A 144,179-nucleotide genomic window follows, 5' to 3' on the forward strand; every position below is an offset into this window, starting at 1 on the left:
CAATGCACGTGTATAAGTGTGAGGAGCACTGAGCAAAATTGTAACATTTATTACACGCATTTTTTTCTATAAGGAAAACAATGGAAAGATACCTTAGTATTGCCAACGTCCATATCGATTTGGGGGAATAACTGCACGGCCACTGCGTGTTACCACAGCGGGCTGATCAGATGATTTATCAGAGTATGAGTCCATGTCAGATTCAGAATCATTAGAAGAATTAGATTCGTGTGTATCATTAAAATACTCGCTAGTATCCACAGTGTGATAAGAGCCGCTTAATCGTCACAAGCGCCTAAAGATTCATTCTCTTCCTCAAAGCTCCCAGCACGCGATGAAAATCTTTGAACACTTTGGGATTGGTTTTCTTTTTCTGAATTAACGATTTCCGATAATACTTCTCCTGAATTAAGCTCGTTATTGGGAGTAGGCGACAAAAACCGTCGGTTTCGATGAAAATGGTTTCCAAAGCCATCTCGAACAATATAAGAACGATCATTTACTCTACGAACGACTGTACCATAGTGCCAATCCTTATCATTTTTCTTGAATAATACTTTCTGTTCTTCAATTAACCCGTAAAGACCCGGGACGGAACTTATTTTTTGAAAATGCTCGTTCTCAGCACTGGAACGGCCGATTTGGGAAAACTTGGAAATTTATTCAAGGGGAATAGTTGCTCTAAGTTTTAGTAAAGATGCCACCCCTCTGGACCCCTCTCCGTTTTCGTGGAACGCAAATATGTCTGTGTTTTTTTCTAATTTTTCAAACAGATTGAGTTAACACTGGGAATTTTCATACGTATCAATTGCTCCATGTATCAAATCATGTCAGGTGTATGTAATAGTGATTTTTGGAGTTTACAAATTATTTTAGTACAAAATCACAAAACTACGTATTTTTATAAAAAATTCAAACAACAAAACCGTTCTTCAAATTTTAAGCTCTACATTTTTGCGGTAAGGTCTCCTGAATCCATACATGATGAAATATTTATTTAAGCATGCAAACATTTTGAGAAAAACCAGTTTAAATCCACCAAAGTACGTATTTTCATGGAAACCTTATTTTCTCAGTCTCCCACGGTAGGTTTCAACTTAGCTCCTCAATTTTCAAGCTCAATATTTTTGGAGTAACGTCTTCTGAATCCAAAGATGGTGAAAGGTTTTTTCTAGCATGCACAGATTTGGGGAAAATCAAGTTTTCTTAAGAACTCGTACTTTACTGAATTCAAACTCATTTTTCTCAAAATCTGTGCATGCTAGAATAAATCTTTCAGCATCTTTGGATTCAGAAGACGTTACTCTAGAAATATAGAGCCTGAAAATTGAAGAGCAAAGTTGAAACCTACTGTGGGAGACTGAGAAAATCAGGTTTCCATGAAAATCCGTACTTTAATGAATTTAAGCTCGTTTTTCTCGAAATATTTGCATGCTAAAATAAATATTTCATCGCGTATGGATTCAGGATACCTTACTTCAAAATTGTAGAGCCTAAAATTTGAAGAACGATTTTCTTATTTGATTTTTTATGAAAATACGTAGTTTTGTGATTTTGTACTGAAACAATTTGAAACTCCAAAATTCACTTTTACATACCATATTTCATCTACCTGACATGATTTGATACATGGAGCAATTGATATGTGTGAAAATTCCCAGTGTTTGCTCAATCTGTTTGAAAAATTAGAAAAAAACACAGACATATTTGCGTTTCACGAAAACGAGGGGGTCCAGAGGAGTGGCATCTTTACCAAAACTTAGAGCAACTATTCCCCTTAAATAAAATTCCAAGTTTTCCCAACATCGGCCGTTCCAATGCTGAGTACGAGCATTTCCAAAATACAAGTTCCGTCCCGGGTCTTTACGGGTTAATGAAGACAAAGGCTTCGCACATCTATCATAATATTCCTTCTGCTTTTGGCGTTTTTCTTCATGTTTCATGCGAATCGAAGGGTTGTCGACAGCTAGTCGAACTAATAAGGATTCATTAATTGGCATACGAGTCTTTATTTGTCTCCCGAAGAACAATTGACTGGGTGACTTCTGCGTACTGGCAACTGGAGTCGTATTGTACTCAAGGATTCTATATTGATACTGATCTACTTCTCCAACTTCATAACACCTTTTTAAAATATTTTTTGCTATTGCGACAGCTATATCTGTGGATAACGAGGACTCGAGAATTTCAGGGATGTATTGTTAAGGTTAGCATATTGTTCACATTCCAACGGATTAAATGGTACGTTGTCACTTCGTATTTCAGTTGGATAGCCGTAACAGAGAAAGAATTTATCGAATAGCTTGCATACACTGGACATTGATTTATTATTGAGTCTATCACAACAAATGAATCCCGAATATGCGTCAACTATTACCAACCAATCGAGCTCGCCGTATTCAAATATATCTGTTGAAACCTTTTGATACGGATAATCCGGCACCGTGTCCTGTACAAGAGGCTCCTTCTGGTTATTACGCTTGAATTTTTCACAAGTTATGCAACTTCCCAACACTTCTTTTAAATCGTTCGTCATACAAGGCCAGAAAAACTGCATGCTCTGGCAAGCGTTTTTTCAATGCCCATGTGTGGTGCATGCAGCCATTTACAGATCAGACTTTGCAATTTATTTGGAATGACGAGTTTATGATTCTTAAAAAGTTAACCACCAGTTAATTCTTTTGCACGTATTGTGCAATTCGCATATATCGTTCATCACTATCAAAAGCTTCTATATAACGTTCATAATTTTCCTGAGACATACAGGCACGTTTTGTCAATGCATGAACAGTACCTTCAAGTTGTAAATCACATTCATCCGTTGACGGAAGAGCAGCGCGTGGAAGACAATCTGCCACAAGCACACTTTTACCAGGCACATATACTAGCGTTAATCCCGGATATTTTAATAGTGCCAAAAACATTCGCTGCAATCGCGGTGTTACATCGTCTATGTTGCGTTTTATAAGACTTTCTAATGGCTTGTGATCTGACTCAACCACAAAAGCTCTTCCATATAAAAAGTTGTGAAACCTGGAGCAAGCAAAAACCACAGCTAGTAATTCCTTTTCTATTTGTGCCCATTTCTGTTCGTTCGTTGCTAAGGTACGAGAAGCAAACGCGACTGGTCCATTTTCCTGCAATAGTACACAACCGAGTCCATCCTTGGAGCTGTCGGTTTGCACTGTACATGTTTTTTTGGGATCAAAAATAGCAAGAACAAGTGCTATGCCTAATGAATAACAAAGATCTTTGAATTCAGCGTCATGAAGATTCGTCCATCGCCACTTTACGTCATTGCGGGTAAGATTACGAAGATGGGAAGTACGCGTTGAAAGATTAGGAATAAATTTTGCTAAATATTTTAGTAGTCCAAGTAGTCGTAAAACATCAGCTACATTATTTGGTTTGTGCATTTCTGTTACAGCGCGGACATCCTTATCTGAAGGGCAAATCTCTCCTTCTCCAATCATGTGTCCCATGAATTTCATACGATTCTGACGATACGCCAATTTGTCAGCATTAAATTTAACGTTATTTTCGCGAGCTCTTTCAATTACCCGAGAAAGAATGTAATCATGTTCCCTCTCATCAGCGCCTGCAATTGCCAAATCGTCAAAATATATCTCAACTCCCGGTATATCCCCAAATATTTGTACCATACGTCGTTGGAACATCTCAGGCGCGCTATTTAGACCAAACGGTACCCGGTTCCAACGAAAACGACCGAAAGGCGTCATAAAGGTTGTTAAATCTGAGCTATATGAATCCAATTTCATTTGCCAAATCTACTACTAAGATCTAATACTGTGAACAATCGTTTTCCGGATAAACGACTGAAAAGGTCCTCTTGAGTGGGAATCAAGTAATGTTCTCGTTTGATACACGAGTTTAATGGCTTAGGATCCAAACAAATTCGCAATGTTCCATTTGGTTTTTCAACCACTTGCATGTTGCTTACCCAGTCAGTGGGGTACTCCACAGGGGAGATGACACCTTTGTTTACCATCTGTTCTAATTCTTCCTTCACACGACTATGAAGTGAAAGAGGAATTCGCTTTTTATAGTGCAGTTTAGGAATTGAATTGGGTTTAAGAATTATTGTACTCGTTCCAGGAAACTCATCCAAACCATCAAATAGATCACTGAAACAGTTCACAAATTCGTGTTTATTTATAGGTATAATCACTTTGTGAACTTTGTTAACACTAGACAGTCGTTTGATCAACCCGAATTCGTTGCATGTTTGCAGCCCGAGGAGAGGTTCAAGTCCGTCATCAACTACTAGGAACTGGGCACAGCGTGAAACATTTGTTACGGGATCAAAACATATCAATTGTGCTTTACCATGAATGTTTATTTGTTTGCAGTTGTAATCGTAGACTGATTCATTAACAAAGTTTTCGACAGGGGCTTTAATGTTTTTAAAGATATTAAGAGGAAGGCAGTTTACATCGGAACCAGTGTCCAATTTAAATTCCAGAGGCATATTGTTAATATGATAAATCTTCTTCCATCTGTATTTTTTCACTGTTATTTAGGTGAGAAATTATTCTGTAATACCCATTCAGAAAGTCATATTTCACACTACGTGCATTATCAGTCACATTCAGCTTACCTGCGTCAGCCCAATTCATTGTGTGTACAGACTTCTTCGAAGCTACAGATTGAGACGCTTGGTTCACCCGGTTTTCTAACCCTCCGCCTGACATCATCTGCTTGATCCTATAGTCGGCCCTTCCAGTTGAGGTTCCTTGGTTGAACTGGTTTCGGCTTCCACCTTCTTTCTTGCGGCAGCACGTTTTAAAGTGTCCAATTTCTCCACATGTATGGCATACGGCTCTGACGGCTAGACAGTTCTTACGATGGTTGCGATGATAGGGTTTTCCGCAATTGTAGCAAATATTGCGAGTTATCGCAGCAACCTCATGTGTTACTGATTCCTCTTGTTTTTTTTCTCCCGATTTCACTTCCAATGGTCCGGTTTTTCGTTCGAGTAGCTGCCTATTATCTGTTGCCAGTGGTGGGCACCGCTAACCGAAAATTTAGCGACGCTAATCGCTAAGTCGCTAACCGGAAAATTTAGCTCGATAATCGCTAAACACTAAACGCTAAACCCACATTAGCGGAACTTTCGCTAATCGCTAACTTTTTAATATGTAAATAGTCATATCGCTATATTTATTGCTCGTGTTTTGTAAGATTTGGACCACTTTGATCTGTTTTGGTTAAACAAACGAAAACAATTACTTTTTAAAGCTATTTACAGTAAGAGGTTCACGAAACGGTATTCATATTTGATTTTGTAAAAACAAGAATAACAAAAGTTATTTAGCTTGCATAGAAAATAGATACTCTTAGGAATGTTTTCATAAAAATCAATTATTATCTGAATCGAAAAAGTAGAACTAAAGTTGTCATAATTTCAAGCGCATTGCAATTTACTAAAGTTCTTGGTGTGCCGAAAATCAATCTAGACCTTGTGCTTGTTCTTCAAAATGCTCCTGTGGCTTGTACGATAACTGGAACTCCATTCTAGGATAAAAAAAACTGACAAAAGTAACTTTCGCAGTAAAGTATGTTCATCTTTCGAAGCAATTTACGTACGTCATCAGCAATTCATAGTTTTTCTAAATATTTCTATTGTCGCTTCTCTACAAAATATAGCGAATTAGCGATTAGCGTTTCGAAGGCCAAAATTTTAGCGACGCTAACAGTTTCGCTAACCAGCTCAAAAATTAGCGAAATCGCTAAATTGCTGACTGAATTTTAGCGTCGCTAATTAGCGAATTAGCGGAATGGTGCCCACCACTGTCTGTTGCTGCTTCGAAAATTTTACACGTTTCAATGATTTGCGCGAGCGGGTCGTCTTTCCCATCTAGCAACTTTAACTGCAGTTTTTTATCTTGTATGCCAATAACAATTCTATCCCGAATCATTCGATCGGCATATGATATTTCGCATCCAGAACATTTGAAATCGCAATATTGCACCTGAATTCTTAACTAAGTCTCGAAATCCCCGAAAGATTGTTTCTCCTTTTGTGTTGTTTGGTTGAACTTGAATGCTTCCAATGCCACATTCTTACGCGGCAAACAATTTTTTTTTCTTCATCTATATTTATTTGACACGGCACAATTACAATTCAATGTTTAACGGCGCCAATTATATCTAGTAGCTTACTTTCTAAAGTATCTTAATAACTAAAAGCAAATTTTTTATCCTCGCTGCCGACTACGAGCTGAAACTAAATCTAACTTATAGCTAGAATATTTCGCATTAAAAGCACAGGTTTGCTGTTTGATGGTTTTCATTGCCATAGGTAAGCAGCATATTGAATTTGTTCCGCTGCTGGGCCAAGATATTACGGACTGGCATATTGGGTTGTTTTCCTCGGGCCTTGAGAGTATCGTGCGGATCTGATTGCTGTTTCCGGATCCGGGGTCTTAACGTGTTCTTGTCGTTTGGTTGGATGTAGGCGGATAGGGATAGGACTTAACTGGGGCGTGGATGGATTTCAGGAAAACGTATATAAGGGACATGTAGGATAGGTCACGGCTCGCCACGAACAGGAACAGCCGGCTGCCTACCTTCGGCCTGCAGGGAAGCTATTAATTTAGACCTGGCGTCACGGTGTACAGGGCATGACCAGACAACGTGCTCTATGTCGTGATAACCTTCACCACAGGCACAGATACCACATTCCCCGAGCCCAACACGACGGAGATGCGCGTCAAAACTATAGTGATTGGACATAAGCCGGGACATCACGCAAATGAAATCCCGACCTACATCCAACCCCTTGAACCACGGGTTCGTCGATACCTTGGGGATTATGGAATGTAACCACCTTCCCAGTTCCCCCTTGGTCTAAGTATTTTGCCAACTGATGATCGTATTCTGACGTACAAATGCGAAAAATTCATTAAAGCAATTGGTCTTTCATAAATATCACCGTTTGTTGCGCCCACCTTAGCCAAAGAGTCCGCTTTCTCATTACCCGGTATCGAGCAGTGAGAAGGGACCCACGCTAAAGTAATCTGAGTAGATTTTTCGGATAAAGCACTCAGATGCTCCCGTATTTTCCCCAGGAAATACGGAGAGTGCTTAACATCTTTCATCGATCGGAGAGCCTCAATGGAACTGAGACTGTCCGTAAAGATGAAATAATGGTCCGTGGGCATTTTTTCGATAATCCCTAGGGTGTACTGAATTGCAGCTAATTCTGCGACGTAAACAGAAGCAGGATTATCGAGCTTATGGGAGACGGTTAAATTGTTATTGAAAATACCGAAGCAAGCGGACCCATCAAGAAGTGATCCGTCAGTGTAGAACATATTGTTGCAGTTGATGTTTCGATATTTATTGGAAAAAAATTTGGGGATCTGCTGCACGCGTAAATGATCCGGGATTCCACGAGTTTCTTCTATCATGGATGTATCAAAAAACACTGTAGAATCAGAAGTATTTGATAAGTCGACACGATTTGGAATATTCGAAGAAGGGCTAATATTTTGGGACATGTGATTGAAATACAATGTCATAAAACGGGTTTGAGAATTAAGTTCGATTAACCTTTCAAAATTTTCAATCACGGGACGGTTCAAGACCTCACATTTGATAAGAATACGAGAAGACAGGCTCCAGAAGCGGTTTTTCAATGGTAGTACTCCAGCTAAGATCTCCAAACTCATCGTATGGGTCGATTGCATGCAACCCAAGGCGATACGCAAACAACGATATTGTATTCGCTCCAGTTTGATCAAATGTGTGTTTGCTGCGGAGCGGAAGCAGGAACACCCGTACTCAATAACAGACAGTATCGTTGTTTGGTAAAGCCTTATAAGGTCTCCTGGGTGGGCTCCCCACCATTGTTCGGTTATTGTACGAAGAAAATTCACTCTTTGTTGACATTTTTTCATCAGATACCTCACGTGACAACCCCAGGTGCCTTTAGAGTCGAACCAGACACCAAGATATTTGTGTACCAAAACCTGAGAAATCGTTTTACCCATTAATTGTGTTTGAAGCTGAGCAGGTTCATGCTTCCTAGAAAAAACTACTATCTCAGTCTTCTCCGGAGAGAATTCGATACCTAGCTGTAAAGCCCAAACAGACAAATTGTCCAAGGTATCTTGCAATGGTCCTTGCAAATCGGCAGCTTTGGCTCCTGTAACAGAGATTACACTGTCGTCTGCAAGTTGTCTTATCGTGCATGAATTTGCCAGACATTCGTCGATGTCATTTACATAAAAGTTGTAAAGAAGGGGGCTTAAACATGAGCCCTGGGGAAGACCCATGTAGCTAATGCGAAAAGTTGCCAAATCGCCGTGCGTAAAATGCATGTGCTTTTCGGACAACAAATTGTGCAAAAAATTGTTCAAAATTGGAGAAAATCCTTGTCGGTGAAGTTTACCCGAAAGAATGTCAATAGAAACGGAATCAAAAGCCCCCTAATGTCCAAGAACGCAGACGCCATTTGTTCTTTGCGAGCATACGCCAGCTGAATATCTGTTGAAAGCAACGCAAGACAATCATTCGTCCCTTTGGCACGGCGGAAGCCAAATTGAGTATCTGATAGTAGACCATTTGATTCGACCCAATGGTCTAAACGACGGAGTATCATTTTTTCCATCAATTTCCGGATACAGGATAGCATTGCAATCGGCCTATAAGAGTTGTGATCAGAAGCTGGTTTCCCTGGTTTTTGGATGGCGATCACCTTCACTTGCCTCCAATCCTGCGGTACAATGTTTTGCTCCAGGAACTTATTGAACAAGTTCAACAAGCGCCTCTTGGCATTGCCGGGTAGATTCTTCAACAAGTTGAATTTGATTCTATCTAACCCAGGCGCGTTATTGTTACAGGACATGAGGGCAACTGAAAATTCTGCCATCGTAAAAGGTGATTCTATCGCGTCGTGGCCCGGAGACGCATCGCGAACAATGTTTTGCTCAGGAACAGAGTCCGGACATACTTTCCTGGCAAAATCAAATATCCACCGACTTGAAGACTCCTCGCTTTCGTTGACCGTTACGCGATTCCGCATTCTTCGGGCTGTGTTCCAAAGAGTGCTCATCGATGTCTCCCTCGACGTCTCGTTCACGAACCGACGCCAATATCCGCGTTTCTTTGCTTTAGCCAGGCTTTTAAGCTTGATATTAAGCTCCGAATACCGTAAATAGTCGTCGGGTATACCTCCCTTCTGGAAGGCCTAAAACGCGTCGGATCTTTGCGTGTAGACATCGGAGCACTCTTTGTCCCACCACGGAGTTGGAGGCCGCTCTTTGATCGTTACGCCGGGATATTTCTTCGTTTGGGCTTGCAACGCGGCGTCGAGGATTAAGCCCGCGAGGAGGTTGTATTCTTCAAGTGGTGGGTGATGTTGAATCGACTCGACCGCTTTTGAAATCATTTCCTCGTATAACTTCCAATCGACATTCCGTGTGAGATCATACGGAATGTCAATTGGTCGCATGCGCGTTGAACCGTTAGTAATTGAAATAAGAATAGGCAGATGGTCGCTACCGTGAGGATCGAGGATTACCTTCCATGAGCAATCCAACCGTAGCGACGTCGAACATAAGGATAGATCCAAAGCGCTTGGGCGCGCTGGAGGTTTCGGGATACGTGTCATTTTACCGTTGTTCAAAATAGTCATGTCGAAGTCATCGCAAAGGTTATAGATTAAAGAGGAGCGGTTATCATTGTAGGGGGAACCCCAAGCCGACAGCAATATTATCGGTTTCCGAAGAACAATTGGTGTCGCTTTTTATTCGTTGGCTAGCAGTAAGTATCTGATCTGTCATCAAATCAATAATATCTTAATCAATTAATAATTTCAGCCCAACATCAGTATTGCAGAGGATTTGAAAACACCTCAAAGATCTCTTCAAAATGAACAACCGCATGTTGTATGTTCTACGATGCCGTTTAAAGCCGGACTTTTATTCGTGATAACAAACGGAAACATTTGTATTGATGTACAGTGCTCAACAATCGATGCAATTTAAATCCTTCACAGTATTAGGTGACGAATGATGACGGATTATCTGGCACAAAAAAGTAAGTCACAGTTCACGGGCAACTGTCAACCGGTTGGGTGCCGCATTCAATGAAGACACGGGAATGATTTAGTAAATTTTCTAATGTCTCGATGAAAAATAAATCTGTGTTTTTGATTGTTCTGAATTTATTTTATTTTAGGTTTAAAATTAGTTTATTTGACACGGCACGATACATTTTCTGTTTTACTGAGCCAAGTACAATTCGTATTAATTCTACGTTAGCAGGGAAAAGAGCTAGTGGGGATTTAAGGTGAGAGGAGGGAAATACAATTCTTGCTTAAAACTAATTAAGATATACGATCTATTTGTGTTTCGACTGGTGTTCTTTTTTGTTTTTTAAACATAGATTTAGGCTCTTCGTGTTCGTGTCTCCAGCGTCGTATACGGGTATTCTGACAAATAGACAAAAGAATATTAAATTTTAATGTCAGTCTTTTTCAAATAACAGTACAGTTGTGTCATGTACTGGAGATCACCGCTTCCCAGAATGTCTCTAACGGGTACGTTCGGTTGTTTTCCTCGGGCCCGGAGGGAATCTATAAGCTCGGACCTAACATCACAGAATTCGGCACACGACCAAACAACATGCTCGATGTCATGGTAGCCATCGCCACAAACGCAGTGATTACTGTCTACAAGCCCTATACGAAAGAGATGCGTGTTTAACGTGTAGTGATTGGACATAAGTCTGGACATCACGCGAATGAAGTCCCGACCTACATCCAACCCCTTGAACCATGCTTTCGTCGATACCTTAGGAAAAATGGAATGTAGCCACCGTCCCAGTTCATCTGAGTTCCATGATGATTGCCAACTGTTGAGTGTTCTCTGACGCAAAATGCTATAAAATTCATCATAAGCAATTGGTCTTTCATAAATATCGCCATCAATAGCACCCACCTTAGCTAAAGAGTCAGCCTTTTCATTACCCGGAATCGAGCAATGAGAAGGGACCCACGCTAAGGTAACCCGGTAATTTTTATCTGTTAAAGCACTTAAAAACCGCCGTATTTTCCCCAGGAAATACGGGGTGTGCTTCACAGGCTTCATCGATCGCAGAGCCTCAATGGCACTGAGACTATCTGTGAAGATGAAGTAGTGGTCTATGGGTAGGGTTTCGATGATTCCAAGAGAGTACTGAATAGCAGCAAGTTCTGCGACGTACACGGAAGCAGGAGCATCGAGTTTGTAGGAGGCGGTAAAATTTTCGTGGAAAACACCGAAGCCAGTGGACTCATCTAGATTAGATCCGTCAGTGTAAAACCTTTTATCATAACTAACATGTTTAAACTTATTGGAAAAAATCTTAGGGATCTCTTGGGGTCGCAATTGATCCGGGATACCAGAAATGTCTTGTTTCATGGTGGTGTCGAAGAATATAGCATTATTAGAAGTATCTAAAAGTGCGACATTGGAGGAATCATATGAAGAAGGATTAATATCTTGAGCCATATAGTCAAAATATAAAGTCATAAATCTGGATTGAGATTGAAGGTCGACCAACCTCTCGAAATTTTCAATTACTAATGGGTTCATAACTGTGCATCGAATTAGCAACCGGTAAGAGAGATTCCAAAAACGATGTTTCAACGGAAGAATACCCGCTAACACTTCAAGACTCATCGTATGGGTCGACTGCATGCAACCCAAGGCAATACACAAACAACGATATTGTATTCTTTCTAGTTTCAAAATATGCGTGTTCGCAGCGGAGCGAAAGCAGAAACAACCGTACTCAAGAACTGACAGTATTGTTGTTTGGTATAACCTCAGAAGGTCTCCTGGGTGGGCTCCCCACCAGGTTCCGGTAATCGTACGAAGAAAATTAATCCTCTGTTGGCATTTTCGTGTCAGATACCTAATATGACAAGCCCAGGTGCATTTAGAGTCGAACCAGACCCCGAGATATTTAGCGACTAAAACCTGAGAGATCGTTTTACCCGTTAGTACGAGCTGCAGCTGAGCTGGGTTATGCTTCCTAGAAAAAACGACCAACTCAGTTTTCTCCGGAGAGAATTCGATACCCAGCTTAAGAGCCCATTCAGACAAATTGTCTAAGGTATCTTGCAATGGTCCTTGCAGATCGCTAGCCTCGCTACCAGTAATGGATACAACGCTATCGTCTGCAAGTTGCCTTAGCGTGCATGAATTTGCAAGACATTCATCGATGTCATTGACGTAAAAATTATATAAGAGAGGACTTAAACATGAGCCCTGGGGAAGGCCCATGTAACTAATTCGGGAAGTTGTCGAATCGCCATGTGAGAAATACATATGCTTTTCTGACAACAAGTTGAGCAAAAAGTTATTCAAATTTGGTGAAAGTCCCTGCGAATGAAGTTTCGCGCTTAAAACTTCTACAGAGACAGAGTCAAAAGCCCCCTTAATATCCAAGAACGCAGAAGCCATTTGCTCTTTCCGAGCAAATGCGACTTGAATTTCAGTAGAAAGCAACGCTAGGCAATCGTTCGTCCCTTTGCCCCGGCGAAAGCCAAATTGAGTATCTGAAAGTAAACCGTTTGTTTCGACCCATTTGTCTAACCGTAAGAGGATCATTTTCTCCATTAATTTCCGGAGGCAAGAGAGCATCGCAATCGGCCTATATGAATTGTGATCAGAGGCAGGTTTCCCGGGTTTCCCAATAGCATGACTTTTACCTCCCTCCAGTCATGCGGAACAATATTTAGCTCAAGAAACTTGTTGAACAAATTCAACAAGCGTCTTTTTGGAGAGTCGGGAAGATTCTTCAACAGGTTGAATTTTATTCTATCTAACCCTGGAGCCTTATTGTTGCACGACAGGAGAGCCATTGAAAATTCCAACATCGAAAATGGAGGCTCTTCCGTAGTTACTATAAACGCGTCGCGAAAGGTTTTCTGTTCCGGTACAGAGTCCGGACAGACCTTTTTGGCAAAATCGAGTATCCAGCGATCTGAATACTCCTCACTCTCATTCGAAACGTCACGGTTCCGCATGCGCCTGGCGGTATCCCAAAGAGTGCTCATCGCTGTTTCCCTCGACAACGCGTTTACGAACCGCCGCCAGTACCCGCGTTTTTTCGCCTTTACTAAGCTCTTCATCTGCCTGCCCAGTGCCTCGTACTTTCGAAGCAGGTTGACAGTGCCGTACTCCCGGTAGTCCTTATACGCCGCGGACCTTTGCACGTACAGCTCAGAGCACTCTTTGTCCCACCATTTGTTGGGAGGGCGCTGTCTAATCGTTACCCCGGGTATCGGTTTCGTCTGAGCTTGAGTCGCGGCGTCGATTATCAAGCCAGCTAAGAACGCGTATTCTTCCTCCGGAGGAAGTTCCTCGTGAGTCTCGATAGATTCCGCTATAATAGACTCATAACGCTTCCAATCAATATTACGTGTAAGGTTCGTATCAATATTACGTATAGGTTCGGGGGAGTTGAACCATTAGCAATTGATATAACGATTGGAAGATGATCACTACCGTGGGGATCGTTGATTACTTTCCACTGGCAATCTAACGCTAGTGATGTCGAGCAGAGGGATAGGTCAAGCACGCTTCCACGTGCTGGAGGATTAGGTACACGTGTCGCTTCCCCAGTATTCAAAAGTGTCATATTGAAGTCGTCGATCAAGTTACAAATTAAAGAAGATCGGTTGTCGTCGTACAGCGACCCCCATAGCGAACAGTGAGAGTTAAAATCTCCCAAAATCATAAAAGGTGCGAGAAGCAATTCTGCTATATCAAGGAGTTGCTTCTGTTCAATCCGCGCGGATGGGGGAATATATAACGAAACAAGGCAAAGGTCTTTTCCATTCCAATTTGTTTGAATGGCAACAACTTCAATATTCGAGATCGAGGGGAGGTCGATTCTGAAAAAAGAATAGCACTTTTTGATCCCTAAAAGTACCCCTCCACCGTGTGAGTCTCGATCTCGACGAATAATGTTAAAATCGTGGAAATTGAGTTGATCGTTCGAATTGAGAAAGGTTTCACAGAGCGCGAATGCGTCACAATTGTATGTATTCATCAAATGAGAAAATAAATCGAATTTGGGGATGATACTTCTGCAATTCCACTGTAATACAGTGAAAAAATTCCTAACCTCTTTCGCCGTATTAGTCATCGAAAGATATAATAGCTGAAATGAGGGGCCAAGTTGCTGCTAGTTGCTTCAAAAAGGTTTTCACTGTAGGAAGAAGGGCAAGAAGAATATTTTGGAGGGGATCTGGTATGTTGAATGTTTTAAATATCCAGTCCACAATATCAGAAAATTTTATGAACCCTGTTTCTTTTTTATCTTCTGATCGAGAAATGGGTGCACGAGGGGCTTTTGGTGCCCCAGGAAGCGGTGGGTACTCCTGGTTTGATTTGAAATTTAAACCGGGGGGTACTTGCTTCGGTTTTTCTTCACCGCTTCCTTTTTGTGTTGTCTTATTGGTCATTCCGCTAGGGGTTATCTTACGACCTTTGCGAGAAAGATTAGGAGAGTTGAGCATTCTCCTCTTCCTAGATCCCTCTGGCAAGGCATAGGAACACCCTTCGACGGGATCGTCAGATGTACCCTCATCAGTTGGCAAGAAGGAAAAGATGTTTCCTGTCAAGGGTGGCTCAGCCCTCTTAAGCATTTCTGCAAAAGAGCGCTTTGATCGTTCCTTAAGGGAACGCTTAATTTTTTCCTCGCGCTGTTTGTACGCGGGACATGCCGGAAGGTCATGCCGAGTTCCCTCGCAATAAAGACACTTTTCAGTATCCCCACTGCAAGCGTTCTCAGCATGATTGCCTCCGCACTTGCTACAGCGTGCCTTGTTGCAGCAGTAGGTGGCTGTGTGACCTAACTGCTTACAGTTTTGGCAATGCATGACTCGCGGTACAGGTAGACGAACCCTGTCCAAGCGGACGTAGTTCGGCAGCGCGGATCCGGCGAATGTTACTCGGAAGGAATCCGAAGGGAGGAATTTCTTCTTCCCTTCTTCGATGGATACTGAATGCAATTGCTTGCAATCCAGTATCTTTACACTTTGCATCAAGGGGTTTAAAACAGCCAACTCCATGACGCAAAATGTCATCGACAGTGAGATTCCCCTCGGTAACCACACCGTCGATTTCTACATCCTTGGCAGGGATGTACACGCGATACTCTCTCGTGAAGAGCTCGTAGCCAGCAATTTCGTTTGCTTGCTTCAAGCTACTCACGACAACTCGCAGTTTGTTCGGCCTCACCTTCGTAATCTCGGTTACGGCCGAAAAATGTTTTGCCAGGTCTTTGCCAATTTGAATAAGAGTCAATGGCTTCTTCATGGGCCGGAAAAAAACAACGTAGGGACCGCCAGCGGCATCTGGGTAAGCTTTTACCCGTACTTCTGGTACTCTTGGTACAGGACTTGGCAAAGGGGAGTGCACAGGGGAAGGTAGGGGTGAGCTGATGGGAGAAATTTCAATTTCTTCCCCGTTTGTTTCCACCTCCAGGAAAAGTTGCACCTGCATGTCGTCCATTTTGCGGGAGCGTTACGCTCTACCGCACACAAACGATAAATATTCGAGTATGGGGGGGGGGGGGTTCAAGTCGTTGATATTAAATTTTAAAAACAATTTTTCAATCTACAATGGATCAAATAAAAAAAAAGACAGTAATACTAATACTAATAACAATAGTAATAATAATAATAATAATAATTGTAGTAATAATGATAATAATAACAATAATAATAATATCAATAATAATATTAATAATAATATTATAACATAGTAATAATATTGATAATTATAGTAAAAATTCTAAATGTAATACTTCACCGAACGTCTAAGTCACGACCTCACGGCTGATAGTTGGATTAATCGAGTGTCTCCGCAGAACAAACAATGACGATCCAGCTTCGTGTTGTGACACAGTGGCCGTATCTTACACGCGACCTTGTAGATGCCACTTGTAGTTGACTTCCACTCGCTCGATCGTATGGTGGTCCGTGCTGCTAGCGAGGTAACAGCGGTGCGGGAGAATTATTCTTGCTGATATATCAGCTGCGTATCGAATCACTGGCGGGGTAGCCTGCCCCTACCAGTGTGAAGATGTTTCTGCCGATATACAACAGGCTATTGTTATCGCGCAACACAAGAACTAATCGACAAAAAAACACCCGTACGATAACTCGTGTATTGTTATTTTGCGAACTCAAACGGAGATAAACAATTTGCGTCTAATCGAGACGAAAGCAAAACAACGAATGATATTTTATTTATTGAGTCAGATTTACAAAAAACAGAAATCATTAAATTTCCGTATTAAGGCAAACTGGGTAACTTGTACTCGTTTTCGTTAATTTGTGGTTTGCATGAACAGAGTAGATTCTACTCAGTTTTTGACGTATGACGCCCTTACTCAGAAGTGAGTAACCGTAAAAGTACCCTAATTAGGGTACCTCCACTTTTTTCAAAAGTGGGTGATATCTAACTCACTTTAGAGTAACAAAAAATGAGCGTGTACAGCAAATTTATGCTATGGATGCTGAGCATGATCGAGTGACATGCTATACAAACGGTGTCAAAATTGATTGGGTTGTAGATTCTGGAGCTCATGTGAACGTCATCAGCCGAGATACATAACGATTTCTGAAGCAAAAAGGATGCCGATTTAGCTAGGTGCTAAAATCACGGAAGTTTTTGAGAGTACATATACGGAAATGGAAAAATTAAAATTCACAGAATATTTCAAACGGATATAGCTACACGTGAAAAGCAAGTAAACCACGATATATACGTAGTGGGTAATATGGAAGATGCTAGTTTGTTGAGCAGGACTACATCGTCAGAACTTAATATTCTGAAAATCTGCGGAGAGGTGTTTTGCCAGCAAGAAAAGGAGAATGCGAAGATTGGAAAAATAAAAAACTTACAGGTGAAAATTCAGATTAATAAAGATATCGCTACTGTTCAGCAGCCTGGTAGACGTTTGCCTACTTTCTCCAGGACATCGAAGACAAATTACGCGATCTACTGCGACAGGGTATAATTGAGCCAGCACCGTTGAAAATAACCTGGGCATCTCCTTTGGTAGTTACACCGAAAGACGGAGGGAAAAACGTACACATGTATGAGAATATGCGCATGGCTAATAAGGCTATTATCCCCGAGCGACACCCGTTACCTACGTTAGACGAGATAATGCCTCACCTTGATGGTTGCAAGTTTTTTAGTAAAATAGACGTAGTGAAAGCCTTTCATCAAATTGAGCTGGATCCGGATTCACGTGAAATAAGTACCTTCGTGACACCGAATGCATACTACAGATACACACGGCTTATGTTCGGCATGAACTGCACCGCTGAAATATTTCAGAGAGAAATAGAACGCGTTTTGAAAGGCTTAAAGAATGTAAGAGTTTTTATCAACGTTATTTTTTTTTCGCTAAAACGAAGCATGACTGCCATGGATGGATCGCTTCCGTCTACCAAGCTATGAAAGTCACTGCTTATTAATTCGTTTGGAGCTTCTGTCTGTCCGTAGAGACACAGCCAGGGCCTTGTTCACCACTGACCTTTTACAAGGCAGCATAGACTGTCCCGCTCTTTTGGAACAAGTAAATATAAACGTGCGACCTCGTGCTCTGCGAAACAATTCGATGCTACGACTGCCTGCTCAACGAACTAACTACGGCATTTTTGGCGCAATGGTTGGTCTCCAAAGGTTGTTCAACAGAGTATCTGCTCTATTTGACTTTAATTTACCTCGAACGCTTCTTCGTCGGCGATATCGTTTATTTTTTTTTCAAGATCTGACTAGTTCAAATGTTATATTGTTTGTAATATGTAATATTTATTGACTCTCTGAAGCTATTTTAATTTTTAGCTTTAAGTTACACCGTTTGGGCACCTGTTTGCCTGTGGGTGAATATACCAAATAAATAAATAAATGAGCATGATACCAGCGTAAAGCTAGTTTTGCAGCGGCTTGAGGAACATGGTATTACGGTGAATATCAATAAATGTGACTTTGGGAAAGAAAACGTGGATTTCATGGGACATACCCTATCCAAGCGAGGTATAATGCTGATGGATGATAAGATCAGTTCCATACAGTCATTTAGAAAACCACAAAATGTAAGTGAAATGTGTAGTTTCCTTGGTAAATTCATCCCCAACCTTTCGAACATGTCAACATCGTTACGCCGAATGACCATCAAAGCTGCGAAATTCAAATGGACAGATGCAAGACTGCAGTCATTTAAAAGAGTCAAGACAGCGATGGCTAATCCTAAACATCTGGGATATTACAATCCACGGAATCGAACTACCGTCTGCCGGGGTGAGATTAAGCCACGGGGGTGAGATTGAGCCAAAACGGGAAATGTTTGTATGTTAAATTACTTGAGATTTCCAGAACCTAATGCCTCAAATTCAATACTATATGAAACATGACATATTTATTCACAACTTGGAATAGAATAGAGATAATATTAGTGAACTGTTTTACTTATATAATGTTCCAAAGTACAGGCTGGAAAACACGCGCAAATAACGTTACCAAAAAATGTCCCATGCAAACCAACCCGATCAAGAAATTACATCAACTTACTGCTCAGATGACACGTTAGGATGTCGTCTCCAAAGAGTTGAGGAAATATCATGCATTGAACCTGTGATGGCTCAGAAAAAAATGTTTTTTCAAACTGTACACTTTTCGAGCCCTTTTGGGGTGAGATTGTGCCAAGCTATAATGAACGGTACAGTGTGCGGAATTCACATTCACGACAAAATTATATCAGTATACACCAAAACGCTTGCATTGTTTACATAGGGTATGTTGTCTAGCTATGGTATTATTTGAAATAATGACTAAATGCTTGAGAACAGTAAGCTAACAACTGTTAGATGGAAAGTTACAAGGACTGAAATTAGTTATGGAATGTAACAAAATTTCGTACATCTATTCTATATAAACTGATGACTTTTAAAGCAAGGAAGGAGGGTTGTGGGTACGTTTCCAGCAGTTTTGAGATGGAATATACAGTGGTCAATGACACATAATAATTGAAACGAAAAGTCTTCTCAGGCTTTATGTCCTAACGTTTTCCCTTTCTAAGTTACCTGGAGACGCCACTAAGTGTTTAGAGACTGTCCATGAGCCACGTTCTCATAACTGGTTACTCAAGATATTGATTTGATCCAGTCATACATTTTTCTATAATTCATATGAAACGTAATTTCTGGTCAATCTCCTACAGCCCCTTAATAGTCCATGTTGTTAATGGTCGTCCCTATACTTACTGTTTTATTATGTTATCCATGTGAATTATTCGTAGATACACTACTGTTCATTAAATAGGTATTAAATTCAAATTTTTGTTTTTGGCACAATCTCACCCCATACAAGGGGTGAGATAAGGCCAAAGTTCATTCAATTTTAGCAAAATTATAGTTTATTGTAACTTGACCATATTTGCGGCAGTCATTAACTTAACATTTAAGTGTGCATTGACGTGATTTGGATCAAACTCATTGCCTAAATGTGTGCATTACAAGCTAAGGAACAAAAACGTGTCCTTTTTTGGCACAATCTCACCCCGGCTATGCTAATTGCTGGTGCAAGCGATAATGGCATAGGAGCCGTTTGAATACAGATTATTCACAACGAGCCACGGGTTATAAGTTATGCAAGTAAAAGTTTAACGCAGACTGAGCGTAAATATTCGACACTCGATAAGGAGGCTTTAGCCATCGCACGGGCAACCGACCGGTTCCAGATGTACCTGACCGGTTTGCAGCTTACAATACTAACTGATCATAAACCATTATTAAATATCTTTACCGAAAAATCGATGCCGAACAAACGTCAGGAACGGTGGGCGCTGAGAATGCAGAGCTCCCGTTACCACATAGTGTATTTACCGGGAAAGATGCGGATCCGTTATCGCGGTTACCAGAACAAACAGGTGATAAGACATTTGACAAAAGTTCAGAAGCAGCCCTTTGTGCGATTATAGAGGTTAACAAACCAGCAGTTACAATGAGTCAAGTAATTTAATGCTCGCGAGAGGACGTTGAGATACAAAAAGTGAAGCGAGCTTTGCAAGATGAGAAGAGGGAAGGTGAGTTGAAACGTTATGCACCATTTAAAGGCGAGCTATGTTTCGTGAATGCGATACTGTTGAGAGGATCCAGGGTTGTAATTTCAGTGAAGCTCAGGGAAACTGTACTTACTCTGGCACATTTTGGACACCCTGGTCGAGAAAAAATGAAACGACGAATGAAAGTTGCGGTTTGGCGGAAACAACATGCAAACAGTGTTTCTATTGCCAACTGGTTGCACCTTTCGAGAAACCGGAACCGTTATGTATCAGAGATCTACCAACAGCCCCTTGGGTCCACCTCTCCGGAGACTTCCTTGGTCCGTTGCTGAACAATAGCTATATTTTTGTGTTGATTTACCACTATAGTCGGTACGTGTTGGCAGAAAAAATGACACGAACAACTTCAAGTGATGTAGTTCGTTTTTTGAAGCAGACATTCTATAGAATGGGACTTCCACAAGCACTAAATTTCGATAACGCCAGGAACTTCTCTAGTCAAGATATGATAGATTATTGCTTTGATCTAGGGATACCATCCGTCCTGATTTAGCAGGACATGTCCTGATTTTGAGACCCGTTTGGAGCGTCCTGATTTATTTTTCATATTTTAGCAATTGTCCTGATTTTCCTGAATGATGCCGGATATTCAGAAATGTTGAAGATTGTACAGTACTTTTATCTTGACCCCGGAAAGAAACGGACTCATTTCGAACGATTTTTTTCTTTGGTAGAATCTTGACGAGAGAAAAAACCGTTAAACATCTGACAGTTGTTAAGTATAATTTCAAACAGTTTACGTGTGCTACATTTTCAAGTATCTACTAACGCTTGATGAATCAAGGTTGCAGAATTAAATCGTCCGAGAAATACGTTAAATAAATAAATGAGTGTTTTGGCGTATGTTTCAGTGCAAATCTCAGATTGTGGTTTTATTTATTGATATCTCAAAAATTAAAATAGCTTAGATCAAATTTGTACCGGAAAGAAAAGTTGTCCTGATTTTTAACTCCAACCAAATGGTAACCCTACTTTGATCACGTTATCAAGTTGACTCACTACGCCGTACTATCCTAGTGCAAATGGAGAGGTTGAACGGCAAAACCCCTCTATAATGAGTTCTGAAAATAAGCAAAAAAATTGGTACTAACTGGCGTGTAGCTCTACAAGAATATATTTATATGTATTCTTTAACACCTCACACTGTGACAGGAATCCCACCCGCTCAATTAATGTTCGGAAGAAGTTTTCGGGACCTGATCCCACATCTAAAAATGGATCAAATCGAAGACCAGGAAATGCGGATAGAGATAAGTATCGAAACATAATGCAAAAGTCTATCGAGATCAAATATTTGGTGCAAGAGAGTCTTTGGTATCCGTTGGAGATGACATAATTATAAAAACCTACAAACCATAAAATGGAGGCTTCAAGCCATCCAACACCAGTAGATGAATCAAAGCTAGATGAAGTAGAAAATAGTATGGAGCTTACCAAGACGATGAGACCAAAACGTCACACAACGCAACCTAAACGATATGATGATTATTGCCTTAACTAATCCATTATCAAGTTGAATATTGTTCCTTTCATTTTCTTTATTGAAATCAGGTAAATATGTAGTAATTCTAATAAACTGGCTACACGGTCGGAAATAATCCAGCTTTCCACGAGCGGTAATTGCCCCTGACGACTCTGTTGATATTGGTTTGGTTTTTACTTGCGAAAGTGAAGAAAGGGAATATGTTTGCTTTTGTTTTCACCCATAAATTGACAATAGGGGGTTTTAATTTGAAAAAATACCTGCTTTTTCTTATACTTATCGATAACCGGTACCGGCTTTGTCTACCATTTCAATGGAAGCAAAACTCGCTTTGCCAAAAGTTCAAAAGCAGCTTCATGCGGCACAGCTGCGGGTAAGTCGTTTGAAGCAAAAGAACTATCGTCTTCACAAAAAAGCAGGCAATTTACAAGAAATTGTTGATTCCTTGAAGGAGAAAGGCTTGATTTCCGATTCAGGACAAGTTTTACTACAGGTAAGTTTTGTTTCGAGATTTAAGTAAAAACATACGAAACATGAGTTAGAAGAGTAAATGATTGTTTGAAAATGTTATCTTCATTTCAATTTTATCTCAGGAATATACCCAAGACCGTGAGCTTCAAAAAGAAATTGTATACGAGAGTAACGGCAAGCCATACAGTGCTGCACTTAAAAAATTCGCTTCTACACTTCATTTTTATTCGGCAAAAGCATATGCCTACGTTAGAACTACTTTTAATAATACTTTACCCCATAAACGAACCATTATTAAATGGTACAGAAGCTATAATGGCGAACCTGGAATTACACACGAAACTCTTTCAGCAATAGAAGCAAAAGCCAAAGATATGCAAAGACGACCGTTGCTAGTGAGCCTTTGCATGGACGAGGTTGCAATTCGGCAACAAGTTACCTGGAATCCTCACACCAAAAAATTCGAAGGTGTAGTAGATTATGGAGAATCGCTTTCATTTCTGTGTTCTGGAGACGACTTACCAGTTGCTAAAGAAGCATTGGTTTATATGGTATCATCGGTAGAAGAGAAATGGAAAATACCGGTTTTCTTATCAATGGATTGAATGCAACTGACAAGAAAATTTTAACAGAAAATGTTCTGGATGCTTTACACGAAGCAGATGCCAAGGTGTGTGGACTCACATTCGATGGAACTCCAACCAATTTCGCTATGGCTAATATTTTTGGCTGTAACCTTAAGATGAACGATCAACCCCTACCTACCAGTTTTAAGCATCGTTCTGGAGACGTGTACGTAATTCTGGATCCATGTCATATGCTTAAACTCATGAGGAACGCGTTTTCATCTCAAGGAGCATTTTCAACGGACCATGGAAGTGCAGAATGGGAGTTTGTCAAGAAGCTGAACAAATTACAAAACGTCACTGGATTACGTCTGGCGCAAAACTTGTCCGATCAACATGTATATTTCCAAAATCAAAAGATGAAAGTGATTTTGGCCGCCCAAACGCTTAGTCGTAGTGTTGCTGCAGCCTTGCAAACCCTGATGGAATGTGATGACATTGAAACTGCGAAACAATACGTTGATGCCAGGGTCACCGTGGAGTTCATCGGCTTGTACCTCTTTGATATTATAAATAGTAGAAATAATCTTCAAAAAGGACTCAAACAGCCAATGGCTCCACATAATTTTGAACAAATTAACAAGCTTTTTGAACTGGCTGAACGATACATAAAAAATATCAAACTAGTTCCCGGGGAATCGATTTTAAAAAGTCCTTTAAAAACTGGTTTTTTGGGGGTTTTCAATTAACATTACCAGTTTTAGAAATATATTCCTTGAGTATACCCATGAGAAAAAAATTCTTGAAAAAGTTGCCACATACAGATTTAGCCAAGATCATGTCGAGATATTTTTTGGAGCAATCCGTTCTAAGGGAGGTTGCAATAACAATCCAAACTCAAGCCATTTGAAGGCAGCCTACATCCGTTTGATCAAAAACAATAATGTTATGGCATCAGAACAAGGAAATTGCACTGATTTTAACGAATCTAAAATGGTAGATAACGAGGAAAAGGGAAGTTACAGATTAAACAGAATAAATCTACACTACGACCGTGACGAAGAAGAATACGAAGCAAAGAAGAACAAGTTACTAGACAAGACTGCTTCTCCTCGTATCTTCATGGATGATACATACGTGGATGCAGCCGTAGAAAACGATTCCCGAATGGTTCAGAAACGTTTACACAAGGATATACGTTGTCAAAAATGGTCTTTCGAGCGAATATTTGAGTAGGAATGGAGTAAAAAGTGTTCGTTTGATTTGCAAAATTACTGAATTCGAGCTAAAGCTTTTGACGATAAGCATAAGCTTTTGACGATAAGCATAATGTTTTAGGGACACTGATTTTTGTAACACTCAATAAAAACGATTTGAACGTACACAATCCATTTTGCTTTATTTCAATTTATGTATGTGTGCCGGAACAGGAAAACATACAGAAAGAACTTTTAATCAACCAATCTTTGAAATATTCAAATTATTTTATCTTTTATTTTATTATAAAAAACTATTTTTTGTTCTTCGCAATTGTTTCTATTTCTACGCAATTAAAAATGAATAATTTTAACAAAAAATAAAAAATATTTTATAAATATTGGTTGGTCACTCTAATTTGGGAAAAATCGAAAAAATGGTAACCCTATGAGCCAAATATTTGGTGCATGTCAGTAAAGCCTGTAGTACACTCTTTGACCGAGCGTCAAATATTTGTCACTTTTTGACAGACAAAAATTTGGTCAAAGATAATTATTTGTCACTCTCCAATTTTAACATGGGGCAAACACGGGCAAACAACAACCATGATGTCGAATAAATTTGACCATTATGTCAGAAGGTCAAATATTTGACCATTAGACAAAGAGTGTACTACAGGCTTAACGCAGCGAGTTTATGGAGTTTGACAAGCTCACCATATCCCTGTGTGGGGCAAAGAGTACCAAAAAAAAAATCGCCAGTGTTACGTATGTCTAAGTAAGTGCTACTAGTTCAATGGAGTTTTCCATTGAACTAGTATTATTAAATGTTAAATACATCCAACTAGTACTAGTTCAATGGGAATATCCAATGAACTATAGTTTGACAACCTACATTAAATGTCAAATCCATCCGCCATTACCACTCGTGGAAAGCTGGATACACCGCAGAAGAAGAAGAAGAATAAAAGTTACTCTTTTGAATAAAACGTGTGTTTCTTTACGGTCGTAACAATCTCTAATAACATAAACTGGGTATTTTTTACAACTAAATGAGTTTTATTTCTATTTCAAGCAGTAAATGTGGAGTTGACGATTGAAAAATGTACTAACTGGGGAAATAGTTAATTAGAAATTTACGAAAAATATAATTCACCAGGTGGGCTCCTGGCTGCTTTCATCTCTAAGGGCAAAGCACAATGGATACGTTTGCGTTGCGTTGACGTTTATTCGACAGAAAATATAGGGGCTAACTGTCAAATAGGGGGTTTTAATTTGAAAAAATACCTGCTTTTTCTTATACTAATCGATAACCGACCTTTCAGTAGGCATTACGTAATTTGTCTTAGATCTCTACGAGATTTCTTTGATTTTAAAATTGAAAAATTATATTTGTTTTAAATTTTCACTAACTGGCTAGTAATGCACAGAGTGACATTGCTGTTGCTGGTTTTTGGGGAATATAACCCTGATAGTAAGCAAAGTGACATTTCTGCTGCTGGCTTGTAGAAAATATAACCCTGGTTTACGTGTCATGACAGGGATGCCAGATGTGAAGACATGTCTTAATATTAAAAACATTTGAGCGCGTGTGAATAAGTGGAAGCCTAAAGGCCCAAGCAAAATGGATACGTTTGCGTTGCGTTGACGTTAATTTGGCAGAAAAAGTATGGGCTAGTTGTCAAACTGCCGCAAACGCAGTCGCAGTGTATCAATTGTGTTTAAACCTTAATAGTCGGTTGATTAACCTCACTCGATTTATTGTGTCACTGGAAGTTTTGTAAACTTTCAACAGGGACCGTGTTTACAGATTTCCTATGTATAGAGACATTAGTTGTGGTGTGAAAATATTTGAAAAATCACCTGGCCTCCCTGTTTCTTGACGGTAGGGTGTCTTAAAACCACTTACAGTTGTTAAAATTCGAAATCGATTTTTTCAATAGTTTTGCTATTCAAATTAAGAAAAGTCAGTGGAATATGAGTTACGATCCCGGATTATTCGATATGTTTATGAATTAAAAAAAGCTACATGTTGGTGAGCTGAAGACCCAAACTGAACTGAGGTGTTTTATTATGTGGTTCGAAAATGATCGACAATAAAGGTCGTTAACGCGCATTCTGTTAACACTGCAGTTTCGGTGCTATTGCACCGAAAAGCAAAGTGAACAGAATGCTATACGTCGATATGAAGGCCCGAATACACACACGGCGTAATGATGCCTTCTCCATACAAATTAGAAGGCGTAATCGCGCTTTCCGTTGAGACGCCTTTAACCAGAACCTTTTAGCTGTGCCTTCTAGTGAAGAAGGTAGTCGTTCGCCGCCTTCGGCTGCGTACTTGACTGCCTTCCGTGTAGACGCATCGTGCCTTCCACGCGGTCTAGTGTCGCCTTTTTTTGACGAAGGCGCTGGCAACGCCGTGTTGTATCATTTTCCGCCTGCTGGAGATTCTAGAATTGTGTTGCTTTATTTTTTCTTCCAACAAACATGAATTGGGTGGCATGACGACAAGAAGGTTAGCGCAAGGCGGGGTTTAAGACGGCGCGCTTGCGCCTTCCGTGCAGGCGGGCGGAAGGTGGCAGATGCTAGAAAGCACATTAGAAGGGTTTCAAGAAGGTACTGACAATTTTCGTCAGGAAGGCGTTACCACGCCGTGTGTGTATTCGGGCCTTAATTAAATTTTATTTATTTGCGTTCTTAACTTATGTCTTCTTATCAAAAGAAAAAATAATATAAATACCCCTAAAACACCCTATAAGGCAATCCACGAGACAGTTGCGATCAGCTGATTTCAGTTTGTTTCTTTTGACATCTTCACGTTTGTACGAACGGTCGCAAGTTGAATGCAATGCGAATCGGAAAGCGTGAAAAACAACAGTTGTCCGATTGGTTGCTCTAGTATTGCGTGGGGCCATCCTTTACCCAACAATAGAATACTACTTTAGATTTACTTTCCAACGCTCAAAGCCCAACAAACAATTTTGTTGATTTACAGCTTAATAAGCTATTATTGAGTGGATTTCGGCTGAACTACAGCTTAACAAGCCGTTATTCAACAAAATTGTTTGTTGGAAGGTCTCGTGTTCGGTTATGTTTTGGTTTTACAACTTGAAAAACAACAACAATAACAAACGTACAAGCAATGGAACGTCACCCGTGCCTTATTGCCGCAAACGCAGCCGCAACGTATCCATTGTGTTTGGTCCTTAAAGTGGGAGTGTGTAGAAGCCACCACGTGGTCGACTACGAATTTTCAGCGTCACTAGACTCGGGAATAGTTAATGCGTTATCTATGAAAACACTACTTTATGTTTTTATCACCATAACAAACATGATGATATGTTTTCACAAGTGATGCATTAACTATTACCACAGATAACAGATATCCAAGCTAGAACAAAAAACTCCAGAAATCGTGTGTAAGATTTCAAAATCTTACTCGTTTGGAATGCTAACGACAACTTTCTGCAACTTGCGACTTTAACTACTTTAGTGATGGCAGCGCTGGATTATAGCAGGGATACCAAATGTGCAGATTTGTCTGCAAAACGCAGATTTTTGGAGTCCGTGTGCAGATATTTGTTGATTTGCAGATATTTGCAGTTTTTCCACGGTTTCTGCAGATTTTTGTTAGAGTCTCCTTATATTTGCGCAGATTTTCTTAAAATGTGTGCAGATTTTTACAGACTTTTGCTTGCGCGAGCGAAATTTTTTCGGATCACAGATACATGTTTTCAGATTTCGAGCACATTTTTCCGGTTTTTCGAGCAGTTGCAGACATTTTTCTAAAACATCTGGCATCTCTGGATTATAGTCAAAGCTGTCAGACGCATGAAAATTCACACAGATTATAGAGTCGTTGTTTTTGCAACGATATAACCAAGGGGATGGCAGCCCTATCTCATCTCTACATGTTCGACAGTAGGCAACATATCGAGGCTTTATTTAAAAATAATCACTTATCACTTTAGTCGGGAAGACTCTTCACTCATTCAACGTAGAAAGAGATAGCATGTTGCATCCCCCTGGATATAACACTGTTTTGGTGAGGTTTGTTTTTTTTATGTTTTTCATATCAACACTAAAACAAACAAATTTATCGCATATATAAACTGGGATTGAATAAAATTGTCGATTATGTACATATTACGACTGCTCAAAATGGCTACATTAAAAACCGGCAACCCTTTTAATTGCAATAAAAACGAGTAGAGCTGGAAAACTATCGATTTTATCGAATCATTGACCACTAAATGTTCTTAGCGCCACCATACTGCGTATAGCGACATGCTAAAAAACCGTTGCGTCTTTTTACACATGAAGCAAAATTAGCTTAGATGTCTGTTATATGTGCTATTACCGAGTGCTAAGCATTTAAAAATTCGAAGTTGACCACGTGGTGGCTTAAACTTTGGCCATTTATGGCTTCGACGCACTTCCACCTCAAAAGTTGATATGGAATCAAACAGGAGAAATTACTGCACAAAAAATTGGCAACTCTGCTCTCCTGTTACTTCAAAACAAAGTCATATAGTTGAAGTCTTTAGACATGAAGTGAAGAGAGGTGACATCAGCGATCATAACTTTTTAAAAAAGCTGAATTTTCAGGATAAAATCATTTACGGCTGCGCAAAAACCTGTTTGTAGGACCGCTGAAATATATTCATAAGCCTAAAATAATTGGTACTAGTTCAAATCGATAAGGTGTGTTTTTTCTTTGGGGTAATAGTTATTGATAAAATCTACCCCAAATAGAATGTTTGAAAAATCAATAATGATGTAGCCAAAAATTACATTAGCGGTCAATACAGTTTTTAACTTTGAGTATCGTTTTATTTAGGTCTCCGTGATGATTAGAAATGCCAAAAACGGCTAGTAATGACCAAGTGAATTTGCCGGACGGAGTAATTTTTCAGCATCAACAGCAAAAGCGAAATATCAGCAGTCAGGAGTATCCAATAACATTAATTTTGCCTACCAGTGGTAAATTATTCTACGACAAAAAGCAAGACCTTCAATTTTGCAAACCACAACTCCTTCCTCTAAAATCAATCAGTTTAGAGAAACTGGAAAAAATGCAACAGGAAGCACATCGCCAGTTACAAGAAAATCGCGTTGATACCGCTGCTGAAAAATTTTAAAATATTCTACTCATTCAGAAAGTCGTTTGCGATGGCTTATTTGTTAGTGTTCTCTATTTGTTTTGCGTTGTTGTTGGCTTCCATATCTCTCTATAGATATGGTTGCATTCAACGCCAACATCCAGTGGTTACTTTCTCGGTACTGACAGCATGGAGTTTTTCCTTTCTTATTGTATTTACAATCCCACTGGATGTAACATCGGTTTGTATAAGTGTTTTGGATATTTTTATTGCCGAATTTATTTCTTGAGTATTCTCATTATAGACGGTTTATCGGCAGTGCATCTTAGAACATAATACTACGGCTAAATCTTCACTTGTGCAAACAAACAATGAGAGTACATGTCAGCGCCCTTGGGGGATGGTGGAGGAGCACGTGTTTCCGAATCTCTGGCGCATCATATATTGGTCATCGCAATTTCTGACATGGTTTATCATGCCGCTAATGCAGTCTTATTTGAAAGCAGGGGACTTCACCATAAAAGGCAAACTAAAGTCTGCCTTAGTTGACAACGCAATTTATTACGGATCGTATCTGTTCATTTGTGGAGTATTGCTAATCTATCTTGCACTGCAACCTGGAATCTCGTTAGATTGGCAAAAGCTAAAAGCCATAGCGTCTTCAGCATCAAATACTTGGGGCCTGTTCCTGCTTGTTCTACTGCTCGGTTATGCTCTGGTAGAAGTCCCAAGAAGCTTATGGAATAATTCAAAACCTGGATTCACATTGCAATATGCTTACTTTAAACTATCCAAATTAAGTACAGAAAAAGCTGAAGCCGAGGAACACGTGGATGATGTTTTGGAAAGTCTGCTATCAGCCAGTCGAGCCGTCTCTCCACGTCACGAACTCAGACCAGCATTAGAAACTATCCTTCGGAAAGTACCAACTGAACTAATGGAACGAGCTCGACGAATTAATCGCGACGATGGTTCTCCTGTGGCTTTGCCTTCAGAGAAAGCGCTTATAAGGCTCCACCGGCGAGTAATCAAATCGCTACAGACATTTCAACGCACGGAAGCCTTGTGGAACGTTCAGGTTAATAGGGTTCTTCATCTAGAAGATGTTGCCAAAAATGCAGTGTCGTTGGATCATCGCTTCAAATTAGAATTTCCTGAGAACCGTACTGGTCTTTCCAGAGCCTTATACAGCCCAACGGTGGAATGGTACTGGGAATGTGTAATAAAGGCCCCATTTCTCAAGGCACTTGCCGTAGTAACAGGTAATTACGCAGGTTTCACATCCTGCTAATAATAATACTAAAGGGGTCTGTCTTTCGAAGCAAAGTTTTCAATTCAGCTACTTATAAATCGTCAAAGCGTTGCTGTAACAAATCTTTAACAGTTATCATTATTTGCAGGCTTTCTATCGTTCACGGTTGTCTGGAGCGAGTTAACTTTTTTTAACCGTGAACCAGTGTTATCAATCTTTGCAAACGTACTGGAAATCGCAAAGACAAACTATGATTTTGTCACGATTGAACTATTCTCAATGATGACCCTCTGTTATCTTTGTTACTGCGCCTACTCAACGGTTTTCCGAATCAAATTTCTCAATCTTTACTACCTTGCTGCTCATCACCAGACTAACGAGTACAGTTTGATATTTAGCGGAATGTTGTTGTGCCGTCTTACTCCACCCATGTGTTTAAACTTTCTTGGAATGATTCATATGGATTCGCACATTATTAAGGAGCGTATATTAGAAACCCATTACACACAAATCATGGGTCATATGGACGTATTAGGCATAATATCCGATGGATTTAATATCTATTTTCCAATGTTGATGCTCGGTTTCTGTTTAGCTACTTGGTTTTCGCTTGGTAGCCGAGCTCTAAATGCTCTAGGCTTTCAACAATTTATGCTTAATGAAACGATTGCAATTGAGCTTGTTCAGGAAGGTAAGGATTTAATCGTGCGAGAAAAGCGAAAACGGCAACGAGCAGAGGATGCAATCGCCCGTCGACGCGATAATGTTCTGAATAATTTGGGCAGAGATTCCGGAAATACAGTACACAGTGGTTCCATTAATGGCGGAGGAAATGCTAATAGCGGTGGCGTTGGAAACATTTTAGCAAAATATAGATCAAGAAATTTAGATTCAGTGACTAATACTGTTGGCCCTAGTGACGATTTGGTTCGGCATGGTGATAGACTTGACTACAGCACTAATGAGCGGGGAACGGAGCTGAGTAGGTCTCTATCGGAGGAAATCAATGAACGCTTTGGAGTTAGCACCAACGTCACAGTTGGATTCCGGGGCTACAACGAATTTGGCGATGATGATGATGTACAAGGTGTGCGTAGTAGTGGTATGGCGCCACGAGGATTTTTCGATGACGTTTGAGAAGATATGTACTAGTAAAAAGCATTTTATGTTTATAAAGTGATAATTAGTTTAAAGCTTTCCTCCAGTCCTTAAAATCAATTCAATCGTGTTATAAAACTAAATACTAAGTGTAAGCTAAGTGAAGAACGAATGAAAAGTGTAATCATTCCTGTGAAACACGTAATAAATAAACAGTAAATGAAATACGCACTAAATTTTTAGCTGTTTAACATAAAATCAGCAAACTTAGCTTCGAAAATTCGGCAAATAAGTTTTCGAAGTTCAAGTTTTGGTGCGACGTTTCGCTCAAAATTCATGTTTTTAATCAAAGGATAACAACTATGGAGTCATTGCTATCAGTTATATACTGTACCTATTACTGAGCACTTCCTGGAATTTTCTCAATAAAAGACAATCAGTAAATTCTACAGCAAGCTGTATGAATGAATTTGTTTACTCATCCTGTCAATCCGTATAGGACAAGCAGAGTGCACATTTTTATACATCCGGCTAATAGCACGAACCTTACTTAATTTTAATTGCCGCACTGTTGTCGGATTCAAGTTGTTTAAGAAGACGATAAAGAGCGGCAGCTTCTCGTATACGACTAAACTCAATGCAAAATGCTTCGAGTTCGATGCACAGCTCGCTAGTCTCTATGATACGATTCCGTATGAGGCTTTGGAGAAAGACGCAAACCAGTCGGACAAGACGATTTTGTAAATAGCGATCTTTGATAGCTTCACACGAAGAGATGCAGTTGCTAATATAGAGGTGCACAAATTCACTTGGGAGTTCGACAGACGTGGTCAATCGATTCACCACCTCCATAGAATGCAGCGACATTTCCATATTGACAAGGACACTGAAGTACTCCGTTATTTCAGGAGAGTGAATCAATTTTAGAAGTATTTCAATAGCAATAAGAGGATTATACTCTACCAAATCTGGAAGCTGAAAATCATTCATTAAAAAGAACTGTAAAATAAATAACATTGCATACCTTATCGGGAGTTAGTCCAACATTGTATACCAGTTGGGGATCTTTTTCCAGTTCTCGCAGCAAATCATTTTGATCCTGTATACTTAAAGCTTGTCTAAAAGATTGCATTATCAGATACTTCACATCTTTACCCAAAGTTTTAGATTCTATGATGAAACTGTTGTAAACAGGTTTGTGAAAAGCTGGATTAGTCATATCAAGCCAAATAAGTTCATCATCGCAATTTAATAGTGGGGGTGCCACGGTTAAAAATTGTGTTCCAAAACCGTTCAACAAGTTTGTAGAAACATTCACCCCGTGACCATCTTCTGTTTGTGTTGAAAATTTACTATCCATTTTAACATTTGTGTATTAATAATAATAAACAAAAGTATATCACTGCAACTACTCAAAGAAATAACTGTAAAACTAATCTTGGTACTTAAACAACTATTATTTCTTCTTTCCTTTGTTTGTGTCATTTGACAGTGGCTGAGACCATGGTTGGTCCATCTCGCCAAAATTTCCGTTTGTTCATGTTTTTCGATGTTAGGTTCTCTTTTATTTTAAATTTTCATGTTTATTTCATGTAAGAATTCTATTATTTGTACCATGCTTTCTTCACATTTTTCTTCTAATATACATTCTAGAGGCTTCATATTTTCCTTCTATTATTTCATCTACTGTTTATAGAACCTTACACAACAAACTCAAAAAAGCATTAATCTATTATATTTTGGCTCCGACCTCAGGGCATCTTCAGCGGTGGTCCAAATCGTTGTTTTGTTCTATTTTTTGGAACAAACTCTACACGCTCGGCCATTTTTACTCTAAATTGAGTAAAATATGACTCAGCAAGAATTAGGCAAACTGAGTAACTGTTATTCTGTTTCGTAAAATTGACGTTCCCACGCAAGGGAAAATGACTGGAATTTCGGAAATTCAAATTTTAAAACAACATAAGAAGCATCGCATAAATGTTACAGATTTATTTGGTTAATAAAGTTTACATTTCGTATCATTTCCACATCTTCCGCATTGATTGCCTCGCGGAAAGAAGCGGCTATCTTGTTTACGGTTATGCGGCAGCTGTAATCTAAAGTTTTATACAGAACGCATCCTAAAAAAAATCCATAATCATGCTTAAGCTAGTTGGAGTTTTTATTCCAAACACACTGTAGGCTTTGTAGAAGGTGTCTATGGCATGTAATGATGCCCCGGAACAAGAATCCCGCATGAAGGAAGATGACAACGAAATCCTTCAATAATGATTATTATTTATTTTTCCAAAATTTTTATTCAAATAGCTTACCTTTCAATTTATTACACGTCTCGGCGTCTACTTTAGCTGCAATTTTATCCATTTCGGTTCTTTTAGCAAATTTTACTCCTTTATTTCACTTCACAAATTAGGTTCTGCACATCCAATCACGAAATTGGCGTTTGAATCGCGGAAAATAAAATGGCCAGTTACTTAAAAATGAATAAAATAGAAGAATACGTAAACTGAGTTCAAGTTACTCAGTTTCGTTAATTAAAGTTACTTGTTTTTTGACATTTTTAATTAAAATACGAAAGTGAGTACTTTTTACTCAATTTAGAGTAAAATTGAACGAGCGTGTAGTTCACTGCTGCACCGGTGGTGTGAATTTTGTTTTATACCAGATCTAAATTGAAAAAATTTAAAACTGGTATATGTTTTGGTCTATTTTTGTCACTTTTTGGAACAAGAAATAGATCGTTCTAAAACCCTTCGTACGCTACCAATAGGTGGGTAAAATGTCATATTTCAATTGAATACCCCATTTTTAGCTATTTTCATATAAGGGCATCTTCAGCGGTGGTCTATTTTTGAAACAACTTTATACTAGATTTACACCAACGAAACCTAAATAGAACCAGCTAATATAGACCAACTTTTCGTTCTCCGCACCGGTGTTGTATATCTTGTTGTTTTAAACCGCTGACATCTGTCACACTGTCAACAATTCAATACCCCATGCTATCAGTTAATGAGACTTGTTATAATAAAAAACACTCAATACAACAAACGGAAATTCGATAATTTTTACGCACATTAAACGATTACTTTGGCAAGACACTTAATATCCACAAGACTTTGTGGATTTGACGGTTTGACCCGAGCGTCAATGACATTTCTCAGGATGGATTGGTATGATCTAAAATTTCTGCTACAAGTAGGGTTTCGGAGGATAGCGAAAAATATTTGATCGCGTAGGTCACATACTTCCAGTTATGCTTCAAGCTTAAAAGGAGCAGTCATTGTCGTTTGTCCTGCGGCTCATCTAACCCGCAAAGTCGAAAAATACGAAAAACGAAACATAACGCCCCCCATCGATCATTTAGTTTTGTTCGAGTTGCTCGAAACGAAATGCGCAATGTCACCCCAGCATTTTTAACGTTTTCAGTTCAGTGTCTTCTAGGAACATTTTTCTGGTCTTTTAAGTTCTCCTCTAGTCCCAATACAATTAAGGCGACGGTTATGGTCTTTCAGAATTCCCCCTTTTGCTGGTCGGTTTCCTTAATGCCAAAAACGACAAACCTGTTTATATTCTGCTTCAGAAAAGCCACAAAAATGAATTGTGAGTTGTCATAAAAATCTTTGTTTTGTTTATTCCCCAACACTCGCAAAACGCTTATATGGAAATAGCCAAAAATGAAGTATTCAATTGAAATATGACATTTTACCCACCTATTGGCAGCGTACAAAGGGTTTTAGAACGATCTATTTCTTGTTCCAAAAAGTGACAAAAATAGACCAAAACGTATACCAGTTTCAATTTTTTTCAATTTAGATCTGGTATAAAACAAAATTTACACCACCGGTGCAGCAGTGAATTTGAGTTTGTTCCCAAAAAATAGAACAAAACAACGATTTGGACCACCGCTGAAGATGCCCTAAGCGTTTTGCGAGTGTTGGGGAGTAAACAAAACAAAGATTTTTTATTCACTTCATTCATTTTTTATTATTTATAATTCACAATTCACAATCCACAAAGGATTTTCTGAAGAAGAAAATGAACAGGTTTGTCGTTTTCGGCTTCAAGGAAACCGCTCAGCAAAAGGGAGAATTCTGGAAGACCATAACCGTAGGTTCAACTACTTGATTTGCAACCATCAGCCACCAGGATGACAAATATTTTGAGTATTTGTTAATCGCCTTAATTGTAGTGGGACTAGAGGAGACCTTAAGAAGCCAGAAAAATGTTCCTCGAAGACACTGAACTGAAAATGTTCAAAATGCAGGCTTGTTTCAATATCCTCAAAACCCAACCCAAGTTTGAAGAACTGATTTTGAAATATTGATGAGATGAAAACTGAAGACGAACATCTACGCGATCAAATATTTTTCGCTAACCTCTGAAGCCCAACTTGTAGCAGCAATTTTTCGATCATACTAATCCATCGTGAGAAATGTCACTGACGCTCGGGGCAAACCGCCAAATCCATAAAGCCTTGTGGATATAAAGTGTCTTGCCAAAGTAATCGTTTAATGTGCGTAAAAATTATCGAGTTTCCGTTTGTTAACCCATTATGGACCGGGTGTTCGGTTTTCCGAACAGTACTTTAGAAATTTTTCACGAATAACTGAGATAAGATAAAAACATTCCGTCTTCTGTATATGATAGCTGGAAATGTTGGCTACAAAAAAAATGTACTGGACACCCCTCCCCAACCATCCCGTAGGGTGGCTAGCGTTTCGCGCAGATGTGTTAAAAAACACAATTTTTTATTATAATTTTTAAAACTGAAAAAAAATAATTGAAGCTATTGCTATTGACATATTCTAGTTACTAATGGATGACTTTTACTTTGTACCATTTATCAATACTCTACGAGCATTGCAACGCGCGTGACCCTTGATCGAAAATGACTGTTCGTTTTTCCGAACAGTGGTCCTATAGGTGTTCACTTTGTTTACGTACTGTCAAACGCAGTTAGCTAAATGGCTGGATTGGTTTTGAATGTTTATTTTATAGTGCGTCAATTACTATTGTTTCATGTGGACTGAAACTGTATTGAAGCTATCGTAAGTATCAGTTTCATGTCTTTTGATTACTTTGCTCTAAGTATATCTATAGTGAATTCGATCTTCATGTTTAGAAATCAAGATGAATCGACGCCGCGCATTGACGATGCATGAAGTTTTTGCTATACTGGAGGAAGAGAGTGATGATGAAGAAATTTTAGCTATTCAACGGGCATCTGAAGTAAATGTGGTATATATTCTCCCTCCCGTTGATTTTAGGTATTAGACAACACTTTCCAGCTAGAGCTGGCGATGAAATCAAGAAGATGAAGGCACGATGAAATCAAGAAGATGAAGGCATTGTCACAAACCCACAATATTCATTTGTAAAAAATGTTATGTTTATGTACATCCCAAATGTTTTGAAGCTCTGAACCACATAAATAATAAATTTCAATGAAATCATATGATTCAGGATTCATTGATTTGTTATCACCAGTGCTGATAAAAGTCATTTTCCCCAGCAAAATTCTTCGAAAATTACAGCCAATCATTTTCAATTTTCACTTTCAATGATCGCAGCACTCTTTCAGATACACTAGATTTTCGTCCTAGTAACGTGTTGTTATACTCAGATGAAATAGATCGCGCGCATCGTTCACGGTTACGGAATGAAATTTGAAGACAAATCCAACCAAATGATCTTCACTTCAAAGCGAAAAAGAAAAACAAACAGTCCACTCAACCAAAATGAACCTCACCGAAACACTTTTTCACTGACACTGACCGATGCCTTGAGAATCTTTGTTAACTGATAAACTGATTTTATTGTCTTGCTTTCATCGCATGAAATATATTGAGGTGTTTTGACAGTTCACTTCCATGCAAAAAGCGGGAAGGGAGAACTCTGAAAGGATTGTAAAAAAATAACGTTTATGGATGCTTTTTTTCACTTTCACTAAAGAGTGTCAACAAATATCAACCCTGGTTATCACACATTGGCCCACTGTTCGGAAAAACGAACAGTGAAATACTCGGTTGTGGAAAGTCGGAAAATTTTTTCTTCACCATTTTTTTCTCGATGAGAACAATACAAGCCTGTGTTGTGAAAATCGCGTTGGAGAAAAATCAGGATCTAGGTCCGGTCCATAATGGGCTAAATATTGAGTGCTTTTTATTATAACAAGTCTCATGAACTGATAGCATGGGGTATTGAATTGTTGACAGTGTGACAGATGTCAGCGGTTTAAAAGAACAAGATATACAACACCGGTGCGGAGAACGAAAAGTTGGTCTATATTATCTGGTTCTATTCTGGTTTCGCTGGTGTAAATCTAGTATAAAGTTGTTTCAAAAATAGACCACCGCTGAAGATGCCCTAATAGCGAATTTCTTTATTCCACCAGCTCACCTCGTTTTAACTATAGAGATCCTGAGAGAGAGAGAGAGAGAGAGAGAAGAAGAAGAAGAGAGAGAGAGCGAGAGAGAGAGAGAGAGAGATAAGCGATGAAAAAAACCGCTGATTCGGCAAATTCGCGACTACGAAGGTGCTGATATTTGTTTGATTTTTGCATAAGAAAAAGGAGGAAGGAAATATTTTTGCTTTTGTCATCACACACAGTTTGACAATTGCATATGAGAGTTCGCCTAGGTGCGAACAGCCTTTAAAATCTCTTTCAACTTCGTAGTCGCGAATAGGTTTCACATATCAGAGGTGCCAAATCTCTTCTCAAAACGCAATGTTGACTAACTTTTTTATTCGGCTCGTAAAACTGATGGTGACGGTGGAAGTCCTGGGGAATAAGGGCATCCTTAGAGCAAGTGGCTAAATTGAAGTTTCTAAAGCTAGTGTGGCAACTCCCACCATAACGCGGCAACCGCACCGGTCGTTGCTATGTTGGTTTGGGAAATAGCAATCCCCACCTCGGGTAGTAGCGAGTTATTAAATTTGGCAACACGATAGCAACGTGCCGCATCGTTGCTATTTGATGAATAATGTCAAACTGTGGTTTGTTTTGTTTTGCTCGATAGTAAATGTTCGTAAAAATATTATTATTTGAAATTCTAGATGACCATTTTGGTTGGCACTCTAATCTACACGAAGGAATAAGCTCAAGTCCTCACAAGATTGGTCAACCATGTCATTATTTCAATAAACCTGGAAGGTTTGAGCGAATTGCTCGAGAGTATTACCGACTATTGCTGCTGACTCTTTCGAAGGCATGTTAGTCTCAGTTTCCCGTTGCGTCCGGTTGTTTAATAGAAAAACCATTTTTCGCATCTCCAGCTGTTTTAATCTTCGAAAACAACGTAAGATGAATTCGAAAGCGGCGTCGGAAATGGTCATCGGTGTAGACCAGTGTTTCCGAAAAAAAAACATTGTTAAAACGCTGGATGGCAAACTTCCTCAGCATAGCGTTCAATATGTTACCGTTTTCCAGGGTGAGAGCCACCCCGAATCTTTCCAAAAATCCTTTTCATACTCGCGTATAAAAAGATTTGTTTCACGAAATCATTTTCTTCGTCACTAGAATCAGCCAAAGACTCGAGAACAATTTTCGCGTTCTACATTGAAATTTGGTTTGGCTGCAAATTTGCAAAAATTAATAGCAAATTGTAAGAATCCAGACAGCACAAAGTACAAAATATAATTAATGACAGTTCGCCAATTTTGAGTATAATAGTTATTGAAGGCAATTACTTTAATTAAACATACAAGGATAAAAAAATCCATACACGCACAAACGAAGAAACCTGCAACAGAATTGTGTTATCGATAATTTGGGAAAACGGAAACAAAGTTAAAACAGAGTAGCTTGAAATAAAGGGGATATTTTATGAAGCAGAAAGAACGCAGATCATTCCGAAAACAATTGACGGACAGATAAATTGCTTATTAATAGATGTGTGGAATTTTTGGGAAATACGACACACACTAACATTTTGCTAATGCTAGCTAGTGACGGTCTTTAGAAATTAGCAACTGCCGGCGTTAAAAAGAAATAGATGAATTGGTAATCCCCAATAGCAACGACCGGTGCGAACATCGGTTGCTATCCAAAATAGCAACGGCCAGCGTTGTGAAAATAGCAACTCAAATGGCAACTCACCGGTGCGCTTGCTCTTAACAGTGCGCTTCTATACCCCGTTTGGTAGCGCTCTATCATCACTTTATACCGTACCGGTCGCTACTAAACGCGCTACACGCTCGTTCAATTTTACTCTAAATTGAGTAAAAAGGTACTCACTTTCGTACTTTAATTAAAAATGTCAAAAAATGAGTAACTTTAAGTAACGAAACTGAGTAACTTGAACTCAGTTTACGTATTCTTCTATTTTATTCATTTTTGAGTAACTGGCCATTTTATTTTCCGCGATTCAAACGCCAATTTCGTGATTGGATGTGCAGAACCTAATTTGTGAAGTGAAATAAAGGAGTAAAATTTGCTAAAAGAACCGAAATGGATAAAATTGCAGCTAAAGTAGACGCCGAGACGTGTAATAAATTGAAAGGTAAGCTATTTGAATAAAAATTTTGGAAAAATAAATAATAATCATTATTGAAGGATTTCGTTGTCATCTTCCTTCATGCGGGATTCTGGTTCCGGGGCATCATTACATTTTTTTGGAAGCGTTCTATATAATACTTTAGATTACAGCTGCCGCATAACCGTTAACAAAATAGCCGCTTCTTTCCGCGAGGCAATCAATGCGGAAGATGTGGAAATGATATGAAATGTAAACTTTATTAACCAAATAAATCTATAACATTTATGCGATGCTTCTTATGTTGTTTTCAAATTTGAATTTCCGAAATTCCAGTCATTTTCCCTTGCGTGGGAACGTCAATTTTACGAAACTGAGTAACAGTTACTCAGTTTGCCTAATTCTTGCTGTGTTTGAAATGAGTAAGTAGTACTCAGTTTTTGACATATACTAGGGCTACTCAAAAGTGAGTAACAACATGATTACTCTATTTAGGGTAGATCCACTTTTAACGAAACTGAGTCATATTTTACTCAATTTAGAGTAAAAATGGCCGAGCGTGTAGGGAAATAGAAGCCGGGCCTCCGGGAAGCATCGCGCTCTCAAATTTGGCAGCTCGGTAACAGCGCTGCTAATGGTTTATGCTGAATGAAACGTCAAACAGAGACGATAGCAACGACCGGTGTGAAAACAGGTGAGTGCGTAAAATAGCCGCGCTGTACACAGTCGCCATAAATCGCACAATTTAAATAGTAGCGCACTGTTAAGGATGCCCTAATAAAGTGCATCACAAAAACCGTGAAGGCGTTAAATTTTATATTTAGGTTCAATTTTATATACTTTGACCATAATTGATCATTATTTTGTTGACCATACAAAAGGCTTGTGAACCACCAGTTAAAAATCACTGTGATAAAGCAACTTTGGAGCATTCTCAATTCATTGTTTAGTAAAAGAACACGAAAAACGTGTAAAAATAAAAATATTCTTTATCGTACCTGATATCAATACCTCTCAATGGGTCACCTTTATTGTTCGTTTGGCTCGGATTTTGACATGTTCGTTTGGCTCACAACATTCTCTTCGCATATCTTTCCCTCTGAGTATTGCTAGTTTTGACCTGCCGTGCTGCCCGAAGCGCACTGTAAAATTTGTCAGCTTCAACCCACCACCAACGTGCTAAGTTCGTAAACAATTATCTGGCATCTCTTTCTTACTTGCGTCTAAAACGGCGATGACATTTTATTATTCCTCGGCAGTTTTGCCTAAAGCCCTACACACTCACTCTGGGCTACTCAGCGGCTGAGTTGAATTATAATAATTTTTTTCAGTTGTTCGGAGACGTCAAAAAATGAGTAGAATTAAATAGATCATGGCGGCAAATTTCCTCAAAATTTGTTGTTTAGCTATTCACGGATTTCCGATTTTTAAATATCATCTGAAAGAGTGTAATTTTCTGAGCAAAACGTGATTTTTTAAAACTTTTTAGCGTTATCCTTCGATTTTTAAATAAAGAATAAAAATTCGCTCTAAATCGCTACAATGACAGTTGGTATATGGGTGAACTGTCATTGTAGCGATTTCGAGCAGATTTCGAGCAATTTTGAATCGTGATTTAAAAAGCGAAGGACAACGATAGAAATTATTTTTAAATTACGTTTTATTTAGAAAATGCATATCTTTCAGATGATATAAAAGACTGATATAGCTAAACAACCCAATTGGGTAACTGGTGCTTGCGTTAAAAGCAAACAGCAAACAGCAAACCAAGCAAACCGTCTGAAAAAAGGATGAAATAGAAATGTTTGAGTTTAGTTGTTATCGGTAGGTAATTCATAATTTGGAATAATTGACTGCAACTAATGCCAATTTTTCTTTTTCACCAGAAGTCGTTGGTTGGATATACGGCGAATAAATTCAAAGGTATCCCGTATCCCGGCGAACAAAGGTAAATTTCTTGAAATAAGCCTTTTTTAAAATAAAATTCATTAAAAAGGCAAAATATAATTATATCGAGTCAATAATGATAATTTTTCCGAAATTCCCTCATTGAAGCTTTAAGTACTCATTTTTGAGTCGAAAATGAGTAACTTTTACGCATCGCGCATCAGGTATAATATGGGTAATATTTACTCAATTAAAAAACAACTTCTACTCAATTTTGAGTACATACGGTTTTAGCGAAACTGATTAAGTTTTGACTCAGTTTTAGGTTATCCAGAGTAAATAATAACTCATGAACTGAGCAACTCTGACTCAGTTTAGAACGATGTTCGTAGACGTCAAAAAGTGAGCAGAAGTCGTTTTTGATTTTGAGTAACTTTGACTCACTTGTTGGGTTCCCTTCATATAACTTCTTTCTGAGTAACCCCGTATATAACGACGTCCATTTTGAAAGGTGATTATGATGTGCTTAAGTTTGTAACATATGTTTTTTAATTGTGTGCGCCTCAGAAGGAGTTATAACTGTTTACTTTTATTACAAGGTATTGCGCATATTTACAAAAATTTTCATTCCGCTGCGGAGGTATTGTCGATTGCGGGAGAATTTATCTCGCAAGATGCATGCAAAACGCCGTAGAAGTGCGCGGGTATAACCAATCATGTTGGTGTCCATGTTGGTGTCAAATCCAATTTCCGCACTTTTTGTAGAAGATATTACTGCGATTGGACGTACCCGCGCACTTCTACAAGAATTTTTCGCGAGAAAATTTGTCGCAATCAACAATAACGCGCATAACAGAACCCCGCAAACAACACAGACAGAGTTGCCGTATTATAATTTGAAAAAGAACATTGCAAAGACTTTTGGGGTTTCTAATCGCAAGAAGATGTTTCAGCACGACACAAAGTTTAAAAATGTTTTTACGAAAAATACTTGAATATACCCACAAATCAGTTAAGCTCTGCATGAATTATGAAAAAATAAAATTAGTAATCATTGTAGTGCATTTACTTATTAGCACGGATAAATCTGTTTGGCAGCTCTGAAAACAAGTTAGTGTGTATTTTCATTTTGATGTATCCGTTGTTTATTTGTTTGATCCGAGTGAATTCGTACGTATAATTCTTTTTGAATGGAAAATATAAAAAAGTTAGTGTACCACAATAATTAGTTTTTCCTTTCTATTTATTCAGAATGGCAGAGATTCGGTATAACGTTCACAATCGACACGCATACACAAATGCGGTTTATCATTGTTTAAATGGATTCTATGTTCTGGGCTTGTCAAAAGTTCAGTTAGCTCAAATATATGGAAAAAGTCACGTTACAATTGGGAATTGGATACGACGATATGAGGAAAACGGATTCTTCACTCGAAAAGAAAGGGCTCTCGTCTATCTACGGTTTAGTGCAGTACAGAGGCGATGGATTGTCGATCTCTACAAGTGCAATCCTGTATTGATGTTAGACGAAGCAAAACAACGATTTCAAATTACATTTTCTGTCACAATAAGTACTGCTTCTATTTGTCGTATTCTGCATGCAGAAGGCTTTACATTTAAAGCATTGGAGCGTCGAGCGATTCAACTTCGTGAGAGTGATGTAGTACGGTTTGCAAATGAACTGTTTTTAATTAAGTGGAATCTTCATATGCTGTTATTCTTAGATGAAGTGTCCTGTGACAACAACGCTCAATCGTGTTCGCTTTTTCAACTGTTGCCGCTCGTTAATTTGTTCAGGACTTATACAGAGATATCCTGGACAACATTCTGTATGGATTTGGATGGGGCCAGAATCCACTGACATAGAGCAATAGTAGAATACCTCCGTTCCCTTGGAATTTATGTTGTCTTTTTACCAGCTTATGCACAATTTTTCAACCCCATTGAATTTCTTTTTGGTTAGTTAAAAAGATATTTGAAACGAACCTACATTGAACTTCACACCAAAAATCTAATGGTAGCAATCGCAGAAACTATCCAAAAATTTAAAAACTTCGACAGTACTAATGTTTTCAAAAAATGTGGATATCAGGCCGGAGGAATGTTTGATCCCAGATTGGGGTTGGCTCGAAATACGACACATTTTGGTTTTCGAGATGACTGCTAGGATGAATGGCTTATATTCATTATCATAAATAAATTATCAACTACATCATACGTAATAAATGTGTATTTATTCATGGTCAACATCAGTACAATCTGTGACTGCTTGCTAGAAATTGCGAATACTCATTATCTTCTACGGTAACTGTGTTTCTCATAGCGGTGATCACAGTAGCTTAGCTAGGGGGGTGCGGTTGGTCCGGTCCGCACCAGGCCCATTACTCAAGGGGCCCCAAAATCATGCGAACACCGAACCGGTCAACCTGCCCATCTGAACTTAACCTCATGTATTTGTGCTCGCCACTCTGCTCTCGTGATCCACACGGACAAAGTATACGTGATACGGATGTTCATTTTTACGCCGAAGTTGAATGTTTTGCGATCGCAGAAAACATTCGATGCAACGTGGAAACACGCAACGAAGGAGCGATTTTTTGCAATCCTGAAAACCAGACTTGGTAAAACACGCATCGCACTAGAAGCGGAACAAAAATCGAGCTCTTGCTTGCTAGGTATCACGCATTTGAGCTGGGTGCTTCGGTCGATGATTCGGCACGCGAAGAATGAAGAATACCACCACAGAGTGGATATCTCTTCGTTGGTGTTCTTCTAAAGTTACATAGAGCGCACGGTGTAGCCCTGAATCATTTTGCTTACTTTTTTGCTTCGTGGCATCTCCGTCTTCTTGTACTCTGCTTCTCTCTGCTATGTATATTGCACGTTACAGCTAGTGCAGAGAGTGTGCGCTGACGACGTATGCGGGTGAGTAGGTGACTATATATTTGTGTTGTTTTTGAAATGAAGTGTCATGATTTCAATTAAATGAAATTTAATGTAATTAAGCAGCAAAATAATGTTCTGTTTAATAGTTTCAAAAGAACATGCCGTGAATTTTTTTTACCTGCAACAGTTGCAATTACTCGGATTTGTTTGTTTCCTTTGAAGAAAGCATGCGTTTTGGTAAATATTTCCTATAATATGAGGTTTAAATTGCTTTATATTTTTGAGCCTTTAGCCAGGAAATACAGTGAAATATAATCAAGACACTATTTTGATACTTTCCGTCGTTCCAGGAAGCATAATCATCAATCTTTATTAAAAAACGAGTTTATATTTAAAAAAATATTACAAAATTCCTAATCAAACTTGGTAAAGTACGCACAGCATCTCAAGCAGAGCTTGATTGTAGCTCTAGCTCCATAGCCCACACGCACTCGGGCTAGGTGCTTTGATCTTTAGCTTGGTGCGCAACAAATTAAGAAAAGCATCACACAGCAAATATCTCTTCACGGATCAAAACAAAATGCAAAAGAAAAAACGCAAACGTGCCTACAGGTGACGAACACAAGATTATCGCACTGGATTCGTAGCTTTTTTAGCTCTTGCGCCGAGCTGGTGCTCGCTGCGAATGTCACATAAGACGATAATACGCTCGTGATGCTTGGTGTCTATAATTTGGCGATGTCACCGAGCGGCTCGGAGCGGTGCTTTTACCAAGTCTGGAAAACGCTGTCTATCTGTGTTGCTGTGTGGCTAACGAAAACATGAAACAGAGCGAGGGAAATAATCTGCGTTCACGCGAGACAATATGCACCCGAAAACAGTTGGCTCTAAGTTAAAGTTGATCAAGTTTCTCTAAGTTAAAGTTGATCAAGAACTATTTGAGGTCAACGATGAGTAACTTGAGATTAACAAACTATGCCATTTTATCAATCGAACGTGGAATCACTGATTCCATTGATTTTGAATCTGTAATTTCAGATTTTGCCAACCAAACGGCTCGGAAAGTGAGTATCTAAATACCTAATTATTGATTTTGCGGACAACGGAATGAATGAGTAGAAAAATCTAAGTTTTTGTTTGTCTCAAATCCTTTTATGGAAGAAAAAACTGCCCAGTCATTTTCTTTGGGGGCCCACATTTTTGTTACCGCACCAGGCCCACCAAACCATAGCTACGCCACTGGGTGATCATATCGCAGTGGTCATGTAAAAGCTACTCCATTTCTAGAATTCTTCTTCCCATGACTGCCAAGGTGCGTAAATTATTACAATCTTGTTTAAGCTGACCCACGATTCGCGTATAGGCTTTGTTTTCATTCTCTGCTACACGAAGATCAAATTTCGTCCTGAGAAGAACGGTATCCGAGTGTATTGGCACAGTTCGAAAAAGAGCAATGAGATGTTTCGGTGGCAGTTGGTTTATGAGTTCTTCACGCATTGTTGTTGGTTGGGTATTTATGTAGTTCGCCCAACAAGACCAGTTTAAATCGTCTGACGTCAAGTGATTTCCCTGTGAAACTTTAAGAGTTTCCTTTAACTTATGTAATGACACATTTGACTCAGCTCCTGCTCGATCTTTTTCAGCAGGTCGTAGCAACTGACTTTCGACAGCATGGTACTTATGCGCAGTTGACACAGAATCTGAATAGCGATAAACAACAACCGTAATGGTTTTTGATAGCCATCCCTGTAACGTATTAGATGTCACATCCGATGGGGCTATATTTCGTTTCCCTGATTTGTCCTGAAAAATTGAGGATTTATCTTTTGATTCAAACAATGGATCTTCATTATCCCAAGTGGCCTCCAAATTCGTTGAATGTTCTTTAGGATCAAAATCCTTGAAAATAACAGCCTTCGTGATAAATTGTGCACAGTATTCCCATATTCTGTTGAGCACTCCTTCAACAGAATCATCTGTAACTTTTACGGTTCCACGCTTTTCAAACGATTTCTGCCCTTTAAACTTTTTCTCCAGTATATCCGCATAAAAACTAAACAATTTCTCTTCGCTACTATTTCCTGCTGGTTCTAGATCATCCAATGAACTATATTCATCACCAGCCGTCGGTAATTTCTTTGTAGATCGCCTCTATGGATGTAAAATAAATAATAAATATTAAATCCAATTTATAAAGTTTTTAAACGTACCTCATCATCTCGGTTCGATGCAGAAATTAATGTTGGTGAATTACTTATGGTACTCTGTATGTGCATTTCTGTCTCTCCGGATGATTCAGAACAAGAATAATGGGAATCTAGAAACTCAACTTCGTATGTACCTTGTTCTTCACTCGAGATAGAATTATAATCTTCTTCCATTTCAAAATTTAAATTATTTGCTCAGTGGTGCTGTACGTTGTGTCTTTTTTAGGTTTTTTTTTTCCAAAGACGTGAACTTTCGCTGATACACTCTTCCGGTCAGCGCTGCGTACGTTGCAATTGATCGACATCCCAGCTGTATCGATACCTTCTGAAAACAGTACCGATTCCTAGATCGATTCTCAGGAACGGAAGCTTTGCTCATTTCGCAAATTCCGCATAATGAAAAGATTTCTTGCAACGCACAATATAATTATTGATGAATATGTGGTGTCGTTTATTGGTCGTGGCGGATTTCTAGCCAATAATGAAACTGAAGTGTACCCAAAAACTGAGTAATGTCGTACTCAAATTTTGAGTCATGATGACTCATTTTTAAAGACGCCTAGTGTTGCCCCATGTTAAAATTGGAGAGTGACAAACAATTATCTTTGACCAAATTTTTATCTGTCAAAAAGTGCCAAATATTTGACGCTTGATCAAAGAGTGTAATACAGGCTTACGACATACGTAACACTCAGGAAGAAATCTTCCAAAAAAGTTGGTACAAAATGAACTACTCGAAAGTACCAACCTCTGTAAAAAAACTCTGTTTGAGTAGTTTATGGAGGTTGTGTACCTGCGCAGCCCTGCATTTGTCTCGTTCCCACTCGAAAAATGCAGCATTGATTTTGTAAACAACTTTTTGACAGTTTCTTAAGGGATTTTGTTATGGGCTCGAGTAGAGCCGCGATGAAGAAAATTCATTCCGTTCATTTTCGTCGAGCAGTTCAAACTGGTGTTGGTACCGAGTGATGTGGGGCAAAGAGTACCAAAGAAATGTATGTCTAAGTATGTGGTGGTACCATTCGAGTAGTTCATTTTGTACCAACTTTTTTGGAAGATTTCTTCCTGAGTGTTACGTATGTCTTATGTATGTGATGCAGATCTTTCAGATGATATGAAAAACTGAAAAACTTCAGATGATATGAAAAACTTAACATAGCTAAACAACCCAATATTCTATAGATTTCAACTTGACCTGCAATACATTGATTCGCAGATATGTGCTGTTGTTCCATAGTTTCTGCAGATTTTGTCAGAGTCTCCTTATATTTGCGCAGACTTCTTTGAAATGTGTGCAGATTGTTGCAGACTTTTGTTTGCGCGAACTCATATTTTTCGAATAACGGATAGTTTTTTCCCGATTTCAAGCAGGTTTTTCGAGCAGTGATCATACAGTTTTCAAAACCATCTGGCATCCCTGGTAATGACAGTATTGTCAGATTGTCAAATGTCACATTCTCACGTTTCGCATTTCTTTCCTTCCGACATCTTGAACTACGTGAAACACGCGTTTTTCGAGTGTAACGATAATAATTGTGAGTATTGAAAACAATTTTCGATTGTATCAATAATTTTCCTCATAAAATAATGACTACCAGTTCTATCTGCATGGTAACAATTAAATCTCTGGTTTATCCCTTTCTAGGAAGATGAAATTGAATAGAAATGTATCCTCTTCGCGACGCAAGAGCCGCAAACGTCATTTCCAAGCACCGTCGCACATCAGAAGGAAATTGATGTCGGCTCCACTATCCAAGGAATTGAAGCAGAAATATACGGTTCGTTCGATGCCGATTCGCAAAGATGATGAAGTCCAGGTGGTGCGTGGACATTATAAGGGCAATCAGGTCGGTAAGGTGGTTCAGGTTTACCGCAAAAAATTCGTAGTCTATATCGAACGAATCCAGCGTGAGAAAGCTAATGGAACGAATGTATATGTTGGAGTGCATCCATCGAAATGTTTGATTGTTAAGCTGAAGATGGACAAAGATCGCAAAAAAATACTGGACCGTCGCGCAGCTGGACGCCGAGCTGCTTTATCCAAGGACAAGGGTAAATACACCGAAGAGTCGGCTGCAGCTTCTGCAATGGAAACAAGTTCATAGGTTAGCGCTGCAGTATCAGTTTTTGTTCAAAAGCCGATTCGTTTTCTTAAACATTGCAACTGGATATTCTTTCAATAGATGCAACATTGAAAATTGAACGGAAACAATAAAAGAGTAAGATGGAAAATTTATTCCTTTTGTGTTGGCATTGAATTAGACAATATTACAATAACTTACCGGCAAAAATTTCTGATGGATTGAGTCGCGAACAATGTTCATTAATCGTAATCGTAAACTACATACCGTAATATAGTTGTTAAGAAATTTTAACACCATTTGTTATTTAATCAGGTGAAGAAATAACATTTAGTGTCATGTTTTTGCTTTTCGAGGTTGACATATAATTTTTGATGATTTATTGAATGAATTGCAAGAACAATTTTAAATAAAATTTTCTGCTATTCCAGGCAACAAAAAATAAAGTCTATATCGTCGGTTTCGTGCAACACTGGCACAACTTTTGCATTTTTGGGTTTTTGATGGCAAACGACGCCAAATATTGTTCAGTTTCTACCCACGCAATCCCGTTTAAAAATTCTCAAAAAATCCAGAGTTATGAGTAGAAGTGCCTTTGCAGCACAAAACGAAATTTCTCCATAAAGTTGGTAAAAATAAGATTTTAACTTGTACAACGTGTTCATAATATGTGCATAGTAGACCTAAAAGTGTTAGATAAGGATTGGAAATTTTAAACTTTAAAGTTTTCGTGAAATTTGAAAATCAAATTTCCGACGTAAATTTTCAAACGCGTTTTTCTCAAAACTATGATTTTTGAGTTGTGCCAGTGTTGACGAAACCGACGATATGACGTTTCGCATCGTGACAACAAAAAATACCTTCTATCAGAATATGAAAGACATGATTAGATACTTTCATATCTCGAGCTTCGGTCGATTATGAAGTTATAGTTTTAACAAGAACTTGCCTGAAGAATGATATTCTCGATTCAGAATTATCTGATAGTTATATTCTTCTCCGTAGTGGTCGTAAATTTGTTATAAGTCAGTATTATTGGTGTTTTACGAAGTTAATCATATCTAATATTTTATTGTCTAAAATATCTTATAACCTACAGGCACAATTTTTACCCTCGTTGCCGATTACGAGTTTAAACTAAATCTAAAACTAAAACTAGCATGGTTGTTTTTAATTAGTTGTTCAATATATTTTGAAATGGGCAAACTGATGCTTCTCAAGTAGCCATAAATCAGTATCATGTATGTCATGTTCTGCTGAGCCAATAGCACGAAAGCTATATACCTAGATCCCTGAAGGTATCCAAAAGTAGGGATCTGGGACTACAGAAAATCAAATTTGTTGCACATATAGAACTCTACAACACGCGCTAACCGAGAGGCTAATTATTTTTCTGCGGAGGGTTTAAATAAGATATCTTCTATATTCCACAACCGGTACTTGACTTTCTGTTTTACCCTTTCTTTGCAATGGTTACTCTAGAGCACCACAGGTTTGGATGCAAAAAGTCTTTCGAAATATTTACAAATGCTAACCGGTAGTGATCCTGAAACAATTTCAGGGCGCCTAACATAGTTTTCCAGAAAGGTATTTTGTTATAATTTATTAAAATTGTTATAATTTATTAAAATTCATCTGACAGAGCGTGTGTCTTAATGAAAAACTTAATACTAGAACAATGTCAATAAATAATCACAAAAAGGTTACCTAACGCGAATTCTATTTTTAAAAGCTGTACCAGTTATATTAAAATCGAACGCATCTGCTACTGTGTTAAAGCTGGCCGACATGAAGCGTATTGGGTCAAATTGACCATATTGTGCGTTGCGTTGAGGCAGGTTCAACAGGGATCTTGGTCTGAGAGATTGAGAGGCAGATTTGAGGGATTGCGCCAAGGGAGGAATCTTAGCGCATATCGTACAAATTTACGTTGCACGGATTCAATTCTGGCAATCCTGGAGTTGTGGAATGGACACCATACAACGGAGCAGAATTCTAAGATAGACCGCACTAGAGAGAAATACAGCGATCTGAGACGAAGCGGATCACAGAACTCGTTGGCTATTTTAAACATGAATCCGAGTTGTCGATTAGCTTTAGCGATGATCTCGTTGTAGTGCAGTTTGAAAGATAGCGCAGTATCCAAAATAACTCCTAGGTCTCGAATTTGTGTCACTCTAGATAGAATTAGACCCGACATAGTACAATCAAATAAGATTGGCTTCCTTGTCCGATAGAAGACGATGACACTACATTTCTGAACGCTTCCAGAAAGAAAGTTTCTAGAACACCATACGCTGAAAATATCCACCAGTTGCTGAAGCTCAACGTAGTCCGCATAATTTCTCCCGACTTTAAAGAGTTTAACGTCATCGGCGTACAATTTACGGCAACCTTCCGGAAGTAACAAAGAAATATCATTGATGAATATCATGAAGAGTTGCGGTCCTAGGTTGCTACCTTGCGGGACTCCAGAGACATTCGTGAACTGCGCAGAAAACTCGCTTCCTATCTTCACACAGAGTGTCCGATTCATCAAGTAGGAACCAAGCCATTGCACGAGAGCAGATGAAACTCCAAGTTTTTCAAGTTTAGCTAAAAGTATCCTGTGGTCTACTCGATCGAACGCCGCTTTCAGATCGGTGAGCACCGTTACTCGTGTTTCGCAAGGAAGTCGAAGAGAATTCGGCTAAATTAGTCATTATCGAACGTTTCGGGTAAAAACCATGTTGATCCGTCGTGATGTAATGTTTGCAGCGAATAGGGCGTCGTTTACAACTATTTACAATTTGTGATGCCTCTGTAGTTTTTCACCTCACGTTTATCGCCTTTCTTATGCACGGGAAACATAATGGCGGATTTCCAACTGGAGGGAAACACGCGTCGTCGAAGAGATAAATTGAACAGTAGGCATAGCAGATGAATAAAGACAGAGACACATCGTTTCAGAACGCATGACGTATTTCCATCAGGGCCAACAGCGATGGATGATTCCAGTTTATCCATGGCAGCAGCAACGTGACGACTTGTTATTTGAAGCGGATTGAAATCAATAACATCTATAGAAGGTCACTTAAAGCAGTATCAACCTGAGCATCGGAAGCAGTATGCTCATGAAAATTGTGCTGAAGCCCGTGGTAGCTAGAGTACATTTTTCAAGCAATGTGCCGCCGTGACAATCACCAAGAAACATATCTACTGCTAAACCATCTTTACGCTTAGAATTCACGAACGACCAAAATAATCGTGGATTCCGTCTGAGGTTACCCTGCATCCTGGAGGTGTACCGTTTGTAGAGGAAGCGGTTATATTTCCTGTATAACTTACTGATTTCGTTGAATCGATGCTTCGAAAATGGACAACGCGCTTTACAATAATGTCGCAACGCCGTGCCCGTGGAACGCTGTTTCTTGAGATGCCGAAACGAGGATTAGACCAAGCGGGTTTTCTTACAGGTCTTCACGGAGGAACAATAATTCTAGAGAATATCTCCTATAATATCCTTGAAGTACCTATATGCGATAATCAGATTCACCTATAAATTGGAACTCACAAGCAAAAAAACACATTAGAGCAAGATCGCGCCAAATGACCTATGGTCGAATATCGACCATTTTTTGAATGAAACTTTGCACACGTATTTGGCTTAGAAAACTGAGCATTTTTCACAGATTGAGAGATTTTTTACACCCATGAGTTATATTATAAAAGGGCGTATGCCTTTTGGTATAGGTTTTATTCGAAGCATTGTAGCTTAGAAACCGTTGGTTGTATAGAAAAACTGTCTGAGAATGAGTTGTAGGGAATTAAAAATGCATCATAAAAATATATACACTGTACAAAAAAAAATTATGACAAAAAAAATTAAAAATAAACATTAAATTTCAATTTTAAAAAGAGTTGAATTTTTTTTTTAATTTTTTTTAATAAACTTGACGTTATTACGCAACTTTTTAAACAAAAGTCCAGGCTGGAGAAATGAAAAATATTTTTTTTTCTGGTAGAATAATTTTTTTATAAAAACAAAATTCAAACATTTTTCAAAATATTTATTACAAAATTCAAACATTTTTCAAAATATTTATATTCTGAAGATTTTAAAAGATGTAGAGAGCTATTTTGAAATAAAAAGCTCTTGGTAGTTAACATTCTAAAGGCATCAGTTTTCGAGTTATTTCTAATTTAAGCTCGAAAAATTATAATTATTTAGGAAAATACACGTTTTTCTTAGTTTGTCCGTGGTTCTCCAGCAAAAACCATACGTTCATTGGAATGCTTGATCAAAAATATACAATTCATTCTTTGACAACAAAACGATTGGATAAATAACTCAAGCGCTGTACCTTAGCCTACGTTCCCCCTTGCCGAATGTTTAATAAAAAAATATGTTTGTCGTGCAACACTACCTACTTGTTTACTAATAATAACTGTTTGTAAAGTACGCAACCAATAACTACTGGGTTACCTATAATATCTGTTTTCGTATTTAAATACGATTGCACTTCTCCAGAAGTGTTAGTAACAGTTTGCATTTTGTGAAGATGAATAAAGTGAAAATGGAATACACCAAGCCCAAATGCTGTAAACCCTTTCCTGATCATCGGTGCTCATCAAGCTTACGAAAATTAAACGAAAACGTTATTGTAAAGTCAAAAATATTGAACAGTCAAGCTCATTTTAATACGTCTTTATCAATTTGTGATTCGTGTAGTTATTGGAATAATAGTCAAGCCACCATTCATCCCTTCGTTGTTTACCATCATGGGCGTAGCCAGAATTTCAGAAAGGGGGGGGGGGCAAGCTCTTCAAAATTTTAGAAAAACCACTAAGGTTCACTAAGGTCGCTTTTTACGAGGCTTTTTTTACGTGGATTCCGGAATTTACGCGGTTTTTTACGCGGATTTCGAATTCACGCGTTTTTTAACGCGGATTCCGGAATTTACGCGGCACGTATCCTCCGCGTAGAAAGGGACTTTAGTGTGTTTTGAAAAATAGAAAAAAAACACTAATCTTTAGTGATTGTCAAGGCAACCAGTGAAAAGTTGTCCTTGACATCAGAGTGGAAAATTTGATAATTCTTTGTCCAACCTCGAATATAAATAGATGTTCTTTACTAAAAACTCTTAAGTTCATTTAAACCTTTGGACATATTATTTTGGCGACGAGGATTTCAAGAATCCACGAACATGGCAAAAGATAGAGTTGATCAGCAGCCGCAACCGGGAATTCAAGATATGATTCACAAGATGGCCCAAATTTTACAGCGGATAGCGGTCCAGCAGCGTCAGTATCAAACCCCGGAGCAGATTTTGGAGTCCCTCTTTTTGAACATCATCGAGTTTGTCTTCGACGAAGAAAACGGAGTTACGTTCGGACGTTGTTGTTTAACCGCTACCAGGACCTCTTTGAGAACGATGCAGGCCAGCTGAATGATGCGGCGACGGTGCGTTTACTTCTCCGAAAACTGGACACCCATTTGCACAGCCGCTATCTCAACTACATTCTGTCAAAGCTTCCCAAGGACGTGAAGATTTAAGACACAGTCAAGATTCTCAATAAAGTCTTCGGGTATCAAACGTCAAACGTTCCGGAAGCGGTTCATGTATCTGGTTGCCTTTCACGATTGTTGTTGACCATCTGACGATTAACACTCAGCAAGCAGCGAGCACTCAACCGCTGTTCAAATATTGTTGACCTCAGCCAGGTTTTCACCCGACGTAATGCGCTGAACGAGCGTTAAATCGTGCATGTTTCCATGGTAGAGCAAGTGCAATTTTTACTGCTTCCTCAGTTGCAGGAAAGAAAGAACGGGCTTTAGCTAGCAGGTCTATAAGATCCAACTCTTCCAAGTTCTTACGGTCTGCTCTCATACTGCTGCAATGTTTATACAAAACTTCCACTTTAAAACAAAATTGTCAACTTCATAAAAAATTACGAAATTTTCGGTTTTGAGCTTGAACTCTTCCAACGATATGCGTATTACGTTAGCGGGATGTAGCAAGGACAAGGCGTAGGCATCTTCATCGAACCGTGTTTCCAGTGAGGTTACAAGAGAATCAAGGTAAGGAATTGTCACAGCTCGGTTCCAATACTCCAAGCTAGTTGATGCAGGTGGATTTGCCCTGTACTTTTGCCGCTGCAATATTCTTGGTGGATCAACTGAAAAACCTGTGCAATTCCACGCAACATAGCGCAAGCATTTCAATCAATTATTTTTGATCTGACTGATACTTTACACAGATGATTCTATGGGCTAAAGATGTCGTTTTGTGCTATTAGAGTTATTGAAAACGAAATTCTGCACCAATGTCAACATTTAGGGGGGGGGGGGCAACGCTCCCCCCCTGCCCCCCTCTGGCTACGCCTATGTTTACCATTCAGAATCTGGAACACTTAGGAATATCAGTTTCATCATAATATCGGAAGTACTCCATCATGATACTGTTGCGGTTCAGGTTTTCATTGCCAAATTAATGAGTTTTTTGAAAACAACAATACAGTCGAAAAAAGCGATATTTATGTCTGATGGAGCTGCCTTACAATGAAAAAATAGAAAAAACTTTGCATGTATTTGCAAGTTCAAAACAAAATATAACGTCGATGCAGAGTGGCATTTTTTTGCGACTTCTCATGTTAAAGGCCCAGCCGATGCAATTGGTGGCATATTAAAACGAATGGCAGGAAATGCAAGTTTAGCTAAAGAACATGAACATCCCATTACAAGCGCAAAAGAATTGTATGATTGGTCTAATCAGAAAAGTAATAAAAATTCATCAAAAATGTTATTTAGTTGGGTGTCATATGAAGAATATGAACAATAAGTAACAGAATGGAGCAATATTTTCAAAAAACTTAAATAATAAAAAAGTATTACTCTTTTGTTCCGATTTCAGAAAATAAGATACAAACGAAGCTGTTTTCAAAAGATGACAAATCATTTACTTATGATGTACATAAAATATACGGTGAAACTAGTTCTGTAAAGTATCTATGTCATAAAAAAATATGTTCCTAAGATAATAAAACTCGAAAATAAATATTTGATTCTTATATATATATATATATATATATATATATATATATATATATATATATATATATATATATATATATATATATATATATATATATATATATATATATATATATATATATATATATATATATATATATATATATATATATATATATATATCACTTGAAACATTTAAACTCTTCTTGAGAACCGTTCGCCCAATAGTCTTGTTGTCAAAAAATAAATTGTATATTTTTGATCAAGCATTCCAATGAACGTATGGTTTTTGCTGGAGAACCACGGACAAATTAAGAAAAACGTGTATTTTCCAAAATATCATTTTTTCGAGCTTAAATTCAAAACAACTCGAAAACCAATGCCTTTACAATGTTAACTACCAAGATGACTCTCTGCATCTTTTAAAATCATCAGAATACAAATATTTTGAAAAATGTTTAAATTTGAATTTTTATAAAAAAAAAACTAATCTACCATAAGAAAAATATTTTTCATTTCTCCATCCTGGACTTTTTTTTTAAAGTTGCGTACCTATTAACGTCAAGTTTCTTTAAAAAAAAAAGTTTCATTCAAATAAAAAATGGTCGATATTCGACCATAGGTCATTTGGCGCGATCTTGCTCTCTTCACTCATTCAACATAGAAAGAGATAGCATGTTGCCATCCCCCTGGCACTGACCCAGTGGATGAATTCGCTATCAGTTATACGCTTTTGGTAGAATGAATTTCATAGGGTGGTGGTATATGATGTCGGTATGAATGTGGATGTATGTGCAGTACTTTTCGACTTTGTCGTAATCCACTCCCATTTTTTGGGGTTGCGAGACAAAATATTTAGATCAACCAGAACAACGGAAAGAACCATGGCAAGCAAAGCAGAAACGCGAACGGACTTGCATGTAAGGTTACCATTTGGTCGGAGTTAAAAATCAGGACAACTTTTTTCCAGCAAAAACTTGATTTAAGCTATTTTTATTTTTTGAGGTATCAATAAATAAAACACGTAATTTGAGATTTGCACTTCAAAATACGTCAAAAGACTTATATTTAATGTATTTCTCGAACGATTCAATTTTGCAACTTTGATTTATTAGGCGTTAGTAGATAAGATACCTAAAAATGCAACACTAGTAAATTGTTTGAAATAAACCTTACAATTGTCAAAAAACGTTTAACGGTTTCAACGACTAGACAATTTCTCTCGTCAAGATTCAACTAAAGAAAAAAATCTTTCGAAATAAATTCGTTCTTCCCGGAGTTAAGATGAAAATACTGAACAATTTGCTACTTTTTTGAATATCCGGCATTTAGAAAAAACAGGGCAAATGCTAAAATAGGAAAAATAAATCATGACGTTCCAAATGGGTTTCAAAATCAGGACATGTCCTGCTAAATCAGGACGGATGGTATCCCTACTTGCATGGGACATGTCGAAAGGTGCGACCGAGGACAGAAGAAATACTAGAATATCGGGGAAGAAATAAATAATGGTAGAGCCGTCAGTCGCTTACTGCCTATGGCAAGGAGGAAAATAAAACAAACATTTTTGAAAATAAGGCTTAAAAATATCAACCAAATTATTTTTCTATTTCAGAGAATGGCAGGGTAATTTTAAAAACTTTTTCGCCACCCTGATAAATGAATGAAATGGATTAATCCAGCGATCTCCTTCTCCGCCCAAAAGCAAAACGAGAAACGCATACCGTGGCCATTGTGATTGGTCAAGAAGGCCGGGCGCGGTCTGGAAGGTGTTCGAATACGCTTGAAAAATTTGTGCAAATAACCATAAATCTAGAAAAGATGTATGGATATGCCAGTAAATTACAACTAAAAAACAACTACATATTTATCTAAGGTTTTCAAAAACTCCGTGACTTTTCTATATTGACATTCGCTTTAAACTTATGGTACTGGTGATTATATCGGCTGGGTGATACCCTTGGTTTAGAAGAAATTCATTCTCATGATTGGTGAAACTATTTCCTCCTAGACAAGTGCAAGAACAGACTGAAGTGTCCTCCTCTTCAATTTCCGAACAATAGTTTAAATTGGCACATGACAATAATTTTCCAGTCGATTCACACTCATAGCTCAAGCCATTCCCACTAGATTGCATTTCCGCCTCTTCGCGTCGAATATCTTCAGCGTTCCTGAAAAAAAGTTTTTTTTAATGATACGCATAGAGTTTAACAGGTTTTTAAATAATACATTGTCATGAAACGTAGCACCAACAGATTTATACTGGCTGCAACAACAGCTAGTCCGAACAAAATAAACACTAGACTTAGCGCTACATATCCTGGTTTGTTGATGAGCGCTTGGTCGTTCTGAAGTGCAACGTAGTCTCCGAACCCAATTGTGGTGAGGGTTACGAAGCAGTAGTAAAAACTATCAAAATAAGACCAGCCTTCATATTTAGAAAAGACCGCCGCTCCCGTTGTGATAATTACGGACGAAAGCAACCCGGTGGCAAGCATAAGATTCATTTCTGTTGCTTCGGTTTGTTGACAGCGGAGATACTTTTTCGCCCGCCGTATTACCACCGATGCAAACTTGTTCAAGCGTTCGCCGATGCTCTGGAACATCACTAACCCTAGCGGAATACCAACCATAGCGTAAGCCATGCAAAAAGCTTTCCCTCCGATGGTAACTGGAGTCGAATGGCCGTATCCAATCATAGCCAGCACTACTGTAGCAAAGTAGAAAGCACCCGCGAATTTCCATTGAGGACCAGCTTTGTGTGGTTTGTTTTCTGTTATTACTATCTCGATCATGCGGTAGTCTTCCGGTGTAATATTGTATTTTGCGACAAAATTAGCTTTCACACCTGCAAAATATAAGTAAAGAAAATAATTTTGATCTGAATGAATATGATAAATAATCAGAAATTGGTTTAACGTTTTGTTGAAACTCAAAGAGAAAAAGTGTATTGTCTAGGTCCTTCTTGAAAGACTCACCCTTGTATTTCCTGAAGAGAGAACAAAATTATGAAAATAAGTTCATTTCATTTAGATATCATGGTTCGTGAAGAATTTTCGTTCTCGATTCATTTTTACATTCTTTTCCAACTTGTCATTCAATTCACTCATGCGTTTTAATTGAACCAAACCTCATATACAGGTGTTTGCACAATTCGTGACACTGAGAAGATTGCTGTATAATACTCTGCCTTTCAGTTTCGTGATTTTAGATCGATTTGTGTGATCAGCAAAATTTTATTTAAATCTGAGAATGTCGAAACAACAATGGCGTTTTTGAGCTAGCAGAACAAAAAGGCAGAACCCAGGAAGAGCGCGATCGCGAAAAGCCTGTACCGCGTTACCGACACCCGTAAGGTTTATGAGAAATTGAACAGCTCGCGCAGAGGCTACGTACCACAAGCCGACATGTGCCGCGACCTGGAAGGAAATGTCCTGGAAACAGTACTACGACGAGCATCTTAACGGCGTTGTTAAAGTCAGCGAAGGTGGTTCTGCAATCAACCTAGGAGTACGTGCAGATGACGAGATTCCCATCCCAAAGCCTCCAGGAGATTGAGAAGGAAATCGACAGGTTGAAAAACAACAAAGCCGCTGGCAGTGACCAATTGCCAAGCGAGCTTCTGAAACACGGTGGTGAAGCACTGACAAGAGCGCTGCACTGAATGATTGTCAGGATTTGGGACATTACCGGAGGAATGGATGGAAGGAATCATGTTTCCCATCTATAAAAACGACATGCTGAATGGTAGCAATTGTCGTGCAATCTCCCTCCTAAGCGCTGCCTAAAAGGTACTCTCTTAAGTCCTATGCCGTTGCCTATCATCTATTGCAAAGCAATTTGTGCAGTAGTACCAGGCGTGATTAATGGGGGCCCGCGCCACCATGAACCAGATATTTGCACTGCGGCAAGTACTCCAGAAATGCCGCGAGTATAACGTAACCACGCACCACCTATTCATCGACTTCAAAGCAGCATATGACACAATCGAACGAGATCAGCTATGGCAAATTCTGTACGAACACGGGTTCCCGGATAAACTTATGCGATTGGTCAGAGCGACGATGGACAGAGTGATGTGTGCAGTGCGAGTTTTGGGGACGCAACGGCGTTCTTTCGAAGAGAGTTGCGGCAGGGTGATGGACTTTCATGTCTGCTGTTCAACATTGCCATGGAGGGTGTTATAAAAAGTGCGGGGATAGACACGAGTGGTACGATTTTCAGGAAGCCCGGCCAGTTACTTGGCTTCATCGACGACATTGACATTTTGGCGCGCAGCTTTGAGATGCTAACGGAAACGTACAGCAGACTCAAGGCAGAGGCCAAACAAAATACATGAGACGTAGAGGCTCAAGGAAGACTCTGTGAGCCTCCCACCACGGATTCTAGTTGACGGTGATGAAATCGAGGTGGTAGTTTAGTTTGTGTATTTGGGCTCACTGGTGACCGCCGACAACGACACTAGCCGAGAGGTAAAAAAATAAACTAAACTAAATTACCATACGGCTAAAATCGGAAGACTACGGTGGGCTGGGCATGTCGTAAGGATGTCGGACGAAAGTCCAGTCAAAATGATTCTCGACAACGACCCAACAGAAACACGGCGTCGTGGCACATAACGTGCACGGTAGATCGATCAAGGGGAAGGAGATCTCCGCAGCCTGCAAGACAGGCGACGAGCAGCCATGGATCGAGTACGAGGTGGCGTCGGCTCCTAGATACAGCAAAGGCCTTCGTCTGACTGGTAAGGTAAGTATCTCGAGAAAAATGTAGAACGTTCGTACTTTTCAGGGTTGTGTAGCACTTTTTCATGTGCGGCTGCGTATGCGGCAATTTGATTGTTAGCAAATTGACGTCAACGCAACGCAAACGTACCCATTGTCCTTGGGCCTTAAGTGTTAATTAAATTCAACTTACGCGAATTCTCGTATGCAATTGTCAATTTATGTGTGAAAACAAAAGCAAAAATATTTCCCTCCTTCACTTTCGCAAGTAATAACCAAACCAATATCAATAGACTATCTCACCGATTCTCTTTAACCTCACTTTTCTGACAGTTAGTGGTAACTTTGTTTACGTTTTTGAATTTTTGCTTTTTTCTAATGGATCAATCGCGCGTGTAGTGGAAATGCTGCTCAATTTTTAATTGTTCTTAGTGTACTGGCACCTCAAGCACAACATTTAAAGGTAATTTTGATCACAATTGAAATGATCTACTGTAATTAAGAACAAAACTGCAGCACCCGAAGGTAAACGAAGTTACCAGTAGCTGTCAAACTCAGGTGCGTGACGTCACCGTGCGATGGTCTATAGAGTCGTCAGTGCTAATATGAAGAACGTTTGAGAAAGACTAGATAACACCAGCAGGTGGCATGATTTGAATGCTGTCAACTTTTTTCGAAAAAAAAGAACCTTTTGTTAATGTCTGTAATAGGTGTAGGTGTATATGTATTGAGTTGGAGCAAAAAGATTGATTTTTCAGAACCAAGTTTTATGGCTCCTTTTGGGGCCCCAATCACCCGATAAATTTGTGCGATCCGATAAATTCGGTTTGCTTGGGGTCCGAAAAGAACAAAAAAAACTTTATTCTGGCTTTGTAAAGCACCTGCACCTGCACACAGGTAAAAAATATTCACAGATCAGTTGTGTTTGACGGCCCCCATTGTTTTTACAAATTCTTGATAAATAAACTTGTACCAGGCAACAAAACTGCTTTTATTCCAAAAATCAGCATGTTGACAAAAACCCAAAGTACTCTCCGATTTTTTTTTGTAAACTGGTGTTATCATTTAGATAATCGAATTGCGTGACAATTTACCTCTCATATATGCGCTTATCAGCATGGAAACCATCGTCTTGAAATACTTACTCTTTAAAAACTCCCACCGACGGGCTTCGGTTTCTGATTCGAGGGCATCAAATACGGCTGCTCCAATCAGCAGATAGGTAAATGTGCACACCACCAGTGAAAGAGTGCGAATATTTTGTCGTTTCATCTTATCTAATAAAACTGGATATTCAGGATAGACTTCTTATTATGAGGGATGAAAAATGTTGTGCTGAGTTTTCGTAGAAAAGCAATTTTACGTTGCAAATAGTTTCGTTGCAATTTTAAGTGTCTTATCTACAACTGGTTATCACACACTTTAATTCTCTTGGTATAACATTGTGCTATATTTGCTGCATTTATCACTATGCGAACGCCTTCTGATATATACCTCAAGTGGATATTTTTGACAGCGCAGGATTCAATTGGCCGAACATCCTTACACTTCACCCACTTCACTCGATGCAGTGTAAAAAGAGAGCAAATGGCTCTCAATTTAATCTTGGCATTGCGAACGTTGTGAAGCTTTCGCGAGAGCATGAGCAGTTTGGAAGTAGAACTATGTTTTGCTAGCCAATGCTATGGTTTTTTTTCTGTATCCTGTTGTTGTTGTTGTTGAAGTTTGTGTTTTTTGGCCCGAGACAATCAGAGTCTCAAAAACGCCAGTAAACATTTCTGTATCCTTATTCTCCAACCTTATTACCACGCGCGATTTACATTCGAGAGTTTGGTACTGGCAATTAGTTGCATGTTTGTAAATAAAACAGTGTTACTACCTGTATGTACATAAATTGGTACTGAATAAAGAATGAAATGGTGGATGGAAACGTGATCAATGTAAACCCAAAGAAAAACAAGCATGTACTATATAATTTTTAGTTTTGTTTATAAATTGTTTTATCCTACTGTACATCAAAAAAGTTTTTGGGATGCCAAATTACCATTTCCGAATGGTTGCAAAATAGTGGTTTAGGGAAATTATACTAATGATTTTAATATCAATATTTGAATGATATCATGTTTCGCGCGGTTTCTACTCATAATCAAACTTTTGAGGTACTGGAAGGTATAAGCCTCGTGAGATAATCTTAATGTTCAAATAGGAAACAGGTAATATATATACAAACACAACACAGTATACAAATTCGATGAGCCTATCGACTATATATCATATTTTTAAAGTTCCTTTATAAATCACAGACATGGTAAATAAGTACCTAGGACTCGGATCATCTTTGCATGAATGAGTGTTTTGTACTAGTCATACATTTATTTGTTCAGAGTTCGATTTTCACAACTAATTTACAGAAAAAGGAATAAAATTTGAACTGCTATTTTAATAACGTAGTAGCCTTTTCTCTAAGTTTCTTACACATTTATTTGAAAGTCTTTCTCTTACATGTGGTTCTTATCAAACAAGAATTCACCCAGCTTCGGCGCGCTCTTCTTCATTTTGTTCAACGTGGCGATTTTTTCGGCCAATTCTCGTTGTCCTTTATGTTGCTCGTCAAGATACTCTCCGGTTAGGTAGTCGGCAAGCTGTAATTTTACATGAGTTAAATGCCTGCTATTGTAATCAATAGAGTAGTTAGACTTACGTGGTAATCATTTGTACCTTCCTCACAAGCTTTGATCACTTGCCGGATACTTTGAGTCACTTCTTCTTCTTTTTTCAATGCAAACCTTAGAGCAGATTCGCCATCTGTTCCACTTGGAATCTGAAAACTCTGTTAAAATGTTGGAGAATATTAGAAAATGTTAAGTAAGACACGCAAGAGCAAGCTCACATAGTCAAGATTGAAGTTCTTATTGATTGGTCCATGGCCTCGCATCAACGCATATTCGATGAGTTTAATGCCGTGTTCGCGTTCCTCACCTGCGGCATGGAAGAAAAATTTCTCGAATCCAGGAAGGTTAATTTTTTCCTGAGCAAAATGGGCAGCAAATTTCAGGTAGACAATAGAGGCGTCAAACTCTTTGTTAATTTGACCATGCAATGCGTTAAGACACTGGCTGTCCATTGCGTCCCATTTATAGATGCCTTGGTCGGGTGTTCCTGTAAAATTTGTTATTCAGTGGAGAATACAGATTATGAAACGTTTTTGTAATGTGTTGTGAAACTGATTTTCAACGTTTAAAAGAAGCGAAACGAAATAGTTTTAGATGCATTACTAAAAACGACGAAAATATTTTTAACGTTAACTTTTTAAATGTCAGATAAAGCGATTGGCAGTTTTCTGTGCGTCACACGGTATATTATACTCCGTGATCGTCGCGGCTTGCCATAGCATGACACATTCAGGTACTGTCAGCAAACAGGCATTTGACCCTAATGCATGCCAGTCAGTATATGTATTGGGACAAAGAACTCTTTATCAGATCAGATACTAGTGTTAGTGAGGAACAGAATAGCAAATCCTTTCTTATTGTGTTTATACAAGGGAAACAAAACACAGAACATTCTGCATCTCAGAAATATAAGTCGCAGTTACCTAATATCACTTCAATAAAGCAAAATGTTCAAATGATTTTGCACGAAGCAGGCATTATTTAACTTTAAACGTTCAATATTCACCTTCATGTTACATTTGGATTACTCACTCTGATTATTGAAATCTTACCTGCTTGTTCCTGTGCTTGTGCCGTATCCTGATAAAATGTCAGAATGGCGACGGCAACAGCAACAACTCCGAAAAAGATTGACTTCATCATTTTAACTTTTCTACTGAATATGAATCTGCAAATGAAAAATTTACTAGCACTGTTCAATCGCGTTTTACTACACTTGTGAAAACCATTGACATACTAAATTATGAAAATAGATAGTCGCGTTTGAGAGACTCTCGCGTTGTCAACCTTTATACACACTGGCACAGAAGGTATGACTTGGAGCTGCAGTAGAATAGAATAATCAAAACTTTACTGCTTAACTTCCACCTCTTACAGAGTTCGGTACTTGTATGATTCAATTCGAGACTTCAGACTGGTCATTTATCGCATAAAAAGGAACTCACAAGCTACTGCGGTAGTGTTTGTGAGAACAACAGAGCTCGTTGCACCAGAAAAGATGGTTTTACAGCAATGGTTTTGCGCACGATCCTACCAACCATTGGACTGCAATGTGTACGACTGTACGTATCATGTTTGCCAATCGTTGATAACAAGCAACCGTCGCTTGAACCCAATAAAACCATTGTTGTCATACTCACCAACACGAAGCTATCGCTAACCGAACTATATTTATATTTTCAACACATAAACTGTTCACTTGCAGTGAGTACCTTCATAACAGATCAGATATTCGAGTAAGTAAGACGTAGATTCAATTAGTTCTGTTCAAAGAGGATTGCCATACGCAACAAAGACTAATTCCGATTTCCTACGCGTTTTAGCTTTAAAGCGGTTTTTGTCGGGTCAAGAAGATTCACAAAATCGTTAACCAGTCCAGGAAAAAAAATATATCAAAATATCAATTTGCTATCGGTTTTTTTTTATGCGCGAAGTTTAGTAGAGAGACAAAATGAAATTTATTCTGTTAACTATGGCTCTTGCCGCCGGTTTGTGGACAACTCATGCAGATGATACCAACGGTAAGCGAGTTTAAAATTCTATTAATTAAGCACAAAAAACAAAAAAAAAACGGTAGAGAAAACCTTTAAACTTTTTTTTATTTTGATATCAAATCTTTCAAGCTACCGACGTCAACAAATATACTGCACAATTCTCAGCGATCAATCATATAAGGGAAGATTTACAAACCTTCACAAATCAGCAACTGGAGAAGTCCTATGATTTCTTACTGCTTTCCCTTACCTTTGACAAATATGAGTTGGATCGTCCTGGATTCGAGAAACTTTACCGAAAAATCTCTGACAAAGCATGGGAGGATACCATTGGATTAATCAAATATCAGAGCAAGCGCGGTCTATCGGTCAGTTTGAATGGAGCTCTAAGTATCGGTAAGATTACGTGTTTAATACTTAAACAAATATACTAATGTTAAATCTTTCTTGATATAGTTGGGAAACTTGATGGTAAAGTTGAAAAGTCTACACTTGTCGATAGTGATGAATTGTCTTCGCTGAAGTTAGCGTTGGATTACGAGAAGCTTCTGGCTGAAGAGAGCCATCGCGTCCATAAGAAGATCTCGCATGCCCACGATAAGGGTCAAGCCTATGATCCGGATGCGGCCCATTATTTGGATGAGGAAATAATCGAGTACCAGAGTGGCGTTATCCGAAAGCTAACTGGGTATATTCATAATCTGAACAGTATCATCGAAGAACCGAAAACTAAAGATATGGGTATTCATATGTTTGATGAATATCTAGTAAAGGCTGAGTAAACCATCCCCCTTTTTAACGTACTTTTTTCTATTTGTTGTAAGCTGAGCTTAATTAAAAAAATTTCTAAATGAAATTTTTGTAATTTCCGTTTGATCGACTCGTAATAAACTTGGTGAAACAAAATAATAGCGTTTTATTGCATTGTATAAAATGATGACGTGTAACTAGATTGTTATGAGCTAACGTACACAGTGTTAGATGCAGGCTTACTTTAATTTTGCGTTTTTCGAGTAGCAGATAAGCAACTCACGTAAGTGCATATTTCCTATCATATAGGTAAATCTATCGGGTTCATAGATTGTCTAGCCATTTAATTGTCGTCGCTAATTTAAATTTTTCTATTATAGCTTATAGATAAAGGTCTACTATACTGACAATGAATATTTTCACTGCTGATGATTTTGAGGAACATAAAGTTCAATAAAGTTACATTTTTCAATTTGTTAATACTTGAATGGTGCTAAAACCGAAACATTCTTTCATTTTCTTCTGCAGAGGCTTTACTTTTACAGAGGTTAATTTCTGATTCCGATCAATCAAGTGAAAGTAATGTTTTTATGAATTCTGAATCTCACGTGCGAAATTATATTTTTCGAAATTCAATTTGATTGCAACTGCATCCTAATTTCAACGGCTTCAAATAAAAAGGAACTATAACGTCCGGAATTACAGCTAGTTAATTCGGATGAAACCAATATTGTATGGAGAACGCATTGATTCTGTTTAAACATGATTTTCTTATACGTCTTTCGAAAATTGCGCTGCATATTAAGCATGCATGGAAAGCATGTTCATGTACTCACAACATCACGAGAACGCAACACATCACTTCATCGATGCTATTGTTTCTCGACGCATAAAATCTGCATAATCTGCAGCTTTATCGTTCCTTATGCCTTGATCTCTAGTAGTAATCTTAGAATCCGAAAAAAAATTTTTTTGGGATGAAGAATGTGTTCAATTTAGTTCATGTCAAATAAAATCGAACCCGTTAAAAAAATAGTATTCAATAACCACATAATAAAGAAATATCCTTGTGTAGGACTTCGGGAGAACGCTTTCTGGATAATCGAATGGCAATTACCAATTGATAAAATACGGTTGGTAAAATAGCCTAGAGATAATAAGGTAATACAAACAATGTGTAACGCAAATGTAATCATTTAGCTGTCCCTAGCTGAATCAGTTCGAAATCAAGAATTATTTGTAATAATCGTCCTACCATAAACCAGTCACTCATTAACCGAACGTTGATTAAACCATCGAGTGAGTTCCTTCCGCATACACAAACACCAAAATCACTTTCTCTGTTCCGAGAACTGTGCATTACCTATACCATTATTTGCCAAAGAGCTCGATCATGCTCACGTCGTGCGTTACTTGCATGTATGTGAGCCCGTTTCTCGGTCAGCTGATAACGCCCCCTCTCGAGTCGCAAAGCGCTTCTTAGTCCAATGGGAGAAATGGTTGTGCTTCGAAGTGTGTTTGAATATGTTTTGCAGCCGGACCCAACCACGAATTCCTGTAGAAAACCATTTAATGGTTTTTTCCATGACGTAAACCGCGGATGGTAGTATAACCATGTCCCTTTATTCAGGATACACACACACATGGGTGAATATTCGTCATCAGACATGGTTTTAAGTGCGCAACCATGATTCTACTGGTTGTTTATCAGGTTGATATACATATAAATTTATTATGTGAGTCATTGGCGTGACTTGCTCAAAATAAAAGTTTGAATATGGCGGATTGATGGTCGTGGTTTTTCATGGTTGACTCGGATGATGAAATTGCTTAAGTGACGTTAGAACAATCGATAAACGTAGATTTCAAATGATTCAGAAACTATTGGTTCGTTACTCTGTTGATGAAGTTACGGTTAACATTCATATTTAAAAGAATTCCCATTCATTTAAAGTAGAGGAAAATGCATCATAAAGAAATGTGATAACGAGTAGCCATACAAAATAGTTTTTATTGAGTGTCAGAATTTGTATGTTTACTCAAGTAAAACTAATACATATAAACTACAACTTGTTTTAGGCGATGTTTCAAAAATATTTTTTTCTTCGATTTATATTATCTAATAGACTTTAATTATTATTGACACCAACTCATTCGCGCCATCAATTTTAAACATAAGTAGGTATGTGTTGATTTGTTTGTGAGCTTTTATCGTCAGTTATCGCTCTGGTACGGGTACGGTATCACATTCCACAAATCTTTATTTAGTCTCTAATGAATGGTTGTTTTAAAAAAATTTTCAATTCGTAACCGGACCCAAACGTGACATCCCGTAATACATATAAAGTTATTACTAGAATAATAACTTTTTTCTTAAAAAAGCCACACAATTCAAATGTTTTATGGGCTAATAACATGTTTCCAATGCTTTTAGTCCATAAAACACAGCTTTGTTAAACACTCCATTAAGCATCAAGTATGGATAACATTTCAAGAATAACCATTACATTCACCAGTTTTTCTACTTCAAACATTAAGAACAAATGTAATAATTTGGTCTCGAGGTACGATGTTGGTCTAATCTCTAACAATCCCAGCTCGTTGGTCGTTGTATGTTCGAATCCCCTGGATGTAGAGTCTTCATTGTATTCTTTAGTTCTGAATTCGTCACTAGGATAAAAAGTATCGTATGTATGAATATCCGTCCCAGTGACACTGCTACAAGATGATATAACTAAAGTAATCTGAAAAGAGTTTTCGAGAAAACTCTTAAGTTGGCTTGTATTCCAGCCAAACTCGTCAGCGAGGTCAATTTGCTCAGCAGAAGAGGTTTGCTGGAAGCGTCTGCTAACATAACAGCCAGAACACAGACATAAAATGGACCTTTAGGTTCATGAATGACTAGCTTTGTTATGGGAATGACGAGTTCGAGTTGGGCTGCAGGAAGCGGTATGCCAGAAGGACATGGTGCATGAAAGCCACTGCGACATTTTTTACGATTGTGTTGTAGCAGGTCCCGGTTGCAGTACACGGGTCACGAATTGCTTATTGCCAGTTGGTTGTAATTCGATACTTTATGGTTATTCGTACTATATGGTTAATGAAACCAATGAGAGTCTTGAGATTTAGTATGGAATTACTATGTAGCTTTGTGTATTGCATATTCTTCTGTTTGGAAAACGACGAACCCCTTTTCTGAAGAGATCCGTAATCGTTGGAGTCTGTGCAGGGTCTCAATTTTTAATCATCTGTGTAGAAGCAGACAGTTTAGATGGAAGTTAGTATCATATCAGTTAGGTCTTCTTCGAGTGCAGTTTTTTACCTACGCATCCTCTGTATAACAAGTTCCTCTTCGTTCTCTACATGAGGATGTTATGGCAGAAGTACTTCCATGTCCGCAATTGGTGTTATTCGCCATGACACTAGCAACTGAAAGACAGACCAAATACTGAAAATTGTTGAATTTAGTTCGAGCTGTTACCTCGTTTAGCTTTGGTCACCATACAAGAACAGTGGAAGTTATTTTAGGCCGAACAATAGTTATGTGTGACCTGAGTGCCAGTGAGAGTTTTGGTGTCTGTTCCTAATTGGAGTGTACTGCAAGATCACTGAAGTAACTTTTAAACGATATAATCCCGTTGTGCATCTTTATAAAAATTTGAGGCAAACAACGAAATAAGGTTTCAATTATTTGAATGTCTCTCAAAACAGCTTATCACATGTGTGCCAATTTGTTTTGCCTTATTTGTTCGTGAAAATATGTCAGAAAAAAGAAGAGTTTCTGAATATGGTTAAAAAAAACAATGAAATGATAGATTATTCACGTCATGGTAATAATAATGGGAGCATGAATCAATAAAGGGACAATAACAGGTTTTCCGGCCATCGTATAAATAAACAAATAATCAACAGAAAAGATTTGTTAATAGACGGATTTGGGCTACATTTGTCCTTTTGTCCTAATCTGTTAATGCTTAGGTAGAGTAATTCACGAAGACGAGTGACTTATTTTTGTTTGAGTAACTATAACACTCACTCATTTGTTATCTTTGTTTGAAAGTATTCACTACTCTGCAATGCACACACCAATCACGGAAACATGCCTTTATTTATTCAATATGTAGTAGTGACGTTATCATGGTAAATGATTTCCGAACAAAGAAATTATTGACAATTATAAGAGATAGGATGGGTGTTTATTTTACTAAGTAGCATATGATTCTAAATTCAATAAATATAATTTGAAATTAATATGTAATTTTTCCACCCAGGAAAATGGTGTTGAAGCCAACAATTTAAAGAGAAAAAATATAACACGTAATCCAGCGTAGAACCAAGCTGTTATATTTCATAACAAACTTATTTTTTATACATTTAAAGTTTATTGCTAGGTGCTAGTATGAGTTTGAAATAACTACTAACCAATATTAAAATATGATCAATATAAGTATGTCTATTATCACATCTGTTCAACTGAAGAACCAAAAACGAGACAAAATCTCTTTATTTTAAGTATCGACATCTAGCGGTGAAGAGAACGCATTTTACACTCGAAATTTCATTACGGTTATATTCCATTCATTCAACAAAAGGACTGTATGAGCTCTCGCCGCTTTTTCGTCGAGAGAATCCTTTGTTCTCCCCGGTACTGGTATAGCGATGGTGCCTTTTCATGATAAACGTACAGTACCACCCGCATGCGTGCAACGGTTTTTGTGTAGATATATTTTTAATGAATTTCATTGTTGCCCAAATTGAAAACTGAATATCTTGACTAACGACAATCATTTGTTTACATTGTACCTAATGTCGTAAGCAGTGCTGGTACAGCACAGGTATAAAAACGGTACGAGAAAAAAATATTGTCGTTGACCGAGAAACTCGGTTTCCAAGTCCAACGAAAATATTCAAGTAAATCAACTAACAGGTTAAAATAGTTTCAAAAGTCGTGAGGTGTACGATCCAAGAAAATTTGTTAGACAATGTTTGAATGGTTGAAAGATTTTTAGTTTAATTTGTTCTATTGACGTTGATTGTGAATTGTTACTGAATTTCCGCTTTAAAGATCTCTTGAATGCGGTCCTGTCTTAACTTGATTATGATAGATTCAACTATTCAAGATCACCTTTTGCCTGGTCATTAAAGCAAAAAAAAATAGTTTTTTGGTGCATGTTCAAATTATTGGAGCGAACTTTTCGAACGATGCACTGTAAAATCAATGTAGGATGGAACAGCAAAAAATGAATGCGAAAGCTTGGGCACCGATTTGCTGCAGAGTTTTGTTCGAAGTTGCATATCTGTTCTGTGCTATTATGCTTGTTATATACGAGTATTACTTAAAAAGTTTATTTTCAATAAATAGCTAGATAATATAATCGACTACATATTTGCAATTGTTTGACCAAACAAGTCCTGATTTAATGATACCTTTGCATGGAAATGCATTTCATACGAACAGAGTGTTTCAGAGTAGAATTTTCCAATCGAACCGATTATTGTTAGTGTGAGTAACAGGGTCACAAGGAGGTTCTACGAGTTTCCAGTTCGCGGTACCAGTCTCCGATTCCATCACAGCCATGCTGCAGTAAGGAACTTTTTGCATAATTCTGCTCATGTCGTTTGTTGAACGAAGTTTTTCACCCACGATGTTTCGAGTGCAAGTGTCCAAGGTCGTTGCATGACCGACTAGCAGAATATTTCCACCTGTTGAAACATTACCGAAACGATTAATATATAGCATAACCGTAAGTAAATCCAGTTTCTTACAAGTTGTTTTAATCAAATGTTCAGTTACTGCCGAGTTTCTGTGATAAAAATCTTCTAAATCTTCTTGCAATTGCTCTTTTAGATGGCTAACTTTTGAAAGTGGATCGTAATCCATAGCAATATTGTAATCAGCAGCAATAAGCTCTTCGTTAGACATCCATTCTGGTAGTCCATCTTGATACCAAGCCAGCCACTCAAACAAACCTGGTTCTATGTGTATTGGTTGATTTTCTTTTAATCCAAGGCCTTCAAGAATAGAGGAAGCAGTCTGAATACATCGAAACGACGGTGAACTGAATACATGGTCAATGCGAACCCCGGCTTCTTTCATGGCTTCGCCTGTTAATAGGGCTTGATATCGACCAATATTTGTTAACGGTGAGTCACGTTGCCATAAACTAGTTCTTCTGTAGAAAAAAAATTGTGAGCATTATGTATAATATATAAAGATACCTTGAAACCTGTAAGCTTACCTTTGAGGTAATGACTTTGGCATGTTTAAATCTTTCCTAATGTAGTTACCGGCTTCATCAAAGCAATACGGGATCCACGTTCCAAATGTAAAATCTATTCGCTCGCCATGACGTAGTACGTAGATTCTACGTCCTGCTGCAATCTCTTGAACTGGGCGAATTTCTTCGGTTTCACCCCCTGTACACATATTACTTCTTGTACTAATTACAGACAGCGAGGTTTGGTTCTCCATCAATTCATATAGTTTTTCTGGTACCACAATATTGTCTTTTTGCTTATCAGTATCGACTGTAAGTGAAATCTGTGCTTCATCACACTTTTGTGTTTCTATATTCCCAATAGATACTAAAAAATAAACCACAATTACCTACTCAGAATCTTGAGTGTTAAAAACTTACTCTATTTTTCTGTAATGTAATAGCACAGATAACAGATATCCAAGCTAAAACTGAAAACTCCAGAAATCGCGTGTAAGATTTCAAATTCTTACTTGTTTGGAATGCTACCGACATCTTTCTGCAACTTGCGACTTTGATCACTTTAGTGATGGCAGCGCTGGATTATAATCAAAGCTGCCAAACGCATGAAAATTCTCACAGATTGAAGAGTCACTGTTATGCAATGATATAACACTGTTTTTGTGTATTTTTTCTCTTATTAGCAATAAAACAAACAAATTTATCGCAAATATAAACTTAGACTTGTCGATTATGTACAAATTACGACTGCTCAAAATTTCTACATTAAAAAACGGCAACCCTTCTTATTACAATAATATCGATAAGAGCTGGAAAACTATCGATTTTATCGAATCATTGACCACTAAGTGTTCTTAGCGCCACCATACTGCGTATTGCGACATGCTAAAAAACCGTTGCGTCTTTTTACACAAGAAGCAAAATTAGCTTGGATGTCTATTATCTGTGGTAATAGGTAGATAGTAGGATACATATATCTAGACTCTCCAGTTATCTGAAACTGTTTGCAAGTGCTTTAAAAAGCTGGGCACTGCTTGGCGAAACTTTTTTAATTTTAGTAATCAATTTTTTTAGTTTTAGTAAATATTTAGAGGTGAAACACGAACATAGTTGTTAAATTTTAACGAAAAATGACAAATTTAGTCAATTCGCTCTTATTTTTGTTTAAGGCAAGAATGTTAGGGTAAGAATGCTCCAAATTACACTAAAACTATCTACATATGCGATACTTGTTTTTAGTCATCATGATTGCATAGATTTCGAGCGGTGAGTGAACCAGAGAAACCAGACAACCTTGCTTATGAAAAGCTGCTACTTCCCACTTTAAGTTAATCAATATTATTAAGCTGTTATAAATTATTATTAGTTCATACTCGAGTTCCTGTGAGTTAGCCCTTCGAGTGTATTTTTTGAGTATATTTAATATAAGTATTTTCGTTTTTTCAAGATTATGCGTTTTGCTATTAATCCTTCCAGCCAGTAACTGAAGCTGTATTGAGCTTACCTGTTTCTTGCGACTCAATATCATGGTTGTCCAAATCAACATGACTAAATACTGTTGTTTGTATATTATGTCGAACTCCGTCCACCATATCAGAGCCGGATTCAACATCTGGCGATACGTCACATAGTGGTACAGTACGATGCATGGTCCACGCATCCGATTCTGCTGTCCGCTCGGTGTAGTTTTCTGGTAAATAACCGCTGATGCCGGTGAGCCAAGATATTCCTTCAACCCATCCATCGGTTGAGTTTTGAATCGCCTCTGGGGTCATGTAAATGTAGTCTCCAATTCGCAGTTCAAGTTCGTCGAGTTCTCGTGGTGTATGTGGATATAAAACTTTGTGTACCTGTGGATCGTACCAATCGTACAATGCATTATTCAAGTATATGCAATGTTTATATTGAATAGCATAATTTTTCATATTATCAACATACACAAACATTGAATTCTCCTATCATATCACACACATATGAATTATATGATGACTAGAGACAGTGGTAATTCGCGGCAAAAAAGTTGAAAATTCGCGGGTGGCAAAATGGAAAATATTCAAAACTCGCGGTAATTTCGCGGCAACCTTTTTTTAGAAAACGCCAAATAAAGTGGGTCAAACCGAGTTTCCGAGAATCAATAAATTATTTGCCAACCAAAAAGGTCAAGAAACCGTCCGTGTTTTGAATACTTACCAAAATTATAATATCAATCTCACTGTCGCGTATTTTAAAAAACGCAAAATGCTTGCTACTTGAACTAAGTAGGTATATTTTGCAACTTCGATTTTGCACACTCTGGAATTCTGTCATGCAGGTCCCCAATCGCCATGATATTTGCTCAAAGAGGATCTAGAACCCGAAAACATTCCAACCCAGGCTGACAAAATTTCGTTGTAAGAGAGCAGTAATAACATTACGCAACGTGACGCGAGACCAGACAAACAACACTTATTGTTCTTACAACATAAAGTCTGGACAAAGTCCCGAAGATGGGCGGTAGCAGCCCGAAACCGGGCGACTCAAAGGGAAATTTTAATGCATTTTTATGTTGTAAGAACAATAAGTGTTGTTTGTCTGGTCTCGCGTCGCGTCGCGTAATGTGATCATCGGTTCTTACGTTGCACAAAACATCGAAAATACAGAGCAGTAACACTCTTCCATTTCATTGGTTGCGAGGAAAAGGCCTCCCGTTGCCATCAAGGTGCCCATTAATCTTCAGACTTGTCCGTGTAGCTGGTTTTCGCGGCATTTCGCGGGTTATTGTAAATTTCGCGGCCGATGCTGAATTTCGCGGAATTCGCGGCTTCCGCGAAATCGCGATTTACCACTGTCTCTAATGATGACATATGATCTCCGTGGCGTTGATCTTATAATGTTATTGATCACAAATTCTTCATTTGTGCAACATCGATTTGTAGAATGAGTTGTTCAAAGCACGCAGTTAGATTTTAAACAACCTACAGAGCAATTGTAACGGTTTCGCTGCCGTGAGGTTGCGTGAATCGTGAGTTTGAATGTTAGTAGAATCAGATAGGAATAGCATTTCCTTGTCCGAAAGTCGGATACGGTCATAAGCGAATAAGAGTGAATGTTTGGACTAAAAGTCCGATTGTATCAAATGTTATAGTATCCTATGACTAGTAACCTTTTTTTTTACAAAATGAGATTCGGTCTAGCAATCTTCGAGTAAAGTGGGTGAAATTGCATGTCGTTAAACATATACACAAACAGAAAGTGCGCAACTTATCGAACTGATTCGAGACATTCATGAGCATGTCCGTTATATCTTAGAACTTCAGTTTTGACAGCGATTGTATCTAACTAAAAGCCAAAATTTGCAATTTGAATATTTTCAATGAAACTTGTCTACTATGAGAGTTATTATGTTGATAAATTCTAGGCTCTTAAGACATGGTTTGCTTACCTGTTTTGTAGCTAGCCGAGAGTCTCGCGAGTAAAGCCGTAGCTCCCAGTTAGCGCTGGTGAATGAGCTATCCAAATTTTCTACCAGTTGCTTCAATGCGTTGAATTTATTCGGTGAAAACTGGTATGCTAAAGTAAGGTGCAATGATTTCACATGTGGCTCAAGTGATATTGCTAGAATGTATAACTTGGGTTAGCGTTATTTAGAACTTTACATCAACAGGAAGCAAATCGACTATTATGAGTTTTTAAATCTAATTTTACCAAATAAAAATGTGAAGAAAACAACATACTAACAGAATGTTACAGTGGAATAACGGTAGCGGTCAAAATCATAGAAATCACTACAGGTTCTATCACCGGTATGGCCTGATTGTGCTTGCTGGACAAATTGTAGAACTTATGCTTACATCGGCTGCTACGCGGTATACAACGGGCTGATGTTACTCCCCCGCACCATGGAAAACAGGTAACTAGCGCGTCTAACTGTTCATAGGTGTCGCTGATTACTGAGAGGATACGAAAGAAGTATAGAAACAGGTGATATGCAAATAGATAGATTGATGAACCCCATGGTTAAGGATAATTCTCATATTATGACTAAATTACAAAAATAGTTGTGCTTCTTACTTGAGTGTGACACTTCTTTGACATATTGCAGTGCAAGGCGTTTTAGATAGTTAGCATCATCTTCGACCACAAAGAAACCCATGAAGTTTGGACTAGTGTATAGTTCCAATGAAATAGGCCTATCGATATGAGCACCTGGTAAGGCCATCAGCTCTTTTAGTGCTTTTGACAACTGAGGTGCACATTCATCTGGAGCTTTGAAGAAAGATACAAGCGTGATATGCGGTGTGAAATTGTGTGCTCCATTCCAACCACATAGTTCATGCGATTGGGTCCAGAAATTTTCTAGCTGTTGAAGGAACGGTCCTGTCGGGCATGCATACAAAATGTACTCCCGTGGCGAACATTCGTCCAATGACGGATCATTGACGTGTGCTAATAACCAATCAGAGGCCAGTTGCACCCCACGATTTCCAGTTGCGGCCAATGATTTTTCACTGTAAATTTAAATGTATTCACCGTTAATAGTCTCAACATTACGAGTTTAAATTTACGCTCTATGTTTCGGAAAGCCCATTTGAAGCAGAATTTGTAACGGGGTAAGGTGTTGCTTCGAAATTTTGGTTGGCGTAGGATTTTTACGAGGTGGTAAAGCAGCCATTTCCGCAGAAATGGAACTCTATGACGGACGAAATTAGAATGTTCAATACGATCGCATCAATTTATCACTTCTTGAATTGTCACATAGCAAAATTAGAACATTGATTTCTAAACTGCACTGTGAATATCAATAATTTTACTGTATGTATTTATTGTATGTATTTATTTAAACTAAAAATCGAATTGATAATCACAAACAGCTCGATTAGTTCAATATTTTTGTTTTTGGCATTTGATTTGACACGCACACAGAATGCTTGACGAATGTGTGGGTTTGTTTTGATTTCATACATAAGATGGGTGTACACTTTTCATTCCAGAAGTTGAACACTGAAAATAATTCTCACGCTCATACCAAATGCCTTGAATTTTCTATTGTTAGTAATGTGTTTCTCTTTCACTCATTCGCCCGTGAGACAAGTATTTTGGCGCGCAACTCTGACAGTTCAATCAGCGCTGCCAATAGAACGGAACGGAAAGAAACGGAACGGTACAGGCTTAAAGTAATACGGAATGTTTATGCACGCTCAATATAGCAGAAGAGACTTAAGTAACAAATGTGTACCGTCCGTGAAGGAAATAATACTACAGTTCAAACATATGCTACTTGGTACCCATCCGGACCGACAAAGTATGAAAAACGAACGTTGATAGTTCGCTTGCTCAGTCTCGTGAGCGGCAATCCTTCACACAATAATAAAATTTCATTCTCAATTTTTAAAAGTACTGCCATAAAAGGAATTCGTTCTCGGTTTTGTTTTGGTTTTGAAGTTTCAAAAACAACAACAATATCACACATACAAACCATGGAACGTCACCCGTGGATTGCCTTTTTCAGAATTTCAGGAGATTGATTTCGGTATGAATGACATATCAGACCGAAATGTGAAACAATTGATTTTGTTCTGTGGCTGCATGTACATGTACCGCAAGTGTATTCCACGTTGATATGAAATATTCATCCACAGTTGACGTTGGATAACTGCAAGACCGATAACTGCAACAACTTTACTATTATCGCACTGCAATCTGTCAAATCTAATGTCAAAGTCATGTTTGACGTTAAAGTGAAAGGAGGGGTTTCTGAATGTAAAAAAAGCAAAGCCTTGGTGCTACATTCCGATTCGGAACTTGACCTTCTGTTTACTATACACAGACTTCGCAGCCAACTGTTGAGTGTACAGGACAATTGCGGGGCTAGCGCTACGATCCTACTGACACTAACAGTCTCTCCCGAGCCGAGACTCGAACCTACGACAACTGGCTTGTTAGGCCAGCATCGTACCTCGAGACCAGCTGGAGTTTCTGAATGTAACCGGTGGTAAAAATTGTTGAATCTCGATAAACTTTTGCAGCTTTTTATTTCGTCGTTTGCCTTTGCCCAGACAACAGAACAGGTCATAATGTCTTAAGTGATATTGAGTGAATTCTACTTGCCGACATTTTCTTTGTATCCTGACATCTATACATAAGAAACAGTTGAAAATGTAACGAGAATTAAAAGCACACAGAAAAGTATGTATTGCTAAATAGTTTACGTATTTGCATTTGACCGTGGGGATGAAAAGAGTTGGCACAAAAACATCCGATTGTTTTTTAAGACCATTTAGATTGTTTGATTTAATCTCACCGCTCAGCGAAACAGTGGATAGTATGTTACAAACAATAATTTATGGCAAACATTACTTCAAAACTAGTGCTAAATCGTAGTGATAAATTTCACGATCGCCAACAACATAGCTTGTGGTATGTGTTGTAGGACTACCCTACTGAGTGGCACTGGCTCACCGTTTGATTTATGTCACACGACTGACGTCTACCGGGCCAGCCATCGAGATGCTTGTCACTTCTGATCTGGGATGTCACATATACAGATTTTTCTGTATTCTACAGATTTTTGAACTGAAAAAGCAGTACACAATCTGTATTACAGAATTACAGAATATTGCCAAAAATGCAGATTGTACAGATATTTTTGTTATACCGAGCGCGAAAGTGAACGTTTCGCAATGTTTGTCAGGATGCAAAGTTCGTAAAACAAATTGCAAAGAGGTGCGATTCCACCGACCCTATTTTAAGGTGAAACGGGATTGTGGCCTTTTCCTATACAATTTTGAGGTTAGAGTTCTTTTTACTTCTGTATTTTGATCGTAAAAAATTCGGCTTCCACTAAATAAACAGCACTCAAATTGCTACTTCAGGCATGCAACAGTTGTGAAAACAATTGATCAAAGTTTCATGTACGTAGTCTTCATAAATCAAGGGAAAATTAGATTGCAAAATTGGAGTTGATCGCGACCACGTCCCGTTTGACCTTAAAACGGCAGCATTAAGTAATCTTAAATCGTTCGTTAAATTGAAAAATTTGAACGATTTGATGCGACAATTTCCTAAATTCGTAACAGTAACTGACTGACAAGGGCTGTCTAACGAATTTAGCACGCTTGAAAAAAAAAAAACTTTTTGACACGGAAGATTCATTGAAACAAATGACTTAATTTGGTCTGAGCTGTTGAACATCACTATAGGCAGGATGGTAATTTCAAGTTCAAGATTTTTTTAAATAAACACTCTTCTGCTTATTTAGAACGTATACTTTTAATATATACCTAGTTGAAATCAGAAATTGCATGGACCCTAATCACAATTTTAAAAGCTGAAAGCTACGTTGCAGGCCAAGGAGGAGATACTAATATTGAATTTACAAAAACGTTAAAAAATAAATTTAACAAAACCTGTATAAACATCACGTAGAGAAAAATGAATTTGTTTAAATATATTCTGCAAGTAGAAATTTTTCCATGCAACATTCTGAGTTTGCTCGATATAGATTTTTATTACAGATTTTTTGGCCCGAGATACTGTTATACAGATTTTTTCAAAGAAAAATACAAATATAAATGTGGCAACCCTGCTTCTGATGTACTTTCCTTCAGAGTCTATGTTTATAATAAGAGTCCCGCAAAGATGAAACCAAAGGAACCAAATCAGTGTCAAACGAGGGTACCAATCGAGCAATGTAAATAAACAAGATGATACTGTTAGGAGTGGATGAAGAGTGTTGTAATTAAGGTGAAACGGGACGTGGTCGCGATCAACTCGAATATTGCAATCTAATTTTCTCTTAATTTATGAAGACGTAACATGAAACTTCGACTAATTGTTTTCACAACTGTTGCATGCCTGAAGTAGCAATTTGAGTGCTGTTTATTTAGTGGAAGCCGATTTTTTTTTAATCAAAATACAGAAGTAAAAAGAACTCTAACCTTAAAATTGTATAAGAAAAGGCCACAATCCCGTTTCACCTTAAGCGTAATAAAGAATATGTGTTTTTCCGAAGTTTTAGTTACACATTTTAATCCAACATTAAACCTGTACACTGGTTCACTTAAATTTAACAAAACATCATTAGTGTAATCTTTCAAAACTGTGTACCTTGTGAAGAATTTAAAAAAATGATATTCGCTTATGCATGGTAAAAAACAGAACTGTATAGTTCTTGGCAACAAACGGCACAAAAACTGTGTTGCCGAAACGATAGATTTTCTCTTTGCGGGACTCTATATACACATAGACTCTGCTTTCCTTCAAAGTAATACCGGTCTAGTGCAAGGCTCACCACGTTTTAAAACTTTGTATAAGTTAATAGAATAAAATATTTTAATTGTTCTTGTTGTGTGTTTCACATCATATCACAACAAAGTGGCGACGTGTATATTCAGTACGGATTTCGCGAAAAAGTAGTTTCTATCTTGTTTTTCGTCAAAATAAAAAAAAATTGATAGCGCAAAGAGGTTAGGTCATCATGACCGATCAGTCATCAGCAACAGTGGCAGGAGCACAACAGCAACAAAATTCCAACCAGATTTTGTTATAAATCCTGACCCAGCAGCAGCAGCTAATGACACTGCTCACGCACCAGTTTTCAGTGACACAGGAATCGCTAGCGAGAGACGAATTTCTCCAAAGGATGCCGACATCCGTATACAGTTGATTACTAGAAGGGATGAGCGAAACTAGCATCGATACCAGCGGTATCGATACTAGGGGTCACGGTATCGAGTATTTTGCCATCGATACTCACCGCGAGAGATGAGTACCGGTATCGATACTTTCTAAATGATAATTTTTGAAAAAAAAATTGCGGGTCTGATACCGATACTATTATCGATAATCGATGTTTCACTGGAGAAAATTGTAGAAGAATGTAAGCAGCTGGTGAATCTGAAGCAGGATAATAATCTTGTGGAGAACGCAAATTCAGCATCAACTGTTCGAGCAGTACAACAAAGCTGATCTGGAAAACTGAAATATAAACAACAAATCCCCGGAGTTAAACCAAGCATGGAATAACCCAGAACACCATGTTGGGCATGCGGTAGCATGCATTTTTCAAGAGACTGTCAGAATAGTGAACATCAGTGCCGGGATTGTAAAAGAAAATGGTATAAGAAAGGATATTGCGGTTGCTTTTCAAAAAAGCCTGTAAAAAAGAAATTTGAACCAAACGTACGCATAGATGTGAAAGTGGTATCAGTCAAAAGCGTGAGCCAGAGGAGAAAATACACCGAGTTACATATCAACCAGGTGCCAATCAAAATGCAGGTCGATTCAGCGTCGGATATCACTATTATTTATCATAAAACTTGGAAGCTGTATGGTCAGCCACAGGGTAACATCCCATCATGCGAAGCTAAAACAGCCTCCAGGTCACAACTCAAGCTCACTATGGAATTTTGGTGTGACGTACAGCTTAACGGCATCAATAAGCGAGGTTTGTGTCGTGATGCTTCTCCTTGCCTTGCTCTGAATTTTTAGGTTTCGATTGGAAGTAGTTATTCGATCTGTGGGATATAGGGACCATTCAAATATTACATAATGCGGCAATTTTCAATATCCGCTCACCACGTAACGCAATTTTACATGTTTGCCACACGCAGTGTAACGCTTCGCTTAATACCCCTCCACTCCTGAGCGCGTTATGTATTATATTGCGGTTCTTTTCTAAAATCCGCAGACCATCAAACAAGTTGCGCGTAACAGAGTTGTGCGCCCAGTTGTGCGCCTGTCAAAAAATTCATTCCGCTTCTTGTAAGTATGTGTGTGTTTTTTTTCTTTTATGACAAATATGTTCGGGAAGGTAAAACGGCCAAAACAGCATGCCGAAGACATCGGAAATTGCGAGTTCGAGTCGGACGAGAGAAATTTTTTCTAAGTCTAAATCATACCCTCAGTCCGTTTTAATTTTTCGCATGTTGAGAGCAATCGTCTGGTGTACCTTGTCAAGAATAGAATTTAACAGACCTACTTGTCTAATAGTAAATCAAATGCGCTTAAAATATTTGAATGTATGTTCAATTATACGTAATGACAGAAAAGTAAATCAACAATTTGCTGAAATTTCTTGAGAATCACAATATGAATGATCCCATACCAATTAGCCAGTTTTGCCACAGAAATAACGGCCAGTCGGAACACAAGGTTAGAGCACTACAAGCCCGTTTTCCGAAGGTGTTTGCCGATAAAATGGGCATTTGTAACAAGACGAAAGTACGGTTGATGTTGAAAGGAGATGCCAAACCAGTGTTTCGTTCCAAACGTCCCGTAGCTTACAGTGTACAAGGGGTAGTCGAGGAAGAAATTCAACATCTTCTGAGCCTAGGCATTCTCAAGCCGGTTGACCATTCGGATTGTGCCGCACCTATCGTTGCTGTGCGGAAACCAAACGGACAAGTTCGTATATGTGCCAGTTTTTCTACTGGCCTGAACAATGTGTTAGAGCCAAATCAGTACCCATTGCCTCTACCGGAAAACATTTTTACGAAAATGACAGGGTGCGTAATTTTCAGTCATCTGGATCTCTCTGATGCTTATTTACAAGTGCCAGTCGATCAACAGTCTCAGCATCTTCTAACCATTAACACTCACAAGGGACTCTTCCAGTACACTCGGCTCAATCCCGGTAATGGACGCTATGTTGGGTGGCCTCAGTGGTGCAAGTGGATATTTAGACAACATTCTGGTTGGTGGTCGTACATAATAGGAACACGATCATAATCTCACCGCAATACTACTCCATCTCGAATAGTACGGTTTTACGTTACGCAATGAAAAATGTAGTTTTAATATACGTCAGGTAAAATATTTGGGACAAATGATGGATGCTGAAGGGATCAGACCAGATCCTGCCAAAACTTTAGCTATTGCCGATATGCCAGGGCCGCATGATATACCATCTCTTGGAGCCGTGAGCTATTATGCTAAATTCATTCCAGAAATGCGTAAGCTGCGGTTCCCGATGGACCAACTGCTCAAACTAGGCACAAAATGGGAATGGACGACAGCATGCGAGCAATCGCTCAAACAGTTTCAAAAAGTATTGCAGAGCCCCTTGGCCTTAACACACTTCAACCCAAAATTGGAAATTCTGGTTTCCGCGGATGCATCGCAGTAAGGAATTGGCGCTCGTATAGCCCACAAGTTTCCTGATGGAACAATAAAAGCGATTGCACATGGTTCTCGTGCCCTAACTAAAGCTGAATCTAATTACAGCCAAATAGAGGCGTTAGCACTTATTTTTGCTGTTACACGCTTCCACAGAATGATATTTGGCAGACATTTTATTCTTGAAACGGATTATAAAACGTTGTTAGCAGTTTTCGGATCAAAACGAGGAATACCTGTCTATACCGCTAATAGACTACAATGATGGGTATAACCCTGCTTTTATATGATTTCAGCATAAATTATGTCAGTACCGAAAATATCGGAGAACTCAATGCAAGTTATCGTCAAGCAATCTCAAGAGTTCCTCCCGGTGACATTAAAGTCTGTTCGAGCTGAAACAGATGTAGACGAAACGCTCAAGCAGGTCAAGCAATGCGTGCAAGCAGGTTGGTCAACGAAATAGACAGAAATCAGAAACTTCCAGATTAACCAGTTCTACATTCGGCGAGATAGTCTTTCAGTGCTCTCTTTTTGCGGTGAACGCTTAGTGGTTCCTTGTAAATTTCAGTACCGCGTTCTTTATTTGTTGCATAAAGGACATCCGGGGATTGAGCGGATGCGAGCGCGAAATTATGTCTACTGGCCAGGTATTGACGGGATGTCACAAATCTTGTTCGTTCTTGTGTGGAATGTTCTAAAGCAGTTAAGTCAAACATTAAAATGCAGTTAGAATCATGGCCTGTTCCCGAACGTCCGTGGCAGCGTGTGCATGCAGATTTTGCTGGCCCTGTTGATGGGCAATTTTTCCTGATTGTTGTGGATGCATGCAGTAAATGGCCAGAAGTAATACCGTCTAAACCGTTGCTATTTGGCCGAAAGCTGAGAACGTAGCTTGATCTTTTGAAGCCACCTCATAAACATAATCATAAACCAGTGATCTCAAATCAATCAAGACAGTTGAACAAGAGATATGGAGCAAAGGCATACAGCTAGGGTGCCGAGGATTTGGTTTGGGGAAAAGTTTATCGAAACAACACATAGACTTGGGAATCAGGGAAAATAGTTGGACGAGTTGGAAAAGTTGTTTACAATGTGGAACAGCAGAAACTCATCCGATCGCATGGCAATCAGCTGCGAAAAAAATTCGAGTCCGAGAAACCTAATGCGGTGAATCAGCACACGTTCCAGATACCGCCTAATATTTTGCTAGATTCTTGCGGACTGACCCAGCAGTCAATCACAGCCCGGCTTCCAGAACCACCATTACCAGTACAATCACTTCGTGTGAAGATGAATCTGTGGAAAACCCAGTGCAAAACAGTAGTTGTTCAGAAACCATTTCCCAGCAAAAACCAATACCTCGCCTGTTTTCGAGGACCAGAAGACCACCAGTGAGGTACGACCCATATCATCTTTAATGAAAAGGGGAGGTGTTGTAGGACTATCCTACTGACTGGCACTGGCTCACCGTTTGACTTATGTCACACAACTGACGTCTACCGTGCCAGCCATCGAGATGCTTGTCACTTCTGATGTACATCCCTTCAAGATAATACTGGTCTAGCGCAAGGCCCACCAGGTTTTAAAAGTTTTATATAAGTTAATAGAATAAACAATTTTCATGGGCGCAACTAAGAAAAATTTATAGGGGGGGCTAGTTTTCATACATTCCATTTAAAAAAAGAGAGAAAAGAGAGTTAAAATGCGCTTATTAAATAACGCATAAAATAGTGTCTGTAAGCACGCCCGTCGAATTCGGCAAACCCCAAATCGTCGAACATCTTTATCGACACTCATGACGTCTGTCATACATGCCAAAGCCTGCATTACCACCGGGAATCTGTCATCGCCTCTGACTTGCGAAAATTAAAGGAAAAGGAGAAGTCTAACATGCAGTCTACCCACTCTATACTTACCATTAAATTAGTGCATAACTTAAATCTACTACTTAAAATTATCGTTTGTTTAAATCTAATACTTAACCTAGCTAATTGATAATATTTAACCCACCTAGTTGATCTGCATCAACGCTAAAATCAGCATACGCTACATCTACGACTAGTTGAGGCTTAAAATTATTGGCAAATACTTACCAAAGGAGTCTTAATCGAGAAGATTGAAAGCAGATCGTAAGCGAACAAATCTGTTGAAGAATAGCGAAATTACTAGAAGATTTTGTAACATCCCCTGTTACCAGCAGGCAGTTAATAAATCTGGTTAATTTCTGGCGACACCCGCGACTATTCTTTTCAACATTTTACAAAATCTTCTATCCGGATTGAGAGATGCCAAAGGATTCCAAAACTGGTAAGAAGACGAGTACAAGCACTAGCTGTTCGTCAAACATCGCCGCTGATTAGGATTAGGAGAGGAAATATTTTTCCTCTTTCTAGATTCTCCAGGATTGGCGTAGGACGTTTCTGCTGGTGGATCGTCAGAGTCCGTTCCATCCGAAGACAGCAGATCAAAGGGGTTCGATGTTATGGTAGAAGTGGTCACGGTCTTCTTAAGAATTTCAGCGTAAGAAGACCGATTTAAGAGACCGTTTAATTTTATCTCTGCGTTGTATGTACACCGGGCATGTGGAAAGCTCATGCAGATTTTCCCCGCAGCGAATACACTTTTCAGCGTTTACACTGCAAGAATCTTCCGCATGAGTCTCCCCACACTTGCCACACCGTGCCTTATTGCAGCAGTAGGCAGCTGTATGACGTAACTGCTTGCAATTGGTGCAATTCATAACACGGGGCACATACAAACGCACAGGCAGACGAACCCGGTTAATCGAGACGTGGCTAGGGAGAGCAGATCCGGCAAACGTAACGCGAAACGAGTCTGACGGAGTGTATACTTTTTTACCGTTAACGAGCGACATAGACCGTAATTGCTTACAGTCCAATATCTTCGCCTCAGTATTGAAATTCTTGAAGCAACCAGTTGCGCTCAGGATACACTCGACAGACAGACTCGAATCGGTTATCACACCGTCGATCTCCACGTCTCGTGCGGGTACATACACGCGATACTCGCGTGTAAAGAGCTCGGAGCAAGCTATATCGTTGGCTTGATCCAGATCATTGACCACGACACGGAGCTTGTTTGGTCTGACTTTTGCGATTTCGGTCACGGCCTTGTATCGTGACGTCAGATCTTTCGCGATTTGTAGCGTGTTCAGTGATTTTCCTCCTGGTTTGGGCCTCATGTAGAGAACCAGTGGACCCGTTGATCCGATCCGGGATTTGGAGCGGGGTGCTCTGCAAGTCGCGGTAAGTTTCTTGGTACTGGTCGTTCCGGCTCTTCAGGCTCTTAACCAGAGTTTACCTCTTCTCCACAACGCTCTGTGTCAGCTATCCATTGCTCAATTTTTTATACTTTACTAGCATCGGAATCGCTTATCACGGTTGAAGTATCATTTTCATACTCAAGAAGAGCTTTGAATTTTCTCTCTAAAAACTTCTGTTCGAGCTTTTTATTTTCCACACGATCGCATTCTCGGATGCCTTATATTTTGCCTTGCCCTTCAAGCAGATCAACTGCACTCCGGACGTGTTGAGCAGTAGCAAACCCTATACGGCGCCAATGCAGACGAAGCAAACCGCTTACAGCGAGTGCGAAAAGCACTGTCCCATATGTAAGAAAGCTTGTGCCAGCGTCCCAAAATGTAAACGCTTTGCGGAGCTGAGTACCGAATCGAAGTGGGCTGCCGTGCGAGAGTGCAAGCTGTGCCGAAAATGCCTACGGAGACACAACGGGTCCTGCAGACAACAAAAGCCGTGCGGTACAAACGGGTGCACCTTCCTTCATCATCCTCTTCTTCACTCCGAAAAACAACAAACTAATAGTTCCCCGACAGTGACGTCCACAAGTTCTACACCACCGACTAACCCGCAGTTAAGTTGTAACATTCATCAGGGCGAATCGCAATTCCTGTTTCGGATACTTCCGGTCATTCTTTATGGACCTTCGAAAACTATTGAATCTTACGCGTTTATCGACGACGGATCCGACATTTCGTTAATGGAACAAGATCTAGCACAAGAGCTAGGTGTTATAGGGCCAATGAAATCGCTATGTCTCGGCTGGACAGGAGGAGCACACCGAATGGAAACCTCTTCAGAGTGCGTAAACCTACATATCTCCAGTTACGGCGAACAACGAAAGAAGTATAAGTTGTCCTTAGTACACACCGTAGAAAGCCTCAAAATTCGGCCGCAAACACTTCGGTACGCCGATATTCAAGCAAAGTATCCATACCTTGCTGGACTACCCATTGCATCGTACGAGAATGCCTATCCTCGGATTTTGATAAGCGTGGACAACCTCAGTGTCGGAAACGTACAAAAGAGCCGTGAGGGACGTATTCAGGAACCGATAGCCATTAAAATGAGAATCGGATGGACAATCTATGGAAAATGCGCAACCGAAGATAAAATTGAACACTCTGTTAATTATCATTCCGTCAAAGTATGCCAGTGCAATAAATATCTCGATGAAGATCTGCACCAAATGGTTAAAAGTTTCTTCACACTGGACAGTACTGGTATCAGCGAACCTGTGAAACTCCTACAGTCAAAAGAGGATGTACGAGCGCAGATGCTTCTCGAAACATTAACGAAACCTGGGAATGGATGGTATGAGTCAGGACTTCTCTGGAAGTACGAAAACGTTCGGCTCCCAGATAGCAAAGAGATGGCTCTTAAAAGGTGGCAATGTCTAGAAAGGCGAATGATGCGTGATCCAGTGTTAGCAGAGGCAGTAAAAGCAAAGATCTATGATCATGTACAGAAGGTATGGGATGCAGCCGCAACCGCCCACGGGGTTTCGCTGAACTCCGTATTGCTTAAAGGCCCAGATTTACTAACCTCCTTGCTATCGGTATTGATCCAGTTTCGCGAGTATCGGATCGCAATTTGTGGGGACATCCGCGAGATGTATCACCAAGTCCACATTCGCGAAGAGGATTAGCACTGCCAGAGATTTTTTTGGAAAGATGGGACTAACACGAACCCGAGTACATACGTCGTACAGGTAATGACATTTGGAGCCTGCTGCTCACCAAGTACCGCTCAGTACGTAAAAAATACTCATGCGGCGAAATATGAACAAGAATATCCTGCTGCCGTCGAAGCAATCGTAAAGAGACATTATGTCGACGACAAGCTTCTAAGTGTAGAATTGGAATCACAAGCGATTCAACTGTCGAAAGAGGTTAAAAAGATACACGCGTCGGCCGGATTTGAAATCCGCAATTGGACAACGAACTCACCAGCAGTTCTGAAAGCGATGCACGAGCCAACAATAGAGGAGAAAAACCTAAGCGGTGAAAATTCATTCGAAAAGATTCTCGGGCTATGGTGGGACACCTCATCAGATTGTTTTACGTTTAAAATTTCACCTCGCATAGACAAGCTTCTACTATCTGGACGACGTCGACCAACTAAACGGGAGGTCCTTCGAACTCTCATGATGGTGTTCGACCCGCTAGGGCTCATAGGGCACTTTCTAATGGTTTTAAAAACACTCCTTCGAGAAATCTGGCGCGCTTCGATCGACTGGGACGACATAATCGATGACTCACACCTTAGCAAGTGGACAACGTGGTGTTCAGCACTACCAGAAATAACAACCGTGAAAATTCCTCGTTGCTACCGAATGGTGACGTCTACAGCCGACAGTACAACGATCCAGCTACATATATTCGTAGATGCGAGTGAGACTGGCTACGCCGCTATCGCTTACTTGAGATATCAGGAAGGAACCGTCGTCGAATGCTCCCTAGTTAGCTCTAAAACAAAAGTTTCGCCTTTGAAATATCTGTCAATCCCGCGCTCTGAGCTGCAAGCTGCGGTTATCGGCGTTAGACTTGCGGAAACCGTTTCTAAATCATTGTCCATTAGAGTGAAGGAACGCTTCTTTTGGACGGACTCGAAGGACGTACTATGCTGGCTGAAATCCGACCATCGGCGCTATAACCAGTACGTCGCGTTCAGAGTTAGCGAGATACTGGAGGCATCTGATATACGCGAATGGAACTGGATATCGACCAAACAGAATGTCGCGGACGAGGGAACAAAGTGGAAAGGCCGTCCGGATTTGTCCGCCTCTAGTCGCTGGTTCCAGGGACCAGCGTTCCTACGGAAATCACCCGGAGACTGGCCCATTTCAGATAATCATATTGGCAGTACAACCGAAGAACTTCGTCCTCACTTACTGTATCACACCAGGATCGAAGAATCAGTTATTAATTTTAATCGCTTCTCAGATTGGCAGAAGTTACTACGTTGTACCGCTCGTGTTTTTCGCTGGGTGCACAACATGAGGCGTAACAAGAAGGAACGAAGAGATGGACCACTCAAACAAGAAGAACTAATCGAAGCTGAATGTTATCTGTTTCGCGTAGCGCCGGCATCAACCTACATCGACGAAATCGCCATCCTCTCCAGAAACTCAAATGAAAGCACTCCTAACAAGTCAATACCTAGAGGCAGCCAGCTTTACCAACAGTGCGCATTCCTAGACACTAACAGTGTGCTAAGAGTTCGTGGTAGAACACAAGCCTGTCCTTTTATCGCCAGCGACGCCGCTCAACCGATAATCCTTCCGCGAAACCATCCAGTCACCCAACTCATCATTTTCGACTACCACAAGCGGTTCAACCATCAAAATCATGAAACAACAATAAATGAGATACGGCAGCGCTTTCGTATTTTCAGACTTAAAGCCATATACAACAATATCCGCAAAGAATGTCAAGAATGTAAAAACACTCGTGCCTTACCTCAACCGCCAGCAATGAGCGACTTACCTCCACAACGACTCGCTGCATTTACTAGACCGTTTACATACATGGGGTTGGACTATTTCGGTCCCATGACTGTAAGCATCGGAAGGCGAACCGAAAAACGGTGGGGGGTTCTTGCCACTTGCCTTACAACTCGCGCTATCCACCTAGAAATAGCTCACACACTGACGACCGATTCGTGCATCCTAGCGATACGCAATATTATGGCTAGAAGAGGCGTGCCAGCCACTATCTTCAGCGACAGAGGCACGAACTTTCAGGGAAGTAGCAAAGAATTACGAGAAGCTTTGAGAACCGTGAACCAAGAGCAACTTGTAAAAGAATTCACGACACCAGACACAGAATGGACCTTCATCCCACCGGCTTCACCACACATGGGGGGCGCATGGGAGCGCTTAATCCGTAGCGTTAAGTCTAATCTCTGTAAACTGCAATGGAGAAGGCTCCCGACTGACGAAGTACTTAATAGCACGCTCCTGGAGATAGAAAACGTGATCAACTCACGGCCACTGACAAACATCCCTTTGGAAGACGACGAATCACCGGTTTTAACACCTAACCATTTCTTGTTGGGATCATCAAACGGACTTAAGGCATGGGTACCGTATGACGACAATCCTGTGGTACTTCGAAATAGCTGGAAACAGTCACAACTGATAGCCAACGAATTCTGGCGATGGTGGCTGAGAGATTACTTACCCGTTATCACTCGACGCACCAAGTGGTTTACCAAGGCAAAACCAATCGAGATAGGCGACGTTGTAGTCATCGCGGACCCAAAGGGTCCCCGTAATAGCTGGCCATTGGGACGAATAATCGGAGTGAAATCAGGAGCAGACGGGCAAGTAAGAAGCGCCACAGTGCAAACCAACCAGGGCATATACGAGAGACCAGCGGTGAAGCTCGCCGTACTCGACGTGGGCGTCAAGGACTAATGCGCTTCAGAGTGGACCTTTGCGTATTCGGGGGGGGGAGTGTAAGCACGCCCGTCGAATTCGGCAAACCCCAAATCGTCGAACATCTTTATCGACACTCATGACGTCTGTCATACATGCCAAAGCCTGCATTACCACCGGGAATCTGTCATCGCCTCTGACTTGCGAAAATTAAAGGAAAAGGAGAAGTCTAACATGCAGTCTACCCACTCTATACTTACCATTAAATTAGTGCATAACTTAAATCTACTATTTAAAATTATCGTTTGTTTAAATCTAATACTTAACCTAGCTAATTGATAATATTTAACCCACCTAGTTGATCTGCATCAACGCTAAAATCAGCATACGCTACATCTACGACTAGTTGAGGCTTAAAATTATTGGCAAATACTTACCAAAGGAGTCTTAATCGAGAAGATTGAAAGCAGATCGTAAGCGAACAAATCTGTTGAAGAATAACGAAATTACTAGAAGATTTTGTAACATCCCCTGTTACCAGCAGGCAGTTAATAAATCTGGTTAATTTCTGGCGACACCCGCGACTATTCTTTTCAACAGTGTCGTAACAGTAGAAAAAATCACTTCAATCGGGATTATATCTCAGAAGTTGTATATCCTGACCACAGTGTCAACGCCAACTTCTTTCAGCATCACTGATTCAATATTGAGGAGAGCTAGATTTGATAAACGGCTGGGCAGTGGTACCAGCAGTACACCCGTACTCATAAGCTACTACGAAGCTCGTTACATGTACAGGAGAACGTTAAACGCCCCGGGTGCCGACCGGATTCCGCTGGATCAGTTAGAACCTCGCCACTTCAACATCGTTGCGCTCGAGGAGCTTTGCCGGAAAGGAAAGTAGGTACGGCGGATTCGTGGCCGCAGGGCACAGTACTACCAGAGCGGCGTCACAACCAATGAGCTGGGTATCGGCTGCTTAGTGCTGGGCAGGATGCAGAGTCGTGCGATCAAGTGGCAGGCGATCAGCGACAGGTAGTGTTTGTTGAGAATAGAACACAACTCTACAATTACACTATCCTCAGTGTACATTGCCCTCAAGAAGGACGATCCGATATGGAGAAAGAAACATTCTACGCACGACTGGAGAAACTCTACGATAGCTGCTCGCGTAGAGACATCTAGATCGTCATCAGGAACATGAACGCTGAAATCGGTAAGGAAGACATATATGCACACCGTGACGAACGACAACGGCCAGCGATGCGTCAATTTCGCAGCTTCTCGCAAACTGGCAGTCAAAAAGGACATCCACAAAACCACCTGGAGATCACCCGATCAACGTATAACAAACCAAATTGACCATGCTCCCATCGACGTTCTTCACCATGACCATATTCACATCGACGTTCTTAGACAAACAGACGTACGCACCAATTGCAATTGACTTGGACATGACCACTTCGATCGAGTCTAGTCCTCTACGTAATGGATACAACGACGCTTCTGACGGAGGGCCTTAACGCCTTTGAAGTTTTCGAACGAAAGCTGCTGCGGACTATCTACGGTGCAGTACAGACGAACAAAGGATAATGGCAACAGTGCATGAACCATGAGCACGCGCTGCTTGTAGAGAACCCCATTGCACACCTGGCGGCAAAAGTCAATTGGTTGCGTTCGGCCGGTTACGTCGTAAGGATGCCGGACGATAACCCTGTGAAATCACTTCTCTTCAGCAACTCTGCCGGCACCAGAACTCGACGGGCCCAGCGTGCACGATGGCTCGACCAGATCGAAAGAGACTTGCGGGTGATAGGACGTCTGGGGAACTGGTGAAACATAGCCCAAAACCGGGCAGCATAGCAACAACTTCTTGATACAGCATGAGCCACTACGGCTCTCGTCTTATTGGTAAGGTTAGTGAGTGTGAGAGAGCCAGGTTTGAGAATCGATCCTGGGTGCAGTACTAGTTCTTAGCCAATGAGTGATGACATCTCAATTGGTGTTAATTTTTAAGCTCAGATAAGAAGTATGGAATATATTTATATTGAATACAATCATTCTCTGGGGAGCTTCTAAGGGGAGCTTAAAACTTTCTAGGGAGGACTGAAGCAACCTGTAGTTGCGCCCATGACTATTTTAATTGTTCTTGTTGTGTGTTTCACATCATATCACAACAGTATGCACACATACATAAGACATACGTAACATTCAGGAAGAAATCTTCCAAAAAAGTTGGTATAAAATGAACTACTCGAATGGTACCACACTCTGAACAAAATCACTTTTTAGTCGTTCCTAAAGGCAGTGTAACGTGATGCGATAGATGTGGATGAACACTAGAGTGGGGAATCGTTATATGGAAAAAACGAAATTTGATAGCAGAAAGCCAGAACCAAGTTTTTTTTTGTTCTGTTTGGGGCCCCAAACAATGCTGAATTTATTACAAGTCGATTGGTTTTGTCTCCGCTTGGCGCATTTCATTTCAAATTTATATGGAGATTTGTATGGAAAAACCAACTTTTCTGCATTTTCCATTCTAAAGAGCTCAAAATGGCTCAAACCATAGGTTTCATGACTTCAAACGGTAGGTTTTTTGATGCCTAACAACTTGGCCGAAGACACAAAAGAGCTAGGGTGAGCCAAAAAAATTCTAGAGCTGTTCAAAGTTGAGTATGTCGAAATTTATGTTGCAAACCATTTTTTCTGCCAACACTGCCAGTGTACCGGCGTCAGTCAGATTTCCATCAGAAGTTACCTCTGAAACACGTTGTAGATTCTATCTACGCCTAGAATATTGACCTAAATTTGTTTACTTGATCCAGCTGAGTGTATAAACTCGTTACGACAGGTTACTTCTGATGGGAATCCTACTGATGCCGGTACATTGGTAATGTTGGCAGAAAAGAAGATTTTCTGCATTTAAATCGACATACTCAACTTTGAACAGCTATAGCTCTTCTTATGGACATCCTAGCTCTTCAGTGTCTTTGGCAAAGTTGTTAGGGATCTAAAATGCTATACTTTCACATAATGTAGTGCATTATTAGAGCATTATTGAGCTCTCTAGAAAGGTAAATGCAAAAAAGTAGGTTTTCCCATATCAATTTTCATACAAATTTGAAATGTAATGCGCCAAGCGGAGACAAGACCAATCGACTTTAGGTAAGTTTAGGGTTGTTTGGGATCCGTCACCAGATAAGACCTTAGGAGCTTCTAAAGAGCTATTAACGGGATCAGCAAATAAATTTTCCGCCTCAGGTGTCACGTGGTTACGCTACGCCCCTGCTTGAGGACATGGTATAAGAAAAACTGCCCTTGTATGCCCTTTTTATAAGAAGGGACACAGACTCGGCTGTAGCAACTATCGAGGCATCATCTTCCAATTCCGCACATAAAATCTCCCGTATTCTGTCCCATAGACTGATACCGTTGTGGTGAATACCAGTGTGGTTTTCTAGTGGAACGATCTTCTATAGACCAGAAGTTTATCTGAGACAGATTCTCGGGAATTATCGAGAATACAATTTGCAAAAACACATCCATTTATAGACTTTAAGACAGACTATGCTTAACGTGGTTTACCAGAATAACTAATTAAGATGATACGTACGACTCTGTCTGGTTTCACATCCAGCATCAGGAAAGCTGCAGGAAGGCTCTAAAAGAAGAAGCTACACGAAAACAGGTGTGCAGAGGAGGTCCGCACGGAATTTGTGTTCTACAGAAGGCTGACGACAGAATTCCAGCCCCTGACCTCCAGACGGTTAAAGAGAAGATCGGCCAGATGAAAAACAACCAAACAGCTGGGCTTGACCAAATCCCCAACGAGCAGTTGAAACACGGTGGCTAAGGTGCTACACAGGATTATTCCCGAGACTTGGGAGGAGGGGGTATTACCGGAGAAGTAAATGAAGGGTATCTGTGCCCCATTTACAAAAAGGGCGACAAGTTGGATTGCTGGAACTACCGTGCATTCATGCTGCTGATCAGCTATGGCAGATTATGCACGATTATGGCTTCCCGGATGAACTGACATGGTTGGTCAAGTTGAGGATGGATCGGGTGATGTGCATAGTTCGAGTTTCGGGGACACTCTTGAGTCCTTTGGAATCCCGAAGAGGGTTACGGCAAGGTGATTGGTGACTGCTAACAACGACACCAACAGAGAAACTCGTCGACGCCTTATGGCAGAAAATCGTGCCTACTTTGGACTTCGTAGGACACTCCGCTCGAACAGCATTTGCTGCCGCACGAAGTTGACCATCTACAAAACACTGATAAGTAGAGGTAGGTAGAGTCTGGAAGGTGCTGCGTACTATCTGCGGTGAAGTGCGAATGGAAGATGGATCGTGGTGGATAAATTAACCACGAGTTGCGTCATCGTTCAAACGGCGTAAATCGGGAGATGTCGTAAGGATGTTGGACGATAGCCCTGTGTAAACGGTTCTCGATAATGAATCGAATGGAATGCGGCGACGAGATGTGTAGTGAGCGGAGTGGCTCCATCAAGTGAAAGACGAGGCGAGCTGCAGCCATGGACCGAATTGAATGAAGGAGACTTCTTCGAACAGCAAGGGACATATCGGCGAGAAGCAGACTGGTATGGTAAGTTAGGAGGCTGATCCCCCGGTGGCGTCCTACGGACAGGAAATTAATAGCGTTGCATTTGGAAAGAGGTTACAACAGTAAAAATCGAGAATGTTTAAATTTTGCGAAAATTGAGGCTGATAAATTTTTGTCAACATTTTATTTTGTTTCTACACTACATTAACAATAACATTATTTCTAACGTCATCTTCGAGAAACAAGCGTTCGCATGTTATTTGGTGATTTCGCAATTGTAAACTCGAGCTTTAACATATATGTTCAAACATGACACTAGGTAAAACGATTCACGGTAATGAGACTTTACGTCAGGGAAATGTCACTCAGGGTTGCCACATTCAAATCTATTTTCTTTATCATCTATTTTCTTTGAAAAAAACTGAACATCTGTATCTGAAACAAAAATACCTGTGAAAAAAATCTTTAGTGTCTGAATATAAAGAAAAATATGTATGTGCATAAGCTTAAGTATAACTTAACTGAACAATATGAAAAACAACCGTTGATTTGAATGTACCAATATTGATTATTTTAGCCGGAATTAATAAACCTGACAGAGAGGGGATTCTGAAATTGAGTAGTATTTTAGTATTTTTGTAGTCTTCAAAACCATTTTTGAGCTTAAATGTACGAGAAATTAAAAATATATTCAAAGTGACCAAAATTTAACGCATTGAAGTTTAGAGTGTTTTTAACAATAAGTGTCAATTTTGCAAAATCTGTATTTTTTACGAAAATCTGTATATCTGTATTATTTACTGTTGATTTTAGAACAAGAATTGATGGTTTCGCTAAATATTTTTCATTGCATTTCCCATCATGAACAAATTTTGTTTTGTTACGATGATCGTTAGGAAAAGCGAGAAAAACAAGGAATAAAAGTATAGCAGTCAAAGAATGCTGATATAGCAATGAAATCTCTGCTCGAATTTTTATAACATTTTTCGTTTATTACCTTTCACTGTGTTTTTTCTGTTTATCAGTGTGATTTTGTTGTTATGTTAAATGAAAAAAATTTAAAAAATCAAACTATTTTGACTGCACTGATTTTAACGTAAGGCATAAGAAAATAACACAGAGTTTGCCCTAGACTTCAAAATGAAAAAAAAAAGAAAGAGTTTTAACCATAGAGCTTTCTACGACAGATCTCACCAAAATCAGCTGATATTCAATTTCGAAAAATACTTCACTCATGAATCCTAGTTCATTAGTGTTACCTGTTTTAACATGAGTACTTTGTTTTTGTGGAAAAATAGATGAAATAAAACTAAAAATCGGTTTACAACTTGAATGAAAGTTCGGGGCAGGAGGAAATTTTTTGTTACCACCGGTTACCGGAAATGAGTTTTGCCGTAAGCCAACGTACAGGGTGTTCAATAAGTTCGGAAACACATTAGAAATGTACAAATACACAAAGGTCTTTTTTACGCGGAGTTCGAAATTTACTTACTTTTTACGTGGATTTCAGAACTTACGCGGTTTGTACGTGGATTTCTAAATTTACGTGTAAGCGAGTAAAGGCGCTATATCCTTGGTTTCTAAACCCGAACATAGGGAGGAAATACCTATGTTCCATCCCAGGAGATTGGTCAACAAAGGAGTGGGCTTTCTTAGCTTTGTTACTCCCAACGAATCATATTACTTCTTACATACGGAACGGTTGGTACGGATTGTCCCCGTTCTTAGATTATATTGTATTATATTGCGCTACACAGGCCTGGCCGTTTACAAGAAAAATGTATGGAAACCATTTTTTTAAAATGGTTGATATAATTTTCCAGGATCCTTTCAAGTACTGGCTGTGTTAGTGTAGACTAGACTAGACAAGACTAGGATTTCTGAATTGACGTGTTTTTTACGCGATTTCCCAGAAAAATCGGTTTGACACTCGGTATGTTTTTTTTTGGTTTTCCTTTTTAAAATCGTTTATGTAGAGTATCAGATGAGTTTACTTAATCAAATTACAGAATATTCACTGATTTAGCAAACCTTTTATTATGTTTTCGTGATTTTCAGCTTAATTCGCATGCGGAAATAACACTGCTATTGATTTTTTTCTGAAAGAATTTAGCAGAAATGATTGAAAATGTTAAGCAAATGAAGTTTTTTTTTACGTGGATTTCGGAATTTGTGCAGATTTCTTTCACCCGCTACGTATCCGCCGTGTGAAAAAAGCTTTGGTGTACAAGATATTTTTTCCTGAATCAATTTTTATTGAAGTAGTGTTAATTGAAAATTTTGGGAGCACATCCCCTTCGTATTGTATGAAGCTGAGAGCACATGAGACGTTTTTCAAAGAAATCGCACGCGCCTAGTCCATCGGGATCTCTTCACAGTTCTTGGAAATAAGCTTGTTTAATTGGTCCAAAATACTCACTTTATGTTTGCTCCGCTTGGCCAGCATATACGACTGAATATACAAGTCTAAGGCAATTAAGGTCTAGGGAACTGAGAGGCCACTAGTCTTACCGAGAAAATAAGCCAAATTCTCTCGATACCACACTTGGACGATATTCGCCGTGTGGACCGGTGCACCGTTCTATTGACGGACGTAATGATTCTTCTCGTAGAGATCCCTAATTACCGTGGGCCACAACTTTCAAGAACCTTATGGCCTTATGGCACGTGGCGTTGATTTTCACGTTTTTTGTCGACAAACACCAGTGGGAGTTTTCCACGCCTAGATACGGTCCCAAGCATTCACCGACGCGGCGCTCTGGAACCTCAAGATATTTTTGTGGGACGGTGGGAAGTTGGCTAACAAACAAAAAATGTCAGCAAGTCGACACCATGCGCATCGAATCGCCGGTTATATGAGGAAAAAAGATGACACTAATACCAATACACAAAATGAACATGGTGCGCACCTACAAACCGATAAAAGGCTGTATTCGAACTTATTGAACACCCTGTAGAAGCGACGAACCTGGCGAGCAATTACTTTGTGGTCTTTTGACGCCTTCTGCATTAACTATAGGCACCAAAATTTACAGGAATGGTTATAAAGCTATGATCTTCAAAAATACTGACTCTGTCTCTCTCTCTCACTCTAACTTGGTGAAATGTTACACTGTGTGAGGCCACCATGCAAAATTTCGTTATGTTGGGTTGGGGGTCTTGAAAATTGCCAAATTTCGCGTTACGTAATATACGTATAATTCCTTAATTGTTATTTTTAATCCGGTAAGTGATCAGTTTCGCGGACGTTCTCGAAAACTAGGGAAGTTGATTTTGTAATACGGCATACGATTAAATGGAACTAACACGTGGAATTAATCACCTCCATGATCGTAGCTTTTAGTGACCTAAGTGCGACCAAAAGATTGATATCAGGTCTGCTAGGAGGCCAAATGTCCTTCTCCCGAAACTTCGGAATATTTTTTTTATTGTTGCTAGATAAAATCACGGCCAGCAACCTTCTTCATCCACGGGTAACAACATTCTGCAGAACCTTCAGGTATGAATCGGCTGTTACCTTTAGTCAAAGACATCATATCAAGAAGACTGGGAAGTCTTCCTGAGATTGAGCGGCAATTTTGGCAGCGCAGTCTTTTGAGTAATAGTGGAACTGATGCATGCTAATGTGTGTGCTAGCGATGCGAATGCAAGCCGAACGCACAGGCTGGACTACCACATACGCACATCCATCAACCATCAAATGGGTCGAAAACTATGTTGACATGAAGATAGGAACCTATTTACGATCTGGAGCAAGCTTCTTGCCATTCTTTCGATTCACCTTTCACTTTTCTAGATTGAAGTCTTTTTTATCAAAGAAAAGGATTGCAGAAATAATATAATGAGGATGCTTCAACCGACTCAGGGCTTTTTTAGCTTCCTCCAATCGCCTTGATATGGTCGCACTGTTTATGAATTGACCTCTTCGTAGCGACTTATTATTATTATTTATTTATTTATTTATTTATTTATTTATTCTTCATCTGACTTTTTAGGTCTTAATGAAATGTGGCGGGGAAAAGCCCATTTGAGGAATTCCTTGCGAAACCCTCAAGTGCGCGTAAAAACCCCGCATCTTTTGATTTAACATTTACAAATTATTATTTATTGGTTATTTCATCCGACTTAAGTCTTAATGAATAAAAATATATATGTGGCTGGGAAAAGCCGCCTTGAGAAGCCATGAAGGCAACTATCAAGCTGGCATAAAAACCCAGCATCTTTTACGAGTATTACATGGCTAATATACAATAACGAAAATAATATAAATTAACAAACATTTCATCGAGCACAATAAATTACTGAACCTAAAAATTAAAATTATCGTAGTACCGGTTGTATACCAGAGTCATTCGGCGAACAGGTTCATTCAAGCCGTAGTTTGTGCGGTGCGCATTAGTTTGCAGTAAATGCTGGCTACGTCGTGGGCGAAGTGGGCAATACAGCTGCAGCGAAGTTAGAATAGCAGGACAATCATACCGATTCGTCAAGATTTTGTGTGTCGTTTTGGCAATAATTTCTTGGCGGCGCTGTTCGAGCGGTGAGATTCCAACCAATGAGCAGAGACTTTCATAAGGTGGCAGATTATCAGGGTCTCTCCAAGGCAATGTACGACAGATTCTTCTGATGAAAAGTTTCTGAACGCGCTCGATTCGTTGAATCCAAACATCAAAGTGCGGGTCCCACACCACGCACGCCGTTTCCAGAATTGAGCGCACCAAAGAACAGTAGAGAGTTAGCAAGGTGCCGTGATCAATGAACTCGTTTCCAATTCTGAAGATAAGACCTAGTTGTCGATTTGCTTTGGTGATGATCATCGTAAAATGCTGCCTGAATGTTAAATGAGAGTCCAACAAAACACCCAAATCAGTGACAAAATCACTACGTTGCAAAGATATGCCAGCAATGCGATAGTCGAACAACAGCGGCTGCTTTTTGCGCTGGAAACTGATTACGGTACACTTTGGAACGCTTATCAGCATGTAGTTGCGGGGGCACCAGTCATTGAACAAGTCAATCAGCGATTGAAGCCTGCGACAATCCTCAACAGTCTCGATAAGTTGGAAAATTTTAGTGTCGTCCGCGTACAGCAATCGAGTGCCAGGTGGAAGAACTTTTGTAACGTCATTGATGAATAATGAAAACAGTAGCGGTCCAAGTATGCTACCCTGCGGAACACCGGAGTTGTTGCTAAACCAAGTGGATTGCGACGAGCCCAGCTTAACAGCAATCATACGATTACGTAGGTAAGAGTCTAGCCACTCTACCATTCCAGTTGCAGCTCCAAGTTTGTCGCACTTGGCACAAAGAAGCCCGTGATCAACGCGATCAAAAGCAGCTTTTAGATCCGTATAGACAGCATCAATTTGAAAGCTTCGGTCCATACCGCGGAGGCAAAAAGAGGTGAATTCTAACAAATTAGTAGATACAGATCTACCCGGGAAAAACCCGTGCTGCGCAGTAGAAATGTAGTTTTTTACACTGAACATAAGATGATGGTGAATTATAGCTTCAAAAACTTTGGAGCAAGCGCACAAACACGAGATCCCACGATAATTCTCCACATTTCGTTTGTCACCTTTCTTAAACACCGGGAACATCAATGATTCTTTCCAGCTGCGAGGGAATTGATGTCTCAACAAGGAGAGATTAAAAATGGTGGTTAGCGGTAATTCTAAACTTCCAGCACATTTCTTCAGGAGTACAGCAGGAATACCATCAGGTCCAGGGGAGAAGGACTGTTTTAGGTTTCTAATGGCGTTGGCAACTTCTTCGTTAGTAATCGTGAGGATTCCGGTATTGAATACGTCGGCCGGAACAGGAGCCAAAGCTGTGGCAATCTCATCGGGTGAAGCACACCGCGTATTAAACACGCTAGCGAAGTGCTTGGCAAAAAAGTCACATTTACTGTCATTCGTTGAAGCTTCATTGTTCAGCAAAAACATACTGGAAGGTAACCCTTCCTCCTTACGCTTCGAATTAACGAACTTCCAGAAGCTTTTCGGATTTAAACGTAAGTTGTGTTCCGTCTTCCGCACGTACATTGTGTACAGAGTTCTATTCAGTGCTTTGTATGAACGGCTGGCAGAAGTAAATCGGATCCGATTGATAGGGTTTCTATTCTTTTGATAGGCGCGCAAAGCAGACTTTCGAACTCGATTAAGTTTTGTGAGCTGCCTGTTTCCCCAAACAGGTTTGCAACGAGGACGAACTTTTGGAACATGCCGATGTATAAGTTCCTGAACTGTTTCAGTGAAACCATTCACGGCCTCATCCAAGTTAGCACACCGGTTAATGAAGCTCCAATCGATATCATTTAAAGCTGCGTTGATTGCATCAAAGTTTGCACGCCGAAAATCAAAACTGGACGGATCGAACTCGTCAACGAACTGAGCCTTAACGGGCCTATTCAAAGTAACCATCAAAGGTGGATGGTGAACGTCGATGTTGCAGAGGGGATCGGGTGCAGTAGTGACCGAGCATGCTGGCAAAGCATGTGAGTTTGCGAAAATTAGGTCAAGGAACCTGCCATTCAGGTTGCAAACAGAATTAATCTGATACATACTGTGAAAAGCCATACCGTCTAATAAACGGGTGCTACCAGTATTCACAGATGAGCGCGAAGCGTCAACAAAGAGATAACTAGCCTCCGACTGCATCGACCAGGATAGGCCAGCACGATTATAATCGCCAAAGATAAGCAGATCGTCGTTAATACTAGTTGAATTGATAACCTTTTCAACTGATAAAATATGCCGATCAACAATTTCAACTTCATTCCGCATGTTCGGGGGAATGTAAATAGCGCCGATTACAATGTTAAATGCACCATTTTTGACCGTAACCCACAGCTGTTCAAGCGACTCATCCATGGCTTCAATTAATAATGCCGATGCCAACGATCGTCGCACAGCGATAATTACTCCACCACCCCTTGCTTTGGTGCTATTCAACAAGCTACGATCGGTCCGATACACGGTATAATCAACGCCAAACAATTGAGTAGAAGAAATTTGCGCATCCAACCAGGACTCGGTGAGAATGATGCAGTCGTAAAACGAATTGGAAACTTCTAAAGCAAACTCGGTTACTTTACTGCGTAGGCCATGGACGTTTTGATAGTAGCAGAGTAGAGATGGTAGGTCAGTATTGCACGGGGAATCGCATTGTTGCCGGCCGACTCGCGTGGCACTGTTGCTTGAAATTAAAACAGTACTAGCTGTCTGCTGTTCGCTAACGTCGCCCAGTGGAAGAGCTCGTCGTAGAGGGGACGCAGAAGCAGGCATTAAGTGGCGAGTGATTTCGCACTGTCCAGTGAGGTTGGTCACAGGGCATAGTCCAGAATTGACATCAATGGTTGGTTGATTCGTTGGTAGATGACTAAAACGTGCGGGAATGTCAAGTGGTGAAATGTTGCTATTAGTAAAATACTCGCCAATACGAGCAAGCTGGAAGACCCCTTCTCCATCCTCAAACACAGGACCGGGACGGCTGATGAACGCAGGCTGCAGTAGCGCGACTGTGATGAGTGGGTCAGGGGCTTCCAAGTTGCTTGATTCGGTGCGTCCCGGGCTGGCTCCAAAGAATACATGGTGGTCGTCAGTGAATTTTGATGAGTCAATTGTAGTCGAATCTGCATGAAGTAATACGGTAGATAGCTCGTGGACAGCAGTCGAAACGTTAGTCGAGAAAAAAGTCGCGGGATCTAGTTTTTTGGACGATCGACGAATTCCCTGAATAATAAACCAGACGGCCAAGAAGCGGGGTCCAGAGCAATCGATTTTACATCGGGATCCAAACCAATTTTGTATGATATGTAGGAATAATTCGTCGTATCGATACCTTTTTGAACGAGCCGAACAACAGCAACAGGTTCAATTGAATTCAGGCAGCGTGAAACAATTTTCTGCACATCGTTATCCGTTACTTTAGGATTTAAACCGGATAGGTAGAGCCAAAAGCACTTTTTTGCTACCACAGAAGCAACCGATGACACCGAGAGATCACTTAAATCAACAGTATTAGTGCCTCGATCAGAAGTGATTTCTAACGGCATGCGGTCCGCACGGCGCCGTTTAGGATTTCTTGCAGGCCATATCGGTGTGGATAAATTCGCAGCGGCGGACAAGTTAGCGGGAGTTCCAACAAACCCATCACAATGTGGCGGTTTTTGCGACATACTTTCAACCTTATTGTTCAATCCGTCTACCATTTCGCACAATTTTTGCACTTGAGACGGCAAATCAACCAGCTGTAGCGATTGAGCATTTTGGCTGTTTAGTGCGTCAGCCACATAAGTATTTATCGAACGGCCGTTCAGTTTATCGCGGCACTGAGGACAAATAAACAATATTTTGCCTAGTGCAAAGAATTCTTTGCAAATCCTGCTGTTGAAGCCACAGCATTGCTGGTTTATGTGATAGCAAGCTTCACAAAAACCGCAACGTACCGGCTCGAGGTCGTTGATTTCGAGTTTGCATTCGCCGCACAGTTTTTTCTCCATTACGGTATCAGAAATAAACAAACAGCACGGTTTGATGAAATATGAGTGCACAAGAATGAAGCGCCTGTGGGTAGGCTTAACAGACGGTAATCAAATTGCGCGGCAATATGTAGGTCCAACAATAACAAAGTCAGCATCCAATGCACAGTCCACTTCAATAACGAAAGCGAATATCACGAAATATCACAATGCTAGAACTTGCACTTCACTATTCCCTTGTTCACTGCTAGATATAGTACACAAAGTGAATTAGGTCTAACAATGGCACATTAATACTACAAAGCTGACACTGACTAAGCTTAACTATAGTAAATCTAGAAGTTAAGGCTAACACATTATAACATTCGCTTGAGTCTATTTTTAAAAGTAACACTTGATTCATTGAAGTCAAACAATTCAAACACATTATTAAAGACGCTACACATCCCCCTTATGGGTTCGTTTTGACCATATTCAGTGCGTTGAAATGGAAGACGCAGGAAGTGTCGTGACCTCAGATTTCTGTAGGGCACATTCACGTGAATTTCAGACAGAATGTTTGGAGCGTCTATTTCGCCGATCAGTAATTTTCCCACAAATACGGCCCTGGACACATCTCTTCTCTTTGCCAGTGTGTCAATACCAAGTAATTGGCATCGATTGGCATATGGTGGTAATTGATCAGGATTACGCCATGGGAGTGATCTTAAAGCATAACGAAGAAACTTGGCCTGTACTGATTCAATTCGTTTGGTCCAAATGTCAGTGTAGGGACTCCATACTATAGCTGATGTTTCCAAAATGGAACGAACTAGGGAAACATAAAGCGATCGCAAGCAAAACGGATCGGTAAACTCTTTGGCTATTCTCATGATGAAACCCAGGTTTTTACTAGCGTGCGCAATGATATGAGAGTAGTGGTGCTTGAAGGTTAGTTGTGAATCAAGCAGTACACCTAAATCCTTGACTACCGATACTCTTTCAAGATTTTCTCCGGATACATTATAGTTCCACGAAAACGGATTTTTTTTCCGCGTGAAAGAAATTGCAAGACATTTTGAAACACTGATTATCAGTAAATTACGATTACACCAGTCAGAAAAATTATCCAGATATTGTTGCAGTTCTCTACAGTCTGCTTTAGTACGAATTACGCGAAAAAGTTTCAAGTCGTCAGCATAGATAAGTTTACAGCCTGGTGGAATGACGTTGCAAACATCATTGAAAAAAATTGAAAAAAGGAGTGGTCCAAGGTTGCTCCCCTGAGGCACACCCGACAAGTTAACGAAATTGTCTGACTCGGTGTTGCCTAGCTTTATGCAGAGTGTGCGGTCAACGAGGTATGATTTCAGCCACTTTGTGAAATGGTGTGAGGCACCAAGACGTTCAATTTTGGCCAAAAGAATGGTGTGATCAACACGATCAAACGCAGCCTTCAGGTCGGTGTAAATAGTGTCAACTTGCATCCCGTTCTCCATGTTTTTAATACAATTAGATGTGAACTGAAGCAAGTTAGTAGTGGTCGATCTACCGGGGTAAAAGCCATGTTGGTCTAACGAGATATATGTCTTGAATTTACGAAGTAGAACGTTGCCGACGAGAATCTCAAATAATTTTGATCCAGCGGATAGTGAGGTTATTCCTCGATAGTTCGTTACATCGTGTTTGTCGCCTTTTTTATAAACCGGGAACATAACAGACTTCTTCCAGCAGTCAGGAAATACCGCTTGCGAAAGCGATTTGTTGACTATTATCCTCAACGGTACACAGAGCGCGATGGCACATTTTTTCAGAATAATGGCCGGAATTCCCGCAGGTCCAGTGGAAGTTGAAGGTTTCAATTTTGTGGTGGCCTTCAGTACTTCTTCATCAGTAAAACATAAGCTACTCAGGTTTACCACGTTATGAGGAACGTCGTGCAGTGCATTCTCCATTTGAGATGTATTAGCAGTAGTTGAACTGAATACGCTTGAAAAGTGTTTCTTGAATAGAGAACATATACCATCAAGCGTTTCCGCGTTTTCATTCCCAAGAAACATACTGGTAGGAAGTCCACTTTCTTTTCTTTTACTGTTTATAAATGACCAGAATCGTTTTGGGCTTCGTTTGAGCTCAGATTGAGTGCGTAGTACATGCTGAGAATAAAGGAAACGATTGTAGATTTTATAATTTTTGCTTGCAGTAGTAAACGAAAGTTTAGTCATTGCGTTTCGTCGTTTGACGTATCTCCGAAGTGCCGCTGCCCTTAGTCGTCTTAGCTCACGAAGATGTCGATTAGACCAAACAGGCTTTCGCCGGGGGCGTGGTGCCGGTACAAAATTACAAAATTGCTGTTTGAGCGTGTGCGAAAATATATTATAGAGTATTTCTTCCGGTTAGGTGCGTAAGATAGTTTATTACTTTTTCAAGCCTTCTTTATATGATACACGGTTCTATTCGACACTTTTACCGACCGAAATAACTCTCTTCTCGCATAATCCAGAACCATAAATTGTGTCTAACAACTAGTTCGGGATAAAGTGCCGACTGTATGGGCTATCGTTAAAACATATGGATTATCATCCGTCAGTCGTTATTGGTTATGCGGGTTATGCTTGCTCCAGCGCGCAAAAAATTACGTCGTTTCTCAACATTGTTTGTTCACATCAGTATTGCTAGATTTATCGGAAACTTATTCCATTTAAAATTCATTGCAACAATTCGTTACGCACCTTGTACATTTTGTGAAAAGTCGGTATTTCGCACAAATCTCTATAGTCAGATGCAGTATAAAAAATGATCCCAATTTTACAGATAAATCTGTATGTTTGGCATCGTATCAGGGGATCGTATTGAATAACTCATGATCCTCACCATTATCTCCTATAGATATCACAGGTTTAATTTGTGATTCAGAGAGGAATATTACAATCCGATACTGCGAGTTTATATTAAGATGTCGTGGCTTTATAAATTCACTAATATCAATCGGTTTGAAGTTTGAGATATCATATTCTGATAGATCTGGAGTACTTTGTGATAAGGTCGTATGTCTAAACGTAAACAAAACGAGTGAGAGATGATTTGTGCTTGTGAAGTACAAGGGATATAACTCTCACTCGTTTTGTTTACGTTTAGACATACGACCTTATCACAAAGTAGTCGAGAATTCACAATAACAACAACACAAGATGGTGAACTGGAGTAATGGGAACTGTACTCGTATATGGAAATATGGCGCGTCTATTTCTGAAACTTTTGGTGTTCGGTTTGGTTTGCTCGTGGTAGTGAAAATTTCCGGGTACCTACAGTATTATCAAAAATTTTAGATTTTTCAAAATTTGAAGAAAAAACCCCTTAGCTTTGTTTAACAATATGATAATCATGGCATTTGAGGTATTCACAAATGAAAATAACTGAACACTTTAGTCTTTTTTCAAAATTATTTATTATTTAGTCAATCAAAACTTTTTTTGCGATTTTTGAATTTTATACCGTGAATTTAGGAGTTTACGTATTTTTAACGCATATTTAGGGTTTTGTTACTTATATGTTTTTGTACGCGCCACATATCTTCGCGTGAGAAATCGACTTATATAGCCTAAAAATGGTTGCTTTTACTTATAACGTTTCTTACAAATCAAAACTTCTACCAGGAGATCGTCAGGCTAGTCCTGTTATCGGCCGTGGAGTGAATTAGGTCATAAAAAAACAAATCTTTTAAAAAATAATTTAGAAATTTAACGTTCTAGGACATCGTTTACTACCTGACGATAACTGTACTAACAAACCTGATGATAATAGAGCGGGCAGCATACATTTTTTTAATAGGGGGGGGGGAGGGGATGTTTTGTGATGAATTAATTATTTACTAATATTTATTCAGAATTTTTATTGTGTGTTCTACCATAAACGGTGACATATCAACACTATCACATATATTTCAAGCTTTATTTCATTAAAAGATTGTAATTTCTTCCGCAGTTGAGTGAATATAATTGTAGGAAAATTGTAAACCTACTTGTCAAGGAAAAAAAAAGGAATTTAAAATTAAACCTTAATTAGAATAAGGTTAAAATCTTACACCTATCTTACTGACTATGAAGTGAGCTTATCGTTGTTATTGAGTATGGCAACGATTTTTGTCGGAACTTATTGATAATTTGGTTTGACATATTTTCTAATGTTTCCATATTAGTAAGCCTGTGTAGTTCATTCGTGCTAAACCAGCGAGGACGCTTCAATATCATTTTCAGAAGTTTGTTCTGAATCCTTTGTAGCATCTTTTTTCTGGTTGTACAACAACTTGTCCAGATGGAGACTGCATATAACATTGCTGGTCTAAATATTTGTTGGTAAATTAACAGTTTATTCTTGAGACAAAGTCTAGAATTTCTGTTGATAAGAGGATACAAACATTTTATATATTTATTGCACTTTGTTTGGATATTCTCAATGTGCTCCTTGAAGTTAAGATTTTTATCATAAATTAGAAGCGGGCAGCATACATGATACTTGTGTTGACACGCGAGTCTTTACAAACGCGGAATACTTAAAATGAACGCAGGACTTATCGTAAGCAGGACGTTTTTCCAATACGACGTGTCAGTCTTTTAGTTTTACGATTCGCAAGACTTATCGTTCCTTTCGCCGCCTAATGGTACTTGATGTGTTGGATTCGGAGAAAGGAAGGGAGGGGTTCGTTGTTTTGTTAATTTTTCGTTCAATCAACTTTTCTTTTTATGCAAAATTCATTCATTTCTTCCTGCATCGTTTCTTCAGTTAGTCGTGGCTCGAATAGGTCACTCTTGCCGGCAGTTTGTTATGTCTTTGGCTCGTGCACCTCTCTCTATTAAGTACACTTACAGCAGCTCCTCTTACATGGCTTATAATGCCGCTCGGCGAGAGGCGCAGAGAGGCCTTTCGTGCGGCTTAAACATAATTTTGCTTTTCTGTCCAGCTCAGTTAGTGTTTGACAAGCCTTCGGTGGATTCACGTTTCACGAAGTAGATCACGCGGCTCGGATTGGAAGATAGTGTGTTTACTTCGATTAGTGTTTCCTTGCTCCAACCAGGACCAGCAGAGGACAGTTTGGCCCGAACGGTCGTCTGATAAATTCGATCGCATTCTCGAAGCATGTGATTGCATGTGTTTGTGTAAGTTTGTCTACTCCCTTTCTCTCGTCGAGTCTCGAATGTGAACAAATGTGCTTGTATTCATGGGAATATGCTTTCATGTTGTTGGATGCGAGTAACGGAATTAATTACTTGTTACCTGGTTTGGCAGAAGCGTCACATGTTTCATTCGTAATGCTTCTAATATATGTTATGGGCATGTGTAGAAACATCAGTTTTGTTTTGGTTTGACTGTAATATGTGGATCACCGAGATACATGTGTGATTGAGTACCTTTGAAAGGAAAAGAATGAAATACAACAGGATAAATATGCTTTAGTAATAATGTTATAGTGTGAAGATGACAAGTGGTGATAATGATTTGAGATAGTAGCAAATCTGTACTTAATGGCATAGTTAGTAATAAATGATGGATATAAGTTCCTACTAATATGGACTCATAGATTGGCATTGAATTACACATCATCGTTGATTTAGTTTTTTTTTTCTAAACTTGATGATTTACTCAGCATCGATTGCCATAATAAGTTGTTCAGTGCATTCAGTCAAATAATTGTCAACCAACTCGTAAAGCAAGTGTAACTAATATAATTTGAAACCATCCTCAAATCTGGATATGATCTTTGACGAAGAAAACATTTTATTTAAATCGGTTATATTTTTTATAAGTAAATACCGTACGAACGATACCTTATCGTGACGAGGGGAACACACATGCAAAAAAGCATGCATTCAGATATATAGATACACACATAAATGCTCATACATACATACACACACGCATATAAACATACGCCACGTTATCTATACATGCATATATGCATATGCATACAACCACACACACATTCATATGTATACGAACACACATTCAGATATCTCCATAATTGGACACATGAATTCAAACATTGATAAAACAATAGAGGTTTCTTGTGTTTTGTTCATTCCAAACACATGCCCAGTTACTATACAACTTATTAGTTATGGGTATTCTCTAATTCAACACTGAATTTACTCGAATTGGTTATAGAATATCTGTAATCATATAGTTGCGTTTCGTTATTCAATTTTTCTGTATTTTCGAGGTTTTTCAACTTGTGGCTGGTTCGCCTTTTTCGTTATTCGATATAGGAAATATACAACCCAATTCCGAATTAGTTGTAGAGATAAAAGTTATGAGATTTCGTAAATTGTTTGTTCGTTATCATTCGTTTGGGATGAGTAATCGTTCATCGTTTTATTCGATTGTAATCAATAATAGGTTTATTTTTTAGCCCGCACATGTACGCAAACATAAAGCGAGCAATGCATGAATGGCACATACGATCTTGACAGGCTGAATGTAATGTATGACATTACTTTGAGTTCAACATATTTTTGAAAATGCAGTCCCAGTTTTGAAATTCATCGTTATTGAAAATAAGGAATGTCATTTAAACATATAAGCACACTCCTTGAGGTGTTTCGTATTACATTCATGTCGTTTTTGAGAAAAAGCTATTATATCAAAAGTATGACAAATTTCTCTACAACAGGTAGTTGTATTCAAATGAATGATTGCGTTCGTTTTGCGTGTGTATGGCAATTTTATGCGTACAAACATACCAGTGTGACATAGCTGAGTTCCATTGTAAGCTTTTATATGGATGCATAGTTGATGAGCTGCTAACATTGATCATTGAGCTTTGATGGCTATAAATAACACAAAAGCCAAAACGAACAATCTATCCGTGTTACAATTCGAGTGAACTTTTCGATGTATTCGTGTACATATTGGAATTCGTGTATCGTTAAATCTATGAAAAATGCAGGCTACAGTGAAACAAACAAGTTCAATTGCTACTGTTCATGTAATGAAATCTATGTGTCCAGAAAAATAAAAATGTTTACGTCGCTCTACATGGCAGTAAAAGCTTTTCGCGCGTGTTTGTTTGTGTCCGTCACCGTTTCCAATGAGTGTATCGCCTGTTACTGGAGAATACGGTGTAAAGTGGTTAAAGAGAGATCAATGATTTCTCATTTGTTTACCAGCTGATAGTTTCGCAGCACAGTTCAATCTGTGAGTTATGTATGGATGTGGAGTTTCGTTTATTATCATCAGATTGGGGTGGATATTCGACAAATAGCGGATTTTATTATTCCACCAGCATATTTCTTTTTGACCTGGAGCCAACCTAACTGCTGTCAGAGCCCTTCTTTACTTGCTTGATTTTGACCCAGTATTGACCTGGCGTGCTGCCCGAAGCGCATCGTAAAATTTGTCAGTTTCAAGGCCTAGAGTTAAAGTTTGCCCGACTGAATTTCTGTCGATCTGGCAGCCATTCTAGTATTTCTAAGAACTAACAACATTGCAAAAAAAAAGTCATTACATGACTACTCATATTTTAGGTTTCATAGTTTTTTGTTTTGCTATATATAGTAGTGAAAAAATTAAGTGCTGTGCTATATTTTGTTCCAATCTATTTTGTTACAATCGAACATCCCGTAATTTTAAAAACAAGCTTCCCCACCGATAAAAATCACCACCAAGAATGGCTTGAGTTTTGTGAATTACCAGAGGATTGTTTAATAACAGATACGACACGGCTTTGTAGCGTAAGTTTGGTGTTTTGAAAATTTGAATCCGAATAAAAAATGTTTTGCAGTTCCACCTTTATCATGATGATTTATACTTCGCGTCGGAGACTGGAAAAGCACTCAAAGTTACCGGGACCTGTGTATAAATTTGTAGCTCAAGTGGCAAGTGAGAAATTACATGTATCACCAACAGCCGTAGTAACTCAGAATCTCATCCAGTTGCCAACAGTGAGAAAAACAAAATTAAAAATTATTCAGAAGCAAAAGATCAGAGACAATAGAAAGGAGGTCTATGGCGTTACGATTTTTGTATCCATTTAAAAAATAAAATATAATAAAGATTTTTAGAATTTAATGTTTTTTTGCTACAATTGAGTTCCATTTCTGGATTTTTCGCATTTTGTTGTTGCTAAATCGCAATACTTCCCATCTACTGAGACAAATTTGACATGTCAAACATTATAAGAACAGTTCGATTGTAACTTTTCAGTGACAGTCGTCCAAACTTTAGCTCTAGGGCTTTAACCACCGCACGTGTTTAGTTCCCAAACAATTATCTGGCATCTCTTTTTTACTTGCGTCGTAAATCGCAATGTCGTTTCTTTATTTCTCGGCAGATTCGTTCTGACGCAGTGGAATAAAAAAAATCACTAAAAAAGAACCGCGGTGGAAGTAATCGGAATGGAAAGTTAAGTGAAAATCATAATGTCTTCCAAAGCCCGTTTTCATTCCGGTCCGATCTGACTCAGTACCAGTTTGTTTCGAAGTTCGTTCGGCAGTCTGGGAATAAATATTACCGGTTACTAAAATGCGCTATTTTGATATATGAAGAAGACCAATTTGTAATAAATTTTTAATGAATAAATTACATAATAAATTAAAAAGTTATATAAATTTATTTTTAACTTGATATTCCCGACTCTTGCTGACATGAATCAAACTACTTTTTTACCAAATTAAACAATCATCAATTTTTAGGCAATAATGTGCGGCTTTTGTAAAAAAAGTTCAGATTTTTAATAATTGGGTTTCTAGAGAATTTCGATTTATAGTTACTCTTTTACCTTTTACCCACGAAGAGTTTTTTTTTCATACGGTGTATGTAATTTCTAAAACGATAAAAATACTATCAACAACTTTACTGAAGATATAACATGAATCAAATCATTTTCATTCGAAAAAAAAATGCTTTTTTTAATTTTAATTTTTTTTTTGTTTCACCATCACCAAATTTTGACAGATTGTAGTAAACATTGTTATCTTAAATGTGTAAAAAATAGATTTTTGAAAAACTTTTCGAGATATTTAATATTTTGTGATAATTTGTAAAATTTGGCACAGATTGTTTTGCAGTGAATAGATTTATTTTCTCATGATATAGAATATTTTTTTCATCATTCTCATTTTTGGATAGGTCCTTTAAAACAGCACTCGTGAGTCAACATAAACAACTGATATCATAAAATAACTTCTTTACCAAAAAGATACAACTCCATGTTACAATTTTAAGGTAGACAAAAAGGTAGCTTGCTATATCTGTTGTCGGTTCTGCACGATTTGCGCCTTCATGTATGAAAAACTGACGGCGTTAACATCACAGTTGAAGAAACCTTCGGTTAAAGTGTCCTGCATAGAAGACTCCGGGACGCCGAACGCATGTTTCCTGGTGAAAATTTTTATAAAAATAGTTTCAGTAATAATAGAAGAAACACAGGGTACGTGAATAGCCCTAGTAATTTACACACTATATGAATTGACGTGTATCTTGCAACCTCGTCTGTAGTTCGCTTGAATGCTACGAGCCAAAGTTGTGCTGACTATGTATGGTGTACCTAGGGACATTCCGAGATTCGATCTATTTGGCTGTCGTTGTTGTGGGCTTATGCGGAACATTCAATGTCAAAATTAATTGACTGCTTCGATGAACGCTGTGTTGGATGCTGGGCGACGAAGGAAAGTGAAATTTTGTATAAGCGTAGTATATAATGCTTTGCTGAGAATGAATGTTGTATTTTCGATTATAGCTGTGTTTTTTCTCTGGAAAGTGAAAATATTTTTGAGTGTAGTTGAAATATTTATTTTGCTTGCCATGTTTATTGTTTTTTTTTAAATTATAATACAATTTCTGCAACATTCAATTAATGATAATATAAAGCAGCTTCAATTAGCTTCAATATAGCTTCAATATATATATATATATATATATATATATATATATATATATATATATATATATATATATATATATATATATATATATATATATATATATATATATATATATATATATATATATATATATATATATATATATATATATATATATATATATATATATATATATATATATATATATATATATATATATATATATATATATATATATATATATATGATGAGTGATTTCAATGCGCGGCTTTGTGTCCGGCCAACATATCGCAAAAGCTTTGTTCAATTCAGAGACATTTGCTTTCGGCCGATTCGCTATAAGGCATGGAAATACTTTGCTCTGTCATGCAGTAATGACATGAACATCCCTAGGCCATATACATCCCTAGGACATATATGCGATTTGTACGACACCTGAATAACTCTACGCATACTCTGATCCAAACGAATGGCGGACGTTTAGGTCTGTGAGAAGTTGCCGAACGTTCATTTAATTAGCATGTTGGATCGTAAAGTGTATATGCTGCTTGTATCGGTCTAGAAAAAACCCTATCCGATGTCTGCATTGTTGAAAAAAAATATGACTAAATTCAAGCCAGTTTAGTCATCGGAGCTTGGACTACGGATTAGCATTTAGACACCAACACTTGGACATTACGATCAGGTTAGCCATGGAGCCATCACGAGATCGCGACTGCAACTTGACATTATTTTGTGCATTGCTGCGTGAACGGTTTGACCGCTTTTTAGCTTATCCTATTGTTATTGAAAATCAGGTCTGTAGTTGGTATGTAGTAGGTACACACAACAAACGAAGTAGACAACATTAAAGCCCTGATTAGGGTATCTGGCCGGTTATGTGTCATTTCGTTTCGATTACAGCTCTGCTCTGCATGATATACTGCACTTGTAATTAATATGTATAATGGTTGTTATGTTGTATTTATCGACTGCGTTTCCAAATCGTTTTCGCTGGAATATTTTAAATTCGTTAGTTTGTAGGAAGAATAAAAGAGATTCTACAATACAACAACAATATCGCACGCTAGCCTGTAGGGCTAATAGCGGTCTCGATCAACAAGATTAGTTGAGAGAATTAGTCATCGATATTGTTTTTGGCACATTTTGCATGTTGTAGGATAAGTACAACGATACACCGTGCCCCTGTGCTGAGTCGAGAAAATTTCCAGTTCGAAAAGATCCTCGACCTGATCGGGAATCGAACCCGACATCACAACCGTGTGGGAGAGCTAACCGACCAACATCGCTCACCACAGAACCACGGGGACCACACATAAAAGAGATTCTATTTACCGTAATTAGTTTAAAGTCAATATTCAAACTTTTACTATTCTAGCTTGCTTACAGGAAAACTCATTTAAGTCTCTAAAACAGTTATCTCTGCTAGGGGCACCTAAATTCACAGGAATGGATAAAAAACTATAATCTTTTATGTTTTGTAGTTTGAGCCAGGTTTCGAAACAGTCAGCTTTTTCATTTGATCTCGCTTCCTTAGCGTGCGTCACAGTAGGCTTTCGCTCGTTAATGTGAAGGCCCCAATACACACACGGTGTAATGACGCCTTCTCCGTACAAAATATAAGCCGTGATCGCCATCAAGCCCTCTATTTTGTATGGAGAAGGCGTCATTACGCCGTGTGTGTAACTGGGCCTTGAAACAACCGTCGCACAGTGTGTCCAAATCGAGAAACGGACGGCAAAACTATTTTTTCAAGTCCTATGTTATCCATATCTTCTAGAACGTTGCTTCGTGTACTGCTGTCCTTCTTGTGCTTTAATGGAATTAGTTACAAATTTCGCCGTATAGAGGGCGCCAAACCTAACTTTGGAACGTGACTTGCTAGACGAATAGTTTCTTCTGCAAAGTTGTGTAAAATTTTATTACAAAACTGTTTACTGAATACCTTAAACTTCTAGAAATTGAGATTTCAGAGCTACAACACGTTTTCTAAGAAGGCTTTTCAAAAGCAGTTTTTCATTCATATGTTCAATTCTAAGGCCTAAAACATGACTTTATAAAATTGAGAGTGACGCGGTAAATCAAGATGAACAATTTCTAGTGATATATTGGTTATTATATTCAGTATTCATGAAAAAACTGGAGAAAAGTTTTTTCTAAAGGCTTTTTTTATTTGAGTTGAAACTCGAAAATGCGAAAACGAATCCAAGCTTCTATGAAGCCATCCGATAGAGTACCTTTCTGACTAACAGAAAAACACAAAACTACTTGGATTATTTGTAGTTTTGAATATATGACCAACTGAAGTTACCGATTTTTACATGCATTTGTGCGCTCTTTACAGCACAAAGGCTGGCGCGTACACTACGTTTCCGTTTCTTTGCACAACAAACAGACACCACAATGGGGCTAAATCTAGAAACGGACGGAGATAGGAAATTTTGATGTCCAATGTTATCAGTATCTTCTAGAAAGTTGTTTCATTTACTGTTGTCCTTTATGTGCTTCAATGCAACCAGCTACAATTTTCACCATATAGAGGGCGCCACACCTAACTTTTGAACGTGATTTGATAGACGAATAGTTTCTTCTGCAAAGTTGTGCAGAATTTTATTACAAAACTGTTTGCTGAATAGCTCAAACCTCTAAAAAATGAGGTTTGTTTCTATTTTTTTTGTAAAAGGTGCTGTATCTCTAAAATCTCAATTTCTAGGGGTTCGAGTCACTCAGCAAACAGTTTTGTAATAAAATTCTGCACAACTTTGCAGAAGAAACTATTCGTCTAGCAAGTCACGTTCAAAAGTTAGGTGTGGCGCCCTCTATATAGAGAAAATTGTAGCTGGTTGCTTTGAAGCATATTAAGGACAACAGTAAACGAAATAACTTTGAATGTAGTTTCCAAAGGTATAGATAAGAGTTTTTCAGTCTGGAGAGACGTTTTTGTGTGGAGGAGTCTGAGAATGAATCCATGTTTGAGTGCTTTGGCATGATTCTGCTAAGATTCGTACTCATGACCACCCGCTTGTCAATGTGGACTCTGTAATCTTGTGGCTTCGAAGCTCCTCTGTGGTTTTTCACCATCCAACATTTGCGTGTACAGCTGGATATTTGAATGTATTCAACGTAGGACATATTCCATGGGCTCGTAAAAGGAAAACATTGAATGTCAATTTTTAGAGTTCGAGTTACGGTGGTTGTATAATGTTTAGATTGCGTTTTATAAAATTATGCAACCATCAGGTGAGATAGCTAAAACTATTTATCTACTTTGATTTTCTTGTACACCGGTGCACGGTGCTGCAATATAGACTGTGGTACTTCTAAATATCATGTTGACGGTTCTTCGGACAATTTCAGCGTATTTTGATCATTCACAGGCAAAACACGGGTGATCAGATATGCTATGATTGTCTTAATTAATGCTCTGTTATTGAGAAAAATCGAAACATTATAACTTCACTGTAGAATGTGTCAATTACCGTTTCCTAACGATGTCAGTATCAAATGAAGCTGGACAACCAACAATACCTAGTATATTTGGATAAAAACGTTGCAACTGAAAACAGGCACACGAGAATCGCACAAGTTTGGCTGGCTGTACATATTTGTATAACTGTGTTTGTCCCTTGACTAGCCCGGACGGGTATCAACATACGTATTTTTGTTGTGCTGCCCATCCTCGTGACTCCCTCCATCTGTGCAAGTGTAACTGGCATGCGCGAGTATCAGCCGCGGCAAATGGTGTGCAACACTTTCTAATTTCTACTTCTGCGGCCCCGTGTTGTTTTGGTATGCGCGAATTTTGTTATTTTGAACATTTTTTCATTGTTGTGCGTCTATAACAACATGTTAGTTAAAACAGGAAACATTTTCGATAGGTTGTATGTGGTACGCGTGTTTGTGTGTTAGGCAAAGCTTAGCATAAAGCTTATCGGACCATCGTTATTGTGCTGTGTTACTAAAGAATCGTAACATAAGTTGTCTGGTCACAAATCGTATCCATTATAGTAAAACCAGTCTTCACCAGTTCAAATCGCAGCTGTTATGAATCCAGAAGATTAGGACTGTTGCGATAGGGTATTCGGGTCGTTTAGAATCTCCATTGACTGGTTTCCGTTATAACAGTTTAAATTGGTTCACGAATCCACTCCGCCAAACTAGTAAAATATACAATGACTATAGAGTAGAATGCCAATAAGATGTATGAAAAAAAAAATCATTCATGACATTCGAATATCGTTTAGCGGTAGGGCTCAAAAGTTTCGTCTTCTCGAAAAAAGTCCCCATGCAAAATTTCAGCTCGATGGGACATCGGAAACACGTGCCTCAAAGTGGTCAAAGTTTCAACTTTTTGATCGATGAAGATAATGCACAGGTGTAGTTCATGAAATTTTCGGTATTGGATTGTTTTGTTATCCCAAATGTCTTAGAAATGCATGAAACGTCGGGATCTGGTGTTAACTCGTAAAAACAATTTTACAAAAAAAAAAACTAGTTTCTGGGACCTATAAATTTTTAAGCTGAGAGAGTGAATTGAATTTGATCCCGATGTCCGATCGAGCTGGAATTTTACATGGGAACTCTATTCAAGAAGACGAAACTTTTGAACTCTACCGCTAAACGAAATTCGAAAGTTGATTTTTTATATATATGTAAAAGAAATCGAAAGATTTCTAAGACCCAGAAAGTTGGTTTTTTAGATTTTTTTGTTTTTCGAGTTAACACCAAATCTCGACGTTTCATGCATTTCTAAGACATATGCTGCCGTTCCAAGCATAGCTGACCCAACGTGCATAAGGTTTGTATAGAACATGGGACAACTATGCTTGGAACGGCAGTATGGCATCAAACGAAAATTTTGGATATAGACTATTTCATAAACTACTACCTGTTCGGTCGAGCTGAAATTTTGCATGGGGACTTTTTTCGAGAAGACGAAACGTTTGAGCCCTACCGCTAATCGATATTCAGAAAAATGATTCCCATTGGCCCTCTGCTATAGAGTAACCACAATAGGAGTATTAATGTAGTGTTTCTATTCAAAAACCTAGCTGTTAACTGTGTATCTTCCATTAAACATCAAAAGATTTGAATATTAATACGACTGAGTGTTTCTATCAGACTTCCTGAAATCTCGCTCGCACAAGGAAGAGACAGTGTGCTTTGCGCTACAAGTCTCGTTTCTCATTCAGTCGCTTCGTGCTGTGTGCAGCGTGCGAGCGAGAAAACTTACCATTCGTACGAGCCATGTCTCGTCGCATGGGAATTTTTATTGCGACGTACACGAAGATATCTCGTCTCTCAACTTAACGAGTGCGGTGCATGGGCGTCGCGTACTTGAGACAGCTTGCGTGCAAATTCTCGTGAGCTCGTCTCGCGAGCTTGCCGCGCATGTTGCTTTGCGCTAATGGTGCGAGAAGGAAATTGATTTTGCGCAGAAGGAAACAGGCAGGGGATTTTATGTTTTTTTCATTTACGGTGTTATAGCAGCATGCATCAAAACACCGTTAGAATTATCAATGATATAACCTAGTTCATTTATTTATCAATTCAAAATTCTATGATTAATTCATCCGACTTTTGTTTACATGAAATAAGAACGTTTTGTTACTATACTTATTATGCTAACGGTACGAAAATGCACCGGATGCAGAGTGTTACGTTGGTTAACAGAAGTGTTCCTTTCGTCGGTTTAGATGTCGTTGACTATCTTATGATAGAACTCTGTTTTGTAGTTCTAAGGATAAAAAAGGTGGTTTGAAATTACAACATAGGTTTTTCGGGAGTTAAAAATAGTAAAACCATTGAAGTTGTTTATATTTTCTAGTACATGTTGATGTTGGATAGAATTTTCAAATTGAGTACACTAAAGTCGCTTTTTATGCGGGGGATACATGCCGCGTAAAAAACCGCGTAAATTCCGGAATCCGCGTAAAAAAACCCGCGTGAATTCTGCAATCCGAGTGAACAGGAACCAAAATCCGCAAGAAAGAAAAGAAAACCGCGTAAATTCCGGAATCCACGTAAAAAAACCGCGTAAAAGCGACCTTAGTGTATAGCTATTGCAAATCAGGTTCTGAAGGTTCGTGATAATCTGATCGTAGTAATATAGTTTTATGAATTCTTCCGATTAATACACCTTCAGAAGGGTCTGACGGCATATATCGTATGTAGGTACGGTAGGCAGCCTATACACCAGAGAGACGCAGAGACACTCACCGTTAAGGCAACTGTCAACATCAAAACGGATAACGGCAATGCAAAATTATACAGCTCGCCCGTTTTGATGTTGACAGTTTCCTCAACGGTGAGTGCTTTGTCATTTCTCTAATATACAGTTTCACTAAGGTACAGTACGGGCGTCTCGCTCAGTTCGTAAAGCGATAAGACAACGTGTGGTGCGCCGCAGACTCTTACCGAAGAAAAATAAGTAAAGAAACCTCTCGTCGTTTCAGCGCGTGTACAGGAAGTCTGTGTACACGAGAAAGTCTCACGAGCTGTAGCGCACGAGCTGTATCAAGTATGTACAGTACGGGCGTCTCGCTCAGTTCGTAGTGCGATGAAACATCGCCTTGCGCATCGCAATCCGAACCGAAAGAGAAGCGAAAGAGCAACCTGCAAATTGCATGTGACGGGTCTCGTCTCGTCGCACATGCATGGAAATTCTACGAGCGAGAGAAAGATTTCTCTCGTCGCTTGAAAAAAAAAAGCGCGTGCACGGGAAGTCTGAGATAAAGCAACAAAGTTCACGAACTTACCAATGGGGTTGGGTACACCTCAAAATGGTTTCAAAGTTTATGAGCTAATCGCATATACTTTTATGCTCTCGACGTAACCAATAAATGTTTGTGGATATGTTTTTGGCTGTCTGTCGTTTGGGTTTTAATTCCGCCATTCCTGTGCAAGTGATGTCTGGGGAAGCGACTCGACCCAGGGACCCTAACTAACGGATTGGTTGGGTGTGAGTGGAACACGTCGCCTCACAACCATCGACATCTATCTCAGCGTTGGGGTTCGAAACATAGGCCACTAGTGTGATTGGCGAAGACGTCACTAACTACGCTCCGGTAATCTTCAATCAATTGTCGTACAACTTGCTTAAAGAAACCAGGATAGTCTAGGGTTCATTGGAAAAATGTGTTCGTGCGATGTGGTTTTATTCTAACTGGGATATTTCGGTTTGCGGCATAATTTTACAACCCTATAGGCCAGCGGTTCTCAACTTTTTTTGTCCGCGTACCCCTTGGCGAGATTTTCCAAATCAATTGTACCTCCTGGCTTGGTTTGTTCTCGCAGAGTGGGAGAGAGTAGTGGTACATCATGTTGTGGTAGCCTAGTCCAGGTAGCAAATTAAATTATGATTAGTTTGATTGCTACAGTTATGTTCAAGAGCAAGATTAAAGAACAAATGAAGTATTGTTAAGAAACAAAATGTTGACCGCCATAACTTATTTTTCCTTCGCGTACCCCCTGGAAGCTTTGGCCTACTCGTAGGGGTACGCGTACCCCAGGTTGAGAAACGCTGTTATAGGCAACAAACACTGGAAACAAAAATTCATGCATGACTATGTGAAAGCTGCCAGTTTTATTTCGGTCCAACACGAATTCATCCTACATTATTTCGCAGATTGTTTGAACTGGTTGTATTGGTTGTATTTTATTATAGCCAACGGAAATTTCGTCACTCTAGCCTAAACTGCTCATTAGTCCGTCTTGGCATTAAGAATCGAACTCAGGCCATACGCGTGGTTGATGAAAGAAATATCAACTCTGCTCTGCTTCAAGGTGAACTACAGGTGGCTCTACATTCAGTCGACGTCTGAAATTGCATCTGTCACGAGCTACCAGCGAGTCTAACTATGTTATTATCATCTACAGTCGGCTGTCATGCCATGTTACCCAATTTGCAGTTCTTCATGAGTACGTACCGTAGAGCTTAGAAATCTGTAATGGATGCAACAGATGGCAGTACACTCAATCTGCTGCATATTGATTGCGATTTATCTATTGTAGTGAGTAGATTAATTTTTTTTTCTATTTGGAACTATTCATGACAGCGCTAACTAGGTTGACTTTTTACTCTGTTATTTTGGAATACTCCCAATGTTTGAGAATCATTTTTTCATAGTGCGACTTCTCTTTTGTATTCAGTTAACATATTTGCATCCAAAGTTTGCTAAATAGCGAACTGAAGAGCAGTACAGTAGTCTGCAGCGTGTCAGCCGACTGTTGATGCTTGCTTTTTGTTGATGACGTTGTCATTAGCAGCCGAGTGTAAATTTTCAATGGAAAATTTACACATCTAAATATACGAATTTGAATCCTCTCTTCATAGCACTCGCCTAGAGAAGACAATGTCAGGTGATTTTAATGGATTATTCCATATCTATCTCCAGATTAATTTCAGCCCGACGGTGATCAGAAGATTAGGATATTGTTTATTGTCCATTGAACGAGCTGGCGCACAGTGGGACCAAATTAAAAAAGGATAAACAAGAATCACTTTCGACGGTGTCTTCGGAGTAGTTTCTTATAATGTTTTTGAAATAGTTTCGGTTATTCGTTGAAAAAATTATTAAGGGGTATATAACCGAAATGAAAGCAACAACATCCAGTTATAAGATATTAAGTTTAGGTCTTCAGCAAAGTTGGAAAATGGAATATTGTGTTTTTTTTCGTGTCTATAGTAACATACCTCTTCTTCTTGGTGGAACTGCATTTCATAATTGAAACTAGACCTTCTGTTTTAATATACTAGACACAATTGTTTGCCTAGCGTTACGGTTCTACGACACAGAGGAACTGTATGCCGCAATTCGAACATACGACGACAGGCTTGTTAACCCTCTAGTTCCCAGTGCCGCCACCTCTAAAAAGTTTCAATAAATACTTAAAAAGTGTTTATAATGGTTCATACTGATTTTATCGAAGCCCGTCTAGAAACTAACTTGGGCACTAGAGGGTTAAATCAGTATCGTACTCGAGACATGCTAGGAGATATCCCAAGTAACACACGTTGTTATAGAACAGTTGAGATAACTCCTCCAATACAACCTTCAGTTATAGATTTTAGTTGACATTACCTTCTCCATGACATCTCTCTCACCAGAAAGCGCAAAAATTGAAGGCTACTGGTGCTATACGAAGTATTATATAACTTCATGAAAGCAAGTCAACTTGTTAGACTGAAGCTGCAAAATACATATCGAGTACCAATATGGTAAGAAAACGTTCAGAACAGATTATTTTCCAGTTGAAACTACTAACTAATCAAAACATCGTTGCTGTAAGCATAAAACTTCAAAATAAAAATATTGTAGAACGGCGCTGATTTAGGTATATTAGGAACAATAAAAAAAGTGATTATGGCGTTTTGAATAATCACCGAAAAATAAGAAACAATATTAGATCAACGTTTCGATGCTTGTAATACAAAGTTCTACTCTCAAAATATTTTTCACGTTATAATTACCGGAAAAGTTATGTGAATATTTTCCACTGTCATTTTCACGTAGATTTTACGTGATTGTCATTTGAGTTCATTATGAACTGTTGAGATGATTTATCATGTGAATCTTATTCAGTAGACATATGCATTTCATATGAGTTTCACGTAGAATTCAACTACCGGTAAAGTGAAAAGTATTTGATTGTCTGATAGCTACTAAGCTTTATGCAACATAAAATTTTCTTTTGTGGTTTTCCAAATTCTTGATAGACTGGAATAAGTTTCCAGAAATCATCCAAATATGTTGCATGATAAGTCGCACGGGCATGCAAAATCGCCAATTCGTAAATGAATTTAACGACATGCAAAATGACAAAATGATATTGCGACATTTGCCGGCGATAATTACTGTTAACTGCAACTGTTTATGTTCAGGTGATTCCTCCTCATTTAAACTGAATCTGTGTGAAATCTGTAAGCTCAAGACTCGATGTCGGATTCTTATGGTTTTTCTAAAGCTCACTTATTGGCAAGTCCTCGAGAAATTGCTTTTTGTGTTCAGGGACTGAATTACACAACAGCTTCGCCATTTTGATTTCTGTGTATTTTCGCACGGAATGTTCACGCGGTACTTCATTCTGTTTGACGTTGCAAAGTTGACGTAGATGCTACGAGATAAAACATAGTATACATGTGATTTTCACGTAGATGTTATGTTTGTCACATAAATCATGCAAAATGACAGAAAATGAAGAAGTACAGGAAATTTCGCGTAACAATAATGTGAAAATGTCATTCATTGGATACCGTTTTCTATTTGTCAATCAGTGTAAAAAAGATTATGCATTACAGAATGTCCGCTGATTTATTTAATTGCGAAGAGTCAATTTAGCCCACCACCGCATGGGCTTAGTTCGTGAACAACTATCTGGCATCTCTTTCTTACATGCGTAGTAAATCGCAATGTCGTTTCTTTTTTCTTGGGTAGATCTGCACTGACCTAATGGAATGAAGAAATTCACGCCTTCGTGGGTCAGAATCCGCCACAACAAAGCGCATGCGCAAATACGTTGCTATGACAACATTTACCCAGCGCATGCGCAAATGTGTTGTTATGCGCAGTGCAACAAGATCGACAATCGTCTCGTCAATGGCACTTCCAATTAATTTCAAATTGATTATAAAAAGTAATGTAAAACATTTTAAAATGGATTGTTCCTGTAGCTTGAATAATAAAATTGTTTTCGCATAGTTTCAACGTTATCTAGACTTGAAAAATAACAAAACTAGAAAATATTGTTAGATATACGGTAACAAAAATGAAGTGATATTGGTTGCACTGCAAGCGTTTTGTTTATCTTTTCATGACACATTTTCACCCACCTCGAATAGTTTTATTGACATCGGTCAAATATTTTAATAACAAATTGATCAAGTAATTTTGCGTTGGCTGCTTAATACTAAGATCAATCATAAGAAAAGCACTTTGTGGGTACGTAGTATTATTAGGCGTGTAATATTGAACAGGCGCGGTTGCCCCGACATTTTATACACAGTTTTTCTGATAGTGCAAACATCTGGAAGACAGTTTGAAAACAAGTACCATTTATGTAATAGTTATTGTTCGTTTAACCCATGCTATTGAAAAACATCCCAAAACCAGGAAAAAACGAGCTTGTTTTCGAAATGTGGTTGAATCACTGGTGAAAAACAACTTCTCGCAAATGATGTATTTTAAGTTGTTTTCTGTGCAGTTTTGATAACATCTTAAACACAAGTTACGGACAAGCAGCGGCAGTTTATTTTCAATAATCTATGAGACACAATTATTCTATGAAAAAACATCTCGAAAACAAGAATATAACAACACAAGTTTGCAATTGCGCCTATAGTACTCTTATATGACTACTGTCAATGTAAATTCTTTTCTAACATGTTTTGTGTGTTACTTGGGATACAGGGTGCGCCATAATTATGGCAACAAAAATGCAAAGTCGGTTTGCGGGTTAATATTTGTTAGGCCCAGAAAACGAATAACAACCGAAACTGGACCTTCATGCAAGACGGTACCCCGGTTGACATAAAGAAGACCGTTCAATACTAGTAAAAGTCCAACTTTCCCTCTGTCATCATCATGAGGATGAGTAGCCTCCAAACTCGCTAGATCTCAACATGATGGACTTCTCTCAACGCAATGGACTTCTCTCGGGAGATGTTAGAAGCAAAGGCCTGCTCAGGAAAACACAAGTTTGAACGAGTTAAAGAAAGTATTAGCTCAATTTGCGGAAGGGAAATCCTAAAAATGATATTCGCTTCGCCGTCGAGTATTATCTTAAGCGTCTTCGAGCTGTCATCAGAACTGAAGAAGGATAAATGGAATGAGTTGTTGTTTTCACTTAATAAATTGGTGCTTATTACGGGAGTCACTTCACGGTGAAATCAGAGTGAAGTGAACAAAATCCTATTACGGGACTCACGTAAGTAAGAAAAACGTCGCGAAGTGACATCTGCCGTGGAAGTGAGAACGGAAAAAGCGACGTTTCGCGTGGAATTAACGGGTGTTTAATAAAAAATGAGATTTTTTTCAATCACATATAAAAAAAATTTTTTTTCATCGATTTTAGTATTTTTTATTAATAACATAGTGTATTTTCTTCAAAAAAATATCAGTGAATGTTTGAGTAAGGGCCGTGGTCTGCTGTTCGACGCAACTTTGTTGCGATGCTCTCACAAGAACGTTGTACGGCACTGAACTTTTTTTCTATTCCTTAGAATTTTCAAGATTTTTGAAGGGTGATATAAAATGAAAATAAAATTTGTAACGGCCTAACTTAAAATAATTTGAAGAGCATATTAAGAAACTTCTACAAAAACATCTCTTTGCTAATACGTCGAAAAAGACTTTTGTTCGTCTTTTTGCGGTGTGCAATTTACGTTTACATAATGGTTCTAGATGCGAGTTTTATTCTCTATGTCATATGTGTACACAGAAATCAGGAGCCTGCATTTTCATTTACAAGCCTTTCACTTGCACAACCTTCTTAAGCCTAATGTCGTTCCGTTTCTTCTGGGTTAGTCAATAGTGCAGACCGCTCAGTGTTTCAAGCTTTTCTAATTACTCGTCTGTATTATACATTTATGCACAAAGAAAAGGAACTGGGTGCACTGCTAAGCGAAATGGTGTATTTTTCTAATTGTGCGTGTTTGGAATGTTTAAAATATATTTTCAATGTGTTGCAGCGCGAGTTGAGGAATATGATTGTGGTCAAAGTGAAGATCAGTGATAGAGTTTGCTCAGCAAGTTGATGTACTTGCCAAAGTTTTGCAAATAAGTGCTGAAATGTGAAACAATTTTCTTCAGGTTCAAAGCAGCAATTCACAATGGCGGTGGAAACAACGGATAAGTACCTTCCTCTTCAGAACGAGTATTAATGTACAAAACAAACTTGTTGGTGTATTGTATATTTATATCTCATGTGTTGTCTTTTCATCATTGTTGTGTCGAGTTTGATTTATAGCATTGGTAGGGCGAGCCCAATTAAATGTCGTGCAATATGGTAGTTCCTGCATTTATTCCAACAGGATCATATTTTACCAGCATATTGATTTTTCAAACAGAATCACATTCTTTATCTCGCTCTGACGCGATGAGTTCGATATTGTAAGGTGTGCATTGCTATTATTTTGTCGACGGCAGCAAAGGAGACTGGTGCCAAAAGGTCTCTCTCTTTTTGCCACGTGTGGATGAACAATATAGCAACGAAAGTTGGCTTCTTTCGCTGTTAGCTTGGCATATAGTACATCAGTCTTACCAGTCGTTTTACCAGATTTATTGAAATTTTTCTACTAATCTTACACGGCGAGTTTTGTTCTTTCTCCAGCTTTGAATATACCGAAGCTGTCTTGCATGATCGCTTGCCGTGTGTGTTGGGGGCGCGGGCAGGAGGATAGTCGAGTTTAAGTGTTATGTTTAGTTTTTGCGTTTCATGCGTCTCGTATCACGTGTGAGCAGTGCACTGCCGTCGGCAGGGATATTTTAAACACCCTGCCTGCGTTGTCAGTTAGCCGTTTTGAAAATAATTGGTCTATTTATTTGTTTATTTTTTTTTTTTGGTAGATGCACATGCAGATTTTTTTTTTTTTTGCGTGGTTTTGTGGAGTCGTTTCATTTGCTAAAGCTTTGCTTGAATAATCAGAATTGCCTCAATAGGTGAGAGCTTTAAATCTTTGTACACGCTGGCTCTCACAACACGGAACTGGTAGCATTAGAATATAATTTGGAAATTTATCGCGGCCTGACCGGACGGTTACGAACATTTGGCCCAGTTTTATACCCTTGTTTTATGATTTTTCTAGCTTTTGAACAAATATTGAAACACATAGACAATTTTTATTAATTATGTGAAAATATTGTTAGTTGGAATAGCAACTAAATTTTGATTGCGATTGCTTTGGCATTTTATCAATCAACTTAGAATTCTGTCTTGTTCGATATGCATATCGCATTTTTTTAAATTTTTGAGCTATGAGTGCATGAACTTTGCCAGTTTTTATACTCAGTAGGTATCTTAAATACAATACAAAAGATTATCGGGGCGAAGCACCGTGTCCTGTCGCGTATGCGTCGGTGAGAGGAAATAAAGCGGTCGGAAAAAATGCTCCCCTGTAAACGTGACTTCGGCCTTGGTGAGCTTTGCTCATCTAAGGATTATCGGTGTATTGTGATTTCCGAGATGTATTAAATCATTATTTCGGAGACTGTACGCCCATTGGTTCTTTTTTAGCACGTTACGACTCAGAGTAGGTTTCGTTCGTTCGATAAATATTGTAATTATTCAATCGCGACAAAGACAAACCCTGCATGGATGCCAAATCTTTTCCCATTTTGCCGGTTCCTTTTTTTTGTTCTCTTTAATAAAGCGGGTGTTTTGGCTTTTTCGTCATACCAGTGGTCGACACGCTCTTGTTTGCTTCCGGAGAAGGCAGTTCAGTTTCGCGCGCGGTATTTTGACTGCGTTCAGTGTGACTATCTTAATACAGCGCTCTATCGGTTATTTGAGCTGGTACCAGTAGTTTGCGTTCGGCGTGCGGTTGTTGCGTTTTACAAAATCCATTCGTTTCTAGGTAAATTTGAACTAAGTTCACGGGATTAAACGCGAAATTTGGTGTGGTACAGACTGTTAACGATTGGTAGGTTGCCGAAGATAACTAGATCGTGGCGCGGTTCTATTTATATCGTCTCTTGGTGGCCGGTTGCCCAGAGACCGAGAAGTAACCATATCGTGCGCGAATTTGTGTAGAAAAGATCGCACCATCAACCTCAATGGATCCAGATCAATTCCTTTCCACTAACACTAATTCCTTCCTTTGATACTTGTGGATGATGCAGAGGATTCCTCGGTCTCTAGTAGCAACAAGTATTAAACTAACACTCCCGATATCTCTTCCTCTATTGATCTGCATTGGGCGTGGCCTACTACGTTATTGACCAGTGAAAAGAAAGATCACCAGAAATTGTACACTGAAAATGGCTTGCTACTCCTAAGCACCATTTTGACGGTTCTTTGTCAATCGCGGGCAACACACGGGCGATCAAATATGCTATGCTATGCTATGTATTATACATTTATGCACAAAATGTAGATCTCTTGTCGACAGTGCGACAGAAGACTATAATATCCGTCTAGCGCTGGGAAACTTTATGAAACTCACATTTCAGTCATCTAGCTTGAGAATTAACCAGAGTTTGGTTAAACATATTAAAATACTTTTTAAAAATTTCAAATTTCATACATTATTTAACGAAAACAGCACAGTAGTTTAAATTCACTAGTAAAACTACCAGTAAAATTTCTGCAATCAATTTATTAGTGGCTTACAGGTCTCGCAGGGAAGCAACATGGGACCATCGCTATTTGTATTATTTTTTCAATGATGTCCATTTGCTAGGTATTGGTTGCGAGTTGCTCAGATGATTTTGTTTTGAGGAAATATTGTATTTTCAATATAAATAAAAGATCAGACAGGGAGTTTGCGGGCTCAAGTTCCGCATGGATGCGATATATTTTTTCAAGTCTATATCTTATTTTGTCGCTTTCCATATCACATATACTGTCTTCTCTGATAAATTTAGAAAGCTACATTAAGTATTTTTAATTAAAAAAAACATGATATATTCAACAAAATCATGATATTTTTAATAACAAATTAGTCAAAACGCCCTTTCGCAAAATCTTAGGAAAAAAACGGAAAAAAGGTAAAATGCGTCTTGTGAGATAGTCAACAGGATTTTTGTTTAAATTTGAGAAGTTCGAGACAACGCTGGGATAATAATAACCTTGCAGTAACTTTGATATTAGACGTTGTTAAAACTCTGCGTATCTTTTTTTCCTATTTTCTTTTCGTTGCCGCTCAGAGTTAAATTGTCTCTATTGAGAAGAAAATCTTTATGTTGGAGGAACAACGTGAATATTTTTCGCTGTAGCTTAGTTAACTTTGTTTACTAGGAGATGTTTCCAAAGTTCTCTCCTCGAGAATTATTGGCTTTGACATTCAGGAGAATGTTTGAATTTTCGTTCAAATTCTCGAAACCATGTAGGTCTTATTAAAAAAATCAATCAGGAATACTCTTCATTTTTTTTACAAAAATCAAAAATATTTCAGTATGAAACTATTTGCGAGAATATTCGTCTGCATGTATGTATGTCAGTATTTTTTTAAAGACTGTCAAGTGTAAAAAAAACCTTCAGCACTAGGTGGGTTCAATGGCGTTTATGGGTTAAAAATACTTATCATATGAACGTGATGCGAATTCTAATGTTTGTTCCATTTTCTGTCTTCATATAGATCTACATTCTTTGAAGCCACCACGCTAGACGTTTTATGGAACGAAAGACAAGCCGTTCATTCATCGGTTGCAAAGAGCAATACAATTTCACGACGCAGTGGAAAGGAGGAAGAGCTCCAGACACCGAACTGAAGGTGATCTACTTCTAGTTAAGTATGTCTAGTAACTTGCTAGCTCCATCGGAATACAAAATCAATTGACTGGCTGTGACTGACTTATTGAGGTGAGAATATGTACGGCGCGTATAGGTCACATGGAACAATAGCGGCAATTAGTGACGTTTGTTTTGTGCACATCGTTCTATGCGTCGAATCGAGCTGAGCTGCATCTTAGCGAACTGGATTGGCATTAAATTGGAATGTTTGAGCTAGCAAGTGCATGCGTTCAATTGGCAGCAACTGAGAACAATAGTTGCGCACCGATCCTCGCGCTTCTTCAAAAGATAGCACACTATTAGCAGCTTTAGCTGCCATTAGCGGTTGTAGATCACTCTGTGAGATAGAGCGGTGTCGAGCGGCGCGCGGGGTCCTCTCTACTGTGATTGAGAGCATACGGAATCCTATTCGTGGCTGTTTTGGGGGGAGATCAACGTGATTTTTGCACCCGACTACTAGTGAAGAAACCAGTCGAGAGCGAGTGAATGAGCTTAGCGGTTGGATTTTTGTCGCTTGTTGTGCGTTTTAGCAGCGTGGAAAGTTGGTGATAGCTTCAAGTGCACGTAAAGTAACGGAAAAGTTCCATCCTTGTTCATATAAATCTCCGTCGTGCAGGGATCGAGTGTGACCTCACATTTATACGCAAACCAGCTTTTTTACATAAACAGCAATTACATCAACACTAGGTGGTGTGCAGTGATAATGATTTCGCGCATCTGAGAGCTCTTGGTTGCGCTGACGGTGACGAAATGCATTCAGTTTGCCGATCAACACATCAAAAGTTAGCATAGAGGTGCCCTCGAAGCCTTTCCTTCTGGATGTGGCTTTTATGGTAAATTTATTACACCAAACCGAAGTTTTGAAGCGGGTAACAATCAGATAGTCTCCTTCTCACTCTCATTTCCTAATTATAAACCTGTGAAACACTGGGCTGTAATACATAAGCAGACGAAGGATTTCCGATAATAATTGTACAGCAAAGAAACACGAAGATATTTATGTTCATGTTATACGAAGAGGTTTCAAAACGAGTGATTGTGATTCCAGCAGAAAAGTGAAATTATCGATTCTGTTATTGTATTACTTTTCCAGTGTCGCCCAAACTCTACGTTCCAATAACACCGCAACTGTACTCAACTGGAAACCCCTTCATGATTACCCATCAACCCGCAATGATTTTATTTATTGTTTGTCGACAACGAGTGTAGTAGTGCTAGTGATTCGCCAATCGTCGCTCGCTTCGAAAATTATACCTGGCGGCTTAGTAGTGTACTAGTTGCATTGTTCGGTGCATTAGATAAGAGATTTGGTGAGTTTCGTTCGGTTATTGAAAAAAGCGAGCAACTAGAAGAAGGTGAAGAAGACGGAATACCTAAGTTGCAGAGAAATAGAAAGTGCATGTGATTTCCGGTCATCTGTGAAGTGTAAAATTATATTCGGCTGTTCAGCTTGAAAGGATAGTGCATCGTTTGACTTGCGAAAGATATGAACCGGTGAGTGATAACATAGCAGCAACTATTTACGACGCACTCCCTAATTTAGCGGGATTATTGGTTCAGCGAAATATTTTTTTTTATTTTTTTCATTGTACTATTGTCTGTACTATACTGCTTATCTTTGCTTTACCGGATTCGAGTCAATCGATGATTTCATCTATTGCATTCGTGTTTCAGCTTGCAATCTGCTATGAGAGATTATCATAGTAACGGGCCAAAATATGTTTATCATTTTTGAGGCTTGACTTGTTGCAGTTAATACGAAAGAAATATACTATGAATATATATTTTTTAACGTTTCATCATGAAAACTACAATTAGCAAATTTTTCGAATTTTCTCTGGTCATGATAACATTTTTTTGTCCTTTTCTGGCCAAGTAAAACACATTATTTTTGTTATTATGAACATAATCTTCTTTAGGACCAAAATACTGCTTTCGAACATTCAGAAATTTACTGATTTGATTGCTCAAAGTGAAGTGGGTGCTACATTCCGTTTTCGGTACCCGATCGTCTGTTTATCATTCATAGACATCGAGGTCATCTGCTAGTTTACAGTGTGTTACGTTACGTAGCGTGAGCTTCTGCTTAGACTGGATCAATTCACCTTAACATTAAATTTTTCGTTTTGAACTTGAAGGATAAAGTGTGACTCTTCAACAAACTAGTCATTGTAAATATATTTTAATCTAAGTTGGGAGTGGCTTTTAGACTAAATTGGATTGTAGTACTAGTCTCGCAATTTCCAGGTATTATAAGGTCTGACAAGGTCACGAGGTCTAGCACTGGACTGGCATGATGCAACATTAGAAACATTTCGCTGTCGAAATCTGGTTTCGCAATAATAAAGGAACATTTTTCCTTTATTAATAACACATGTCACGTTGAAATAGAAAGTGGATTTTTGGAACAGAAGATGAATAAAAAACAAGTAAATTATAGTAATAGTCAAAATTTGAGTAAAAACCGTACCCATTATAATAAAATTTATTAGGGTAGAGCGGGGCTAGTTGGTCATTTTTGGGCCAAATGTTCTGTAACTTTTTGTGGGAAATATTTTGGCAAAAACTCATTCCATAGAAATGTTGTGTTAAGTCTATAGCAACTAGGAAAAATATAAACTTTGCAGAATAGTTTATGATTTTGCGGATATTCTATGTTTTTTGAGTGGATATCAAATTGACCAACTAGCCCCTCAGCTGGGGTAAGTTGGTTAGGGTGTGGGGTAAATTGGCCATTTATATTTCGGAAGAACAATTCAGTTTTCCTTCCTCGCTGTATTTGCGGCAGCCTGTAGCGTCTCAGCGGAGGTCAAACCGCACCCGGTTTTTTGTTTATACATTTGCTTTCCGAAATCCCAAACAATGAAAAAAGTAACTTATAATTGCATGGAAAAAATCGTGTTACTTTTTCATACCTGAAGAGAAGTATATGTTTAAATCTCTCTAATAGTTTGGTTGTGAACTAAATCAAAGATAATAAGGATTAAATTGAGAACCGGAGCCAAATTCTAGATTCGCATCTGCAATCACAAGCACAGAACTATAGCTAAATAAGTTTTTTTTCTTTTTTTTTTGTTGAAAGCTTGCTTTCGCCGAACTTTTCATCAAGTAGAAAGCATTTGTCGATGCATAAGTGTACGTTATAGTTATTTTAGACCAATGACTCAGCATTTATAGTGTGCAATAAAATATTCATCAAAATTACAATGCAATGGAGATAACTTTTACCAAATATTTAAATTCAAATAAATGGTTTTACTAGACAATAAAAAATGCTGTTTTTGCTTGGATTAAGTTTGCATCACGAAAGCACTGCTCCTGAAATTGCATTTGCTTGGTTACTTGAATTCATTTATGATGTCCATATGACCAACCAGCCCTGCTAGTATGTGACCAACTAGCCCCTCACGTATTAAATATGAAAATTACTTGAAATATAAGAAAATAATATTTTGGCGATAGTTTGCTTTACACATCTTAAAACTAACGGAAATGACTTTCATAACACGTTGAGCCATGTTCATTCCCATTTGGCTAACTTTGTTTAGACAAAAAGTTTCAACTTGAAAACCGAGTAGAATTGATGGCCAATTCGGCACCAACCTGTATTTATTATACGACTAAATAAAAACTGTACTTCATTTTGTCATTTAGTTTCTCTGGTTATCTACTACGTATCACCCATATAACCCGATTTTTTTGATACGTAGATTCGAAGATATTCTCATTGACCAACTTACTCCGTAACCAACTAGCCCCGCTCTACCCTACAATATAAAATACTTTTTTTTTCATTATTTAAAATACGTGAATAAGCATCAATGTTCAAAAATTTCAAAAAACGTACATGGTGTAGTTTTTACAAAAATAAAATCAGATCCTTAAGAAGTGAGTTTTTTGAAATATTAAATTTATAATTAATTTTTGACGTAGAATTACGTCTTACGGCAACATACACAGGGGGCCAGTTTCATTACAGGGATCCAATTTCAAAAACCAAAAACATCGAGAGCGTCACAAAAATTGTCCATTTTCAACCGTTTTAAGCTTAGTCTGTTTCCAACCGATTTTCGTCATTTTTGCAGTAAGCGATTGGAAAATCAACCAAGCACCCGTCCAAATGGAGAAAGTTGTAATCTGATTGTTCGAACTGTTGTACTATTGAAAATTGTGAAGCCTTGTCGAAACGCAAATGTCGACCTCTGATTGGTCGCACAATGCTTCTTTCCCTAACAAGGCCGACAGAATATACCTAGTTGACCAAGAATGCGCGCTTTGTGTTTTATGTATAATTCATTCCATGATTGTGCCGATACCACACGGACTGCTGGATGGCAGCAGATAACAGAAATGCAGCACTTACGCTATTGCGTCTTAAAACAAAACGGTTATAGTTCGACATCACAATTTCCACCTTCATACTCATGTCTACCGTCGGCAGCATAAAACATGCACGATCTGCTTCCATTCGACTTTAGTCATATCTATTTTTTCAGTTTTTTTTTAACTCTAATATTTATTTAGGCCCAACCGCAACGCATAACGGGGCCGAATATCTTTTGGAGTAGGGAAAAGCCAGCTTGAGTAGAGCCTGTATCCCGACTGCTCCTCCTCAAACAGGCATAAAAACCCTCTCATCTTTTCTCTTTTATAAATACAATTCAAAAATACATATCATTGAAACCTACGGCTAACAATAACAATAATAAATAAAGTTCTTCTCTGTATGAGTAAATATCAATTCTTAATACTATTCGTTAAGGTGTGATGGTTCCTTATCTCTTTAGAAATCAAAACTTATATCTATGTTTGGTGGTTCATGTCTCTCAGAAAGAAGCGATGATTCATGTGTCTCTAAAAAGATCAATAGAAGAAAAAAAAAGGAACAGAATTAGTGTGAAACTTTTTGATGGAGGTTGTGTTGGAAAAATAAGAAGAAGAAGCAAGGAGATAATCAAATTCGATACTTGATATCTCTTAAAAAGTCATAAATAGGTATTACAAGCGCTGGGTTGCGGCTAGCAAGCGCATCCCGTACTTGCATTGTAAATGTCACTTTCTGTTTTCGGAGAGAATCAATAAGCTTGGTCCTTGCTCTGTGGTACTTAGGGCATACGAAGACTATATGATCTATATCTTCGTACCCTCCACATTCGCACAGATTACTATCGAATAAGTTTATTCGATAAAGGTGTGCGTTTGCAACATAGTGATTGGACATTAGGCGCGAAATAACTCGAATGAAATCTCGAGTTACATCTAACCCTTTGAACCAAGCTTTTGTAGACACTTTGGGCGAAATCGAGTGCATCCATCGCCCAAGATCGTCTTTATCCCATCTTTCCTGCCAGTTTGCCAGGGCCAGTTGTCGAGGCAGGTGAAAATACTCGGTATAGATGATCGGTCTATCAAATATATCTCCTTCTATGGCACTCCTTTTCGCTAATAAATCAGCTTCTTCATTGCCTGGGATTGAGCAATGGGAGGGGACCCACACAAAGCAGATAATGAAAGACCGATCAACCAGCACTTCTAATATCCGTCTAATTTCCGGAAGGAAATAGGACGGGTGCTTCACCGGTTTAATCGATCGGAGAGCTTCGATAGAACTGAGGCTGTCCGAGAAGATTAAATAATTGCCTGGTGTCTTGAGCTCGATAATTCGCAGCGAATTGTGTATGGCAGCTAATTCAGCTACATATATGGAGCAAGGCTGTGCCAGTTTGCGGGATATGTGATGAGCTGTGTTAAAAACGCCATATCCGGATTGTCCATCCATCACAGATCCGTCCGTGAAAAAGGAGTTCTGTTCTGGGAGGTGGCCGAATTTTGCCGAAAATATAAATGGCACAACTGTTGGTTTAAGGTGTTCGGGAATTCCATGGATTTCTTGTTTCATCGTCAAATCAAATACAACAGAAGAATTGTTGAGCGATGTTGAAATCTCACGGGATGGAGCAACAACCGAAGGGTTTATCTCCATGGTCATGAACCGCTGGTATACTGACATACAGGGTTTCTGAACAATTTCCAAACACCTCTCATAGTTCTCGATTATCATTGGGTTTGCTATCTCCGATCTGATGAGGAAACGAAGAGCCAACTCGAATAGCCTCTCTTTGAGAGGTAGTACTCCCGCAATGACCTCTAGAGACATGGTATGTGTCGATTGCATGCAGCCTAGAGCGATACGCAAACAACGGTATTGTATCCTCTCTAGCTTCAGCATGTGTGAGGCTGCGACTCCTCTGAAGCATATGCTGCCGTATTCTATTACGGGCAGAATAGTGGTTTGGTAGAGTCGTATTAAATCCTCTGGATGCGCACCCCATGATGTTCCTGTTACCATCCGAAGAAAATTAATTCTCAGTTGGCATCTTTGCTTCAGGTAATTGACATGTTTTTCCCATGTGCACTTAGAGTCATACCATACTCCTAGATACTTGAAGCTAGGTGACTGAGTGATGGGTATTCCGGACAGAACTAGCTCGTAGCGAGGTGGTGGTCGCTTTTTTGAAAAGACTACCATCTCCGTTTTTTCAAGCGAGAATTCGATTCCAAGACAACTGGCCCAACCGGTCAGATTATCTAGCGTATTTTGCAGGCTGTTTTTCATGTCTACAGCTAGAGTCGGCGTGACTGATACAACGCAGTCGTCAGCTAACTGGCGCATTGTACAGCCGTCCGTCAAGCATGTGTCGATGTCACTGATGTAGAAGTTGTACAACAGCGGACTCAGACAAGAGCCTTGGGGGAGACCCGTGTAGCTTGTTCGTGTTATTGTTGAAGAACCGTGGTTGAAAAGTAAATGCTTTTCAGACAGCAGGTTGATCAAAAAGTTTGTTAATATAGGGGAGAATCCTCTCTGATGCAGTTTCTCGGAAAGAATTTCGATTGAAACTGAATCAAATGCGCCTGTGATATCCAGGAAAACCGAGGTCATTTGTTGTTTGCTGCCAAGAGCCATTTCCGCTTCTGTGGCTAGCAATGCCAGGCAATCGTTAGGGCCCTTGCCCCTACAAAAGCCGAACTGGGTCTCTGATAGTTGGTTAGTTGTTTCTGCCCAGTTGACAAGTCTACGCAGGATAATTTTTTCAAGCAATTTGCGTATGCATGAGAGCATCGCAATTGGCCTGTACGAGCGGTGATCTGCGGCAGGTTTGTCTGGCTCTTTGATTGCGATAATCTTAACCTGTCTCCAAGCTTCCGGAATCATATTGTTCCTGATAAGCTTATTAAACAGTTTAAGAAATCGTAGCTTGGCCGAGTCCGGCAGGTTTTTCATCAAATTAAATTTGATCCTGTCCGGTCCTGGAGCCTTATTCTTGCAAGACGCGAGGGCAATTGAAAACTCCAACATGGTAAATTCTGGTTCTTCAATAGCCGTTGTATCGCTGAATTTTTGCTGTGATGGGACAGCGTCTGGGCATACCTTTTTCGCGAAATCATAGATCCAACGTTCAGAGTATTCATTAGCCTCACTACTGTCGGACCTATTGCGCATTTTTCGAGCCGTATTCCAGAGATAGCTCATAGAAGCATCTCTGGGTAACGTGCTTATGAAATTTTGCCAATATGATCTTTTTTTCAGTTTGTGTAGCTTAGACTGTTTTATTTCAAGCTCCCTAAACTGATCATAGAGCTCAATTGAGCCACTATTCCTGAATGCTAAGTATGATGCTTTCAGAGCTTTTTTCATCTCGGTGCAATCTTTGTCCCTCCATTGTTTGTTGGGACGAATTTTCAACTTGTTCTCAGGGGCGGGCCTCGTCTGAGATTGCAACGCGCTATCTAGCACTAATGTTGCAAGGAAGTTGTATTCGTCGGATGAAGAAAGCTCATCCGTTGTTTCGAGACCCTGGGATATTGTGTTCGAGAATTTTTCCCAATCAATATTCCGGGTAAGATCATACTCTACTTCGACTGTGGTAGCAGCATGGAGCCTGTTCATAATCGAAATACTGATTGGCAAATGGTCGCTACCGTGGGGATCTTGAATAATCTCCCATTTGCAGTCCAAAGCTATTGAGGATGAGCACATCGACAAGTCTAATGTGCTCTCTCGTATTGGAGGCCTTGCTATTCTCGTAGCTAACCCCAGGTATGTTCAATAAGGTCAGATCGAAGTCGTCTAACAAACTTTCAATGAGAACAGCACGGCTGTCATCCCTGGGTGCTCCCCACGCCGTACCGTGAGAGTTAAAATCACCCAGGATAAGGCGTGGAGTCGGAAGAAGTTCAGCTATTTGTGTCAGCTGCAACCGATTAATAGTAGCTCTAGGCGGAATGTAGACTGATGCAACAGTGAGGCCCTCACCAGCAATTGTTATATGGCAAGCAACAATTTCTATACCGTCAATTGCTGGGAGAGGAATACGGAAGAATGTGTAGCATTTTTTGATACCAAGGTGCACTCCGCCATAAGAGTTTCCTCGGTCTAAACGGATGATATTGAAGTCTGGTACGGCTAGTGTCGTATCAGTTGATAACCATGTATCAGATAGCGCGAAAATTTCGCATTTGCTATCGTGAACCAGAAGTTTAAATTTATCTAATTTGGGGATCAAACTTCTACAGTTCCATTGTATGATCCTTGTTGTCGATTCGTCACTTCTGTTGTCTAATTTAGACATCGAAGGATACGAACGCGAGGAGGGGCCATTTGGTGCTTAGTTGCTTACCCAACATGCAGATTGTTGGAAGCCAAGCCGAGATCATACTTTTAAGAGTATCGGATAAACCAAAAGTGGTAAATATCCATTCAACGATCATTTTGAATGAGATACGTCCATCAGTGGTCTGTATTTCAGGTTCCGATGACTGTTTTTTGGCGGAAGCAGATTGTTTTCCTGGTAGTTTGGGAAACTCTTTATCGAAATTGTTACCCTCAGGATTAAGCTTGAATCCTGGAGGTGACGGCTTAGCAATATTTTGCTTAGGAGGACCACTTGGGGTATCTGTATGCGTTTTCTTCTGCTCTTTTCTAAGAAGCTTGGGGGAAGATACGCCTGGTCGTTTCCGCACGGCCCCGCTTGACGGAAGAGGTTGATATACCTCTTCATCATCATTGGGATCGTCATGTTCCAAGCTGGAATACGGATTTTCCTGATGCTGTAAGGCAGTCTTTAGCATCTGTGAAAATGACTGCTTACAGCGTTGTTTCGTCGATATTTTCAACGCTTCTGAGCGCAATTTATATGTTGGGCACGCTTCTATTTTATGTGGTTCACCTCCACATAGACAGCATTTTACGTGCTGTTCGCTACAAGTGTGGTTAATCTTGGTGGACTACAAGTGTGGTTGTGGAGATTTCACCACACTTGGAGCATTTAGATTTCTTATTGCAGTGGGTTTTCGTGTGCCCCAACTGCAAACAGTTCGTACACGTCATGACTTTCGGAAAAAAAATTCTTACGGGTAGTCGGAGCTTGTGGAGCTCGACAAAATCCGGGAGTACTTTTCCCTCAAAAGTTACTCTAAACGAGTCGTTTGGGGAATATTTGCCCGTATTGTCCTTGGAATACATTCTCCTGCATTCAAGGATCTTGATTTCAGGAAGGGATGGATTTTTAAAACATCCAACACCCTTCATAATATCTTCTTCAGTGAGGTCAGCCTCTGTGATAACACCTTCTATTTCAACAACGCGTGCCGGTATATAAACGCGGTACTCGATGTTGAAATTTGGATCCTGGACGACAGCATTTGCTTGTCGAGGATCAGAAAAGGTTGCCTTCAGCTTGTCCGTTTTGACTTTAAAAATCTCAGTCAAGCTGGTGTAATCTTTCTTCAGAGTTTTGCATATCTGCATAACTCTGAGAGGTTTATTTTTGGGTCGGAAAAACACGCATTTATGCGATAATTGAACGAAATTTGCAACTACAGCAACCAGTCTTTCTCAAGGCTGCTAAATATATTTGGAAGAGCATAATGAATGGTTATTACTAAATTACAACTTTGATTACAGTTTGATGCTGCTGCAATTGCCCAGCAGTGTGATGTATATTACGATTCATTAACACTGTGCATCACAAGCGGTATATGCAAAACAAATCCGATTCCAAACAGAAAAGTTCAGCCAATTCTGCTCACGGCGCTGAGTCCGTTTTAGAAAATTCATAACACTTCATTAACAAATATGTAACGTCTTGAAGAAGACGGTTGTTACGAGAACTGAAACATCTTCTTCCTTCAAGCCGTGCAACACACGATACATGTTATATTGTTGCCTTCATAAGGCAACAATAGGTTGACAAGAGGAATGTAACAATTTACTTGGAGCAGCAAAGTACGGTGGTCTGAACATTGCGGCAAGTGTAATAGTAGAACGTTTGTTGTAATCCGCCAACCGGGAAGCAACCGAAAATGTTCCTCATTACACCGAGGTTTGACCTGTTGTGACGAATTTCCTGGCTCCTTTGTCGCTTGCCTCTGGTGCCATCTCAATGATGATACATTTGTTGCCAGGTACACAGTTGACGATAAAATAATGCGCTTTCGCGCTCAAATTTCGCTTATACACTACCCGTCATAAGTTTGGAATCGCTTTTCTGAGTATTGCAACATCCAGTTTGAATATTGCAACACCTCCCGAAAAGTTTAGCATCACCTGGAATAGGCGGATATCTCGTGTTTTTGACAACCTAGAATGTTGCGGTTTTCAGCAAACTTGTTCAGAAGGTCAAAGGCTACTGTATGGTGGCCAATTCAGTGTGAAATTTTACCGCTAAGTGGCGCTAGTGGGCACACAATTTGTCGCATTTTGAACATAACTAATCTCGCGATTCTGACCTGCTAGAAAGTTTCGGCGTTCAGCAAACTTGTTCAGGATGCTAAAGGCTTCTACATGGTAGACAATTTAGTACTGAATTACCCCAATGCGGCACTAGGGTACATGTGGTTCTTCGTATTCAAACTTCAACTTATCGCGCGAATATTACTACCCAGAAAGTTGCGGTCTTCGGCTAGTGCCACCAGTTGTGGTCAAGCACGCCTAAGCACAGTACATATAACGCCGCATGTGTGTTGAGGCTATTTTCATTGCAATTCAGTGTCAACTCAAATCAAAAACACATAGTGTCCTAATTGAAATACGACTTCGACAACTGCGGCAACCACCAAGGCGAGTGTTTTTGACTTCGTGTATACATTTCCGGTGTCTGCTCATTGGATGGGGCATACACGCGCTTTCTCGAACGCACCATGTACTGAAGTCAGAACCACTCGGCTTGCATGTAAGTCGACGGCGTTGCGTGTTCGGTTTCCAGTTTGCAGCGGAAAGTGAAACGAAATGCCCCCTGTGGTAGTCAAATCTTTTAATATCGGATTAGAGGCAAGTCTATCGCAACTTTTTACTGCCGAGGTTATCAATTTAGTCGCGATATCGTCAATTTTCTCCATTGTAAAACGGGTTGTGTATGTTGCAAACTGTCAACATACCAGAACAGTTATATAGCATGCAACTGTGCTGGTATGTTATAACCTCCTCAAATGAAAGTACTTCTTTAGAATAAACACACACAAGCTTACGTATTGTGTGTGATGTTCAAATTGTTAACATTCAAATTGGTTTCACTTCGTCATGTGTAAACAATCAGTGTAAATGATGTGATTAATGAGCTAAAGTAAGTTCGAAACGCTCAAAACTACATGCACACTAGCGCTGCGTTGCGGCTGAATTCCGCTCTATACTGTCCGCCAATTACAAGTCCTTGCCTTCTTGAGTAAAAACAATATAAACAATATCGCACGCTAGCCTGGGGGGCTAATGCGGACTCGATCAACTAAATTAGTTGAGAGAATTCGTTATCGATATTGTTTTCGGCACATTTTGCATGTTGTAGGATAAGTACAACGATACACCGTGCCGCAGTGCTGAGTCGAGAAAATTTCCAGCTCGAAAAGATCCTCGACCTGATCGGGAATCGAACCCGATATCACAACCGTGTGGGAGAGCTAGCCGACCGACATCGCTAACCACAGAACCACGGGGACCACAATGACTTCTTGAGTAACTTTGCTGAAAATCGCAGCTCTCTAAATGGTGGGATTATTGAGCTAAATAGCGTTCAAAACACTCAAAACTTCATGCACACTAGCGCTGCGTTGTGGCTGAATCCCGAACTGAAATTTCCTCCAATCACAAGCCCTTGACCTCCTGAGCAACTTTACTGAAGACCATAACTCTCTAGGTTTTCAGAATCAAAAGATAGAGTCACATTGATTTGCACATATCAAGTGATGCTAAACTTTTCGGGGTGTTGCAATATTCAAACTGGGTGTTGCAATACTCAGTAAAGCGATTCCAAACTTATGACAGGTAGTGTATATCGACAAACTGTGAGCAGCGTAGCCCATCCTCTTTTTTACGTACGTTGGAGAATGGCATAACTGGAAATAATTTTTCCAGTTATTCCAATCCACAACGTGTAAAAAATCTATGTCAGAGCGGATATTGCGCGCTATCTGGACCATGAAGCATTTATGCGATAATTGAACGAAATTTGCAACTACAGCAACCAGTCTTTCTCAAGGCTGCTAAATATATTTGGAAGAGCATAATGAATGGTTATTACTAAATTACAACTTTGATTAAAGTTTGATGCTGCTGCAATTGCCCAGCAGTGTGATGTATATTACGATTCATTAACACTGTGCATCACAAGCGGTATATGCGAAACAAATCCGATTCCAAACAGAAAAGTTCAGCCAGTTCTGCTCACGGCACTGAGTCCGTTTTAGAAAATTCATAACACTTCATTAACAAATATGTAACGTCTTAAAGAAGACGGTTGTTACGAGAACTGAAACATCTTCTTCCTTCAAGCCGTGCAACACACGATACATGTTATATTGTTGCCTTCATAAGGCAACCATTGGTTGACAAGAGGAATGTAACAATTTACTTGGAGCAGCAAACGTACGGCGGTCTGAACCTTGCGGCAAGTTTAATAGTAGAACGTTTGTTGTGATCCGCCAACCGGAAAGCAACCGAAAATGTTTCTCCTAACGAGGTTTGACCTGTTGAGACGAATTTCCTGGCTCCTTTGTCGCTTGCCTCTGGTGCCATCTCAATGATGATACATTTCGTCAGTTGAATTCAATACTGGCACAACTAAAAATTTTGCAGTTTTGAGTTATTGATGGCAAATGATGCCAAATACTATTAAGTTTCATCTCACAAAGACCCGTTTTGAAATTCACAATGATTCCAGAAATATAAGTAGATGTGCCTTTATTGCCCAAATCTAAAATATCCCTAAAAAGACGGAAAAACGAGGTAACAACTCTTATCACTTGCTCATTACATGCACATGATAGACCCGAACAAGTTCAATTAAAATGGGAAGTCCTAAAATTGGAATTTTTCACGAAAATGAAAAACGAAATATTCGACGCAAATTTTCAAACGCGTTTTTCTCGAAACTATGAATTTTGAGTTGTGCCAGTTTTGAATTCAACTGACGATTTGTTGCCAGGTACACAGTTGACGATAAAATAATGCGCTTTCACGCTCAAATTTCGCTTATATACCGACAAACGGTGAGCAGCGTAGCCCGTCCCTGTTTTTTACGAACGTAGTAGAATGATATAACTGGAAATAATTTTTCCAGTTATCTCATTCCACTACGTGCGTAAAAAATCTTTGTCAGAGCGGATATCGCGCGCTATCTGGACCATGAAGCGTTTATGCGATAATTGAATGAAATTTGCAACTACAGCAACCAGTCTTTCTCAAGGCTGCTAAATATATTTGGAAGAGCATAATGAATGGTTATTACTAAATTGCAACTTTGATTGTAGTTTGAT

The 144,179-nt window shown here is 39.1% G+C and overlaps 9 protein-coding genes across 11 annotated transcripts; 5 read left to right on the forward strand and 4 right to left on the reverse strand.

The window, feature by feature from the left end:
• The first annotated feature begins 28,738 nt into the window (after positions 1-28,738).
• On the forward strand, positions 28,739-29,020 carry LOC129716745 (BBSome-interacting protein 1). The gene has a single exon (XM_055666584.1). The coding sequence runs from the start codon at positions 28,739-28,741 to the stop codon at positions 29,018-29,020; it is 282 nt and encodes a 93-aa protein (XP_055522559.1).
• Positions 29,021-29,051: 31 nt separating this feature from the next.
• Positions 29,052-31,567, forward strand: LOC129716743 (LMBR1 domain-containing protein 2 homolog). Its single transcript, XM_055666582.1, has 3 exons — positions 29,052-29,222; positions 29,286-30,243; positions 30,382-31,567. The coding sequence occupies exons 1-3, from the start codon at positions 29,052-29,054 to the stop codon at positions 31,368-31,370; spliced, it is 2,118 nt and encodes a 705-aa protein (XP_055522557.1). The 3' UTR covers positions 31,371-31,567.
• A 220-nt stretch (positions 31,568-31,787) lies between these two features.
• LOC129716744 (CCR4-NOT transcription complex subunit 11) lies at positions 31,788-33,048 on the reverse strand. Its single transcript, XM_055666583.1, has 2 exons — positions 32,356-33,048; positions 31,788-32,306 (listed from the first exon to the last, which is right to left on the reverse strand). The coding sequence occupies exons 1-2, from the start codon at positions 32,689-32,691 to the stop codon at positions 31,878-31,880; spliced, it is 765 nt and encodes a 254-aa protein (XP_055522558.1). The 5' UTR covers positions 32,692-33,048; the 3' UTR covers positions 31,788-31,877.
• A 15,154-nt stretch (positions 33,049-48,202) lies between these two features.
• LOC129717727 (60S ribosomal protein L26) lies at positions 48,203-49,027 on the forward strand. Its single transcript, XM_055667835.1, has 2 exons — positions 48,203-48,326; positions 48,437-49,027. The coding sequence occupies exon 2, from the start codon at positions 48,441-48,443 to the stop codon at positions 48,894-48,896; it is 456 nt and encodes a 151-aa protein (XP_055523810.1). The 5' UTR covers positions 48,203-48,326; positions 48,437-48,440; the 3' UTR covers positions 48,897-49,027.
• Positions 49,028-57,750: 8,723 nt separating this feature from the next.
• LOC129717944 (potassium channel subfamily K member 9) lies at positions 57,751-62,180 on the reverse strand. Its single transcript, XM_055668244.1, has 3 exons — positions 61,754-62,180; positions 58,114-58,732; positions 57,751-58,055 (listed from the first exon to the last, which is right to left on the reverse strand). The coding sequence occupies exons 1-3, from the start codon at positions 61,878-61,880 to the stop codon at positions 57,785-57,787; spliced, it is 1,017 nt and encodes a 338-aa protein (XP_055524219.1). The 5' UTR covers positions 61,881-62,180; the 3' UTR covers positions 57,751-57,784.
• Positions 62,181-62,961: 781 nt separating this feature from the next.
• Positions 62,962-64,837, reverse strand: LOC129717946 (ferritin subunit-like). Its single transcript, XM_055668247.1, has 5 exons — positions 64,518-64,837; positions 64,333-64,448; positions 63,499-63,767; positions 63,310-63,438; positions 62,962-63,250 (listed from the first exon to the last, which is right to left on the reverse strand). The coding sequence occupies exons 2-5, from the start codon at positions 64,421-64,423 to the stop codon at positions 63,107-63,109; spliced, it is 633 nt and encodes a 210-aa protein (XP_055524222.1). The 5' UTR covers positions 64,424-64,448; positions 64,518-64,837; the 3' UTR covers positions 62,962-63,106.
• On the forward strand, positions 64,828-66,183 carry LOC129717945 (soma ferritin-like). Of its 2 annotated transcripts, XM_055668246.1 has the most exons (4): positions 64,828-65,016; positions 65,104-65,301; positions 65,404-65,670; positions 65,731-66,183. In XM_055668246.1, exons 2-4 carry the CDS (start codon positions 65,232-65,234, stop codon positions 66,054-66,056), a joined length of 663 nt encoding a protein of 220 aa, XP_055524221.1. In that variant the 5' UTR covers positions 64,828-65,016; positions 65,104-65,231; the 3' UTR covers positions 66,057-66,183. The 2 variants fall into 2 exon arrangements, with proteins under 2 accessions (XP_055524221.1, XP_055524220.1); XM_055668245.1 differs by having other exon boundaries at positions 64,977-65,301.
• A 5,171-nt stretch (positions 66,184-71,354) lies between these two features.
• On the reverse strand, positions 71,355-77,129 carry LOC129717943 (ecdysteroid-phosphate phosphatase). Of its 2 annotated transcripts, XM_055668242.1 has the most exons (8): positions 76,787-77,129; positions 76,293-76,729; positions 76,073-76,171; positions 75,664-75,836; positions 73,747-74,092; positions 72,264-72,609; positions 71,791-72,197; positions 71,355-71,727 (listed from the first exon to the last, which is right to left on the reverse strand). In XM_055668242.1, the coding sequence occupies exons 1-8, from the start codon at positions 76,891-76,893 to the stop codon at positions 71,489-71,491; spliced, it is 2,154 nt and encodes a 717-aa protein (XP_055524217.1). In that variant the 5' UTR covers positions 76,894-77,129; the 3' UTR covers positions 71,355-71,488. The 2 variants fall into 2 exon arrangements, with proteins under 2 accessions (XP_055524217.1, XP_055524218.1); XM_055668243.1 differs by lacking the exon at positions 76,073-76,171.
• Positions 77,130-88,370: 11,241 nt separating this feature from the next.
• On the forward strand, positions 88,371-91,076 carry LOC129717216 (uncharacterized). Its single transcript, XM_055667070.1, has one exon. It carries the CDS (start codon positions 88,371-88,373, stop codon positions 91,074-91,076), a length of 2,706 nt encoding a protein of 901 aa, XP_055523045.1.
• The last annotated feature ends 53,103 nt before the right edge of the window (positions 91,077-144,179 follow it).

Source organism: Wyeomyia smithii, chromosome 1 (genome assembly GCF_029784165.1).
Source record: "Wyeomyia smithii strain HCP4-BCI-WySm-NY-G18 chromosome 1, ASM2978416v1, whole genome shotgun sequence".
Classification (NCBI taxonomy): Eukaryota; Metazoa; Arthropoda; class Insecta; order Diptera; family Culicidae; genus Wyeomyia; species Wyeomyia smithii.

Coding starts and splice junctions, on each gene's coding strand:
- LOC129716745 (XM_055666584.1), top strand. CDS start 28,739: ATGCCAAAAACGGCTAGTAATGACCAAGTGAATTTGCCGGACGGAGTA.
- LOC129716743 (XM_055666582.1), top strand. CDS start 29,052: ATGGCTTATTTGTTAGTGTTCTCTATTTGTTTTGCGTTGTTGTTGGCT. Junction 29,223..29,285: donor TCCCACTGGATGTAACATCG/GTTTGTATAAGT, acceptor TTCTCATTATAG/ACGGTTTATCGGCAGTGCAT. Junction 30,244..30,381: donor GGCACTTGCCGTAGTAACAG/GTAATTACGCAG, acceptor CATTATTTGCAG/GCTTTCTATCGTTCACGGTT.
- LOC129716744 (XM_055666583.1), bottom strand. CDS start 32,691: ATGGATAGTAAATTTTCAACACAAACAGAAGATGGTCACGGGGTGAAT. Junction 32,307..32,355: donor TTGGACTAACTCCCGATAAG/GTATGCAATGTT, acceptor AATGATTTTCAG/CTTCCAGATTTGGTAGAGTA.
- LOC129717727 (XM_055667835.1), top strand. CDS start 48,441: ATGAAATTGAATAGAAATGTATCCTCTTCGCGACGCAAGAGCCGCAAA.
- LOC129717944 (XM_055668244.1), bottom strand. CDS start 61,880: ATGAAACGACAAAATATTCGCACTCTTTCACTGGTGGTGTGCACATTT. Junction 58,733..61,753: donor TCGGTGGGAGTTTTTAAAGA/GTAAGTATTTCA, acceptor TATATTTTGCAG/GTGTGAAAGCTAATTTTGTC. Junction 58,056..58,113: donor GTGCTACGTTTCATGACAAT/GTATTATTTAAA, acceptor ACTTTTTTTCAG/GAACGCTGAAGATATTCGAC.
- LOC129717946 (XM_055668247.1), bottom strand. CDS start 64,423: ATGATGAAGTCAATCTTTTTCGGAGTTGTTGCTGTTGCCGTCGCCATT. Junction 63,768..64,332: donor ACAAGCACAGGAACAAGCAG/GTAAGATTTCAA, acceptor CAAATTTTACAG/GAACACCCGACCAAGGCATC. Junction 63,439..63,498: donor AGAACTTCAATCTTGACTAT/GTGAGCTTGCTC, acceptor ACATTTTAACAG/AGTTTTCAGATTCCAAGTGG.
- LOC129717945 (XM_055668246.1), top strand. CDS start 65,232: ATGAAATTTATTCTGTTAACTATGGCTCTTGCCGCCGGTTTGTGGACA. Junction 65,302..65,403: donor TCATGCAGATGATACCAACG/GTAAGCGAGTTT, acceptor AAATCTTTCAAG/CTACCGACGTCAACAAATAT. Junction 65,671..65,730: donor GAATGGAGCTCTAAGTATCG/GTAAGATTACGT, acceptor TTCTTGATATAG/TTGGGAAACTTGATGGTAAA.
- LOC129717943 (XM_055668242.1), bottom strand. CDS start 76,893: ATGGCTGCTTTACCACCTCGTAAAAATCCTACGCCAACCAAAATTTCG. Junction 74,093..75,663: donor CTCGGCTAGCTACAAAACAG/GTAAGCAAACCA, acceptor TACGATCCACAG/GTACACAAAGTTTTATATCC. Junction 72,198..72,263: donor CCAAAGTCATTACCTCAAAG/GTAAGCTTACAG, acceptor TTTTTTCTACAG/AAGAACTAGTTTATGGCAAC.
- LOC129717216 (XM_055667070.1), top strand. CDS start 88,371: ATGACATTTGGAGCCTGCTGCTCACCAAGTACCGCTCAGTACGTAAAA.